The 144,179-nt window shown below is 37.7% G+C and overlaps 1 protein-coding gene across 3 annotated transcripts; it reads right to left on the bottom strand.

Moving 5' to 3' along the window:
• Nucleotides 1–34,171: 34,171 nt before the first annotated feature.
• Nucleotides 34,172–141,088, bottom strand: LOC131050084 (dihydrofolate synthetase). Of its 3 annotated transcripts, none has more exons than XM_057984220.2 (11): nt 140,741–141,084; nt 140,277–140,574; nt 119,817–119,914; nt 118,217–118,367; nt 74,189–74,251; nt 71,681–71,842; nt 70,081–70,275; nt 69,740–69,839; nt 35,598–35,729; nt 35,380–35,511; nt 34,172–34,634 (listed from the first exon to the last, which is right to left on the bottom strand). In XM_057984220.2, the coding sequence occupies exons 2-11, from the start codon at nt 140,526–140,528 to the stop codon at nt 34,273–34,275; spliced, it is 1,647 nt and encodes a 548-aa protein (XP_057840203.2). In that variant the 5' UTR covers nt 140,529–140,574; nt 140,741–141,084; the 3' UTR covers nt 34,172–34,272. The 3 variants fall into 3 exon arrangements, with proteins under 3 accessions (XP_057840203.2, XP_057840202.2, XP_057840201.2); XM_057984219.2 differs by having other exon boundaries at nt 140,794–141,083; XM_057984218.2 differs by having other exon boundaries at nt 140,277–141,088.
• Nucleotides 141,089–144,179: the final 3,091 nt, after the last annotated feature.

Raw genomic sequence — 144,179 nt, 5'->3', positions numbered from 1 at the left:
TCACAGAGAGATTTATACTTCATTTTGCATAGAGAGATTTATACTTCATTTTTCACAGAGAGATTTATACTTCATTTTGCACAGAGAGATTTATACTTCATTTTGCACAGAGAGATTTATACTTCATTTTTCACAGAGAGTAATGAATACAACGAGGTTTAAATAATTTCATATGCAGAATATCATCTTGTATTCGCACAGAGGCGAGATTTTTCACAGGAAAGTAAGATTGAATGTAAGAAACAAATTTATATTTAAATTCGCAATCTAGTAATGAATTTAAGGAAGAATAACAAGGATAGAGAAGATTTTAATCTCAGAAAAAGAATTTTAAATAAGGGGAAATATGATTTTTGCACAGATCTAAGAATTTTTGGAAAAGCAAAAGCAAGATCTGATATATAATTTCTAAAGGAAAATTAAATAAATGATAAAGCTATCTTTTACATTCATTATATGAAAAATACTTTTATCAATATTTATCCCTAAATAAGAAGAAAAGATTTACAATCTCTTAATTTAGAAGCTATATATTTTTTTTGATAACACAAATTTCTCATATGTAAATGAGACATGACAAAAGAAGAGAACCTGGCTTATCGAAGCTCGATGTTGAATCCTCTCCAATCTTCTAGCTATCCCTTTTAGATCCTTCCTTGCAACTTGAGAGAAATCTTCAAGAACAACTTAACATTCCTACAACGAAAATGAGACTACCAAAGGAGATCCTACTACCAACAACAAGGAAACTTGGAAAATTTCTTCAAAACATAATCAACTCCCCCTTATGAAAACTTGCATACAATATATAAGAAAAATCCCTTAATTCCACTATCTAGATAAATTAATTAAGAGTGAGATTCTTTTCCAATATTGGACTCATGCAAATTGATTAAAAACCTAGTGGGGGAGTTACATGCAAGGCATTGAATATTCCTCTAGAAGCTTCTAATTCCTCCTACAACATGTGCCACAATTGGGAGTGGGAAAATAAAAATAAAAAATAAAATAAATAATACCTTTTGAATTATATTCTCCAAGTGTGTGTGTGTGTGTCCATTTTTATTCTTTTATAATATTTATTCAATCATTCTCACTAGCTCCACCAAAAATATAATAGAATTGTATCAAATCAAAAAGTGATAAAGGAGGGTTGTGACAACTCCAAGTAAGGTGTCCATCCGGGGAGTTATTAGACTTCTCAGTTCTCCCACTCTACTCAAAATTTTCTCCTTGTCTTTATTCAAACCCTTTATTTTATCAGGATAATCTAAAATTTGTGCTTCAAGGGAACTCGAAAAAACTGATTGGGGTGCAAAAGAATGATTGATATTGGCTAACTTACCCTCAAGGTCTCTTATTTGCTGATCACTGTCTGCAGTAAATTTGGGCAAAAACATACATGATTTGAAAATTTTACCACCTTCATCCAATGCCTCTTCTATACTCTTCATAATATTCTTTAGGCTAACTCTATCTCTCTCAACTTCTTTCAAATTTTTTTGTAGTCTCATCTCATTCAATATTTTATGTACAGATTCATCTGCAACCTTCTCTAATGATACAAAATGAGTGTTAACAACATTTAACATGTTCTTATGCTTTTCGGAGGGAGAAGCACCAGAGTCCTGGCTGAAACTAGGCAAAAGCTTTTCCAAAAGCTCAGTTGCAAGAGAGATGACCTCTTTATCTTCAGACTAAGATTTCAACAAGTCTTCACTTGCCTTGATCTGAGCTTCAGTGGAAAGTTTTAACACTTGAAGAGGGGATAAGGTGCTCAAATCCACTAGCCCATAAGAAAAATCATCCTCTACATTAATCTCCTTACCTTTGTCAGTGACATTGGTTGCAGTCATGGTTAGCAGAGGTTTCTCTATTGGCTCATCACCCTTCTCCTTTTCAATCTCTACACTCACACCCTTTTCACCTTTTTCTATCTTCTCAACTATCATCTATGCAATTACTTCTATCTCAAGAGGGTCTTGAGTAGCTTCATCGGAGCTATTTGCTGCTAGATTCTCAGTAAGTGCATCTTGTGCAACATCTTGCTCAACCGGATCAACAAATGGTTGATCCTTCAGACCACGAGAGACTTCTAGAGTTACTTCCAGAATGGAAGTGTCTTTAAGAATGTGCTCTATCGGGTGGGTGGCAACCTCTGCCTAATTCACCTCATATTTGAGCTCTAACAAAAAGTCTTTTATTATTTGCTATGTCTCTTTTTCAACTTCATCAATTTTACCAAGCATAATTCTATTAATTCTCCTCTTGCTTCTAAATTTCTCTTTTGCCAACTTCAATATTCTTTCAACTTCATCCCTTGATATGACTGAACAAGTGTTTACTAAAACATACTCTTGCATTTCTTCATCTTTCCTGCAAGCAAGATTTCTCCGACTATCCAAAATGTCATATAACTCTTTAGGAATCTCAGATGATAGTTCAATTAGAGCTCTACTGAAGTTATTCATGTACTGAACAACCGCTTCTTCAATTTCCCTTTGCTCCTTGTCATCAATATTCTCATAGGATATAGAAAGATTATTCAAATTTTCATCCATTATAATTTCATTCTTTATTTATTCTAAGGATTTAGGAGGGATGATCTTAACCTTACCGAACTCCAAAGCTTCATCTATATCATATTTATGCTTCTTGCTTCCTCTAGGCTTTCTAGATGACTCTCCTTGAGTCTTTGTCTTATTGGAGGGTGGAGCATCACCAGATGGATTTCTGACTACTCTTGCATAAGTAGCAGTCTTCTTAACTTTTCGGACTTCCTCATCCAACTTTGTCTCCTCCTCAGCTGCCACATACTCCCTTGAAGGCTTCTCCTTTTTCCTTTTCTCAACTCTACCGGTTGATACTGTTGGCTTGGGCTTGGGTAGAGGTACCATTTTCTTCACTCCAAAGAGAGGTGTAGATCTACTAGGTTTTGCCTTTCTCATCTGATTTGTTCTTGTTTACAAAACCATTATTCATGCTTCTGCAATATTTTGCAATGTGAACTAGTTTGTTGCATGCATGGCAAACAATATTTCTCTGCATAGGCCTAAAATTCTTCTGATTTGTTCTCATCATGCATTGGTTAGAGATATGTCCAAACATACCACATGCAAAACATCTCTTATTTTGAAAATTGTTCATCATTTTGCACATGTTTGACTTGTGACCAAAATTGTTGCATTTGAAACATTGACCAGTAAAGGTAGCAACATTATTCATCATCCCATTATTCATCCTACTTCTGCATGGATTTTCCCTATGATTGAATTTATTGCAAGTAAAAAATCTACCATTGAATTTACAAGCATTAGGTTGTCTTACCGAAGGATTCTTGCTCTTCTGATGATTAGGTTTTGCATTGCTCTATCCAGAACTGGAGGATTATCCTTTCTCATATCCAAGTCCTCTTGTGTCCTTTCCATGTCTCTAACTTTCCAGCATCTCATATGAGCTAGCCTTGAATTTCTCCTTGTAATCATTAGTAGTATCAAGCTCATCTCTCAGAATTGTGATTTGTCTTTCAAGTTCTTGACCATCATTTTTGGATTGTGCCAGTTCAAGCCTCAGCTGATCAATCTCATAATTCAGTCAACAACATTCACCCGCTCTATCTTTTAGTGATTGAGTTAAACTTTCTTCATTCTTCTTCTGGTCTTCAATCTCCTTTGTCAGTTTCATAACAATGGATTGGATCTCATTCTTCATAACAACATTCTCTCTAGCAAGTTTTTCACATTCATCAGTCTTGGATTGATTTTCCATGCTTTGTTCTTCTTTCTCTTTCAATTTGTCCATCGGCTCTTTCCTCTCGTCTCTTGAAGTGATCACTTATTCTTTCAATGTATCAATGAAATCTTCAGATACATTCAGGTTTCTCTTTAAGGAACTTACTTCTTTCCTTGTTGAATCAAGGTCTTCAAGTGCCACACTAAGTTGTCTTTGCAAACTTGAATCCATTGATTCAATCTTTCGGATCTTCCTCAAGCTGTTAGGATTTCTCAGAGGAACTAAGATTTGATACCAATTGTTGGAATCGATGAACACTAAGTGGGGGGTGAATCAGTGTCCTACAAATTTTAAACTTATTATTCTGATTCTTTAACCACCAGATGTATAAGAAGGAAAGTAAAGTGCAACAAAACAAAATAAATAGCTATGCAACCATAACACCAATATTTTTATGTGGAAAACCAAAAGGGGAAAACCACAGTGGAATTTGAACCCACAATATTATTTCACTATGGCCAGTAGCAAAAAAATTAAAAAAAGGAGAATGCACTTGCATTCAAGCACATTGCCTAGAGCTCACTACTCAATCACAAAAACAGGGCTACAACCTCGAAGGAAGGCTCAATGCCTTACAAATGATTACAAAAGGATTACACTAAGTGATGAATTGGAAAATATCATCTAACTATGCCACAATTTAGTTCCGGTTAGGCTCAAGGTGATCCATTGTGAATGATGTAATAATCTACTATGTTTTTCTTTGCAATTGCTCATTGAATCATCAAAAATTAGGACGCACACGTGAAACTGCACTCAATTGCTCCTAAAACCATTGCATACATCATTACCACACACAAAGATACTAACCAAGTTGATCTTATATATCTGCACCAACAAAAATGATCTTCCACAAGTTGACTTCACCAAATATAAAAAATCAAATGTGTAGTTGCAAGACAACTTAGATCTTTTACCGAACCCTATTTCGGACCCAAAATACATGATCACACGATTCCTATAGGTCTCATCAACCATCTCAAACACATTACCAATCATCAAAATCAACTCTAAGAATCTGGTCACATGTTATACCACCAAACATGATGAATACTCTGCTTTGCTGCTTTACTAGATATCGAACCTTCAATCAAGCATAGGAATCAACACCAGGGGGTGGATTATCATAATAATCTACTTCATATACCCAACCAACTAATCACTGATCACCGAAACTAAAACCAAAACCCACTTCACCAGAAATGAGAATGATCACACAACTGTATACTGAACTGCATTGACAGTCTTAATCCATAAATACTTTATCCAAGACACCCAGTTAGCCAAAACTTCATACCAGATCAAATTAGTAGGCTGAGTTTCCATCAATGAAAACTCCTAAGAATCTATAAGCATCAGGAAACACCATTCTTCACTGGAGCATCATCGAAACATCAAATGCCAATAGAAACTAGAGGAAATAAACTCTTATATGGGGTGTTATATACTTGAAACCAGACATCACTTGCACACATGCACGAGGATGAGTGGAGCTAGCTAAAAATAGCTAGACTATTCCTATTCTCCTCCCCAACATGGATCACCTATATAAACACATCTAGGGGAAAGGTATCTATGTCCTTTCTCATCATTCTTCTCATGGATCACCTGGAAAAACACATCTAACTTATATCCATGCTCTCTCTTTCCTTCTTCTGATGAGCTCATAACTTTTCTATTGATGGTTCATGGATGATGTGCTCTTTTCTCTTTTATGTGATTGCTCATTTTAGTGAGATGATATTTTTCAAGAATGATATTAGTGGTTGAAACATTTTGATATCGAGGTCTCTTCAGCTAGTTGACTTGAGGTCTTGTTTTTGGTCTTTAGCTTGTGTTGTGTGTCTTTTTTCCTTTGTTTGCTTGTTTGTCTTTGTTTGTCTTTTTGTTTTTGACTTGTTGTTGTGTGCCCCTGCATACATTTGAGTGCTCATTAAGATCCTAATATCGAGGGCTTGGTTCCTTGAAATTAGTGACATCTTATACTCTTCGTGATTTTGCTCCTCATTGCTCCTCTTCTTCATCTCTCTTTCGTTTACTTTACCACGAGTATTTGCATAAGCTCATACTCCCGCTAAAGTGGGGGATAAATGTAGAATCCTAAATTGTACTCCCTTACAATTTAGTCTACATTTTGGGTCCTCACCTTAGTGTTCATCCCTTAGTGCTTAATTAAGACCCGATTATGCTTGTATCATGCAAATATGGCCTTATTTTCACTTTATACACAACATGGCCCCTTAGTTTGGTCCTAAAATAGGATAGGACCAGGGTGTGGCACTTTGGTCCTCATTAGGATTAGGGTGCCACACTATGGTCCTCCTTATTTGAGCCCCATTTTGAACCCCTTTGGCATTATCAATTTTGGGCAGGAAATCTAGCCGCTTGTTAGCCTATGTCAAAAAATTAATATGTTTTTCAACAGGAAAGTATATAAGGTGGCTTTCCCCTCTCATTTGGGTATACAACAAGAATAAGGAAAGGATAGAAGGGCAAAATTATAATCATCAATCATTCAAGCATTGAAGTATTCATCATCAAGCATTTTTAGAAGTCAAGGTTGCATTCTTCATTCATCAATTGTGGATCAATATTACATCAATCATATGCAAGCATGTGTGTGTGATTAGGGTTATGTCATGTGCATGCAATTTCATACAACATATGTGATTACATTCAAGAAACAAAGCAGCATTATTAGTCATTGCAGATATGAGGTATATCTTTCGATTATTTATTTCAATATTTGCAATATTTCAATCAAGGTTAATTCCTAAATCGGGGTTTGACTTAGGCAAGCCCCTATTCCAAACCTATTTCCCTTTATTCCTGTGTGTAGGAAATAGGTACAAAGCTGTGATCTTCAGAATTGGAATTATTTGCAGAGACAAATAACCCCCTTTGGTGTACAAAAAGTTTGGAGGAACAAGGTGAATTTCACTACGATTCTGACATTTTTGGATCTTTTTCGGGGATCAAGTCAAATCTTCTTATATTCCTCATATCCAAGTGTGTGCCTCAATCCGACAATTGTATCTCACTGTTTATGTGTTTTTACCTTCATTTTCAACATTTTACCCGAATTTTAGCAATTCAACTCACAAAAGAGGGTAAACAAATTCACCCTTTGAATCCAATCAGTATTTTCAATCCTTATCTTTTCTGGTTTGTGACTAAATCTATTGGATTCAACCCTCTTTTGAATGTAATAGGTCTCTTAGAAAAAAAATAGCGTTTTTCATCTTTCTATGGTGGAAACCCTAATTTTTCACCCATTACAAGTAGTTTTGGCCTATCCTTGCATCAATTTTGCATTCTTGTATTTTTTTATTCTTCCCAAGTTGCGCTTAAGGGGGTGTTGGTATGAACAAGGCATTTTATCTAACTAGTGTATCTATTAGGTACTATTCACATGTGTTCATAGGTTAAATTTACTTAGGGTTTTACAAATCTTTCTAGAATTCTCTAGTACACATGTGATATTAATTTTAGTTGTCTCATGATATAGGATTAAGAAAATTATCACAATCTTATCTTTCATATCCCTCAATCTTTCCTATATAAGAAAGGCCTCATATGTATATTATGTAGTAGTAGTGGATTGATCAATTATTGATGATTATATCATTATTTCATCTGTAATCAAGAAATTATCATCTTACTCCACTCTTTTGTGAAAGGCTATCTTTGATTCCATAGGTGATATGTGGAGGTTTCAAGTTCTTGTGTGACTCTTACGTGTTATCAAATCTCTCTTTCAACTCTTGTAAATACCTATAAATGTAGGAAAATAGAGTTTATTAGCTTAAACATGTAAGACATTAAATCAAACCCATTTATCACACATCACATTTAGGTAATAAAAATTAAATAGGCTCAACCTCAAAACCTATTGGGAAAGGGGTTGAGAACAAATTGGATTCACTTATCTAATTAAACTTATAAAGAATTGAAATGAAAAGGAAAGCACGTCTTGATAGAACAAAGTTTATATATTAAATTGAAAGTATTGGAAATATGTGTTGTCATTGATGTCAACCTAATGTCTAACAATGTATGTTGTCCTTGATTGTTGTGGTCTTTGATAATATGATGATTGGTTGAGTAGAGTATTTTTGCAATTGTTAAGGATGTGATAATGAGACTGCATTGGCTATTGTGTGTCATGGCTACTATTTTTCTGTTGTTGTCAAGATTCGCCTTATTGGTATGAAGAGGTTGATTCGAAGAATAGATGGATATTGGTTGTAGATGGTTTGTGGATATCCACTTCCTTGGTGTTTGTTGTCTGCATTGAGTTAGTTGTATTGATACTATTGACAATGCTAATGGCAGTGATGGTATGTTGATGTTTATATGGGTTGAGATATTAAGATGAGGATCAGATGCATGACAATATAATGAGGATGATGTATTGAATAAGAAGGTGATGGAAACATAATGGAGCAAGTTGGTGTAGAAGTATGTATTGATGTATGTCCGAAGAATGCTCCACATTCCTCCAAATTTGCATATATTGTCTTGCAACCTTGGATATAATGTTTACGCTTTGTGGACATTTCACTCCTACATTTTTAGGTCTTTGGTGTTTCTTGATATAGTTTGTAATTGTTGTTGGTTGACAGTTTGGTTCTCTATCAGAAGTGGTCTAGGAAATGCCCCACATTTCTTCACATTGATGTTTCTAGTGATATGTCTTGGAGGACATGTTTACAACATCTGTGATGTGTCTCAATTCAATTATCAGATGGTGATGTGGTCTATAAGTAATGATATTATGTTCTATGTTTGACTCTTCGAAATGAAGTATTTAGTATCAGTTATGTTGTGTGACTATGATCTTGATATGGAGAAGTAAAGGAAGGATTTGATAATATTTTTGGAAGTTCAAGGAACATCATGATGTGCTCCACATGATGTTAGATGGTATGTTTGATGTTGCATGGTGATTGGAATCTTTGTTTCAAGGTATCCATTCTATTTGGACTAATAGGTGTTCTTCTTTGGCTTGCAGTGAATCATTGGATCTCTCTGCTTGCTTAGAAGTTTGTGGTGCATTGATTTTGGGTCCTACCTTGGTGTGTGGGGATCCACATTAGGCTTTTTTATCTAGAAGATATGTTTTGGGTTGACTTGTGGTGTGTTGTTTAGTGTATCTACACGTTACCTTGTTGTTGACCTTTGGAGAATGAATGATAGCATGTGAATTGTCCCTACTTGCTTAGAAATAAGTGATATCATGTTTTAGGTCCTCTCTATCTCTTTATCACCACAATTATGTTTTTCCTCTATTCTAGCTAACCTAATTGATGTTTGCAATTAAGAAAATAGTATATAGAGAAGATCAAATTGATGTTGAAGATGTGTGAGTGAGTAGATGAGTGTGTGGATCAATGCATGTGCTACACCTACATAATTATATGATTTTTTAGATTTTAGTTGTGAAAAAATAAGTGTGTAGTGAATATTTTGGAGTTGGTCGCTTGAGACGAGCATTGAGAGACAACTACATATTTGAAGATTGTCGGACGTAGTATTGCTAAAGGACTATTTTTTCCTAATTTATATATTCATTGTATCTTTCTCTAGAAAAGTGATCTTCAGATTGTAAGAATTATATCTTGCCCTAAGGTAGTGTACTTTAGCCTACAAGTCCTCCAGGGAGCAGTGTTTTCTTGAAAGTGAGCCTAAAACTATATTGTAATCATTTCATATATTGTGAGTTGACTCTCACAGATGTTTTTCCTTGTTTAGGTTTTCCATGTAAAACCGATGTTCTCTTGTGAATGGTGTTTCATTGTTGTATCTCTCATCGCTACTGATAAGAATACGGTTAAAGAGACTATGGATTAAGTAATAAATTTTAGGCAGTAGGTCCAAACTAATTCACCCCCCTCTCAGTCCTAAGGTGTGTTCATCAATCGGTATTAGAGCTAAGTTCCTAAAGAAGAAGATTAACTACTTGAGGTAGATCCAAGATGACACAATATGGATCCTACAAGATTCTCAAGTTTGATGGCACAAACTATTATTTATAGAAAATGAGGATGGAATCATATTGGAACTCTATGGGATATGAAATTTGGAACGTTTTTGTAGATGGTTATACTCCTCCCTCTACATTGCCTGCTGCTCTAACACAATTCATAAGAAAAATGGAAAGGAAAGGAATGGAATCATAAGTGGATTGTTTGATACAAAACTATTAAAGGTGATGGACCACAAAATTTGCAAAGAAATTTGGGAGACGCTAAATAACATATATGAAGGATAGAAGAAGACAAGACAAATAATTTTATAGAATCTCAAAAGTAAGTTTGAGAGTCTAAAGATGTCTGAAGATGAGAATATTGATAGCTAAACACACCAGGTAATTGAAGTGGTTAATAAAATCAAAGGAGTTGGTGGAAAATTGGATTAGGATGAGGTAGTAAAGAAGGTACTCAGAACCCTACCTAAATTTTTTGTTCTTAAGGGTGCCTCCTATTGAAGAAAGTAAGGATTTGGAGACCTATACAATAGATCAACTCAATGGAGCACTGACTACCTTTGAGATGAGAGATATTGAGTTGGACAATTCCAAGATAGAAGTTGCATTGAAAACTAGTGATGCAGGAGCATCCAGTGGTGTAAGGGCAATCCTGCATTACCAATTTTTCTTCTTCTTTTTATTTAGTTTTATTTTAATGTTTTTGCAATTCTGGATACCCATTTGGGAGAATAAGAGATTCCAACTTTCAGAATTGACAAGCTGATTTTTCTAACCAAATGCCAAAAAAAGTAGGTTTTTATTTAAAGGTGGATGGAGCCCAAATTTTGCGGGAAGCTTGAGAACGGAAAAATAAGCATATTGGTGAAAGAATCAGATTAAAAGCATTAACAATTGGAAAGTTATTAAAGTTTTAGTTTCCCGAAAAAATAAAAAAATTCTTCCAAGTCAGATTTGAGGCATTAAATGGTGTCAAACAGGCCTGAAAATGGAGGGAATCAATGGAGCATATCATTTGCATATTCTACGCTCAGAGACCTTTCCAATGCTTCAAACGGTTCATCAATCTGATTCCAAGATCAAAAGTTATGGCTGCCGAAAGTTGGACAATGTTTTGGAAAGTTTCAATTTTTCAAATCTGGCTGTATTTTCATAATTCCAATTTCATGTTTGGCATTTGTCCGCCAAATGGAAATTTCTAAATTTTAATTTTGGCTCCAAATTGGAAAAGTCTATTTATGACTCATTGAGGAAACTTGTGAGTTTAGTTTTGGGATGTGAGTTGTATGTGAGTTTTTGGGGAGTTAAGTTTTGGGTTGGATAATTTGCATTGTAAAGGGTTTCTAGAAAACTATGTAAGTTGTTGTGTTGCAGCCTATGAGGATTATTCCTCTTATTTTCATGTATGCTTGTATTGCAGATAGTTTTCAGATAATAATAATATCTCTTGTGTCTCTTTTATTGCAATTTGTTGTGTTTTTCTGTTTCTCGGGTTGCTCCCTCATCAACTAGTAAGAAAGTGAAAGTCAATGCTGATCCAAAGACATAATGCATAAGAAAACTTTGTAAGGAGATTGAAGAAAGGCATTGCAAGTATAAAGGTAAGTTACCTTTTAAGTGTTTTAGTTGTGGAAAAATTGGTCACTATGCATCTCGATGTACTTTTGGATAAGACAACATTATGAAAGGAGATGATAAAAGAAAATGGGATAGACTTAAAAGAAGTTTATATTCCAAAGAAAGTAGCTACTCATATTAAGAAGACCATGATGATTCAAATGATGAAACAATATTTATGGTTGTTAAGAATGATAAGACCAACAAATATGAAAAATATGGTAGTATGTCTAACAATAACATCAGTGAGAGATCTTTGATTGTGTGGATTGCTCTTCATGCAAAAGAAGAACCTAATGTTTGGGTAATTGATAGTGGTTTCTCTAATCACATGATTGATGACAAAAGAAATTTTATTAATCTTGAGAAATGGAATGGTGGATCTATCAAGTTTGGTGGTGAAGAGGCTACTCAAAGCTATTGTAAGGAAACCATAACTATTGATAGAAAGAGAAAAATAGAGGATGTTCTTTATGTGAAAGGTTTAAGACATAATATTTTTAGTGTTAGTCATATGTGCAACAAGGATTATAAGCTTACATTTCATGAGAATGGATATGAAATAAAAAAAGGGAGCTCTGGAAGACTGCTTGCAGAAGGAACAAGGATTAATGGAAATATCTACCACCTAAAATAAACTCAAGGAGGAAATTGTTTAATGGCTCAAAGCAATGAATGATGTATTTAGCATAAAAGGATGGGATGCACCAACTTTGATAACATTGTGAATATTAGCACTGCAAATGCAGTAAGAGATATGCCCAAGATTGTCAAGCCTACTAATGATGTATGCAGAGAGTGTCAAATGGGGAAATAGACAAAGACAAAGTTCTAGAGAAAAGAATATTATTCTTCAAAACCCTTCGATATGATGCATATTGATCTATATGGACCTACTAAAACAAGAGGACTACATGGTGAAAGGTAATTTATGATACTTGTTGATGATTACTCTAGAATGACATGGGTTACTTTCGTAAGAGAAAAATCTAAAGCATTAGATAAGTTTAATATGTTTAGATCATTGGTGGAGAATGAAATGGACATGAAGATCAAATGTTTGAGGTCTAATAGAGGAGGTGAATTTACATCAAATGAGTTTAATAAGTTTTGTGAGGATTGTGGTATTAGAATACATTTTTCTGCCCCTAGGACCCATTAGGAAAATGGGGTAGCAAAAAGAAAGAGTTCAAGAAATGGCTAGGACAATGCTAAAGGATACTAAATTACCTAATGTTTACTGGAGACATGTTTTGAGTATTGTTGTTTATATTCTTAAAAGAGTGCATATTAGAAATGACTAATCAAAGACCCCCTATAAGATGTGGTATGGAAGAACTGCTACTATTAAGCACTTCAAAAATGTTGGGAGCAAGTGATATATTAGAAAAGATGAAGAGGATCTTGGAAATGTGGACTCAAGTTCTGATGAAGGCATTTTCATTGGATATTCAACAAGAAACAAGGCCTATAGATGATACAACTAGAGGCTTAGGAAAATAGCCAAAAGATCAAATTTCAAATTAGATTAAGAATTGACCAAACCATTGAAGAACCTATGGATTGTGAAATAGAAAGTGTCCCTTGCATTGCAAAAGGAGAAGAGAAATAAAATGAAGGAAAAGAAAATAAGGGAAATGAATCTAACCAGACCTCTAAAACTTTGACAAAGTATGTTTAAAGGGACCACTTTGAAGAATAGATCATTGCTGATAATAATGAAGGTGTGCAGACTAGAAGAAGACTTGCTAAGAGAACTGGACAAGTGAATATTTTATTTGTAAAAAGTTGAGCCCAAGAAAGTTTCTAATGCAAGCAAGGATGAAGGATGTATAAAGGCTATGAAAGAAGAACTTGACCAAACTGAGAACAATCATACATGGGAAGTTATTCCCAAACCTACAAAAAGGAATGTTATTGGAACCAAGAGGGTATTTTGAAACAAATTAAATGAAGAAGGATAAGTAACAAGAAACAAGGCAAGATTGGTATGTAAGAGATACTCTCAAGTTGAAATAATTGATTTTGAGGAAATCTTTGCTCTGGTTGCTAGAATGAAGGCAGTCAATTTTTTTTAGCTTTTGTTGCTCACAAAGATTTCAAGTTGTATCAGATGGATGTCAAGTCAACCTTCCTAAATAGAGAACTAGAAGAAGAATATTATATATAATATCTTGATGGTTTTCAGTGGACAGAAGATCTAGACATGGTATGTAGATTAAAAAGGATCTCAAGTAGGACCCTAGGACTTGGTATACAAGATTAGATAAGTATCTACTACAACAAGGCTTCAAAAAAGGTATTGTAGATAGTAATCTCTATATCAAAATTGATAATTATTATATATGTTGATGATATCATCTTTGGAGGAGATGATAAGGTATGTAAGAGGTTTGCAGAGGTAATGTAAAAGGAGTTTGAGATGTCAATGATTGGTGAGTTGTCTTTCTTTCTTGGTTTTCAAGTTGCTTAGTTAGATAATGGTATTTTTATTTCCCAAGCAAAATATGTTAAGGATATGTGCCTTTTGTCAAAAGGATCTAAATCAAGTAAAGATATGTGCCCTTTGTCCTCGATGTCAAAGGGAGAGAGAATACAAATTTGGAAGGAGGCACATTTGGAAAGGAAGAACATTGCATTATGTAGTGATTCCATCAATGAAAAAGAGGAAGATTGTTGGCAATATGTGTTGTCAGTGATGTCAACTTGATATCTGATAATGTATGCTATCCTTGATTGTTGCAGTCATTAATGATATGATGATTGGTTGAGTAAATTATTTTTGCAATTGTTAAGGATGTGATGATGAGACTACATTGGCTATTATTTTTCATGGCCACTATTTTTCTATTGGTGTCATGATTTTCTTTGTTGGTATGAAGAAGTTGGTGTGAAGAAAAATTGGATATTGGTTCAAGATGGTTTGTGGATGTCCACCTCATTGGTTTCTAATGTCTGCACTAAGTTGGTTGTATATGTTGGCAATTGGCACTCATTCGGTGATTTCAGCTGGCTTCTGATAGTTGCATATTGGTCTAGGGTTGTCATTGATGGTAACTCTTCTTGATGATTTGATATGGCAGTCGTGATTCATCTTATTCGGAAGATGGTGGTAACCGATAGGCAGTTAACTGATAAAACATGGTATTTCAGTAATGTTTTGATCTGGAATGATTTCCGATGATTGCGGTGTTTTTGGTGATTGTTTTTGTGATCTCGGTGATTGAGAAGACCTTTAGGAAGTGTGTGATTATAATATTTTAATCTGGTGCTATGTTGTGTTTGAGATTGAAGCCGACTTGGAGCTACACGTTACACTTCTTGAAGCCGACTTGCAGGAGATTGCTTTTTTGTTAAGACCAGATATATAAGATCATTTTGGCGATTGATTTTCGATGTGTTAATAGTGTGATGATCCATTTTGGTACGATTGAGTGCAGTTTCACGTGCACATTTTTCTTTCAGACCAACCGATATATGACTGAGACAAAAACTGATATTCAACAAAGCAAAGACAATCAGAGATTCAGTGCTTAACCATAACTCATTCTTGCATAGTCAGATGATAATTGAGAGTTCATTTCATTGTATTTTCTCATTGTAATCAAATTGTAAGTCAGTGAGACTTCCCTGAAGGTTGTAGCTTTCAGGGAAATTGTAATTGAGTAGTAAGCTCTAGGAAGTGAGCCTGAATGCAAGTGCATTCCCCATTTATGTAATATTTATGTACTCCTAGCCATAGTATATGAATATTGTGGGTTCCAGCCCCACCATGATTTTTCTCTTTACGGGTTTCCACATAAAAATTCTAGTGTTGTGGATTTGTGCATTATTTGTTGTATGTTTATGTTCTTTTCTGCTACACATTGCTAACCAGTGAATAAAGAATAAGTTTGTGGTTTTAACTTCCGATAGATCACTGATTCACCCCCCCTTTCAGTGATCTCTGATTCTAATAGTATAGATAATATTGGTAATTTTGATGGAAGTGATGGTATGTTGATATTAAAATGGGTTGAGATATTATGATGGGGATTAGATGCATGCCAATATAATTAGGATTTTGTACTGAATGAGAAGGTGATGAACACTTGATGGAGCAAGTTTGTATAGAAGTATGTATTGATGTATGTTTGAAAGAATGGTCCACATTCCTTCACATTTGGAGACATGGTCTTGAGGACTTGAATATAATGTTTATTCTCTATGCACACTGCACTCCTATCTTTTTAGGTCATTGGTGTTGTTGCTAATATTATTTATAATAATTGTTAGTTGACAGTCTGGTTCTCTATTAGAAGTGGTTTGAGAAATGGTCCACATTTCTTTGCATTAATATGCTATGGATTGGAGGACATGTTTACAATGTCTATAATATGTCTCAGTTCAATTATTAGACAATGATGTGGTCTACAAGTAATGATATTGTATTTTATGTTTGATTGGCTCTCTAAAATGAAGTATTTGGTATCAATTACGTTGTGCCATTATGATATTTATATGGAAAAGTAAAGGAAGGATTTGGGAATTTTTTGGATGTTTATGATGTTGTTTGTTTGAGACAGGTGTTGTTCTTTTGCTTGTGATGAATCCTTGGGTGTCTCCACCTGATTAGAAGTTTGTGTTGCATTGATATTGGGTCCTACCTTTGTATGTGGGGATACAGATTGATATTTTTAATCTAGAAGATATGTTTTGGGTTGACTTGTGGCATGCTTTTCAATTTATCTACACGTCACCTTGTTGCAGACCTTTGGAGAATGAATGCTAGTGAATTGTTCCTACCTACTTAGAAAGAAGTGATACGATGTTATAGGTCCTCTCTATATCCTATATTGGACCACTCTAACTATAGTTATGTTTTGGTTGCCGAAATGATAGGACCTATGCTTTTCCTTTGTTTTGGCCGATCTACTTGATGTTTGCTATGAAAAATGGTATACATAGAAAATCAAATTGACATTGTTGAAGAAATGTGAGTGAGTAGATGAGTGTGTGGATCAATATATGTGTTGCACCTACATGATTATATAATTTTAATAAGTCAGTTTTGACAAAGTTAGTATGTGATTATTATTGTGGAGTTGTTTGTTTGAGACAAAGGTTCAAAGACAAATTCATACCTAGAGAGTTTTAGAGGCATTATTTTTGAAGGCCTATTTATTCATGATTCATATATTCATTGCATATTTCTTTGAAGAAGTGATGTTTAGATTGTAAGAATTATATCTTACCCTAGGGTAGTGCACTTTGGCCTACAAGTCCTTCAAGGAGCAATGCACTTGCTTCACAATGATCCAAAGACTATATTGTAATCATTCATATTGTTTGTTGACTCTCATTGTGGTTTTTCCCTATTAGATTTTTCCATGTAAATATGGTTTTCTCTTGTGCATGGCGTTTCATTGTTAAACATTTTGTTGCTCCTGATAAGAATATGGTTAAAGAGATTATGAATTAAGTAATAAAGTTTATGTGGTAGGTCTAGATTGATTCACCCCCCTCTTAGTTCTGAGGCGTGTTCAACAAAAATGTTATACCTTTATGAATCTTGTTTGTATTGAAGTCTTCATGGAAAGATTGATGTTGTCATGTCTGAAGTCATGGATCTCTTCACAAGAACTTAATCGTGGATGCCATCTTGAATACTTGAAGTCTAAATACTTGACTTCATTTTTACTTCTCTAATGATGCTTGTTTGCTTACTCATTTAAATTTGAATTGCTCTTGAGGGAATGAAATTGAGAGATGTTTAAAATAAGAGGATACAAATTTCTTTTAAACCTATCCTTATGACATGTATTGAAAATAAGGAATAAGGCTAACACGGGAAATAGGTTCCCACCCAAAAAAAATCAACTATTAAAGGGTTAAAAAGTAGGCCCTTTTGGTCTGGACAAGGGCACTAGGTGTCTGTGACCAGGAGGTCAAGGGTGCTAGGCATCCTTTACCAGCCCATCTAAGCTTAACAAAGTTCTAAAAAGCAAGGCAGGAGATGAGAATCACAAATTTGGCACTAGTACATTAGAAGAATCAAGCAAAATCAGGGCATAGAAGGCAAAAACACCAAAGTGAGGCCCAAGTGAGTATGAAATTTTATGCAAATACAATTTATGACACTACATTTAGTCTCCACTTTAGTGAGAGTATTGACTTATTCTCATACTCTTGGTAAAGTATAGAATATCATTGCAAGATTTTCATCAAGATATTAAAGGGACAAGAAACACCAAGCCCCCAAGGAATTAGGATATTATCAATCTAATATCAAGATAAAAGGAGAAACACATGAAGAGAAGAGAGAGAAGAAGAGACATGACTTCTTGGTATAGTAAGACTATGCTTACTACGAGTCATGTTGGCACAAAGAAAGTGTAGCACCCCACCAGGGAACCTTAAAAGAAAAACAACTAATTACCAAAACACATAGAATTTTAATTTAATTTTTTTAAAGGAAACATAATACACCACCCATCTTTTAACTCAATACAACACTAAGTAAATTCATTACATAACATAGATGAATCAAAACAATGTTTAGCGAAAGACTTAATCACATCTCACAACAATCCTCTATGGGTTCCCTATTGTTGCTACTAAGCAACACTTATTAACATGTATTAAGCATCACTAAGTTAACCACATGCCGATAATCTCATTCCATTACATTATTCAAAATCACTAAACATTTTAAGGATTCATTGACTCAACTTTAAAATAAATGATGAATACTAAGAGGGGGGGGGGGGGGGGGGGTGAATTAGTATACCAATAATTGCTGAACTCAAACACTTAAACAGTTTAGCAGTCAACCGGTATAACAGATTTACTAACAAACCAGTTAAAACAAATGCAAACCAAACAACAAATAAGACATTCACCCACAAGAGCACAATCACCATAACACAAGAAGTTTTACGTGGAAACCCAAATGGGAAAAACCACGGTGAGCAGAAACTCACAAGTAACTATCTGCATAATAGAAACCAGTCCGATTAAGGTTAGACCGGTTAAGGTCTTACAGTGGTCTTCACCATAACAGATCCTGTTAGGAATCTAGATCTTTGTTAGGAGATCAGTCCTGTTAAAGACTACCTTGTGAGAGGATTTCAAATCCACAGTTGTGAACCACCTTGTTAGAGGATTTACAAAGGCTTTTCTGGGCCTACTCGGTTAAGGGTTTCAGACTTGTCGAAGATGTGAGTAATCAACAAGTGAGTGATCTAGATACGAGCATAGTATGCTTGGTTAGATCCATGATAGCTCATTGTTAATGCACATTTTGCATTACTTCGATCTTCAATATCTCCACACTCTACAGACCTAATCTTCTTCTTCTATGAACGCACATACAAAAATCCTCATCGATCACTAAAAACCTAATCAACAACCTAAAACCCTAGACATGATGTCCTTATAAAGGAATTTGATTTCATGTCGGTCCAATAGGATTACATTGCAAGTTCCTAGGTTCAGTGCATCTAGACACATTTGGTAACACGACACAAAATCACCGCCAAAGTGTCGGTGGATGATTACTCATCACAAAAATACCGGTTGGTAACTCATCACAGAGTAATACCGGTTCATACATTTTATCGATTACCGGTTGTCAAAATGAAGACTGGAAAAGATGATAATTGTCGCTTTATTCCTTCGCTCCGCTTGAGATCCTCAAACCGCTTGAGGTTTTCATACCGCTTTGGGTCTTCAGTCAGTTAGTGATCGGTAAACACCTTCTGCAAAACACTGATAGTCTAAAGACTATAATACATAATACTGGTTGGGACAAATACCGGTTGAGCATAACTTATACATAGAGAAGTGATCATTAAACAAGTGTGTGTCCATCAATGACAATCATAACATCATCAAAATGCCAATAATCTCCCCCTTTGGCATTGATGGCAACACTTAGGAAAATTTTGACATCTAAGTGTTTTACAACAAAAACATGTCATAATCAAAATTATCATAATCAAAATTACTCCCTCTAAGCATATACACCATCCCTTTTGTAGAAAATACAATGTATACTACTCCCTTAAAGAGGTAAACATGGAAGTATACATAACATTCATCAAAATTTTAAGTACTACTCCCCCTTTGCCAACAATGACAAAATACTGCAGAATAACCCTTGTTTCTTATTATCATTAAAATTATAAATGTGTATGCCAATAATGAGTGAAACTTATCAAAAACCAATTTAAAATCCTGCATAAAAGTCTTCATGGATAAAGACCATGACTCAAGTAATGAGGTAGCCACCTCACTTTCCATCTGCATCTGTGATACCTGCTCTTCCATGGCATCAATTGTACTCATTTCTTGAGTTACCGTCAATGCTTCCAGATTGAGAAAGCACTTCTGAAGTATTTGCAGTCTGGGAAATAGAACCAATTGAAGTTCCTGCAAATCTCTAGTCTGGTTGCTAATCTCCAGTTCTATCCTGGCAGACTGAAGTTGATACCGGTGGACAGTTTGCCCATATGAAGTGAAAGAGTCATATGGCATCTTAAAGTTTCTTATGTATGTCTGCAAATCGGATTGCAGTTTATCCTTCTAGGCAAGCACATCATCACAAAATAGACAGGTTTGGCTAATTTTGCTCAGCAGTAGTTTTCCCTCATCCATAGCATCTCTTATATCCTTTTGCTCTTTCAGAAGTTGAGATTGGAGCTCATTCAGTTTCTTTACTAAGGCAGTGTTAAGTGCCTTTTGATGCTTCTTCTGTGCATTACCTTCAACAACTTCTTCCAGGCATTGTACTTGGTCCCCTACAACTATACATAAAAGCTTTAGTTGGGCCAGAGAGGAATCGGTATTGGGGAGGTTAGTACCGGGAATCAAACTGGTGAGAGTGTCAACCACAGTTTGAATAACATATTGTTCCTTTTTCCTCCTTAATGCTTCCAGTCATTCTTGTGCAAGCTTTATGCTTTGGAGCAGCTCCGATTCATTTGCAAATTGGAGGTCAATAGGACTGGTGATGTTAGTTGGTTTGGCTTGACCATCGGCAGCCTTTGGAGTCTCCGCTTGCTTGTTCTTTTCCGCTTCCTTCTTCTCTTCCGCTTTTTTCTTTTCCTCTTCTTTCTCCCTTTGCTTAGCTTCATGCTTTTTCTTCTCTTCCTCCTTCTTTCTTTCTTCTTCTTTCCGCTTCTCCTCTTGTTTCTTTTCCTCCTCTGCTTTCCTCTTCTCCTCTTATTTCCTCTTCTCCTCTTCTTTCCTTTTCTCCTCTTCCTTCTTCTCCTACTCTTTCTTCTTCTCTTCTTCTTGTTTCCTCTTCTCTTCATCTTGTTTTCTCTTTTCTTCCTCTTTCCTTTTCTCATCTTCTTTTCTCTTTTCCTCTTCTTCTTGTTTCCTCTTCTCTTCATCTTGTTTCTTCTTCTCTTCATCTTTCTTTTTCTTTTCTTCTTTTTCCGCTTTCTCTTTGTCATCCTTTTCCTTGTCTAGCTTCTGCTTCTCTGCTTTTTCTTTATCCTGTTTTTCTTTGTCTTTTTTTTCTTTATCAGCCTTTTCCTTTGCTGCATCTGAAGTGACATCTTCACCATCCAAAGCATCAACATCAATCGTGTCTACCTGTTCAGTAATAGGTTCTCCTTCACTGTCATATACCTCATCTAGTTTTCCGATTTCTGGTTCCTGTTCAGCCTTCTTGTTGGCTTCAGACACTTGGTAAGTATGGACAACAATTTTTATATGTAGATGTGTGTCCTTTTTCGCTTAATCAATTATGCCTTCTAGTATCCAGAGTCTTCTTCTTCTTATGAAGAAGAGCCCTTTGTTCTTATCCATGATTTCATAGAGCTCAGAATTTGACACATCAGGAAAATATTGTGCAAAGACTTCCTCTCTTATTTCCTGTTCTTTTTCAATGGCAATGCGCCATTTGTTATCTAAAGAATTGCATAAAGAATCCGGTGATCATTAATACATAGATATTGGATGACTTCCTATTCAACTTCCTCTTTTTCATTATCATTAAAATCATCAAAGTGATCTATTAAATCACTTAGCACTTTTCTCCTAACATTCTTGATATTCCTTTGACAATGTGTCAATGGTTTGTAAGAGGAAATGTCTATATTTACCAATGCTGACGATGCAGGTTCATTGTCGGTTGTTTTTGCCTTCTTCCTTGTTTGCCTAGTCTTCTTAGGCTACACTTCAGGTTTTGTATCCTCAGACTCCGGTGAGTTGCTTTTAGTCTTTCGCTTCCTTTCAAATACTTTAGCAGGTGCAACTTCCGATTTCTTTTTGGCAGGTGACCGCTTGGTCACTTTAGGACTTGCTGAGGTAACCGGTGTCGATACCAATGGCACTGCCTTTCCCTTCTTCACTAAAGGTTCTTCAACCGGTATTACCCTTTCCAAGTAGGTGTCAGTTCTCTTCTTCTTTGGATCAAGAGGCAAGGCAAGTAGGGTAGAGGCATACCCATCTAACATGTCATACATCACCTCATATCCCATGGGTTCAACTTTTTCCTTTCTGGGCTCAACCGCCTCCATTATGCACTCATCTACTCTAATGGTAAAGCAGATGTCCTCTTCATACTTCTTAACAATATCTCTAGATATCCTCATCCTCTGGCTCATCTTCCTCTTGAATTCATCAAAATATTTATTCAAGACATCGGGATATCCAGTTCCCACCGCTTGACGACTTTCCCTAATTTGTTTGGTGACTGGTTGGTCAACAGACCATTGAATATCACCAACTCCTGGGAAATAGCCTTGAAAGTAGAAAAACAGACCTACCAAAAGTTGTCCAAATTTGAATCTTAGGGCACTATCCTGTTTGATGGACTTCAAGTTTATCAGAAGTTACTTCTGCATACAGGTGCATAGATAAAATTAATGAGGCTTCCTCCTTGATCATTCTGTAGGCGGCATTTACCGCAACAACAAAGACAGAGTTAATTCTGCTAGCATAAAACGTTTGGTATCCAATCACCATGCAAGTGTACTTGACCAAATCATCCTTGATGGTGTTGACGGTCATTCCCCGTTGGTCGCTCATAGCATCGGTGAGCTTAGTCATTTCAGTCTTGATGACTTTCCTTAGGGCAGGGACCTCACTAGTGTTGCAGAAACCGGTGACGACATGAATTGCTTCAAGTGTAATGTCATGTATCCTCTCGAGATACATCTTGTCACCATGCACTATGCTCAGGATGATGCAGATGTGATCTTCTGTGAATTCTTCAAGAAAGTAAACTGCATTGTGAAGTTTCTTCCTCTCCAGGATGTTGTATTCTAGTTTGATCTTCTTGTCATCCTCACAGAACAAACCTAGCTGGGAATGGATCACTAGAGATCCTAGGTCTTCCAATTTACAGTCAATGTACCCTAAAATATCATCTTCCACTATGACTCCAGCGGGTATCTGGGATAGGGCATTATATTTGATCTTCCATTGGATAAAATCCGCTGAATCGACAGGTGCACTAGAACTGGAGTGCGATGCAGAAGCCATGATTTAACAGATAAACAAAATTTCAAGAAATACCTTCAGAATTTTGAAATTTAGGGCTTGACAAATGCAGCTCACACTACACCACTTCGGTTGCTTGAATACCGCTTAGTGTTCTTCCCTGATAGGTTGCAAATACCTCAAAATTCTTCTGGTAGATTTGAATTCACTTTGAATCGCAAGTCAAATTGCCTTTAGTCGCTCTGCACTTGAAAATTTCTTCACTCGCAAATTGATAAGTGAAAATGACTTCGAAAATTCCTTTTAAACGAATTCTTCACCTACCATAATAAATGCTCCATCGCTAGGGTTCAAACCCTAATTTTGCCTTTTACCATTTCTGGTCTTCTGTCGTTTGACAGGTAACACATACTGGTTAAGGTCTTTTACCGATATAAACCAGGGGTTCGAAACATTTCACCGATTCGCTCCCCCTAAGCTTTTCTGAAGCTCAGTTTGCTGGTTCAGAGACTTTCACACTAGGTGCAGAAATCGGTTCACCTTGTGACACTTCTTCAAGTTTCTTTTTCCATGTTTTATTCATTCCTGCTTGAACGGTTTCAACATCAATCTTCCCTTTCGGAGTGACCGGTATATCATCCAATATGTTCTTTCTCATCTTGCAGATTCTAGCTGTGTGACCCGGTTTGTTGCAATGATAGCATACCATTCCGGGTGCTCTCCATGGTCCATTATTCATGTTTCCATTCTTCCCTTTGCATGTTGCAACAGTGTGACCACTACCATGGCAGATCAAACAGGTTGCTCTCCAACAGGTTGCCGCTTGATAGCCACCACCACCTGATTGATGGTCATAGGCATTATATCGGTTTGGATTCCAGTTCACAGATGATTCAGGAAAAATTCCTTGACTCCTTTGAGGATATCTCCTAGTGTTGCGCATAACAGACCTGCATTCAAATGCTCTATGCCCAAACTTGTTGCATGCATAACAGTTTCCATTGAATCTATTGGATCTACGCTTATCGTTTAGAAAATAAGGAAAATTATTGTAGGCCTTATTTCTACACACATTAGCAGTATGTCCTCCCTTGAGACAATTAAAGAAAATAGGTTTAAACTTTTGCTTACCTTTATCCTTTGATGTTGGTTGCTTCTTTGATGCTCCATCTTTTGTTCCAGAGGTCTCACCTTCCTCATACCTAGAGAAACCAAGTCCATTAGTATTCTTTACCGGTTTTGTTGATTCAAGCTTTTGCTCTAACTTAGCAGCACTCTTATTGAATTTGGCAAGTATCTCCTTTGTCTCAGTGAGTTCCTTGGTAATAGAAGCATTGGATTCCTTCAAGGTTGCATTCTCAGAAATAGCCATGTTTAGTTCACCTTGCATTTCTTCTTTTTCCACTTTACTCTCTTGGAGATGAGTGGTAAGGGCATTGATTTCTTGCTTCAGCTTGGAGATCTCATGATCTTTGTCTTTGAATAGGTCTTCAGCTTTCCTCTGGTTCTCAAGTTCTTCACACATTCTGATAGTCAGTAATTCCAGTTCCCTTCTCACGTTGGCATTAGACTCATTCAGTTTTTCAACTTCTTCAACTAGTGCTTCCATGTCTGCTTCATCAGAAGAACTGTTTTCAATAAGCTCCATCAGTTTCTTAGCATGCTCTCTTCTTTTTGCCAGAGAAGCTTTATATTTGACTTTGAGTTCATCAAAGGCTTTCTCAGTCTGAGTGAGACGATGAGTAAGTTCCCTCACAGTGTATTCCCCCATATCTCCTTCCAAGTCGTTAAACTTATAGAAAGGTTGGCTTTGATACCAATTGAGGAATACTAAGAGGGGGGTGAATTAGTATACCAATAATTGTTGAACTCAAACACTTAAACAGTTTAGCAGTCAACCGGTATAACAGATTTACTAACAAACCGGTTAAAACAAATGCAAACCAAGCAGCAAATAAGGCATTCGCCCACAAGAGCACAATCACCATAACACAAGAAGTTTTGACGTGGAAACCCAAATGGGAAAAACCACAGTGAGCAAAAACTCACAAGTAACTATCTGCATAATAGAAACCAGACTGGTTAAGGTCTTACAATGTTCTTCACCAGAATAGATCCTGTTAGGAATCTAGATCTCTGTTAGGAGATAAGTTCTGTTAAAGACTACCTTGTGAGAGGATTTCAAATCTACAGTTGTGAACCACCTTGTTAGAGGATTTACAAAGGCTTTTCTGGGCCTACCCGGTTAAGGGTTTCAAACTTGTCGAAGATGTGAGTAATCAACAAGTGAGTGATCTAGATACTAGCACAATATGCTTGGTTAGATCCATGATAGCTCATTGTTAATGCACATTTTGCATTACTTCAGTCTTCAATATCTCCACACTCGATTTCTTCACACAAACCTAATCTTCTTCTTCTATGAACGCACATACAAAAATCCTCATCGATCACTAAAAATCTAATCAACAACCTAAAACCCTAGACATGATGTCCTTATAAAGGAATCTGATTTCATGTCGGTCCAATAGGATTACATTGCAAGTTCCTAGGTTCAGTGCATCTAGACACATTTGGTAACACGACACAAAATCACTGCCAAAGTGTCGGTGGATGATAACTCGTCACAAAAATACCGGTTGGTAACTCATCACAGAGTAATACCGGTTCATACATTTTACCGATTACCGGTTGTCAAAATGAAGACTGGAAAAGATGATAACTGCCACTTTATTCCTTCGCTCCGCTTGAGATCCTCGAACCGCTTGAGGTCTTCATACCGCTTTGGGTCTTCAGTCAGTTAGTGACCGGTAAACACCTTCTGCAAAACACTGATAGTCTAAAAACTATAATACATAATACCGATTGGGACAAAAACCGGTTGAGCATAGCTTATACATAGAGAAGTGATCATTAAACAAGTGTGTGTCCATCAATGACAATCACAACATCATCAAAATGCCAACAATAAAATCCTATTCATTAATCATTTAACTCTGTTGAAATCAATGAACACTAAGAGGGGGGGGGGGGGGGGGGGGGTGAATCAGTGTTTCAGTATTTATAAATTTGTTAATCTGATTCTTTATCCACCAGATGCACAAGCAAGAAATTGAAATGCAAAAACACAAAGCAAACAAACACAACCATAACACCAATATTTTTACGTGGAAACTCAGAAAGGGAAAAACCACGGTGGGATTTAAACCCACAATATTATTATACTATGGCCAGTACTAAAATAATATTACATGAGGGGAATGCACATACATTTAGGCACACTGCCTAGAGCTCACTGCTCAATTGAAAAAGGGCTAGAACCCAGAGGAAGGCTCACTGCCTTACAGGCTGCTATAAAATTATTACAATGAGTGATGAACTGATTAGAAGCATCTGACTATGCCAAATAACAGTTCTGATTATACACAAGGTCATCCACTGCTACTGTTCTGATAAACTGCTTTGTTCTGCTCTGCTACTATTTTGATAAACTGCTATGTTCTGCCTTGCTACTGATTACCAAATCAACAAAGCTAAAGGTGTGCACGTGAAACTGTGATCAATCGCTCCCAAAATCATCGCACATATCATATCATCACCAAAAATTGTTATCAAAGTCGATCTTATATATCCGCACTAGCAAAAATGATCTCCCACAAGTCCTCTTCACAAAACATCAAAATATGAAACGTGTAGCTTTAAGTTGGCTCAAATCTCCACAAAACCATATTCCAGATCCAAGACATATGATCACACGCTTTCCATAAGTCGGTCCAATTACGTCAAACTTGCCAAAAACCACCGAAATCACCTCAAGGAATCTTGTCCACATATTACACCACTGATAGTGAAGATAACTTTGTTTTGCTGCTCTACCAGATACCAAACCTTCTAACATGCTCAAGAAACAACATCAGAGGATAGGATTACATGATAATCTTCTTCTCATACTCAAAAAACTCGACTCAGATCACTAAAACCAAAAACACATCACCAAAAATGAGAACTTCTCAACAAGACTGTACACAGAGTATCACCGACAGACTTATACCAAAACATACTCAAGACTTCCTCAAGACATCCAAATATCCAAAACTCCATATCGGATAAGATCAATAGATTGAGTTGCCATCAATGACAACTCCTAAGAAATATCATACCTCAGACATCATCAATCTTCATTGGAGCATTACCGGAATAGTGCTACATGCCAACTGTTGGTGTAATTATTTTTTCATCTTGGATATAATTACACTTTATTTAAGTTTACTTAGGTACATGCATAACATTGTAGTTTTCATATGAGGCACTTAGGGAGATGTGCATACATTGGGAGTGTATGTAAGAGAATCTCCACCTTTTATGGTGTGATCTTGTTATTACTTTATCATATCCACTTATTGTGAAGTGATAAATCCACCTTCGGTGGGTGATCCACCTCATTTAGAATATTTTACTATTTCTCCTACCTACCCTTGCATCTCATTGAGCCACATGTCATCATTGTGTGCTCTCTTGTCTCTTAGCCTTGCCTTTATAAGCAGGCTCATCTACATTGTATGTGACAATTAATGATGATCCAGTTGATCTATTTTGCATCTTGATAGGAATACAGTTTATTCTTGTCATTGTGCTATCTACTAGTCTCTTTGATCTTGGTTGCTTCAAGAATAATCTCACATGGTATCAGAGTGGTTGGAGCACCTTTGCATGACCTTTGGAGAGATTTTATTGTGTCCTTGAAGGAGGTCAAGATGTAGATTTGAGGAGCATAGTCTTATAGAGGTGTCGTAGAACAAATTTGACCTCACCATTGCTTTCCGGTAGCTATTTCCATGAATTTTGACTATAATTTCGCCTATATTGGGTAAAAATCAAATTTTGGGCTTTGGAGGGAAAAATCAGCTTATTAGATTGTATGGTACAATTTTTGCAAAAAAAAAAAAAATCATATTTTCTGTGAAATTTAAAAAAAAAAAAATTCTATATTTTATATTTTTCGTAGTTTTTTAATTTATATGTAAAAGTTTTTTTCAAAAATCAATTATCAAAAACAAAAAAAAAAATTGTTGGTTTTCGTGGGGGGTTTGTCCCCCCCCACCGTACCCTACCCAACCACATTTTCTGCAAGCTTTATTTTCGCAGCGGCTCGTACAATGGACCACAACCCAACCCTGCACGTTCTCCGGCCGCCACCGCTCGTTCGTCCTGCCCTCGGCCGCTGCCACCCCTTCCTTCCAACGATTTTTCTCCGAGCTCCAACTATTTCTCGGCCCTACTCGATCTCTTGTTGTGCCAACACCTGCTACCGACACCTTTTTTGTGTTTTCGGTGACTTGCACCACGTTTCTGATGATCTTGCATCATCGTCGCCTCCTTCTGCGCGACCTAAGCATTGCAACCCGATCTCTGCCCGCAGTCTTCTCTGTTGGGCTCCACCCCATCCTGGCCACCGTCAACCATTGTTGTGAACCTTCCGTCGACCGCAGTGACCCCCCGACGGTTTCCTCCACGCCCAGGTGCCACTTCAACGCATCTTCTCCATGTGGCACTATCTACTCAATGAGCACCTATTGCAGATCCCAGTCACAACACCACATTGGTCTATACAGACAATCGAGTCAGCAGCACACACGACATCCATGTCATCATCCATACATAGTCATCATACGACATCCCACTCAATCTTTTCCACGTCATATCCGTATTGCCACTTGTCATACACTGGTTCGACCACATCATCAGTCCGTACAATATGGACATCCACACAGACAAAGAGGCGATGGTTTTATGACGGTCATACGACCATCAAATTTAACATTGTTTTTTTCTGACATCATCATTTTTTTGAAAATTTATCAGCCCCCTCCCATTGAGCTTTTCAGTTTTGTAGTTCAACTTTGGATGGCCATATCTTTGCTCATTTTTGCTCCTTTTTGGATGCAATTTTGTTTGAAATGGGATAATTTTTTGTGTAATTTAACATGGTGGTGTTATTCTATGATTTCGGTGGACAGAGTTTTCAGAAAATTCAGTTTTTGATTACTGTACCTGTCCAATCCCTGTTTCTGCAACTTCCAGGACTCCATTCGAGCTCATACGAACTCCTTTTCAGGTGCCATTTTTTTTTAAAGTGCATGATTTTTTGTCTAATTTCATAATATTCTATCAGTTTGTAGATATTTTGAGTGAAAATTTTACTTTTAGCATATGGTCTTTTTTGGCCAATTTGGCACTTGTATTGCATAGATCTATTTTTTTGGTATTTTTCATTGTAGTTCTAAGCCTATTGGGACAGTCATAAAAGAAAATCAGAAGTCCATTTTTCCATTGTTTGCAAGTGGCCTATTGTACACGCACTACATATAAAGTGTCAAAATCATCAATTTTTAAAAAAAAATTTGGGGAGGCGGAGGGTACTTTGTGAGTGAATTTGGGGGGTGTCTCTTGTTCTCTTTCTCTCTTGTGTTATTTCATTTTTCTACTATGGGTTCTCCTAAGTTTCCTCTCTTAACTCCACATAATTATGCTACTTGGAAAATTGATGCACGGAGTAAACTAATGGAAAAATGGTTAACTCATTACATTGATGGAACTATTGTTACTCCCGTTGATCCTAAGACTGATCTAAATGGTCACTTGGATTGGATCACTAAAAATATCATGGCAATTGGTACCTTATGAAAGTATGTATTAAAGGATCTCATCTTTCATATTGAGAAATGTACTTTAATTAAGAATGCTCGGCAAAAGTTTAAAGACTTGTATGGTCAAGTTGATGAGATTAGGGGATATAAAATTGATAGTGATCTCACCATGTTAGATTCCAAGAACTTTGATACAACACAAGATTATGTCACTAAGGAAAATGAGTTGAAGGCGCAACTCAAAGATTATGGCATTGATAAGAAGGATACTCAATTGATCTTCAATTTGATGGGCAAGCTTCCACAAGAATATGCAACAATTGTTTCTAGTTTCCAAACCCATAGGATGACAATGGGTTCAAGCTACACAATGCATGCATTTGATGCTTTCATCGACATGTTGATGATGGAACAAACTAAGTTGATAAGCATGGGCATTCTTAAGACTTCTAAGTCTCAAGCATTAGTGGCAACTCAAGGGAACAAAGGAAATCAAGGAAAGGAAAACTCAAACAAGAAGAAAGGCCAATCAAAGCCTAAGGACAAAGCACCACCTTCTCCACAACAATGGGATTCATCCTCTTCCAAGAAGGACAATTCACCAAAGAAGGAGAGACCTACTTGTGCCTATTGTAAAAAGGTTGGTCATGAGGAGTGTTGTTGCCATTCTAAGAAGATTGATGAGCTCACTCACATCCTCAAAAAGCACAACATTGATTTACCTAATGCCTACAAGATGGAGGATTCCTCACCTTCCACTTCCTCACAATCAAAGGGGAAAGGGCAAGCATTCATATTAAAGAGAATGGCTATGTTACTTATTATCTCTCCGATTTTCTAGTCAAGTTTTTTATTTATTCATATTTTATGAATAGTGATTCACATTCTCTCATAAAATAAACAACACTCTAAATACTACCATAAAATAAATAGAGAAATAGCATACTAACATCCAAGAACTAGCTTGAAGATAGAGTCAAGTTTTCTAAGAGTATTTTTAAAGCACCAAATTATATTTCTAAGCTTACACTTCTTTGCTAGCAATAAATAGTTCCATAATATTGGAATTATTTTATATTGTTACATATGTATTTGTTGCTTATCCTAGGTAAAATTTCTTTTATAACAGGAGGTATAATAAATGTTAAGATCTATTTCAAATGTTTGTTTTAGAGCCTAGTATTTCAAAGAATATTTTGTATAAATCTAAATTATAACATCAAAACTAGTAGACCATATTTGTAAGAAGATTAATTTGATTCCTATCTAGGTACGTCTCCCAAAGCTCCCTTTTGTAATGTCCCCTACTAGTTTTAGGCTTGTTTTAACCATAATTAATCTATTCCCGTATGCTTATAACTTAAACTAGATTCATTAGGAAGCAATTTCATCTTAACATGAACTGAGTCTAATATTTTTATTTGTCTTATTTAGACATTATGTATACATATATATCTATATATGTACATGTATTTATATATTTGTATGTGTGTGTGTGTGTGAATATGAATATATATGTACGTACGTATGTAGGTATGTATGTATGTATATGAATAGGAATAAGAAAAAGAAAAAGAAAAAGAAAGAGAAAAAGAAAAATAACAATTAATTTACGGAGCAAACGGTTATTAGTTAAGGCAAGGGATTACTTATGGGGAGCAGTTAATTAAGGCTCAAATAATTGCAGCGATTAATAAACATATGGTTGAATGGAAATAACAAGACATCTTAAGTGAAAGGGTGCAATTAACAAAGGAGTGTGTCCATTGTTGAGGAGATCCTTTAAGGCTGTGACTTTATGAAAGGACACGACCCCTCATCCCAATGGAGAGATATTTATACAATAAACTGACCACTCCCAGGAAGATGGGGGGATTGAGACGGATAGTATATGAGATATTAGTACTCGGCAAGATCATTCAGATCATCATCAGACCAAAATTGTTCATTAAGTTACAGGCAGTAACATCCTTGTTCTTGGTGTTAAGCACAGAGATGTGCTTAATACATGATATCTAGTAAAAATTTTTATGCAGAATTTAATAGTAATATTAAGATAGACTGCAACACATCAGCCATTAATATAATTGATGTTTTTAAGGCAGTGGTGGTATTATTAATTATTCTGATTTGAACCATAGATATATGGGAATAGATTAATTATGGTTAAAACATGTCTAAAATTAGTAGGGGAATTAGGATGAAGTATTATTCATGAAATTGTTGATACTATAGGTTAGTTATTTTCATTAACGATGTCACAAAAATTAGATCAAGTTTTCTTTTTGCTATATTTTGTGTTTCTATAGAAGTTAGTTCAAATTTACCTACCAATGTTAAATTGAGCTCAAAGTATAGAGTCTAGGAGAAAAGAGTTTAGACATTAGTAAGAATTTCACATTGTTTAGACATTAGTAAGAACCCTCTAGGCTAAACCACTTCCACATTAGTAAGAATTCCACATTGTTGTGTCAAGATATTCATGAGTTAGTGCACAAGTCTGAGAAATTGTTGGAATGAAATGTGGACATCTTAAGGATTTAGGTTACTCATGCAAGGAAAGAACCATTTTTGAAAGCCCCTCTTCTGAGAATAATTATTTTAAATGTCCTCAACCTTATTCTAAGGAGAACCTAGTAGAATCTACTAGCAGAGACCTTGTTACTAAGGCTAGTGATTCTAGCAAGGTTAAGAGAAAACTTAGGGTGATGTTTAAGTTAGTTGTGTTCTCTCCAATGAACAATGGAGAGACATTCCACTCTCATCCTACCCCTCTACTAAAGCCTTAAATTAGGTTTTGTTTCAAACCACCTTGACTCTTTAGGACTACTCTTTTGTAGTTGCTTTTAGTCATGTTCTTTTGTTGGTTTTGTTGGTGTTTGTCGATGTTTGTCTTGCTCCTTATGAAACTTGTTATATTTGCCTCTTTGGTTGTTTCACTTGAGTGGTTTCATTGTTCGCATTTGATTGTTCTCTTGGTTTTTTCTATAGTGGGTTTCGGCCCTTTCCTCATTTTTATCTTAATCAAAACAATATACATATTGATATTATGTTTTCTTATTGGAAGTTTAGTTTTATTGTTTTCATTTTTGTTGTTGGATTGTGGGCTTAGCTACATGGTGGAGGAATACACTTTTTGATTATTTGACAATGTTCTCATGAGAAAAAATCCCTTAGGGTTGGTGCAATTTAGGAGAACCCATTGCTCCCTTGTAGGTTTGTGACTTCCTCAACATCTTTTCCCATTAATCAGCTAGCACTAGGGGGTTTCTTGCTTCTACTTGATCTATAAATTCTATACAATGTTGGAGTAATTAGAATGATTATCTAATTAATTATTAATTAGGTTCTTTATTACTTTTTCAGTTAAGCTAAACTTAGGTGTTTTTTATTATCTAGATTTTGCTTTCCTAGCATTAGTTCTAGCATGTAGTTGAGCTTAATTTAGCTCCTACTTTGCATTACTTTAGTTCTCCTAATTTCGGTTAAGGACATCTTTGTGCTTTCTTTATAAAAACTCATTGTAACTTTATTATTCATTCAATTATTGTAACTTTGCAAATCCTATGTATATTTTGTATCTCCAACACTCTTGGAAGGTGTACTTGGACACCTAATATATAATTAAAGGAATAATTTGTAATTAAAATTCTCTTAGAATCTTGATGTTAGTTGCCATATTTGACTTTGAACTCATTAAAGTCCTAATAGACATCTCTATAATTAATATAATGCTCAATATGGATTTCTTGTATACCAAAGCCCTGAATGTAGACCAACTCAATGACTTTGGAAAAATAGTTTGTAATGTGAAGGCATTTCGAAGAGAAAGGACAGTTATTTATGCTTCTAGGTGTTACACAAGCACGCCTTGCAATTTTCTTCCTTGAAAGCTTTTGAATGCTCCAGGGTTTCATGCATCCTACAAATCAGTGTGTTCTCTTATGTGGCATGTTGAAATTTGATTTCTACCTTGCTGGCAGGCAGTGAAGGCGAAATTTTTTTTTTTATATTGAACAAATCAAACCACTGCAGTGTGGGGTCATCCCCAGTGAAGGCGATATTGTTATCTTTTTGTGTGGCCAGGAATGGACAATGTCATCACATGTCTTTGACAGTGAATTTGTTTGGGTTGTACATGATGTCCTCAATTTTGTTGATCTATTTGATGTGGATGAAATTGAGGTTTATGTTTGCTTTGTCAATATTGTTGCTGTCCTTTGGGTACAAAGCCATTCTGAGTTTTGTGCTTTAACATGTCACGTTGCTGGTGTCAGTGTAAACTGTTAAGGAAGCAATCACAAGCACAAAATAATCGATACAATAAATATAACAAAAAACAGCAGAATCTGCAAAGGTTTGGACCTCCATCTCTCTGAACAGGCTCCCCCAGATTGTTAAAAACGCCGTGAATTACTAATTTTCATTGTCTAAACTTAAATTGGAAAAATAACTAAGAAAATCTGAAAAATAACTCAAAAAGCATTTTGTCTTTATAACTGCCTTTTTTATGTTTAATGGCTTGACAGAAAAATGAAGAATCCATGGTGATTGATTTCATAAAATGTCAGCTTTGTTACTTCTTAAAATGTATAATTACCTTTTGCAGTGAAATTAGATGACGGTAAAGCTAATTTTAATTGCTTTGTTAGGATGGCATTTGTTTTAAGGACAAGTCAGACTCTTATCATGTACTTTTCCAATCATTATATCAATACATACCACATCTTTTAACAGAAGAATTGCACAGCATAGATATTACTTTTAAAACGGTTACTGGTTACACGGGTGTTAATCATGTAAATGAGATATTACTGTCGATACTAAATGCAATGACCCGGTAACACATATAATGCCACTGCATTCATTATTCAAAAGTTTCAGCAAATTTCCAGCCCTCTTTACAGCTTCCACAAAGTCGGGTTCTTTGGCAACCAGTAAACACGGTTTATCAGGAAAAGTTCTTTGTGAATTCGGATCACTAAAATCATCAGGCAGATTGTAAATTTGCTTTTCAGCCATCTCAGTGACCAAAAAATTATGTCCTTGTGCAATGTGCATCCAAGTGCTCAACAACGAAGAAGCTGGTGTTGTTCGAATATTTCCTCCAGCCACACTAACCTCTGTGAAAATAGCTACGTTTGGTCGTGCACCTATATAATCTCAAACCACAACATCAAAAAGTGTAAGAAATTCATGAATGTTCAGCAGCTTAACCATTAGGAAATAAGTTATTGGTTACAAACATCCAACTAGAATGTTTTGGCAAACTAAAGCAATTTTGGAGGGCCTTCTATAGGTCATACTACTCCTTGGCTGGCTGTATTTCTTCCTGGGGGGGTAAATACTAAAAATAGTTTTCGAGTTTGTACAAGTGTTGCAATAAATCATCATCTTCTCTGGCCATACAGCCATGTTTCTTGCCACCCATGCTGCTATGAAGTGAATTGTAAAGTTAGGAGGTCATACTGTTGCACTGTGTTGGCCGTACAAGCTGGTTAAGGGGACGTGTGAAGCAAGGAATTGCTCCATTTTGGGAGCCCTTAACAAGCAGTTTGGGGGCACAGACTTGTTTGCAGACTCTATGATTTTCATGGTGGACTAACGTTAAATGAATTTGATGACCTTCGTGCTTGCTGTATGCATCAAAATCAAAATAAAGAAAGATGAGAAAAGCAAAAAGGTTGTCCAGCTGAAAGTGAATATGCTCTTATCAACCTGTTGCATAGTGCCTAATGCAACAACCCTCTATGCCCACTCATCAAAATAAGAGATTCGCTATTGGTTGTAAACAAAGGACTTTTAATCCAAGTTGGTTGGCTCGTTAAAACTGCTAAGAGATATAGCACACAGGACATAATAAATAAAGATATGATATAAACAAGAGAATTACTCTACCTGAAATGAGATGATCAGCAAAAGATGAATGATCTTTATCATTTGCCATAGCTATGACAAAGGCCAACAGTTTGTCTGGATACAGCATCCTAATTGTAGTTGCTAAAGCTTTGGCAGACGCTTCTGTATGTGCTGATACAGAAAGTACAAGAAGTATTAAAAAAGAATAATATCAGTGTGACTAGAAAGCTAAAATCAAACATTTCTTACTAATATACCTCCATCAAGAACAACAGTTGCACCACTGATACCAAGCATCTCAACTTGCTTAGGTGTTAAAAACTGGCATCTTCCATATAAATTTGTATTCTCTAGACCAGCACGAATTGAGTCACTGGAAATTCTCCAGCCTGGCAGCACAAAATAGCAGGAATCATTCACTTGTAAGAATAAACTTAGAAACAAAATAGCAAGTATATGTTAAAGTAAACCGATAATATTGTTATCTAGTCACAACAAAACATTGTAATATTTTTACCATGTATAGGTGGTGAATTTCTATGGATGGTCATTGAGATATTCAGAATTGTATGCCACCCATATGTTTTTCACTCTGTTCAGGATCAACTCCTAATATTTTCCATATTTCTGACGCAAATTCATTTTTAGTCATTAACATAATTTTTTGTTAATCAAAATGCAGGAATAAATTCTGTTAATGTACATAAATGACCAAACAAGATCACTAGGACATCAGAGTACAACCAATAAGAATAGAATGAGGGATCCCAAAAGAAGCTTTTACCCTAAAAAAAAGAAGAGGCTACAAGCTAACTGCACACCGATAGAAGATTCTAACTAACTAGTAGGAAATTTATAGTCTTTCTTTGGCATGGTTGGAGAGCTAGATCTGGAACAAAAACAAATGCAAAACTCATTTCACTAACTTTATTCCCTTTCTACTTACATAGTTCTCATTGTGGATCCATCTCTACTCTATGTTATCAAGCTTCGTAGAAGCCATGCACTCACTCTTACAATGTTCAACATCACAGAAGTACAGCATCTCACCATACTAAAATGCACCAATATGCACAAATGTTACATCAACAATAGAAAAGCTTCAGTCTCACAACTCCACAAGATGGTCATTAGCCCCATTGTTTGGTTACCAGATTGTGTTGAACCTTCAATGACATGTCACATCATATCAAATGACGCTTCCATGGCCTGTGTCATGTCAGCACACTTGGCAGGTACTATGAGGAAGACTAACCATCACGCCTATATTAAGGCAACCCATCAACCATTACTTAAACATCCACCATCCTGATATAAACTTCATTCTTGTAATATAATATATTTAAACCTCAGCCATCCTGAAAAAACCCTCATTCTTTTAATGAAAAATATTTAAAACTCAAACACTTTTGTTATTGTTCCTGATATAAGCATCTTGTAATGTTACATATTTAAACCTCAAGCATTTGTAATTGTTCTTGATATAACAATCATTATTGTAATGTATGTATTAGTAACATGTGTAAACAACAAAATTCAATAGAACATAGATCTAGAGTTTTGTGAGGGGTATCTAGGCATAAGACTAATAGCAGAGACATAGCTAGAACACAAGCAGACATACATCACTCTTGAGAGTATACCGTGCACAAAACACACTAACCAATATAGTTTGTTGTTTTATATATCCAAGGGTATAGGACATGACTTTTAACATAAATAATGTGTTTATATTTTAGTCAAGGTCAAGGTCCTTCTTTCAACCCACCTTACATTGTGACAAGAAATGTACCAAGGGCACTACCCCCAAACCCCACCAGTGGCACTACCCCGTGACTTTGTTGAGGCCTACCACCCTCACTCTAATTATTAAAAACAATTGTGTTGCACCCAAAACAAAGGCAACATTTTTTCCCAAGTAATTGAATTTCATTTAAACTTTTGGTTTGCCAAGTCAATCCCAATTCTAAGTAATGTTAATATGATATTTGAAGTTATTTTGATATGTGATGCAATACAAGAAAATTTTACCTTTAAATTTGCCATTTTTTAAAGATGTTTTAAATTTATTAAAATTTTGGCACTAAGACAAAGTTTAAGTCAAGATTAAGCTTGTTGAGTTTTAAGTATGGTTTTAGTTCTATATCTTTCTTGCAAGTCTCCTTAATCATTCTCGACTCATTTATCAATATTGCTTTTACATACAGCACATCTATATTTTCAAAGTTTTAGCCTTTAGATTGTTATCCCTTGGATACTCCTAGAGATATAGATCATTGGTATCAAAGCAAAGCTTTTCAATTTGCAATTCTGAATTGATTTTGTAGTGAGATCATTCATGCCTGTCAATACCTATGCACAATACTACAAGAACAAAGTACAACCAGTTTCAATCAAACTACTCAATCAAAGGTTGACAAAATGGTAAGATGGTTGATCATCAAAAAAAAGCTTTTGATGCCTACAAACATCCAAAATCTCATCAAAACAACATAATGCAGTCTTCAAATAGTTATGAGAGCTCAGATGCGATTGGGTCCTCCCATTTCAACACAACCTTTCATATGCCAACACACCTTTTTAGCAACAATGCCCTTCGAGATCCAAGTGAAGATAGTTATTGCTTTGTTACAAGGCAAGATCAACATTGTTGTACTAGGCAAATGAATATGCCAACTCAAAAACTCTCAATAAAGGATTATTTTTGTGTTAGCCGTGGGGATCCTCGACAAACTCTATCTCTTTATCAATTTAAAGATAAAAACAGCCATGAAATATTAATTAGAAATCATTAGGTTATCCATTGTACATATCAAGTTTTGCTTTTCTTGAATCCAAAGGTTGAGAGTTTGGGGTCTTATCAAGGCTCCCATTAATCTACTAATGAAAACTTTCTCTTTTAAGAGCCAATCTCTAAATTCCATTTTCTCCTTAGATAAAGAGAAGCTCGATGGAGTTTCCATTCGGAGGTAGCGTATGTTTTCTTTGTTGGCTAGGAAATGGATTTTTTCCTATTCTCGACAAGAAAACACAATCTAATGCATTTCTTCTTTTTGGACAATTTTGGGATCTGATTTGTGGTGAAAGGAAATTTGAGTGAGAATCTAGATCAAAGGGCATTTGGGAGAAAGCTTTGTTAACCACACCCTTGACCTATGATGTCAACTCAAGTTTAGGTTTAAGTTCAATGTATTGGCATTATTTCTTGTATGACCTAAAATGAAAAACTTTCCCAAGTTTGGTACTGTTGATGGTGTTTTTACACACTATGCAAAACAAAATAAAATACTAAGTATTCTATCCTCTCTTGAACAAAGACTCCCAAATGCTAAGTTGCGTGATCAAGTGGGATGACTCCAAGGTTCTCGAATGTCAAATCTTGACGTGCTCTTGAATAGACTCAGGTGTATATGATGTGATATTGTTGGTTTTACAAGATGGACTTACATTGAATGCTTGAATGCTCGAATGATGCTAGAACGCGGGATTTCACTTGGTTTAAAAAAAGAAAAAAGGATAGGGTTTAGGAAGCTAATCTAACTCTAGGAGTGTAAGAGCAATGGACAATCTTTGATGAAACTCAAACTAAGTCTTACTTTGACATGCAACGAACATCTCCACAAGGCTAGTGCAATCTCCTAAGGATAGCTTTATGATTTTCAAATCACCACCACAAGCATAGACACCATCAAGTTGATGCATATCAATGAAGAAGTGATAATTGAAGTTAAGCTTGGCTAAGATGGATCATTTCACCTTTTGTTAAAATTAGTCTCAATCATAACTCTAAACAAAATCGTAATCTGATTATTAGCACCCAAAAATTCGATTTTATGTTACTTGCGATTTACTGGGATTTAATTAAGTTAGTATTAAACTAACATATTAGTTTGCTAAATGTGATGTTTGGTTTAAAGTGATACCGCCGGTGTAGAAGGATCGTGGCTCCACACAGGGGTCACGACCCTATGTGGAACCACGTGGTTCCACATAGGATCACGACCCCCTATGGAGGCACGATCCAATGAAGACAAAAGATATATATCCGCCTCCCATTATTGAATAAGACAATAAGTACGATACATGCAGTGAAAGGGAGAATACATATAATTGCTTGGTCTTCGTATCTACAGAGGCAAACTGATAAGACATAAAAATCAGTTTTATATTTCTTCATATCAAACAATAACAGTATAAATTCATTGTCTCAGAATTCTGATTGTTCTGAAAGTCATCACAGTCTATTTACATTTACATGGTATCAGAGCCTAACTACTTAAAGATCCGAATAGACTGAAAGCGAAGTTTACAAAATTGAAGAGATCTAAAATGGTGAACACAATCAGATTCAAGGATAGACTCGAAGGAGCAGCAAATTTTTTGTCTTGGAAAGTCAGAATTATGATAGTGTTAAAAGAGAACAAAGTAATCAAATTCATAAAAGAAGACAAGCCCGAACCTATAGACGAACCTGAGAAAACTGTATGGAATGAAGGAAATGATAAAGCTGTAAAAATTGTGATAGATGCAGTAAGGGATCACATAATACCACTTATATTAAAATATGACAATGCATATGAAATGTTCAAAACCCTTGAAAGGACGTATGAAATAAACAATCTGAGCAAAACCCTAGCTCTAAAAAGACAGTTGAACCACATAAGTAAATAAAGGTGAAACAATAAACTCATACTTCATGAGGATAGGTTCACTCAGAGATCAACTGCAAAAACTTGATTATCATGTCGAGAAGCAAGAACTATCAATGATTACCCTAGATGGATTACCTGAATCTTGGGAATCATTCAAACAAGGCATAAATGCAAGGGATAAATTCACAGAATTTGATCGACTAAGGGATGACTGTCTCCTTGAAGAATCAAGGCAAATGAAAGGGGGAAATCACAAAACTAAAGATGAAGACCTCCACATTCTGAATACCGACTCCCGTAAGAAAGGCAAGAAGAGAAAATCCCATCATGGGAAAAGCTTTCATAAGAAAGACATATCAAAAATCCAATGTCATAGATGTGATCAGTATGGACATATGTCATTTAACTGTCTTGATAAAGTAAAACAACAGGCATCATTCGCCAAAGTGGAGAGGAACACAAAACTTGAATCTGAGAAGTTTGTATTATACTCAGCACTATCAAGTCGAGCTTCAAACAAGTCTAACACTTGGGTGATAGACAGTGGATCGTCAAGGCATGTCACCGGATTCAGAGAATTACTAGACTTGATGGAAAAGGGATCAAATGAAGAGGTAACAATAGGGGATAACTCTGCACATCCTGTAAAGGGTGTTGGGACATGTACAATCAGACTGAAGTCTGGAATCTCAATCCAACTCACCGGGGTACTATTTGTACCGGGCATCAAAAGGAACTTAGTCTCTATCTCTGCACTTGAGGACGATGGATATAGAGTCTCATTCATAGAAGGAAAGGTAATGGCATGGCCAAAAACAGCCACCTTCAAAAGAGCACAAGTGATTGGTTACAGACAAGGGCACCTATATGAATTGTGTAATGAGCCAAATCAAACCTTACTTCATGAAGTCATAGATCAAGCAGAAATTTGGCATAGAAGACTAGGGCACTTACATTTTCGTGCTCTACCCTCTATGGAGAAATTAGTCACAGGACTACCTAAACTAAAGTCAATTCATTCAGATGTTTGTAAAGGATGTGCACTAGGGAAAAACACTAAAAGCTCTTTTCCTTGCAGTTCTAGAAAAACTAAAGGGATACTAGAACTAGTTCACTCTGACTTATGTGGGCCTATGTCTGAACCATCACTAGGAAACGCATTATACTATGTAATCTTTGTAGACGATTTTTCTAGGAAAACTTGGATTTATTTCCTTAAAAGTAAAGAATCTGAAGATATTCTTAGGAAATTTAAAGAGTTCAAATCTATTACACCAAATCACTCTGGTAGGAAAATCAAAACTCTTAGGACTGACAATGGTATGGAATACACATCAGAAGTGTTTAAAGAGTTTTGTAAAGATGCTGGGATTAAGAGGGAGTTCACTGTACCTTACAATCCTCAACAAAACGGAGTTGCTGAAAGAAAAAATAGAACAATAGTAGAAGCGGCAAGAGCTATGTGGTTAGATCAAAACCTAGAAACTGCACTTTGGGGAGAAGCCACTAATACCGCTGTATACATTCAAAACAGATGTCCTCACTCTCATATTGGTGACCAAACTCCTGAAGAAGTCTTTACTGGAATTAAACCTGATATTAGCCATCTCAAAATATTTGGATGTCTTGTTTATATTCATGTACCTAAGGAGAAAAGAACTAAATTAGAACCTACTGGACAGAAAGGGATTTTTGTAGGATATAGTGAAACATCTAAAGCCTACCGAATATTCATCCCTGGTCAAAGACAAATAGAATTAAGCAGAGATGTCATATTTGAGGAAGATATAGCTATTAACAAAACAAGGAGTTCCATCACACCTGAAATCCCAACTAATTCCATTAATTTAGAAGAAGATTCTCTTTCTGAAACTCAAAGGGAGCATCTTGAGGATAACACCTTGGAACTTGAGAAACACTACAACAGAGAATCCCAGGAAGAGACCACTATGGGCCACTAAAACAGTACAGGAAGCAGAATCCTTTGTAGCACCTAGAGGAACAGTTAGAGAAAGCAAAAGACCTTCAAAGTTTTCTAGCTATGTTACTCTAATGACAGACCTCATAAATGCTGAACCTTCAAGTGCCGGAGAGGCTCTTAAACAACAAGTATGGAAGGATGCCATGATAGAGGAATGTCAATCTATCTTAAAGAATGATGTGTGGAAAATTGTGCCTAGACCTAAAGGAAAATCAGTTGTATCTTCTAAATGGCTCTTTAAAATTAAGCATGTTGCTGATGGCAGTATAGAAAAACATAAGGCAAGATTTGTTGCTCGAGGCTTCTCATAGAAGGAAGGAATTGACTATGAAGAAACATTTGCACTTGTTGCACGATACACTTCTGTCAGAACAATCCTAGCTATAGCAGCATCTAAAGGATGGAAAGTTCATCAAATGGATGTAAAAACTGCATTTTTGAATGGAACAATTGAAGAAGAAGTATATCTAGAGCAACCTGAGGGATTTGAGGTAAATAATGCTAAAACACATGTATGCAAGTTAGAGAAAGCACTGTATGGATTAAACCAAGCTCCCAGAGCATGGTACGAAAGAATTGACAGTTACTTATTAGAGATAGGTTTCTCTAAGAACATTGCTGATCCAAATCTGTATTTCAAAATAATCAAAGGTGAAATGTTGATACTCATATTATATGTAGATGACTTATTAATTACAGGCGAAGATCATCTCATTGCAAAATGCAAACAAGAACTAGCTTCAGAGATTGAGATGAAGGATTTAGGTCTACTCCATTATTTCCTTGGATTAGAAGTATGGCAAAAACCAGATGGTATTTATCTAAATCAAGGTAAATATACCATTGACATTCTGAAGAGATTTGGAATGATGAATTGTAAGCTACGTTACCCCAAGTTTCCGGGACGGGGGAACGGGGGGACGGGGGGACGAGTTTCCGGGACGGCAAATTTTTTTGCCAAATTTGGGGACGGGGGGGGACGGCAAAGGGGACGGCTGTATAAAATATAGGGAAAATTTAAAATATATAGGAAAATTCTAAATGTTCATATGAAAACATGGATAAAGCATGCATCTATACATTATATTCATATGAAAACATGGATATAGCATGTGTATGATACTATGAAAGCATTTTAGAATGCAAACATCGAACATACAACATTATCAATAGACTCAATACTCAATATGCACTCATAATTCAGAATTTCAATTCATTCACATTGTCAATATGCATATCATAATAGATATTAAAGAAATAAAATACATAATGGAGCCTAATCAGACTCAGAGGTTAAATTTTCACTACTTCCATCAGCGCAGTTCCCCCCTATATTTTTTGACGGGGGTTTGGGGGCAGCGCCCCCAACTTGGGGTCAAGGGGCATCGCCCCTTGCGGGGTCAAGGGGCAGCGCCCCGCGAGGCCAAAAATACTTTTATTATTTTATATAGGCATCGGGTGTTATTTTTCTATTGGCAAAAAACCCTTCATGAGATATTTCACTCCCTCAATTATGCAAAAAACATCATTAAAAAAAATTTGAAAATACGACTTTTTTTATTTTAATATTTTTCCCTAGCCCTAGATGTGGGGGACGTTTGGCCGTCCCCGGGACGGCTGGGACGTCCCCAATCCGTCCCCAGCCGTCCCCGGGACGTACGGACGTCCCCCACAGCTAGGGAAGCCGTCCCCCCGTTTCGGGGACGTCCCCTCAAAATTTTGACAATTTGGGGACGGGGGGGGGACGTCCCCTGGCCGTCCCCAAGTCCCCGAAACGTCCCCGGGACTGGGACGGGGGTTTTCAGGTAGGGGACGCGTCCCCGGGTTTCGTAGATTGTAAGCCAATGTCATCTCCTATGGAAACAAACCTACATAAGCTAAAAGAAGCTATAGCAGATTCCAAATTTGCAGATTCAACATTATACAGACAGATTATTGGATCATTAATGTACCTAGTCAATACCAGACCTGATATATGTTATGCAGTAAATGCACTCAGCCAACACATGGTTGAACCCAAAGAAATACATTTGGTTGCAGTAAAGCATATATTGAGATATCTACAAGGTACCTTGGACTATGGACTGCATTATGAACACACTGCATTGAACCTACATGGATACTCTGATTCAGACTGGGCTGGAAGCGTGATAGACAGGAAGAGCACTTCAGGATGTTGTTTCGGCTTAGGATCGGCTATGGTATCTTGGATCTGTAGAAAACAATCATCCGTAGCTCAAAGCTCCACAGAAGCTGAATATATAGCTGCATCCATGGCAGCTAAGGAAGCCATATGGTTGAGAAAATTGATAGTAGGACTGTTTGGTGAAAGTCTGAAGCCTACTATCATTCATTGTGACAATCGGAGCTGCATTAAACTTTCAGTGAATCCAGTTTTCCATGATAGATCCAAGCACATTGAGATCCCATATCACTATGTAAGAGACATGACAGAGAGAAAGGTAATAAGACTGGAATATGTCAATACAGGAGATCAGACAACTGACATTCTCACCAAACCCCTAGCAAGAGTGAAAATTGATCACTTCAGGGGGTATCTTGGTATGGTTAAAATGTAATTGATGTCTAAAATTATGTAAACTTCTTGGTTATATATTTGAGTATATGAAGTATGTAACCTTTCCCTGTGTTCATTCCTAAAGGATGACGATTCTTTAGTTAATGAACACTTGTATTTTAACATTGTAAGGTGACGATCTTATAAATGTTTGGAAGATCATATAAACTGAAAATCAGACAATTTGAATATCAGTAATATGATAAGTTATAGTAGACATTATGTAAGTGGATTAATGTCAGTGCACATACTATAACAAGGATATCAAAGTGAGTATATCCTTAGTATCACAGGCTGATACTTAAAACAAGGATATCAAAGTGAGTATATCCTTAGTATCACAGGCTGATACTTAAAATTGGATATCAAAGTGAGTATATCCTTAGAATCACAGGATGATTCTTCACACCTAGGTGATGTAATTATCATGAGATTAGTGTTGAGCTAAATTAAGTTTTAGATCTATACTCCTAAGACTAAGAGGGAGTGTTAAAATTAGTCTCAGTCGTAACTCTAAATAAAATCGTAATCTGATTATTAGCACCCAGAAATTCGATTTTATGTTACTTGCGATTTATTGGGATTTAATTAAGTTAGTATTAAACTAACATATTAGTTTGCTAAATGTGATGTTTGGTTTAAAGTAATTCCGCCGGTGTAGAAGGATCGTGGCTCCACACAGGGGTCACAACCCTATGTGGAACCACGTGGTTCCACATAGGATCGCGACCCCCTATGGAGGCACGATCCAATGAAGACAAAAGATATATATCCGCCTCCCATTATTGAATAAGACAATAAGTACGATACATGCGGTGAAAGGGAGAATACATATAATTGCTTGGTCTTCGTATCTACAGAGGCAAACTGATAAGACATAAAAATCAGTTTTATATTTCTTCATATCAAACAATAACAGTATAAATTCATTGTCTCAGAATTCTGATTGTTCTGAAAGTCATCACAGTCTATTTACATTTACACCTTTCATCTCTTGTTTGGGAATTCTGCCTTAGTGTTGCATTTGATGTAGACCTTGTCTTGCCTATGCTTGATCCTCATCGTGCCTTGAAATGCATTGATCCTACCCCCCTTGTGTGTTCTTTGTGAATTCCTTTCCTTAGAGCAGCCTCCTTGTATCCTTCTGAGACTTGAAGTGTCGCAATGTATCATCATCCTGATCATGTTCTTGGCCCTTGCCTTTGCCTAGGTGATGAAATCTCGATATTGTATGTGAGGTGATGTTCCTTCATCTTGGAGCTGATCTTCATAACATGTTGCAATTGATGTGTGTTAATGTATCATCATGCTGATCATGTTCTTTGCATTCACTGCGGCCACCATTGAGGTTAAATCTTCCACGCCTTGAATCCTTGACCTTCCTCACATTCCTTTGCATGCTCATTTTACTTGCATCAAACCTGAAAACAACAAAACTTGAATCAAGCCATTCTAAAAAGTACTTAATCATGCTTCTTTCTACCTTCTATAAGTCTGAAAATGAATTTTCTGATCATGCAAACATCTGATTTTGAGTCTGATTTCCCTTCTTTAGCGTGATTCTTCACCGATTTGAGTCTTGATTTTGTGTAAAGATCATGAAACGAGCCCATTTCAAACCTGATTTATGTCTGATTTCTCATCTTTTCTGCCTGATTTAATGATTTTCAGGTCTGGAACAAGTTTGATCTGCATTGATTTTCATGTAGCAAAGGAGGTGCTAATCCTTAGATCGCTGATTGTCTTTGCTTAGGATGAACCCTGTCATTGCCTTGGACGAATAGTGTCATTGCCTTAGACAGATCTTGTTCTAGCCTAGAACGGTAGCTTTGGTCAAAGGACGAAATGGTTCTAGCCTAGAACGGGTTGTCTTGGTCAAAGGACGAGATGGTTCTAGCCTATAACTGATAGTGTTCTAGCTTGGAATGATTGATGTTCTAGTCTAGAACGGGTGGTGTTCTAACCTAGAACGAGTTGTACTAATTGATGTATTTGATCGAACCTCGATTGTATTGCAGCTCCTAGGTAGATCGGCCTTAAGGGCTTCATTTGTACTAGTTGATTGGATTGATCAAGTTTTGATCTCCATGCAGCAACAAATCAAATCGGTCTTAAGGGCTTCATTTGCCCAATCGACAATTTCACCTTCATTTGTATGAGCAGATTCGTTTGACCAACTTTTGATTGCCTCATTGACCTTAGGCAAATCATTGCTTTGTGCTCCATTTGCACAAGCAATTGCACTTGATCAGATTTTGATCACTTGCCTTGTGAAGACCTCCAAGCGGTTGAACTATTTTTCATTGCATGGTTGAGAAACACTTATGAATCATGATTGTGAATGCAAGAACAGAATTGTGACAATGAAAACGTTAGTTCATAATCTTGCATTTAAAATTACTTTTTATGAAATCATTCTTCAAAAGGAAGTTGTAAATAAATTTCATCATATAAACAATTCATAACAATTGTTTCTCTAACAATTCCCATGATGTTTGAAAATCTGGAACTGATGATGTTGATACTGAAACCCACTCAGATTTGTATGTAATCCAGTTGTTTCTCATTCACAGTTGCCATCTATGCCTTCGATATCGAGTCATTAGCATCTTGATTGTTCAATCATACCTTGGAAGTTATAGAAATGTTGCTTCCAAAAAATTACTTTTTATGAAATCATTCTTCAAAAGGAAGTTGTAAATAAATTTCATCATATAAACAATTCATAACAATTGTTTCTCTAAAAATTCCCATGATGTTTGAAAATCTGGAACTGATGATGTTGATACTGAAACCCACTCAGATTTGTATGTAATCCAGTTGTTTCTCATTCACAGTTGCCCTCTATGCCTTCGATATCGAGTCATTAGCATCTTGATTGTTCAATCATACCTTGGAAGTTATAGAAATGTTGCTTCAGATCTGGAAAACAGTCAAAAATGATGAAACAAAGCACTCAAATCTAGGCATGAATGTCCTATGTTTCCTCCAAGAACCTCCTCCTTCTCAGGTCTGATTTGATTTTAACAAAATTGGCCTCTCCCTTATTCAATACCTGTCTTTAAATTCTGATTTGTATGCTCAGATTCGTACTTATATACTACTTTTTTTTGGATTGATTTGAATTGCCTTGTACCAGGTAGGCCTCCCTCTTTAGTCATGAACAACTCAGTTTTTTGTCTTGGTGGAGATTAGACAGACTTGCATTATGGTGGAAATCTCACCTCCACTTGTATTCAGGAACCCAAGACTTGCACTCCGACGAATAAATTCACCCTTGAATTAACCTAATTCTGCTATCAATTTGCGGGAAACTTGATATCCTTCAATATCTTGTTCTAAATCTGATTCTGCTTTGTAATAAATATACACCCTCCGATTTTGAATTTAAATCCCAAATATTTTGTTTAAGGGACACGTCTTTTATTTCAAAGGCCAGCTTCCTTATCTTTAGCTCCACACCTTGCAAGGAAATGGTGAGGTGGATGTTTTCTTTTTTAAAAAAGCCTTAAAACTTTTACCTTCTTTCCAAAGTTTCGGTGGGCCCAAGCAATACCACGGTGGCTCAAGGGAAGTCAAAGGAAATTACAATGCTTTTAAAAAACAACTTCTAAAATCTCTATGATTAAAGTTTGTGGTGGGCCCAAGCATGTGTTGCATGGTAGTGAGAGGAGGAACCAAAGTTTATGAGGTGAAATGGGTATGATAAGTGCTACGGTGGGAGTCATAAGGGGTTAGGAAAGGGAATAAAGAGGAGGAACCAAAGCTTATGAGGTGAAATGGGTAGGATAAGTGCTACGGTGGGAGTCATAAGGGGTTAGGAAAGGGAATAAAGAAGGGTAAGGAAGTAAAGGGAAAGCCATGGGAGGTAGGGTAGGTGGTAAGAGGGGTAGGTTAGGAGCTGCGGAGAGTTTTAAGGAGTAGCAAGGGGTTGGGTGTAGGGTGTTAATGGGTATGAAGGGGGTAGGAGGTGGGTAGGAAGTGAGGATTAGGATAAGGGAGTATAGATAGTGAGGGTGGTTGATAGGTAGGTTAAGGGAGTAAGGGGTAAGGAAAATGGGATGAGGGTGTGAGATGTGGAATGTAGGTTAGAAGATGTAGGAAGTGGTAGGTGGGAGATATAATATAGGAGATAAACATGAAGTGGGGGTAATGAAAGGTAGTAAAGATAGAAGGTCAGAAGGTGTGGGGAGTGGAAAGAGATGGAAGTGATAGCGGGGTGAAGGTAATGAAGATGATGAATGGTAGGAAATGGTAAGTGGGAGATAGTAAAGGAGTTGAAGGTGGGGAATGAAGGTTAGAGGAAGGTAGGTTAGGGGATGGAGAGGTTTAGGGAAGGGAAGAAATGAAGGGAAGAAAATGGAAATGAGGAGATGGAAGGCTAACAGCTTAAAAGACTCAACAACTATCCTAGAAAACAGAAAAAAAGTGGGGGTCCCCATTTGCAATGGAGCGATGTGTGAAAATGTCACAACAGGTACCCCCTTTGGTGTCTTAGCTTTACTTTACCCATCATCGATAACTAAACAAAGAATTCCTTAAATGGGACCGGCCCCCTTGGTCAAATTTGTGCTTAATGTTTACCTTTCCTCCCTTAATGTTCTTGTCACTCACCTAAAATATCAAAATGTCAAAAAATTTGTGTCAAGGTCTTGGAGTTGGTTTTTGGCTTTGTCCAAAATTTTGGGGTTTCTATTACCTTGGTACCTTTCCCTTGGGTTCATTTGCTCCTCAAACCTCCCCATTGTCATGTTTGTCAAAGTTAAAAGGTTCTGCCTATCAGCATCCTTTTCCTCCACCTCCACACTTCATCTTTCTAACACCAACAATATTTCAAACATCTACTTTTCTTATTAGAATTTTATTCCACAACTCTTCACAACATACAATGATCATAATCCACCTTTCACTAAGCTACTTGATATTATCTCAGGACATATATCTTTGTCCTTAATTCAAAATGTAGGTTATCTCAACCAATGATTGGAGATTGCAAGGTTTGTAATTTAAGACAAGTTTTCTCTCATCTTTATTTCCTCAACACTTGTGAATGTAAAAGACTAATTTGGATTGACCCAACATTTGAACAATATCCTACATATCTCCTTGTGTTATTAAGATGAGGATTAGAAGCATGACATGCATCTATGACCTTTAAAAAAACTCTGTTTACTCCCAAAAGGAACTACTTAATATTACGCAGAGTAAACAAGTAACAAAATTGTATCAAATAGCAATATAGCATAATAGTAAATAACATCAGATCATGGCCAAAAATATGTCTTTATTTACAGAATATGTAATGTGTACAGCAATAATAATAGCAACCATGAAGTATATATAGCACTTGATAGTTGGTTAAGAGTACCAACCATCGCCAACTACCAACTACTTGGAAACAAATTGTTCATTACATGACCAATTATTCCTTGACAAAACATTATTTATTAATTATGGCAAAACTTATGAATACATCAGTACCCCAAAAAAGAAGTCTTTCAGAAGACAAAAAAAAAATGAGGTTCGACAACACAAAATTACTAAGAAATGGGAGGGTGAGAGGACATCCATGAACCAATGGGAGACATGGAAATGGATGTACCCCCAAAATAGAAAACCTCTTGTGAAGCCGTTGCACTTACTCTGTACGGTGTTGTAGATCGCATTCCCATGACTTCTTCACCATGTGCATGGCTTCCTTCAAATTCTTCTTGTACTTCTCCACATCTCGAGCCATGGCTTCTAACACACCTCTAGTTCTGCCAACCTGGTATCCTTCCCTATCAAGACAATCTAATGGTGCTCCATCTGGTCCTCCAAAGTCATACAACAATGTCGCTTCGAGGTGGTGAGTTGTATCTGTTGAGCAAGTTGCTCTTGCACAAGTGCCATCTAAGCCACTCCCTCCTCATAGTCTCCCAAGCAGCCTCCGCCTATGCAAATGCTATAGCCTTCACCGTCTCAGTTGCCTCGAGGGAAGTGTGTGCTCACTACATCTAGTAAAAGACATCCTAGAAGCAATTCTCCATGCCATGGAGTGCAGAAGTACTTGACCATGCTTACCCACTGTAGTGGGTCGTAGCAAGCCATCCATGAGATGTAAAACAACAGAAGAAATCCATCCTCGCTGCATAAAACTTAGAATCTTCTCAACTATTGTGACATCTTTGCCACCTCATGTCACCAAGGTAATATCCTCCAGTTGGGACAAGTATCTCTGCACTATTCCCAAAACATCATCACAATCAAGTTTAGAAACCCGGATGTTGAAGTCTTGTGTCCCATCCTTGCTAGAGAACTCTACATCCTCATCATCTGGTATCTTGGCCTTCGGCTTGATTAGCTAAGAACCAATGGCAATCTCTAGTGTGGTATGGCCACTCAACTCCTCTACCTATACTATCGCTACCAACTCAATAGCATGGACTGTATGCTCCCTTACTTCATGCTCCATCTCACCGTGGACTCTCTATTACATTGCCCCACTTCATGCTCCACTCCTGCAACTACCAAATGCACGGTTTCCTCTTCTGCAACTGGCAAAACTTCCAAGTCCTTCAGAAATCTAGGTGATGGTGGGGGAGGGGCGATCGGTGCCTCCTCATACTAGCTCAACCAATTATCCACCCTTGCCTCTGGTCCTTCCTGCCTGTCTAGTGTGACTGTAGCATCGATGGCTACTAGCACCTCCAAGGTGGCGACACTAGCAGGTGCGGCAACATTGGCACTAGCAAGTGTGGCAACAATGGCATTGGCAGGTGCAACAACACTAGCACTAGCAAGGGCAACAGTGGTACTGGCAGGTGCGGCACTACTTGTAGGTGTGGTGGTCAACACTATTTTCCATTTTGCTACCTGTTGATGTGTTTTTCATACACATGCGAACACAGAATAAAATACCTAAAGGTACCTTATCCTCTCTTGAGTAAAGTTTCCCGACTGCTGAAGATCTCGCCGAAGGATCAGTCGGGGTAACTCCAAGGTTCTTGTATGTAGGTTCTCTACTCGTGGATAAGCTCTTTGTGGTATGATGTGATTTTGCTAGAATCACAAGTGGACTTACACTTGATGACTGAACGTCTGATTTGCTTTGAATATTGCTGGAACACAGGATTTCATTAGTCTAGATTTTTTTTTAAAAAAGAAAAGGAAGAGGGTGAGGAAAGGATCTAATTCTGACACTAAGAATGTAGGAGCAATGAATAACCTTTGATGAAATTCTAACTAAGTCTTGTTTTGACATCCCAGGACCATCTCCACAAGGTTAGTGCGATCTTCGGAGGAAAGCTTTATAATGTTTAGATCATTGCTACAGGCATAGACACCATCAGGCTGATGCATATCAATGAAGAAGCGACAATTGAAGTTAAGCTTAAGCTGAATAATTCCAGTTCACTACACAATGCAAGTCTGCAATCAACAAATTGCTAGTAGTATGGATATACAAATATCACCATCAGTCAAACACATTTCTTCCACTCATCTAATAACATGAAATCAAATCTGAGAAGTATAGAGACCATGCAAATTGTTGAATCGACCCATAGATTTCACCATTTCTTCAATGAAGTTTTACAAGTCTTTTACAACAACATCTTGGCAACAATCTTTGCCTTCTCTTTCTATTCTACTCTAACTATTTCTTATTCTCTAACTATTCACTACTAGCTATTCTAATCTCTATGAACTAACTATTAGCCTTTACAAATGAGGAGCGAGGGCTTATATAGTGCCCACAAAACAATTCAATGGCTAAGATCAATTTGAGATCAATGGCCGAGATTTTACAATAAAAACCCTAATTAGGGTTTGTTACAACAAACTCAATTCTGACCAATGAAATAATTGCATTATTTGGACACATGTCTTCTCTAGAATATTCGACCAATGGATAACCGGGGTAGGTACATCGAAGTTTGTGCCATCTTTGAGGAGTTAGGTACATTGAATCTGGACATGCTGAGGTGGACCAATCCGACTGGAGGAGTGATGACTGGGATGCCACCTTGTTTGACACTTGCAACTTGGTAGATATTCAATTTGATGATGCTGAGAAGCTAACTTTAGTTAACCCTTCTGAAACTGTCTGCTTCTCCAACGGACCCTTACTCTGACCTCCTTTGTCTTTGATGTGCAGGATGGATAGTGTACCTTTCCTGCAAATGCTGGACTGGAAGAGGTCGTCCCTGATGATGCTCGACCGGAGAAGGTCGTCCTTGTTGATGCTGGACTGGAGAAGGTGGTCCTTGTCTTGGCTTGATCTTCTTTCATCTGCAAAAACAAATCAAAAGATGATTAAGGACATAATAAATTCATTTCAAGATAGTATTTCACACCTTAAATCATCAACAAAAGATATTAAAATGAAGTTAGTTCAAGAACTCTTTCCAGGGACAGGCCCTATAAGAATTTTGCCTTGGACCCTCTAGAAGGGTCAGGAGCAAATTTCTCATTTGAGCTCAAAATTCACATTTTTGAAAGTAAAACATCTTTCCAAGGCACTCTAAATAGCTTCTTTCACTGTAGTCCAGGCCTGGTTTCACTCAAGTCTTGAAGGAAAAAGTGTTTTTAGGGTTTTTTGCTCTGGACCCTTTGGAAGGGTCAGGAGCGAAAATCTTGTTTTAGGGTTATTTCCTCATCCTTTCAACTTCAAATCACCTCCAAGACTTAGAACACCTTGCCTCACTCCTCTCTAGGCCATAAAAATCAAAATTTTACCTTGCCTTGCAAAGAAAATAGGTGGAATTGGAATTTTCGCTCTGGACCCTTTGGAAGGGTCAGGAGCGAAAATCTTGACTTGAGCTTACTCCTTCATCATTTGTCCTCAATCAACTTCAACAGGGCAAGAACACCTCTCCTCGCACCCATCCAAGCCATGAAAACCTAACGTTTGACTAGACTTGCAAGGAAAATAGGTGGTTTTAAGATTTTCGCTCTGGACCCTTTGGAAGGGTCAGGCGCGAAAATCACTTTTTGGCTCAATTCCTTCAAGTTTGATAATCATTGCTAAGTCAAAGTCATTCCTGAGGACCTCTCCCATCAAAACTCGCCCTAGTCAGCACTAGGTTGGCACAAAATTGGGAAAAAAGGTGATTTAGAGAAAATTCGCTCTGGACCCTTTGGAAGGGTCAGGAACGAATTTCTTAATTTAGGCTTATTCCTCCATCATTTCAAGTTGCATTCACCTCAATAGGCTAGAAAACACTTCTCCTCTCACATCCAACCCAAGTTTGACTTGATTTTGCAAGGGAAAATAGGTGTTTGAAGAATTTTCACCCTAGACCCTTTGGAAGGGTCAGGAGCGATTTTCATCATTTGGCTTCAAAATTTGCATTCTTGGCGACCAAAATCCACTCTAAGGCAATCCAAATGCCTTCTCGCACCCTTGTCCAAGCTTGGCTTTGCTCAAATTTTGGAAGAAAAGATGATTTTAAGGATTTTCGCTATGGACCCTTTGGAAGGGTCAGGAGCGAAAATCTCTCTTAGGCTCAATTCCTTCATCTTTCATGGATTCTAGCAACTCAAAGTCACTCTTAGGGGCAACTTCCTCTTGATTTTACCTTATCCCACACTTGATCTAGCAAAAACTTGATAGCAAAAAGAGGTTTTGAGAAAATTCGCTCTGGACCCTTTGGAAGGGTCAAGAGCGAAATTCTCATTCTTGACCAAAAATCATCATTTTTTCAACTTGAAACTTCTTTGCAAGGTAGGATTTCATCTTTCATTGCCCTAGAAACAAGATTTTATGTCCAAGAAAGGTCAAAAAGTAGGTTTATAAGGAATTTCGCTCTGGACCCTTTGGAAGGGTCAGGAGCGAAAATTCCTTTCCTGGCTAAAATCCTTCATTTTCACAACTTCCAAACATCCCCAAGGATTTCAACATGTCAATTCTCTCCTTCAACATGCCTTGGACATCAAGATTTGGCCAAACAAGGAAAGAAATGTCTCTTAGAGAGATTTTCGCTCTAGACCCTTTGGAAGGGTCAAGAGCGAAAATCTTGACTTGGGCTAGATTCTTCATTTTTCCAATTCAAAACATCTTCAAGAGGCAAAGACAAGCTATCTCCCTTCCATCCACGCCATAAAAGACCAAGAACTTGACTTTCTTCAATGCAAAAATAAGAGTTTTTAGGAATTTCGCTCTGGACCCTTTGGAAGGGTCAGGAGCAAAATTTCCATTTTGGTCCAAAATCCTTCATATTTCAATGCTTTCAAACATTCCAAAGGTTACAAGATGTCCATCTTTCTTTTCAAGATACCCTGCAAATCAAAAATTAGCCAAACTTAGGAGGAAATGAGCTTTAAGAAGATTTTCGCTCTGAACCCTTTGGAAGGGTCAGGAGCGAAAATCTCATTCTAGGCTAGATTGCTCACTTTTCAAACCTCAAGCCACCTCAAGAGGCAAAATTGAATCATTTTCCAACTTAGGAACAAGGTTTCTAGTCCATTCAAGGCAACAAATAGGATTTATGATGAATTTCGCTCTGGACCCTTTGGAAGGGTCAGGAGCGAAATTCTCCTTTAGGCCAAAATCTTGCATCTTTCAATCTTGACAAGGCTAGAACATTCAAAAAAACCTTCAAACATGCCTTATGAACTAGAAATTTGGCCTTGATAAGTGAGAATTTGAGTTCTTCAAGGATTTTCGCTCTGGACCCTTTGGAAGGGTCAGGAGCGAAATCCCTATTCTTGGTCAAGATCTTGACTTCATTTTCACATTTCTTCATTCAAACAAGCGCTTTACCTTCATTCAAGCTTGGGAATGTGTTAGTTCTAGGCTTTGGGCAATGTAGAATGTCACATGGAGAATTTCGCTCTGGACCCTTTGGAAGGGTCAGGAGCGAAATTCGCTTTGGACCCTTTGGAAGGGTCAGGGGAGAAATTTGACATTTTGGTCTCTCCGTCAGGATTCAGGTATGGAATATATATTCCATATATACTTCCAGGATGTTTGAGAGTGGTTTCGGACCTCCAGGAGTCATATTGCAAAATCTAGTTTTTGGAGGATTCTTCAGTTTTCCAGACTTAGTCAAATTTCAGGATCAGGACATTCCAGACAGCCAAATTTTAGGGTATTTGAAGATCAAGATGACATTCCAAACTTCATCACTCACCAACTTGACCTAGCTTGGACCTTCAAGAATGATACTCACTCACCAAGCAAGACACAATTAGCGACAAGAGCAAAACCAGGCCCTAAGGAAGACTCTCAAAGAAACCCTAATTCTGGGGCCCCGTGGACTAACCCTGGCTCAAGCAAAGCCTGCTATCTAGTGATCCCCCTGGCGACACTCAAAATGCAAAGACTAACAGACAAACCCTAAACACCTAGAAAGCAAACCCCAGAAAGCAAAAAAAAAACAGGGGTCCCCATTTGCAATGGGGCGATGTGTGAATATGTCACAACACTACCACAATGCCCAATAGTGTGGCTTCTCAAACCTTGTGGCATGGTAATCTCAATGTGCTCGGTGCTATTATGTGTGTTGTGGCAAGAGCATGGTAGGTGCAAAGGTGATAGCACTGCTTCCTGCAATTGTCTTAGGCAACAATGGTGGTAAGGGACACGATGCTGGTAGTGGTCACACAAGTATAGTTCCTTCTTCTACCAGCTCCTCTTCTTTTCTAGAACTTGTATTGGCACCACCAGGGGAAGTCTCTTCACTTGACGAGACTATAATGATCACAACCTCGCCATTGCTCACCAAGGAACTGCTGGTTGTTGAGCTGCCAAGTTGGCGCTTCCTCCTCTTTGGTTGCAGCATACCTAAGGGAGTCTCTTCCTCTGCTACCTGTGTATCCAGGTTTGCCCAATGGAACGTTGAAGGCCACCCTGGCTCTATCTATCGGTCCGGTTGCAACTTGCCCCACTTGTTAGTTGGCACTTGTGTATAGATTGTGTCCAGGAATAAGGCAATAGCATGCCGCATTGTATAAAAAGCCTTGTGTCGAAGGCTCAAGAACTCATGAATCCAGTTTGACAAGCCTCTCACCTAGTTGTACATTCTCCCCACATTAATGTTCAGCATGTACTTTGCTATACAAAAGGCTACATTAGATGGACGCCTGGCACCCATTAGGCGGCAATTTAATAAATCTAATATGCACCTCCACTTGGCATTGCCAAGGAAGTGTTTCTTCAAACCCCTGTGTTCGCTTGAACTCCGTATGCTCTGCAATTCCTCTAGCATTAAATATTGTCGACATACCCTCTGAATATACATTTCCTCCTCTCCATCTATCTTCTTTAGTTTGCCCATAGGGTATCTCGTGGACAAAATACCCATCACTCTAGTAATCCAATAGCCTCTATTGGATGGTGACCTTGCAGCCATCAAAGGTGATGACAAACTCCCTTCTCATCTGGTTGTAATGAACTACCATAGCCTTCAAGTAAGGCTCGAACTCCCTGGAGTTGAAAAAACAGTAACTACAGGGCCTTGTCAACTGACATGTTCCGAAGTGCCTTCTTCAAAATGTGATCGTCATCCTCGGTGTTCACCCACCAGCTTCTACATTCACTTTCAATCAGGTTATCCCATGTGATGGAGTAAACTGTAACTAGTTCATCATTCCTCTATTTCCCACCTGCAATGTGGGGTCTATGCTTTTTCCCTAAGTTATCTGGTTCGCCTATTTTGGTCCATGCACCCGAACTGGGTTCACTTGGGTTCGGGTTCGTTTGGGTTCACCCAGGGTATGTACCCAGGGGTTTGGGTTCGCCAGGTATGAACCCGAGCGTATCCAAAGGCACTGAGCACCAAAACATAACAAAAACAAACATTTTTTACCTTTTTTGCATCCAAAAACTCTAAAATGACACTAAAAGCACCCCTTCTATCGTTGGGTTTTCCTCACGCATTGATCAATGATGAAGTAGCATACTATTAAATGTTTTTCTTCTGCCATTTTGCATTGTTCCATCTTCCAATTCAATTCTGAACTATCCATTGGCATTTGGCATTGATCAATAATGAAGTATCATACTATCAAATGTATTTAGTTTTATAATTTTGTGTATTTCTTTAAATTTTTGCATATAATGTGTATATATATTCATGTATTGACGAACCCAACCCACAAATCCAAAGGGCAAAACAAAGTTTGCCTGAACCCACAAACTGGGTTCCCGTGCTCGAACCCGAACTAGAAACTTAGCTTTTTCTGCTTTGTGCTACTTGCCATGGTTGTAGCAACTAGTGACTTGTCTTTGTCTTTCTCGTTATTATTACATGCCTAGTCATTACAATAACTGTTACTCCTTTTGGCTCGAATAGGGTTGCCTAAACTTGTCTTTACTATTTAGTATTTTTAGTAAATTTCATTGTGGCCCGAATTGACCTAATTTTGCATTTAAACAAACTTACTATTATTAGCAGTGTCTATTTTTAGCAAGTCTCATTGTGTCTCGATTTGGCCTAATTTTGTGTTTGGAAGAACTTACTACTTTTAGTAAGTCTATTTTTTAAGGTCTACCCTTGGCAACTAGTGAAGCACTGATTGCAAAATGATCTTGAGCATCTAGTTCTAAATCCAAATTAGTAAAAGAACAAGCAAGTGATCAAATTTTGGTTGTCTGTAAATCCTTCCCGAAGTAAACAAGGCATGGAAAATCCACTTTGGGCGCATTTCCCAAGAGAGGGAAGATTCTTCAAAATCTCATAAATTCCTCCTTCAGGCACAAATTGTGCCCAGACTCATACCCAAAGTGCATTTCTCTAGGGGAGGAAGATTTTCCAAAATTCTCCTTCACCTTTCCAGAGCACCCAAACCCCTACCTTGGGTGCAAATCCCAACGTAGGGAGGATTCTGCCCTAAGGAGGAAATTCCTCCCTAACCCCTAGAATGCACCTAGGGGGGCTCCTATGGCACAAATTCCAAGAGCAGGAGAGGATTTTCCCCCCCAAGCAAAATTCCTCCATAAGGCCTCAAATGTGCCCCATGTAAGCAAGATTCCTGGAAATCAGTAAAAATTGGTTGCGCTGGAAATTCTTCTCCTCTAGACTCCAGACAGGACATAATTCTTGGAAAATGAAAAAAATGGTTGAGTCAAAAAAATTCCTTCCTTTAGGATAGAACACGCCCAATCATTCGCAAAACATGAAATGCCAGAATTTCACAAGGAATTTTCCTCCTCCAGGATTGATATGGGCTCAAAAATTCCTTAGGAATGGAAAAAATCATAAAATTTCCTCCAAGGCAAGAAAATCCTCCGAGATATCCCTTGTACGCCCATGATAGAAAGAATCTTGTGAAAGACAAGTTGGCAACATGCAAAATGGAATATTTCGCATTAATGGAGCATAACTTAAGAGGTTATGGAAGTTCCTATTTTTGTAGTCAAGAATGACAAGTTGTCTCTTTCTCATTAAGGAAACATGAAGTGTGATTGGAATGAATTAATGCAACTGCTAAAATTATCTCATTGACAATTTAGCAACTTGATGGACAATTCCTATTTAAACAAGGTTCTAAACTTAATTTTTCACATCATGTTTTTGGAGAAATTGAAGGAAGAGCAAAGTGAAGAGCAGCTAGGGCGTGATTTTCATCCAGAAGTTCCTATTTTTGGAGGTTTTTCATATTTATTCCAAGTCTGGAAGTAACAACATGGAATTCTTCCATTGGTGGATTTCTAAAAATCTCTTGTCAAGAATCTAATGTTAATTATTTTATTTTGTAGGAATGGCAAAATCCAGCAAGGTGGTGAATACTTCCAGGCAAGCACAAATGAAGAACGAACAAAGAGGATTCCTCTTGGAGACAAAGATTATTTCAAAATGAAGATTGAAAGATCCCGGATAGATCTTTGCTGTTAACCTGCTGTAATTTTTTATTTTTTATTTTGTTTTCCTGTTTATTTAAGTTTTTCTTATAGAACTAGACAGAAGTGCAGAAAGGGTTGTTTGTTTTTGTGTTTTTGATTGTTTTATAGCATAGGAAGGAATAGATAACAGCAAATATGAAGCAATACTGAAATAAATGAGGTATACAGCAAAAGTCAGAATTATTGCAAATCGTACCAGGCAGATTTGTCTGAATTACAAAGCCAAACAATGAATCCAATGTATTTCCCAAGCTCTCATACAAATTCGAAGTCAAACTGGAAGATGAAGAATGTTCTCCAACCCCACATACACTGGCAGTGAATACAAGCAATACCCTATACACCACGTGGTGTATTTGCTGCAAATGGCATTCCTCCAGCTGCAATGAACCACGTCTCCACTGGAAAGATGGTAGGCTACGCTGAAACCCTACTGAGAATTGATGCCTCTGTCCTTAATCACCACGCACAATGCCTTATAAGTCCGGTGCCAAAGATTGCTGAGGGCTACGTCCCAGCCAATCCTAATCCTGGGGTTTGCGTCCCAGTCTAGAAATCGCTCTCCAGAGCAAATTCATACAAGTTGTCAAATATGCAAAAGATAATCATAGAATGAAGCTCCTATCCCCTTATAACCCATCTCAATTGCAAATCGAACCCTAATTGTCTCCAAGTGGCGTGGTCTAGTGGAAATGTTATAATTTCTTATTTTAAAGTGGTCATGTTACTAGAAAATGACCTTTTTCCCCATAGACAGAAATCCGCTCACTGAATTGCCCTGAGACCAAAGAGAAAGATTTAAAGAATTTCAAGATCTTTCCAACGAGCTATCACACAATAGGATGCGCATCCAGATGAGGCCAAAAATCCCCTTATTACTCCAAAATGGCTAACAACTTAGCCTTATTTAATTATTAAACGCTAACTTAGGAAATATTAAAAATATAACCCAAATAGCCACAAAATGCCCAACTGACATTACAAACCCTAAAATCATCCTGTCACCTGTCTGTGACTGAAGTCGGAAATCAAGGATTCACTGGTAGTCTCATCCCTAAAATCTAGGGATGCTCCTAAAATTTAGGAAACAAGCCCAATCTCTCTGAAACTGAACCCAAAGAGGCATCTCATGGAGACCCAACCTTGGGCATGATCAAACCTCCTAAAAAGTAGGAACTGCCTCTTAAAAACAAGGAATGTCTCCCAACTGATCAATAACTGCTAGAACACCAAGTCTCCAACACTGAATAACCAAACCGGGTCTCTGTCCAACCCTGTCAGCCTACAAGACCCCATAATAAGCTGACTCACATGTCTCTGCTAGACTGAGCTAGAGTGGGGACATGACAGTCCTCCCCTCTCGGAGATGCTTGCCCACAAGCAACTGTAATGCTGGATGCTGTAAAATGCTCTCACCTTCCTAGGTGGCATCCTCTATGGGAAGATCTCTCCATCGAACCAAATACTCTCGAATCACCCGGCTTCTCAGCCGTCGTTCCCTCACCTCAAGAATCTCATCAAGAACCAAAATCAATTTACCCTCCTCATCCATAGGAGGTAACTCGGGTGAAACTGTAATATGCTGTCCAAGTGCCTTTTTCAGGCCAGATACATGAAATACATTATGAATCCTGCTGCCAGGTGGTAACTCAACCTCATATGCAACCTCTCCCACTCGCCTGAGTACCCTGTATGGACCATAAAAACGTGGTTTGAGCTTCTCAGCTCCCCCCCTTTTTAGGGTGCTCTGCCGATATGGTTGTAAGCGCAGAAAGACCATATCATCCACCTCAAATGCTCTCTCAATCCTGTGCCTGTCTGCGTACATCTTTTGCTGATTCTGGGCCTGCTGTAAATTCTCCCTGAGAGATCTCATGACATCCTGGTTCTCCTGTAACCAATCCTGAGCCAAAGGAACTCTACTATCACTAACTGCCAAATCAGTGAAAGATAATGCCTCATATCCATAGAGAGCTCTGAAAGGCGTCATGCCAATGGACATATGGTGAGTGGTATTATAACAATACTCACCCAAATACAACCAACGTACCCATGCTTTTTGTTGCCCTGACACATAGTTACGCAAATATCCCTCAACCCACTTGTTGACTATCTCGGTTTGTCCATCAGTTTGAGGGTGGTAACTAGTACTAGGTGTCAACTCAGTGCCTGTAAGCCTAAAAAGTTCCTGCCAAAAGGAACTCATGAACCTGCTGTCCCTGTCACTCACAATGGTCTTGGGAAGACCATGGAGTCTAAATACCTCCCTGAAAAATAACTCAGCCACCTGTGATGCTGTGAAATCCAGTGCAATGGGAAAGAAGTGGGCATACTTTGTTAGCCTATCCACAACAACATAAATACAATCTTTCCCCTGAACCCGAGGAAGACCTGTAATGAAATCCATTGAGATCCCTGTCCACTTCTGTTCCGGTATAGGTAAGGGTTGCAACAACCCCGCTGGGTAGGTATGCTCCGACTTGTTCTGCTGACAAGTCATACACTCACGGACATGGCGTAAAACATCATCTTTGAGACCCTTCCAAGAGAATCTCTCACGAACCGCCCTGTAAGTCTTACCATATCCTGGATGTCCTGCTGTAGGAGTATCATGGAGAGCATGCAAAATTTGTTCCTTCAACTGAGAACTCGGAACAAGATAAACCCTACCCTTGTAGTAGATAATATCATCTACCACACTATATCTGTCATCCACTATCAAACCATCCATGATCTCACAAGCATGTTGATCCTTGGAATACTCAACTAAGAGTTGAGCCTTCCAATCTGCTGAAATCTCGCTCAATGAGCAAAGGGCAGCCAATGAAGGTTTCCTAGAGAGTGCATCAGCCACAGTATTATTCTTCCCCTTTATGAATTCGATATCGAAGTCATAAGCCTGAATTTTGCTAATCCATTTTTGTTGTCTATCATTAAGCTCTGTTTGATTTATGAAGTATTTCAGACTGTTGTGATCAGTTCTTACCACAAATTTGCTGCCAACAAGATATTGTCTGAATTTGGCTAACGCATGCATGATAGCCAACATTTCCTTGTCGTAGGTAGAGTACAACCTCTCATTAGTTTGCAACTTTCTGCTCTCATAGGCAATGGGATGTTTGTTCTGCATCAACACGGCTCCTATACCAAATCCTGAGGCATCACACTCTAGAACAAAGGGCTGCGAGAAATCAGGTAGTGCCAAGACAGGACAAGTGCTCATCACCTCCTTGAGTCTATCAAAGACCCCCTGCGCTTGTTCTGTCCATTTGAAGGCCCCCTTTTTTGTAAGATCTGTCAAAGGTGCTGCCAACTGAGAGAACCCCTTCACAAATCTCCTATAATAAGCACACAATCCAAGGAATCCACGTAACTCCGTAATGTTCTGAGGGACGGGCCAATTCTGAACTGCCTGAATCTTCTCCTCATGCACCTTCACTCCATCAGCACTGATCACATGTCCCAAATATAACACCTCCCTCAATCCAAACTCACATTTGGAAAGCTTAGCAAATAGAGACTGATCCTCCATTATGCCAAGTACCTCCTCAAGATGTCTGAGATGATCCTCCCAAGTACAACTGTAAATCAATATATCATCAAAGAACACTAGAACCGACTTCCTCAGCTGCTTGTTGAAGATATGGTTCATACAGGACTGGAAAGTAGCTGGTGCATTGGTAAGGCCAAAAGGCATTACTAGGAACTCATAATGCCCATAGTGACAACGGAAAGCAGTCTTGTGTACATCCTCAGCGCGTACACGAATCTGATGGTAGCCTGAACGAAGATCAATCTTAGAGAATAGAAGATCAATCTTAGAGAAATAGACAGCCCCATGTAACTCATCCAACAACTCATCTATGCGCGGAATAGGATATCTGTTTTTTATTGTCTTCTTGTTCAAGGCTCTGTAATCAATACACATCCGTAGAGTCCCATCCTTCTTCTTAACCAACACTACGGAAGAAGCAAACGGGCTAGAACTCGGCCGAATGAAACCCATATCTAATAGTTCATGAATTGTTTTCTCAATTTCATCCTTATAAGCTCTAGGATGACGATATGGGGTAGTAATCACTGGCTTTGCTCCCTCCTCCAACTCTATACCATGCTCAAAACCTCTATCTGGTGGCACTCCAAGAGGTATATCACCAAATACTCTACCATGACGATCCATCACTGACTGAATGTCCACATGAAACACACGGCCATCCTGGGGTGTGGGTGTTTTGGACTTAACCAAACAATGCGTAGCCTAGAGTACATCATTATGCCTGAGGATAGTCTCCATCCTGCGAGAAGTCACTTCCCTAGGTCCACCATCTGAAGCTGCCCTCAAAATCACTTTCTTCCCTCCAGACAGAAACTCCAACTGCATACGGTGGTGATCAATAATGTAACGCCCAATACCCTGTAACCACTGCATGCCCAAAACCACATCATAATCCTCTATAGGAAGCACATAAAAATCATCAGTCAAAGTATAATTCCCCATCTGAATACTAAGCTGTGGAATCCGTTTGGTGCAACCCAAAACTGCACCATCTGCCACCTTCACTTCAAAACCACCAAACTCCTCATACTGCAAGCCACGCCTCTCAACTAATTTTTGATCAATAAAGTTATGCGTAGCACCTGTGTCTACCAAGCTGGTGACCCGCTTACCCTTAAGTGTACCTTTCAACCGGAAGGCATGAAACTTAGGATAACTGGAGAGAGTAGCCATAGCTACTTTGGCTGACGCCAACGGCTCAGGGATGTCTAGCTCCAACTGTGTCTGAACCTGCTCAACATCCTCTGTATCATCCTCAATATCAGTATCAAGAACCTCCTCATCTCCTAACTCAGAAGTCACCTCAATCAAATGAACCTTTCCTTTACCCATGCAACGGTGTCCTGGTTCCCAAGGTTCCTTGCAGGAAAAACATAACTTTTTCCTCCTCAATTCATTCCTCGTTTCCTGATTCATCCAAGGGGTTTTCGCTGAAGTCCCTTCTTTGTTCTGGGACGTATTGGCCTTCTGTGCAGGCCGTGAATCTCTAAATGGTTTCTTATCTGCTTGATAAGAAGTGGGAACAGTATCTAGTCTCAATGTCACCTCAATAGCCTCCTTAAGAGTTGCTGGTTGGAAAGCATGCACTAGTCCCTTTAGCCTATCCTGCAAGCCCTCAATGAACAACATCACACTACGTCTCTGGGGCATATCCGGTACCATCACTGCAATACGTTGGAACTCATTAATATAGGCTTCTGCATGACCGGTTTGTCTAAGGTGAGCCAACTCCCTGTAATAAAGTTCTGTATCCTTACGGTCAAACCGTGCAATGAGACGCTCAGTGAACTCAGTATAGGAGTGAACTAAGGTGTGATCCTGGGTGATCAATCCATGGTGCCACCAATCATAGGCAATCCCCTCTAAATGCAATACAGCAAACTGAATAGCCTCACGCTCAGGCATGGGCCTCAATGAAAGATATATGTCCAGCTTGTGGACCCACGCCCGTGCGCTAGTGTCTCATGTGCCATTATATGGGGCCAATGTAATCTTCCCAGTAGCTCTATTCAAATCATAATTCTGCTGCTCCTGGTGTGGTCTATTACCACGATCTCCCCTGAACCTGGTTGTATCTCTACGCTATGCACAATACTGGGGAAGAGGGAAAACGTCCCTAACCTCAGGGGGTAGAGCTCTCCACTCAGCTGTGGCTGCTAAAACTGACTCTTGGAACCCAACCTTCGGTGGTTCCACTTGTGCTGGTTGTTCACCTGGTATGAACTGAGGAAGCAATGGCCTATTCGTAGTAGGTGTACGATGGCGGTGCCTCCTGCTGGAATGATGGGAACTCCCAACTGAAGATTGGGACTGATGGCTGCTGTGACTACCAGCCACTGAAGGTGACCTACCACGCCTACCTCTGTGTCCATCCATATCCAAACGATCCAAGGTATCTTGTAACCTATCTAATGCCTGGGCGATCCTGGGCTGAGTAGTGATAAGAGTCCTCATCATCTCTCCCTCTTCCTCATCCTGATTTCTTCTGCCGCCCACCTGTTCCTCAGCCATGACTGGAGCCTGTTCTATCCCAAACTCACGCTCGTACTGAGCTCTTCTGCGTGTGTAATACCTATTTATATCCGCTCTACCCGAATGCATAGAAATAAAATCTGATTAACCCCACAGGCTGGCAGAATACATGGCTCTGATACCACTGAAAGATCCTGGATAGATCTTTGCTGTTAACCTGCTGTAATTTTTTATTTTTTATTTTGTTTTCCTGTTTATTTAAGTTTTTCTTATAGAACTAGACAGAAGTGCAGAAAGGGTTGTTTGTTTTTGTGTTTTTGATTGTTTTATAGCATAGGAAGGAATAGATAACAGCAAATATGAAGCAATACTGAAATAAATGAGGTATACAGCAAAAGTCAGAATTATTGCAAATCGTACCAGGCAGATTTGTCTGAATTACAAAGCCAAACAATGAATCCAATGTATTTCCCAAGCTCTCATACAAATTCGAAGTCAAACTGGAAGATGAAGAATGTTCTCCAACCCCACATACACTGGCAGTGAATACAAGCAATACCCTATACACCACGTGGTGTATTTGCTGCAAATGGCATTCCTCCAGCTGCAATGAACCACGTCTCCACTGGAAAGATGGTAGGCTACGCTGAAACCCTACTGAGAATTGATGCCTCTGTCCTTAATCACCACGCACAATGCCTTATAAGTCCGGTGCCAAAGATTGCTGAGGGCTACGTCCCAGCCAATCCTAATCCTGGGGTTTGCGTCCCAGTCTAGAAATCGCTCTCCAGAGCAAATTCATACAAGTTGTCAAATATGCAAAAGATAATCATAGAATGAAGCTCCTATCCCCTTATAACCCCTCTCAATTGCAAATCGAACCCTAATTGTCTCCAAGTGGCGTGGTCTAGTGGAAATGTTATAATTTCTTATTTTAAAGTGGTCATGTTACTAGAAAATGACCTTTTTCCCCATAGACAGAAATCCGCTCACTGAATTGCCCTGAGACCAAAGAGAAAGATTTAAAGAATTTCAAGATCTTTCCAACGAGCTATCACACAATAGGATGCGCATCCAGATGAGGCCAAAAATCCCCTTATTACTCCAAAATGGCTAACAACTTAGCCTTATTTAATTATTAAACGCTAACTTAGGAAATATTAAAAATATAACCCAAATAGCCACAAAATGCCCAACTGACATTACAAACCCTAAAATCATCTTGTCACCTGTCTGTGACTGAAGTCGGAAATCAAGGATTCACTGGTAGTCTCATCCCTAAAATCTAGGGATGCTCCTAAAATTTAGGAAACAAGCCCAATCTCTCTGAAACTGAACCCAAAGAGGCATCTCATGGAGACCCAACCTTGGGCATGATCAAACCTCCTAAAAAGTAGGAACTGCCTCCTAAAAACAAGGAATGTCTCCCAACTGATCAATAACTGCTAGAACACCAAGTCTCCAACACTGAATAACCAAACCGGGTCTTTGTCCAACCCTGTCAGCCTACAAGACCCCATAATAAGCTGACTCACATGTCTCTGCTAGACTGAGCTAGAGTGGGGACATGACAAAGATCAGTCAGTGATACAAACTTAGGAACTTTCAAGTTGGGAGAATTAAGAAAGAGAATATTTGGTCAAGACAGACATCCTCCAACAACTACTACCAAGAAGATAGTCAAAAGCAGAATTGTAGTAGTTGTCGGCTTCCCTACTACCATCCAGTGCCCGGATCTGATCATGGAATGTGCAAAACATTATGACGTTGAAAAAAGAGCGATTTTGGCACCTAATAGCATAATCTTGACAAATCTTAATGCTAAAGCAATAGGTGAAGCTTTTGGAATCCTCGCATTCCAATCCATGATGTACAAGACCAAGGAAAGAGCAACTTTGATTTATGATTCTAGAATTGAGAGATGCGCTAAATCATCAACTAAAAATAGATGCAGAAGCCAATGCTTCATGTTTCAAAGATGCCCAAGCAAATCACCAGCATGGACTTCAAGCAAGAATATGGTGATCTTGTGTTGATGATGAGCCGGGTTATGGGATGTCCATAGGCTTACATCTTCGAGTCTTGGATGTTTTACTTCATGAGGAACTAATGGATGTCATAAAGGTGGTAGATTGGGCGAGAATAATTAGCAATCTAGACGAGCAGCTGATGAATTTGAAGTCATCCCAGTCCTTCTACATGAGCTCGTATATTGTCTACATGTTGGCTAGAATGGGCAAGTTCAGTGAATTATCAAGCAAAGGACGCGTGGGATGCGATCCAGGACAGTTAAAGGTCTACAAGTGTTATCCACAATTGCACTTATACGACCCTACTTCTTTCAAGAAAGCAAGCGACACCTTCACTATGCATATTGCCAAATCTTTGCAAGGAGGAGTTCACATAAGGTTGTCACAAGAGGCAAGGAAGTTCGTAAAGAAGTATGGGGCCTGGCACATTCAATTTCCAAAATTTACCTACATTTGAGTCCAAGGATTCTTTGCCCAGCCGTATAGACTCCCAAGATATCCAACAAACAAGATGGTGCTATTGGAAGTAATCAGACAATTGATTGCCTATGACAAGATTCAAAGAAGAAGACGAAGATTGGGCTCGAATTTCCAATTGTCACAGGAGATTATGATTAAATGTGTCCATCATTGGCAAAAGTGGAGAAGTAAATTGCTATTCTACCACCTAGCACCCCATACTGCAAGGAAAATTTTCAATTCGTATGATAAGATAAGGATGGTAGCTAGCGTAAAGCATAGGTACAAAATGCAATTGGAGGATTATTGGGCTAACACCAAGGATGACAATGAAATAAAAAAAAAGATGTTTTCCAGATTGCCTCTTAAGTTGATAAGAATTTGTGAAAACATCCAAGTGCTGGACCAGAAAGAATAAGATGTGAATACGCTTCAGCCGGATTATGAAAAGGAAAAAGATAAGCCAATTTAAGCACCCAATGGGTCAAAACCAGAAATTGATGATTTAGATGTCTCAAGCAGGCCAGTTATGAACTTCACTAGGCATTGGGTTGAACGTCACATCGCAAAGTTGAAGACAAAGAATGCCCACCTGACTTACAATTTGATGCAAGACTTGGAGTCCTAGGATGAGGCGATTGAAGGATCATCAAGAACTCAGGCCCACGAAAAAACAATTCCACAAGAAAGGATAAAACGTAGAAAAGAGAAAAGAGTTTCTGGGAATTCACAGGTAAGGAAAAGGAAGGAGGGTCCACAGAGATAGAATTTAGGTTCTATTAAAGAAATAACTAGAAAACTAATAACCATAGTTGAACTACTCGACAAAAACAAAAACTTGCCAAGGCCCAAAAAAAAACTCAACAAAAACTCGGCAACTTAAAAATTTGCTTAATTTTAATTAGAAGTGCATTTTTTTGCAAAATTTAGTGAGGAGATGCATCCAATGAGTCAATAAATGAGTACACAAAATAAACAAGCTAAGTCTAGATATATTTGATTGATTTAAATGCAAATTGGGTTTAAAATGGCATACTATTGTGGAATGTTGATGGCTGATAGACTGAAACAAAATGAAATAGCAAATTGTTTATGTAAAACCAAAAGTAAATACTACATCAAAACATTTTACATCTTGCTCTTCCTAGCTCTAGTGAAAACTAGGGGAGAGGTAGAACTAGAGGGTCTAGTCCTAGGAGTCCGATTTGGCTCCTCCACCTCACCAAAATGAGGTTGAGGGAAGCACCCCTTGCGGGGGTCTAAGGGTGTGTGTGTGTGTGTGTGAGAGAGAGAGAGAGAGAGAGAAAGGAGATAAAGGAAGAGTGATAGGGAGATAGATAGGTCTAGAATTCAGGGCAGATAAAGTGAGTGAGATGGAGAGAGCGAGAGAATGCTGATAGGAGCCTACTGACTACTGAAACTTGACAGCCTGAAAATTTAAAAGATCTTCTAAAACTTAAAATTCACTTTATAACTCCTATAGATCTGAAACCACTCTCCAACATACTGCCAATATATACATGAAATATAACTTAAAAGTATAAGTCACATGTAAATACTCGCAGAGCAAAAAAAACTCTCGAATAGCTAATTCAGATCCAAATAAAACTGAAGCGGCCCACTAGATGCCATTTAAAAGATAATATGACAAAGGAAACATATTTGGCACTCACAAGTTATAGACAATAATACCCATAAATTGAAACAGATTTCAATAGATTGACAGAAAATAAATTGGTGAAACTTTAACTACTAGATGGTAAAACTCAAAGCTAGATATTTGAATTTATCAATTACCAGAAATAAGCGAAGTCAAGAATTTGATGAAACATCATAAGAATTACCTTGGCTACGAAGACAAAGAGCAATACATACGGCTGTAACTGCATTCTGCAGTTGGTGGTATCCAATCATGCGAAGCCTCACGCCAAATAATTCAATTGTCTACAGAAAGTATGTTCATTGGTGAAACAGGAAAAAATTATCACTTAATGCTGGGCCTATCATAATTCTCTAGTTCTATAGGGTAGCAACCAATATCTATAGAAAGGAAATATTAAGCAATCTAATGACTAGCATTTATAAGATATAGAAAGATGTTTTTAAAATGAACAGTAAGACACATGCAAAGCTCACAATGCCATGATTCTCTTTCCAATTGTTGAATATAATTGACAATGATTACCGTTTGTGGATCATTTTCATCAAGCTTGACCAAAATATCAGCATATTGACATGGTTGATCACTTGTGGAATCTAATTTGGTAATTGTACTATTAATCCCAGGACCAAATGCTGATGTTACTGGTGCATTCATTGAGGCCGCTGTCTTGCGAAGAATATACTCAATTCGTGGTTCAAATGGACCACCAAGTATCACCTAGAAGAATCAAACAGCCTCTTCAAAATTGAAACATCATATTATGTAAATTGAACTTCTATCATCCAACTAATCCAACAAGTAAATAAGGAAATTATAGCCAATTCTTCTCATAAATGTTTCAAGTTATTTAAAGCAGTCATTAAATACAATTAAAAAGTTACGACTGTATTATCAGTTTCTTCTGCTCGTTAATTTTCAACATTGGTCCTAATTGAAATCCGACATATCATATGTAAGAGCCATGAACTATCTCTACAGCGCCGCAAAAGAAAGTTGTTACTCCCATTGACTGTAAATTACATCAATTCTTATCAATTTGTTTGCTATTTTAGCTCCCTTCAAAAAAGAACTGGAGCTGAAGAGAGGACAAAGGAGATTCTTATAGAGAAGCCTTTCCAAAAAGCATAAAATGGCAGTTTGCACTTTGCACCTTAGGACAAGGTATATAAATTCAATGACTCTCGACACAAGGACAAAGCTTCCAAGCTGAATAACAAACTCCTTGCTGTGAAATCATTTGAAGATAGTGTAAGAGTTGCAACAGTTTGTGGGAAAAAATCCTCAGAGACAGACATGATTATGGAATTCCCATCATGCGTACATACAAAGTTCAGAGGTTCCCTCATGGATCAGGCATTGAATAATTTATGTAATGATCAAGCCATAATTTAGTCACATTCCTTTTGAAGGTAGAAAATTGCAGATTAATGTCTTCTAGGAGGGCACTCACTCTGCAGCCAGACTCCCCAGGGTCATGCGCATTCAACATCTCAAGCTTCATTTCTTAGAGGAGAGATAGATCAAGGTTAAGATTACTGGAGTAAAGGAATTAGAGAAGGAATTTTCATCTAAAGATAGAAAATAGATTTCCCCCTGTAAATGGCCCCCAGGATACAATAACTTCTGGTAAATTATTCAGTGAAAGGTGAGTACCTGATATATTGAACATCTACATTATGAAACCAACAACCTGAGGAAGCTGAAGCTTTAACATTTAGGAATTAGATTAGTTATGGAACATCATTTTTTCTAGATATGGTAGAGGTTGATTCCAAGCACTTAATTAACTTGATCAATAATGATTCCAGACAACAGACTATCAATAAGATATCGGCATTGCTCATAAGGAATTAGGAGATTTAACACATATTTCAAGGTAATTACACTAAATGATATTAGTTGATCCATAAATGTCAAGATGGCCCATGTACAAAACAGAAGCATCCGGATAAATCAAGGGAAAGTCATTGGTTTGGAGGTAGCAAAGTGATAAATAAGCACATGAGGACCAATGTGAAAATTATTGGTCTTAAAGAAAAATCATCAGAAGCATGAAAATATTGGAGATATAAATGCTGCATATTTGTTCCCAATAATGACATAAAGGTAGTAAATACAGAACTGGGCATCCTTCTTTGATGATGCCTGACTTTGAAATTGCAATGCTCTCTAGAGAACCTCCCAGGGCATCCATATGTTCCATCCCAATTGTTGTGATAACAGACATAGAAAGCCCCTTGCTGTGTATAACATTGGTGGCATCGCGTGCTCCACCTAGACCAGCCTGCAAGATATAAGAGCATGTTTGGTAAATTCAATTTGACTTTACAGAAAGGAATGCTACTTTTGCAGTATCTATTCCCTACATGTTTCTTTACCAAGAATATAGGCACAGTCAACAAAGTTACAAACAATGTAGCTGAAGTGAAAATATAACATCCATAGCTTTTTATTCATTTAATATTTATAACAAATAAAAAATGAGTACTTCCCCTTATTCTAGATATTTATGTCAGAAAAAAAAAATTTGTCCGAATATGGGTTCAGGAATTCTATCATGCATCTACAAGAGATATCAAATTCAATAGAACATAATCTCACTTCATAAAAAGGGCATACAGTTATACTTAAATGATACAATAACTGCTAGAACCTGGAACATATTTTCCACAGAAGAAACTTTATTTACTCATAGAACGAGGAAAACAGAACAAAAGCCACCAAATACATAATACAATCAGTTGCATAAAGCTTTACAATACAGCCTCAACTCTGATGTCAAAATATCTAGTCAAAATTCTGCCAAGAGAAGAAGAAGCATTGGGTAGCATTTCACATCATCATTCACAACACCCAATAAACAAAGTAACTCTTTATAGGTAATGAGAATAGCATGAAATGTTAAGAACCGAGGTGAAACTTACAATAAAATCTTCTTCAAAGTGTACGCAAATCTGAAATAAGTTTCTTTCAACAAGATTACCATAAAAGATTATTATGTAGATGCATAAATCAACAATAACAATGAAATCAGCAAACCATATAGACACAGGATTTACATGGAGAAACCATTTTGAAAAAACACTCCACTAGAGAAAGAGAACAAGTATGTATTAATCTCCAACGTACATGATACAATATCAACACATTGACACTCGACACTCTTAACAACATTTCGACAATACTTGTGTAGTTACAAACAATGATATGAAGCCACTATTTCATGCCTCCAATATATAGGCAAGAAGAGAGGCCAAAACCATGGTATCATACAAAAACCTGAAGCCCACCATGGAGAGAATCATCCAAGAATAGTAAATAGTAAATACATGATGACTTCACATGGGTGTCACATGGGCTCAATCAATGAGCCCCCAAATAGAAAACATAACTGCAAAGGCATCTTTGACTAACAAATCCTTGACAGCTCACATCCTCAAGTCTAGAGCTCCATTTTGGGGTCCACAAAACTTGTGTGGGCCCCATCCATCATTACAAGATTCTCCACTTTCCTATAGTGCCTAGGAATGGTAAAGTGCCTTCAATGAATTCAAAGTTAACCATAACTGCTATTACAGTGCCCCACCTCTTCCACGAATCCATATGACTAATGTCACAATTCTAAGGAATCTAAATTACAAATTATTTCTCCGATAACAGCCTAGGTGTCTAACTACACCTTCCAGAGTGTTGGAGACACATAAAATATACACAGGACTGCAAGGTAAAGGGCACCTTAATCCTAACATGAATGCCTTTCATAAAAAACAAAATTTCCAATTGAAAAAATGGAAAAGTAATTTTACCTCCATGACAAATGCACTATCTCATTCTTGAAACTCCAACTATGTTCTCCATAATAAACACGATAAGCAAAAGAAGCAATACATCAGAGACTGAAACAATTTGGTACAGAGGTATAATCACATTTAAAAATATCATAATATGAAATAGGCCCCTGGGATTTTGTGAGCTTTATGATAATGAGGTCTTACAATTTATAATATTGTGAAAGCTATATTAAGGACCTTACGTTCCAAGATCCAGTTCCATGCACCATAAAATCTTCAAACTCAACCAAAGGAATTGACATATTGAAAATGCCTGTCGCTACTATAGCTATAGAACTGTGTACGATAATATGTAATAGCCATCACTAGTATGTATTACATTATTTCTTACATAAATCCACGGGACAAGCAAAACCAGGAGATGAAAATTAAAAACACAAGTTAGAAATTTTACTCCTGAATTGCATAATACAATTTGTTAACTTGATACATAGAACATCCTTCTAAAAGAAAAGATTACAGAATAAAAATTCAACAGTATCTGATATAGATTTACGATAATAGAACAAACACAATCCTGCTATAAGAAGCTAAGAAATTATGCTTGTCTCTATGATGCAACATATCAATTTTGAACCCCACTAGAATTAGGAGGAAAGATGAGTCCATATTTAGTAACAAATGGGAAGGATAAAGTATTAAAGCTTTAGAAGACAAAGTAGTTAATCAGAGGAACACATAATGATAAAACATATACTCACGGAGCATATACAGAAGATCCAATATTCATTCCCTCACTTCACAAAAACAAATGTTATGTACTAAGAATAGATATTTACCTCTACCACTGCAATATCAACTCCCTGCTGAGCAAAGTACTTAAAAGCCAATGCTGTCATAACCTGTGGATTATAGACAACATTAAATTCAAGACATACTTTTGCTAAATTATGCAAGTCAACAAAAATAGCTGCTTTAGTTTGAGCAATATCTCAAATGCAATTGAGAATAAGAAACCATTATATCATTCGACACATGAAAAATTCCAGTCCAGCGCACAAGTTATTTTGCAGAGTAAGAGAATTCAATCTATAAGATGTTTCGGAAAAAAAAAAGGATTGTTATACTAACTTTATCAATATGGCAAAATATCTGAAGAAACTACAGAAATAGACTTTGTTAGGAATTGTAAAATCATTCTGATGTAATTTATGTATATGATGACACCTTTTGGTGTAAATACTGGCAAGATTGACCATTTAGGATGTTATTTTTTCCAAGACATAAGAATAGGTGTAGTTGGCATAAAACACATATTGTTATGTTTGATAATTTTGCTTACCCGACAATGTATTAAATAATTGTATTAAGTGGGTTGTCACTCTCAGGTAGTTATGCGTCGGTTGGTTGACGGTTGTGTACCTCTCGGCAAATGGTACACAACCATTGAGTTCTTTAAATATGTTGTGCACCGGCAAGGAAAGTAGTACGACATAGTAAGGTCAATTGTAATCCTTGGCTGACCATCTCTGGTCTTCTTCTTTGTAATAATTGCATGTGCGAATAAAGATATATTTTACTGTCGTGTCTAGAATGCATTGTCATGTACATTATTATTCTCTGTATTTAATTTACCAATTGTAGCGGTAAACATTTTGGCGTCGTTGCCTTAAAAGAAATCGGGTCAGCCTTGAGTGATTCATGTCCGTAGACTCCATTAAAGGTGAGAAGAGGCCACAGGGTGGTCAAGACCAAGCGATTAGGTGATTTGCTAACCCTCGGCCGGAGGGAGCACAGAGACGAGTCGGAGCCTGGAAGTACTCGGAGTGTTGGGACGCTGGGGGTGGACATGTAGAGGACGCACTCGTGTCTGAGAGTGCAAGGAAAGCACTGGAACGTAGCGGTCAGAATAGTCCACTGGAGTGTTGGGGATGCTAAAGGTGTACGTGTAGAGGACGCTTGCATAGCTGAGAGTGCAGGGAAAGCATTGGAACGTAGTGGCCGAAACAATCCACCAAGGTTCGACACACAAGGTGAATACACACAGTACCTTCTAATGAAAACAATGGTGACCACCCAGGAGAAGCAAAAATTGTTGAAGTTCACGAGGGATGGATCAGAGGATCCCATACGACACTGCAAAACATATATAACCATTTGGGAGGCAAATAGCCAAGATGACAAGGACTACTGGCTGAAGGCATTTCCTGCCACCCTTCAGAGGATCGCCATTGACTGGTACACAGACCTTGATGCCCAGCACAAGACGAGATGGAGTGATTTGAAGAAGGCGTTCCAAGAGGAATTCAAACTCCTGAGGGATGACAACGAGATCGTGGCCGAAATCTATAATACCAAGCAAGGGAAAATTGAGAGTGTACGCGCTTACAATCGTAGGCTCAAAGAACTATTGAACAAGATGGAGAACCAGCTAGCCAACGAGTTGAAGAAAAGGTGGTTCACGGAGGGATTGATACCCTCACTGCACAAGAAGATGAAAGTAGTGCCTCCATCCTCGTACGCCGATGCTTACAATCGGGCGATGGACATCGAGAGTGAAAACAAAACCTCCTCCCAAGAGAAGAGGAAGACTGAAGATGATGAGAGCATCGAAGGTAGCAGTGACGAAGAATCCAAAACCATACGAGCCCTTCGATGGGACATGTTGAGAATGATGAAAGAATTGAAGGCTAAGAAAGGAACCAACAAAGAAGGTAATGAACTATGGTGTACTAAGTACAAAAGTGAGGAGCACACAAAAGGTAATTGTCCTAGAAATATGTTTTCTGAGATTTGCCAAGTGTTGGGGCATTCAATCAAGGAGTGCCTGTACAATTTGAAGATGAGATGTACACAAGTACTCTTCACACAAGGAGAGTCTAGCCCATCAAAATCACAAAATGTATCACCAAGTGGTTATGGAAATCAACGAGGGCAAAACCAAATAGAGTACGACTCCAGAGGACGTCCTATCATACAATGTCGACAATGTAGTGAATGGGGACACTTTGCGAGAGATTGCCAGAACAAGAAAGACAATGTACAATTATTGTGCAAATGGTGTGGACCAGGTGACCATGAAGACACCAACTGTCCAAAGCAGAAAGGGGCAAATACATTGGACGTCAAAGAGCCAGACGAAGAGGTACTCGCAATCACGAGGTTAAAAAGCAAAAAAGCAATGTACCCCGATCCCCGTACAGAGAAGGAAAGACTCTGAGAGGCCAAGGCGGATGTTGAACGGGCGATGGCAGAGGAGCGAAGGGCCTCACATGATGCCGCCAATACTCCACCACGGTCGAAGTCCGAGAAAACTGTCATAAAACAAATGTTGCAAGCTATCGTACCAATATGAGTATCTGACCTTTTGTAGACTATTCCACAATTGAAAATGGCCCTCACAAATGTAGTTGGCGACAATATTGTTGGCCAGGAACGTCGCGAACCGATGACAAAATCACCTAGCACATCTGTCATGGACCAGCCAGTGGCAAAACCATCTGGTACATCGACTGCGGACCCCATGTTGCTCACTGTGAGTATTGGTCAGGAGCCAACTGTAAGAAATGGGGATCATAGGACGGAAGCTGACCAATGCCATCGTAGACAGTGGCTCTGGAGTAAATATATTGCCGGAAGAAACATGGAGGGGTCTAGGCAAACCAACTCTCTGGCCACCAACATTCCAACTTGTAAGTGCCGACCAACATGGTATCAAACCCTTGGGAACACTTATGGCACAAAAGGTTGTTATCGACACCCAACATTTCTCCCTCAACTTCATCATCATTCCACTAGAGCAAAAGACCTATGATGCCCTCCTCGAAAGAGGTTGGTTGATCATGGCGAAGGCAAATCATAACTGGAAGAAGAACACACTCTCCATCGAGAGTAAAGGGCATAAAGTATGTGATTGACGTGAGGAACCAAGCAGTGAGTGAAGAACTGGCATCCTCCCACTCAGAGTCTGAAGGTGGAGAGTTTGGTATGGATGAAGAGAGTAAAGGCATGGAACCCAATGATGAAGGGGTGCTTGAACTAGAAGATTGCTCTGAAGATGAGACGAATTCCCTAAATGGACTATTCCACTGGCAAATGGAAGACTATGAGGTATTTTCACTAACATGTAATTTTCTTGAAGCTACAACTCCTGGTGAAGAGCAACTGATGAAAGCATGTAAAGTTATGAATGATACATCTGGTAGTACGGAGATGGAGTGGACGAGAAAAGCCCACTAGCGAAGGGCATAGACCGTACAAACAAAGGATCCTGCACGAAAGGAAATCATACCTATACGGAGTCAAATTGTATGCCAACATATTGTAAAAAAATATGGACTTGAGAGGAAAAATCAAACTGAAGGAACCATACAAGCCACAACAAATTCCAAGCAAATCAAGTAGACAAGAAGATCTTGAGAAAGCATCAGGCGAAGTTGTGCACAAACAATAGAGTGGAATATTGGAGTCAATTTCGTATGAACAGAGGAGGCAAAAGAGTACGAACCCATATGACATCAAGGAGAGGACGGTGAGGAGATGCCCTACACAACCGTATGGAATTATTTTGATTGCACAAAAAAAGGACGTTCATACAATTCCGTACGAGGAAGGAAGGCCATCGACGACAGCATTAGAATTTCGTACAAGTTCGTACAAGGAGAAGACGTTGCACAAAGAGGGAAAGTACCGTACAAATCCATACGGGATATTCAGCTTGGCGAGGGGGAAAAATTTTGTATGCAAACAGAAGACTTTCGTATGACGATGACGGAAATTCGTACAAGACGTCGAGGAATCCAAGGAAAATTTGTTGGCATATGTACAAGACTGGAGAGAATCCGTACGGAATTACCTGAAGGAAGAAATTTGTACAACATCCGTACGAAGAAATAATCAAAGCATGCAGAAAGTTTGTATGGTGACCATTTTGGAATGGAATTTGGTGCGAAAGTAATTCCGTATGGTCAGACCTGGACAAAAGAGAAACAATTACTGTACGAAGAGAAGAGGTGGTCTGTACGTGGTCCAGACCGCACGTCGTATGGCTTTGAGCCAGAAATTGCAAAAAATAATCACCAGAGAGGAAGTTGGGAGCCGTACATGGAGGTGCCACCTGGGTCGTGCGGGATAGACTCTCACTGGAGACTATTGTTTGGCTTCATGTTTTTGGCGTCTCAAAAATCATAAAAATCATGTGCACCATGGAGTTCCATGTGGAGCTACCCACAGACCCCCGCAAGGAGCACTGCCCCTTGACCCCGTTGGGGGCATTGCCCCCAAACCCCCTTTTGATTTGGCAAGTACACTACATGTTGGGGTTGTCCAGTACAAGTCTTGTCCTACACTCTTGTCATTAGTCTTTCCAGATATTACTTGATGATTACTTGTCGTCTAGAAGATGACTTTTTCTTTTGGGGGGGGGGATAATGTAGTTGGCATAAAACGCATATTGTTATGTTTGATAATTTTAGTTACCCGACAGTGTATTAAATAATTGTATTAAGTGGGTTGTCACTCTCAGGTACTTATGCGTCGGTTGGTTGATGGTTGTGTACCTCTCAGCCGGCAAGGTAAATAGTACGATATAGTCGGGTCAATTGTAATCCTTGGCCGAACATCTCTAGTCTTTTTCTCTGATATAGTTGCATATGCGAATAAAGATATATTTTACTGTCGTGTCTGGTATGCATTGTCATGTACATTATTATTCTCTGTATTTAATTTACCAGTTGTAGTGGTAAACAATAGGCATCTTGAGGAAAGTATCTGCTATTGGGAAACTATATTTCCTACAGTGAATCACCCCAACTTTTTCTATAAGGTGTACCAAGAAATGGGGAATTCATTAGTAAACAACATTAAAGCTTGCAAAATGTGGTCAGCAGAATGTGCCAAGTTTGTTTATAAATAAATATTAGCTAGCCGAAGGTATAAAATGTGTAGAAGTTATTTCATAAATAAATTTATGTTATGTAATTGTGTTTATTGTCCTTGACGAGTAGTTGTTACTTGACCGTTACAGTGGTAATCTTAACCAACCGCAAAATACAATATATGTACTCATTTTGTGAGTGTCGCGGACCTATTATCATTGTCATGTGCAAAAAGCATATTAGAATAAATGATCCATCTTTCATAAGTTATATTGTACTTTGTATTTTGTCATGAGCCATACCTGAACCTGGTATTTGATTTTATTATAATATGATATATGTATATCTTGCTCTAATAATATGACAAATTAATAATTCATTAATTGACTTGTTAGAATTAATAAATTATTGTCTCAATAAAATTGTCTAATAAGATCATCGATTTGTTTCCAATATGTATTACATGACATTATTATTATCGATCCACATAAATAAGATGGGCAGATTTGTTGGTTGAAATTTTGTACACCTCAACAGATGTACAAAATTGTGGATTTCAGCCACAACGTGTGAGTAAATACTCTCCTAATTCTAAGGGAAGGCTCCCCCTATCTAAACTAATTTAATATGGATGGGACAACAGTTTTCCTTCTTCTCTCAAGAAAAACTATATTCTTTCCCCTTCACAGAAAAGAATAGCAATTAAAAGCAAATATTAGTAATAACTTGTACCATAAAATGAAAAAGAGGAAATGAAGTTTCCTGAAAAGCCAAAGATTTTTGTCACTTCCTCAGGGACGGGAAAACAATATCAAGCTCAAAGTCTTGAATATCTGTGATCCTATCAACCTTTTCTAATAATAACTTTCAGAACCAAATGCAATATACAACAGCACAAAGTCTGCAAATAAAATGCACTCTAAAACTAATCTATATGAGAATTTATCACAAACACAAAGTCTTGAGATACTTCTCAACTCTAATTGTAATTCTTCAACTAATTCCACTCCCAATAGCTGCAACACAAAGTCTGCAATTAGATGAAGTGAAGCTCTCTCTTTAGCAGCCTTCTACAATCTTCAAAGTAAGCACAAATTTATACCCAAAATGACACAAGAACACAAAGGGACAAAGCAAGACTTCAACACAAGTCTGAAATTCCTCACTTCTTTTGTATTACTCAAAGATGGCAAATTTACAACTATAAAGCTCAAAGTCTTTATGAGTAGAAAATCCTACAGAGTTTGCTTGGATTCCAAAAAGATAAAAAGGTACAATAGACCCCCTCAAGTATTTATAGGAGAGAGGTCTTGAGAAAAAGGTGGGAGGATCCCAACTAACTTGAGAAATTCTCTCAACCACCATAACTTATTACAACTACTAACTAAGACTTATTCAAGATTACAAGTCCTATTCTAAATTGACTTGTAATCAGCTTACTTGTAATTACAAAAGTGCAAGTGATCAACTTGTAATTACAAAAGTGTTTCTACAAGTAAACTTGTCAAAAGAAAAACTACAATTGTGAAATTACAATTCTGAAATATAAACTGTGTTGAAAACACTTATATGATAGCATGTTTGACCATGTATTCTTCAAACTTCTAGATAATTCCTTGTAGCTCATCACGATTTGGCTCATGGGTGTTCTTAGCAACAATCATTGTTTTGACAATGGTATCACTGAAACTAAGAATTGTAGGATTATGCCTCTCAAGAGTAGCCTGGATTTCTTGTGGAAAGATTTGGTACTTCACCAAGGCTTGGATTGATGCAACTGAAAATTATTCATCCTGCCATTCCTGCTGAATCTTCCTTCTCAAATCTGAAAGAACATCTTTTGGCAACAACTCCACATTTTGATTTACAATTTTACAAAGACTTTCTCACAGTGAGAAACAACATCTTGCAACACTTCCATGCGCAATCCCATAGTATCATCAATTTCTTCAATAAGTGATTTCAGGACAAGGGACTTATTTTCTAGAAGTTTTCCAAATTCTAGATACATGGTTCTAGTAGGAAGGATGCCATTCTCCTGTAGAACATTCAGCTTTTCCTGTGGCATCTTGTGCCAAATTCTCAAGCTACTTTCAACCTTTTCCAGATTATGTTTGAACATTGCAAATGTTTGATTCCATCTCTCTTTGATCATTTCCAGCTTGACCATCACCAGGAAAACCTCCTCCAAGACTCGAACACATAGATCAGTAACCCAAGAATCTAGTGCTTGCACTTTCTGAGCAGCTCTTTCAATTTACCAAACTGGTTCTTTGGTATTGAAAGAAGTCAAAGGATTGGTCCCTTCTTCAAAAGACTTGGAGATCTTCTGAATAACTGAGATGAGCTGCAAATTCTCTTCCTCTAACTTGTCTTTCTTCATTAGGAGTTCATCATATCGTTGCACCAATGAAGTCACTGAATGTTGAGCATCATGCATGACAACTGCATGTGTTTGTTTACCAAGCTCCACCCTGGTGATTTTGTAGTCAAAAGCTTGCATCTCTTCATGTGGCTTATCTACCATTGGTTCAACGATCTCTGCAACTTTCATCTTGTTGCTGTCAACTGTCACTCTCGAAACTATTTTGTCTTTTTTAGCAACCTTGGGTTTAGTTTGTTTTAGCTGCTGAAAATCTAAGATGTCGGGAGAAATCTCCTACTTCTTTCTCTTAGGAGTGAAAGAGCTTAGCCATGGAGGTAAGACCATTGAATTTGCCTCAAGCAGCTAGAGGTGGGGATGAAGCAGTTTTTGTTTGAACTATAGTGGTCACCCTAGGAGAGGTTTATGTCTAAACAGCAACCATGGCCCGTTTAGTCACTGGGGGATGTGATGCCTGCAACATGAATTTGTCAAAACTAGAAATAGAAGTATCAATCTCCGATAATGACAATCCAAGCAAAGAGACATGGGTAGGGTTATCCTCAAAGATATTCAGCAAATCTTCCTGTGTGTGATCAAGAGATGGTTTTGCTGCTGAAATTGGAATGACACTCTCTGCATTCATACTTAATGGAACAAGATCAATGTGGACAGTGGAGAAAGAATCCACATTTGTGTCAAAAGGAGACATAGGCAAATCCAAAGAGATTTGAGGAGGAACTTCGTGAGGTGACTCCGAAGTTGTGGATCTAGGAGCATCATCTTCTTCTGGATCTTCAGGATCAATGACATGAATATGAAGTTGTGGTCTCTCTTTCCCTTTCACTGTCACTTCTTCAAGAGAAATCACCATTGCTATGCTAACTCTCAACTTGATCCTTGTAGTAGAAGAGGAAGCACCTTCCTTGTTATCAACTCTAATTTCAGACTTGTGTCCAATAGGCCTTGTAGAATCATCTTCTTTTCCAATCTTGATTTTGATGAGTATGAAGCTGTGGTTTCTCTTTCCATTTCACTGTCACTTCTTCGGTAGGAATTACCATTGCTCTGCTGACTCTCAACTTGATCCTTGTAGTAGAAGAGGAAGCACCTTCCTTGTTATCAACTTGAATTTCAGACATGCCTCTAATAGGCCCTATAGAATCATCTTCTTTTCCAATCTTGATTTTGATGAGCCTAACGCCATTGCTTTTGAGCCAAGCATTGGTGTTAGCTAAGACAGGCTTGTAAATAATGTTCAATTCTCAATTCAATATGCAAGTTATATTCTAGTTTATCTTTACTTTTATCTATGTATCATCTATTTTATATGATAAGTCTGATTATCTTCTTTTATATTGCAAGTGAGAGGAGCATTTATTGATTTCGATGTCCTTCTCACAAATGCCGATTGGTATGTATATGCAAGTGGGGAGGATCAAGCAATGCCTTGACCGGTCATGTCTTTTAGACATGACCGATCAAGACATTACTTGATCGCACCCTTTGACTCATCGTTATAATTACCAATCAGTGTATACTTTAATTAAAAGCCCGATATTAATCAGTGTATACTTAACTTGCTACCCGATACTAATCGGGGTATACTTAACATGCTACCCGATACCAATTGGTGTTTGCTTAATTAATCATCTGATACCAATCGGTGTATGCTAAAGTTGACACCCGATAAAAATCAGTTAATCCCGATAACCATTGTTGTTCATTGTTTAATATATCAACCGATATAAATTGGAATACATAGGTTAGCCCGATAATAATTGGTGATCTCAGTTATAATGTAAACCGATTTAATTGGTATTCTGTGCTATGATATGATCATCGATAGTTCAAGCATTGATCGAACTAAGTAGATTGAAAATATACAAAGAAGAATGATCATCAAATGAAGGAACAATAGCTTGAAGTTTTTCCTCATAGTTTAACGATAGGATAAATGATTGAATGAGAGACTTCATTTATCTCTCATTCAATCATTTATCTTACACTCCCTCTTAGCTAGGTAAGATAAATGAAAAACAATATATCAAGCATCACAATTCAAATGATGGTTAGTATTCTTTACACAATCTGTCTCTTTTAGAAAAATCATATCACCTAATCACATAACATGAAGTATCACCTAAACACGTGATACAAAGGTGATACAAATGTTCATCATATCAATCTTGTGATGGCAGGATATCACCTAAGCATGTGATATTAGTATTGCCTAAACATGCAATACTTAAGGATAAACATATAAGAATGACTGAATTCTCATCTTATCCAAGTTGTGGTATGTGCACTAACATCTTATACAAATGTTTTACCACAACACAATCATGGCACATCCATGACATACCAGAGATCCAACATGATAACTGCTTTGGACATCATAAGATCGTCACCTTATAATGTCTACATACAAGTGTTCATTATCTTGAGAGATCGTCACCTCTTAGATATGAACCCAGGGGATAAAATCCAAAATGTCCTATCATGACAAAGAAGTTTACACATTAAACATCTTATTGATATGTAAATACAGATTACAGAGCAAATTACCTTTCTATCATACCTAAACCTTTTCTGAAGTGATCAACCTTCACTCTGGAAAGAGGTTTGGTTAGAATATCTACAGTCTGATCTCCTGCACAAACATATTCCAATTGAATCACATTCCTGTCAACCATATCTTGCACATAGTGATATGGAATCTCAATATGCTTGGACCTGTCATGGAACACTGGATTTGCTGAAAGTTTTAAGCAGCTCTGATTGTCACAATGAATAACAGTGGCTTTCATAGGTTCTCCAAACAACCCCACAAGCAACTTCCTAAGCCATACTGCCTCTCGGGCAGCCATAGAACCTGCAATGTATTCGGCCTCGGTGGAGCTTTGAGCTACAGAAGACTGCTTTCTGCTGATCCAAGATATCATGGCTGAACCTAGACTGAAGCAACACCCTGAAGTGCTTTTCCTGTCAATCACACTTCCAGCCCAATCTGAATCTGTAAATCTATGTTCCATGTAGGCCTATATCAACTTTCACATATTTGAGACCAAGGTTTAGGGTACCTTGTAAGTATCTCATAATGTGTTTTACTGCAACCAGGTGTATCTCCTTAGGTTCACACATAAACTGAATTAGAGCATTAACTGCATAACAGATATCTGGCCTTGTATTTACTAGGTACATCAAGGACACAATCATCTGTCTGTATTGAGTAGGGTCAGTGGATTGTGACTCTGTTGCTGCTTCTTTAAGTTTATGTAAATTGGTTTCCATAGGAGAGGTCATGGGCCTACAGTTTAGCATTTTGAATCTATTCAAAATGTCTGAGGTATACTTTCCTTGGTTTAGTATAATGTTATCAGAATTCTGCCATACTTCCGATCCTAGGAAGTAATGAAGGAGTCCCAAGTCCTTCATATCAAATTCTTTGGATAGATCTTTCTTGCGTTGATCTATAAGGTGATCATCTCCTGTGATTAATAAGTCATCAACATATAAAATCAATATTAGCATATCACCTTTATTTCTTTTGTAGTAGAGATTAGGATCTGCATCATTCTTAGAGAAGCCTAGTTCTGAGAGATAGGTGTCAATTCTTTCATACCAGGCCCTGGGAGCCTGTTTAAGCCCATAGAGAGCTTTCTTGAGTCTACACACATGAGACTCTGCATCATGAATTTCAAACCCTTCAGGTTGCTCTAGGTAGACTTCTTCTGAGATCTCACCATTTAGAAATGTTGTCTTAACATCCATCTGGTGTACCTTCCACCCCTTTGCTGCTGCAATGGCTAGTACAACTCTTACTGATGTATACCTGGCAACAGGTGCAAATGTTTCTTCATAATCTATTCCTTTCCTTTGTGAGAACCCTCTAGCTACAAATCTGGCCTTGTGTTTTTCAATACTGCCATCTGCAGCATGTTTGATCTTGAAAAGCCATTTAGATGAAACAACAAATTTCTTAGTTGGCCTAGGAACAATCTCCCAAACATCATTCTTCATAATGGACTGATACTCTTCAGACATGGCATCCTTCCATACTTGATGTTCAAGTGCATCTGATACATTGTTTGGTTCGGCTTTAGAGAGATCATTCATAAGGGCAACATAGCTAGTGAATTTATTAGGCCTTTTGCTTTCCCTAAAGGTTCCTAAAGGAGCAACAAACTTCTAAGCTTCTGCTACAGTCTTGGTGGCCCATAGTGGTCTTTTCTTGAGGTTTTCTCTAGGTGGGTTTTGAGTTTCACCTATAGTTTCCTCAGGATTCTCCCTCTGAAGCTCAGGAGTAGGATCTTCATCTATGCTAGGGGTAGGGATATAGACTTCAGGTTCTAGTGAGCTTTGACCTCTTTTGAAGGCTAAGTCTTCTTCAAAGATCACATCCCTACTTAGTTCAATATTCTTTTGACCAGGTATATAGATCCTGTAGGCCTTGGAGGTTTCACTATATCCTACAACGATTCCCCTTTTTCCAGAAGGCTCTAATTTTAATCTTTTCTCCCTAGGTACATGAATATAGACCGGGCATCCAAATATCCTAAGGTGGCTGATATCTAGTTTTGATTTAGTAAAGACTTCCTCAAGGGTCTTATCTTCAAGATGGGAGTGAGGACATCTGTTTTGAATATATACAGCAATGCTAGTTGAATCTGCCCAAAGATTGACATTTAGATTCTGATCAAGAATCACAGCTTTGGCAGCTTCAACGATTGTCCTATTTTTCCTCTCAACTACCCCATTTTGTTGAGGATTATAAGGTATTGTTAACTCCCTCTTAATCCCTGAATTTTTACAAAAATCTTTAAATAATTCTGATGTGTATTCCCCCCATTATCAGTTCTTAGGGTTTTAATTTTATTTCCTGAGTAGTTCTCTGTTAGTGATTTGAATTCTTTAAACCTATTGAGGATCTCTTCTGATTCTTTACATTTCAGAAAGTAGATCCAAGTTTTCCTAGAGTAGTTATCAGCAAATATTACATAATACAAAAATCCCCCTAAAGAAGGTACGAACATGGGTCCACATACATCAGAATGAACTAACTCTAAAATTTTACTTGTTTTCCTAGTACTAGTTTGAAAAGCACCCTTAGTATTTTTACCTAGGGCACATCCTTTGCATGCCCCTGAATGATATTGCTTTAACTTAGGTAGGCCTCTGACAAGGTTTCCCATTGATGATAAAGCTCTAAAATTCAGGTGGCCTAGTCTTCTATGCCAGACTTCATTAGCATCTATAGTTTCATGGATTAGGACTAAGTTGGGCTTTGTGCATAGTTAATACAAATAGCCTTGTCTTTGACCAATAGTTTTAGCTTTCTTGGTGGACGAATTCTTTGGCCAAGCCAACACTCCTGTTGTCCATGAAGATCACTCTGTATCCATTATCCTCCAGTGCTGATATTGAGACTAGGTTTCTCTTGATGCCTGGGACATATAGTACTCCTTTAAGTTGTAATGATACACCTGACTTTAGTTTGATGGTGCAGGTTCCAACTCCTCTAACTGGATGTGTGGAGTCATCTCTGATAGTTACTTCCTCATCATTCTCCTCTATCATGGAGTCTAGCACTTCTCTGAATCCTGTGATGTGTCTGGATGAGCCACTGTCGATCACCTAGGAGTTAACTTTGTTTGATGCTTGGTTTGTGAGTGCTGAATAGAGTACATACTTCTCGAGGTCTTCTTCCCTTTTAGATTTTCCTGTTTTGGCAAATGTGGCTTGTTGTTTGGCTCTTTCTGGACATTTGGCAACATAGTGCCCAAATTTGTCACATCTGTAACATTGAATCTGTGAAAGGTCCTTCTTGAAGGTGTTCTTGCCATGACGACCTTTTCTCTTTCTAAATTGTTTCTGCTTGCTTTTCTTGTTTGAGTTTGTATTTAGAACTTGGAGATCTTCATCTATATTCTTTTGCTTGATCCCTTTCTTATTTTGCCTTGATTCTTCTTGGAGACAGTCAGCCTTTAGCCTATCAAATTTTGGAAATTCATCCCTTGCACTGATGCCTTGGACGAATGTTTCCCATATACTAGGCAACCCATCTAGAGCAATGAGTGTTAATTCTTTGCTTTGGATCTCATATCCAAGAGTTGCTAGTTCATCCCTTAGGGCTGATATTCGCATGAAGTAGGCATTAACTGATTCTCCTTTGATCATGGCTATGTGATTTATTTCTCTTTTTAAAGCCAAGGTTCTACTAGCATTGGATATCTCAAATGCATCTTCAAGTGCTTTGAACATGTTGTAGGTTGTTTCATGTTTCCTTATGATGGGCATAATATTATTTCTCACCCCATCAACTATGATTTTGATGGCCTTTTCATTTCCCTCTCTCCAAGTTGTTTTGTCAGGTTTAGTCTCTGGTTCTGCAGTTTCAATTTTTACAAATGATTCGACTTTATTTTCTTTTAGAATCATCTGAATTATGAACTTCCATGCTGAGAAGTCATCACCTCCTCCAAGTCTATCTTCAAATCTGATAGCGCTAGCCATTAGAAGAATTGTGATGTTGAACATATGCTTGTTTTGAATTTTCCACAAAATTGAACAGCCTCAGGTTTGATTTAACTATAGCTCTAATACCATGTAAATGATGTTCAATTCTCAATTCAATATGCAAGTTATATTCTAGTTTATCTTTACTTTTATCTATGTATTATCTATTTTATATGATAAGTCTGATTATCTTCTTTTATATTGCAGGTGAGAGGAGCATTTATTGATTTCGATGTCCTCACAAATGCCGATTGGTATGTATATGCAAGTGGGGAGGATCAAGCAATGCCTTGATCGGTCATGTCTACCAATCGGGGTATACTTTAATTAACAGCCCGATATTAATCAGTGTATACTTAACTTGCTACCCGATACCAATCGGGGTATACTTAACATGCTACCCGATACCAATCGGTGTTTGCTTAATTAATCATCTGATACCAATCGGTGTTTGCTTAATTAATCATCCGATACCGATCGGTGTATGCTTAAGTTGACACCCAATAACAATCGGTTAATCCTGATAACCATTGTTCTTCATTGTTAAATAGATCAACCGATATAAATCGGAATACATAGGTTAGCCCGATAATAATCGGTGATCTCAGTTATAATGTAAACCGATTTAATTGGTATTTTGTGCTATGATATGATTATCGATAGTTTAAGCATTGATCGAACTAAGTAGATTGAACATATACAAAGAAGAATGATCATCAAATGAAGGAACAATAGCTTGAAGTTTTTCCTCATAGTTTAACAATAGGATAAATGATTGAATGAGAGACTTCATTTATCTCTCATTCAATCATTTATCTTACCGAAGCTATAATGTATTAACAAGGCTGAAATCTATCAAGAATGGAAGTGCATTCCTTCTGTGACCATCGATGGAAGTGGTGCTTCATTGACTCTTTTTTCAACATACTCGGAATCAAGTACATTCCCATCATCAACCATTCCTTCAAGAATGCTAGCAAGATTCAAATCAACAATTTGCTCAAGAGTGAGCTTGCAATAGTCCATCCTACGGATCTCCTCTTCTGTGCGAAGATCAATCCAGATGTCCTCTATGTGATGCACATGGATAAAGGATCTTTTAATCCTTTCTTTCATGCCTCTGTAATCAAAATCTGCTCTTGGTTTGAACCTTTTGAGTTTGATCTCCTGCATCTTAGTCTCCATTGCTTTGGCCTTCGTGGATGTCATGAGAGAGCATAGACCAATCTACAATGGGTTATTAGAAGATATCCCCATCCCAGCCTTATGTCAAACTGATTGTTGTGCATGAACTGCCATGAGTTGTCTTCCCAATTCCATAAGAATGATTTTGTCAGTTGGATATCTTGGAAGCATGAATGGCTACCCACTATAGCATCCAACTATCAAATAAGTAAATGTTGGGAATTGAAGAAAAAGACACCCATACTCATTTACTTTCTCCCATGCAGCATTTGACACTCTTATGTTCTTCAAAATTTTGTCAAGTAGACACATGTAGTGGCCATAGAAAGCATCTTGGACTCTCCTGTAATGCAATCTGCTAGATCTCAATAGCAATTGATCATAGTAATCGCACACAGGCACGAGCGAGAGATCAGCCTTGGTAGAAAGACCAAGAAAGTGTTTGAGTGATGCTGCTATATACACCAAGTATGAGTTCATGTAGAACGTCAAAGTGGTGAGAACTCTGGCAAGCTGCTCACACAAAGCATCACTAATGATTTCACCCCAAAAGATGTGCTGAGACTGCCTGATGAATACGATGAACTAGTACATCCATGGTTCAAAGACATTTGAATGCTCTAAACCCATGATTCTGCTCAAAAGGGTAATTGTATCACCAATCTCCTCTTTGAAATCACAGCGAAACAACTTAGCCCACTGGGTAAGACAAGTTCTAGGTTCCTGAATCCACTTGTTGATATGATGCTTACATTCCTTCTCCCTCTTCATGTAGTATTATGTTGCACTTTCCTTTGAAATTTCTACATAATCAGGAGCTATGGGTATTATGAAAATCTTTTCAATAGTTTCAGCATCAAGATGGATAACTACCTCACCCTCATCATCCCTAATAGTTTTGGTTTCCTGATCAAAGTGAGCGGCACAAGCAAGAACAAATTCCGGCTCTAGGGCAGCCACTAGGAAGGAAGAAGCAAATGGAGATGACTATCCAACAAGCGTTGCATGCTATGATCCACGAGATTTTTAACCCTCTTGAGAAAGTCTGACATATCCACGTGCCCAATCTCTATATCCTTAATCTCATCCAATGAAGAAGAGACTTGAGAAGGAGAAATCTCATTCTGATACTTGTCGTATTTGTACTTCATCTTCTTTTGGGAAGACGATGCTGGCAAATCAGTCATTCAGCAAGAACTTGTAACGCTGTGATGAAAATCCAGAAGTGTTAATACAACATCACGATCCATTGAAAGAGCCATATGATCTTCTTGAAAGGGGACAAACTCAACTCTAACCCTAAAGCTTTTGAAGATGGAAGGATGGATAGACGAGAGGTTTTAAAGATTGAGCTTTTGACCAATTTCGGATCTTGGGAGACGTATTGCAAGAATGAAAAAGGGAAAAACTTGTGGAAAGACATAACTGTAATCGGATTTTTAAATCCCGACTACAAGTAGACTTGAAATGGGAAAAATGAGTGAATGTGCGATAAATGGTAAAAATGGGGTTTTGACATGAGGGAAAATGAATTTTATGACCAAGAATAGTAACCATGAATGACTATGAATGAAATTAGGAAGAATAATCTCATTTTGACCACATGTGAAATGGGAAAAACCTTACTTGTAATCAGGTTTATAAAACCCAATTTTGAATGGGTAGGCTTTTAAAACAACTTTTTTATTTTGCACGTTTGGCAAAAGAGTGTTAAGTCTTTTCAACCAAAGGGGAAAAACCAACTTCTCAACTTACTTGCAATCGGATTTTAAAAACCTGAATGCAAGTAGATGGACATAATACAAAGGAGAAAAAACATTACAATCTCAAAATTGCATTCAAGATTTGGGCAAAATGGGAAGAACTCTCACAAACCCGAATTCAAGCAAGAACAAGATATATACAAAGCATAAGCAAAATAGAAAAACACAAACAAAACTGAAAATCACATACCTTGCTTGAAGAATGCCCTAGATCAAAGCAAATAGACTTAGAAGAAACCGAAATGCTCTTTAAATAGATAAGGAAGCCACCACGTTATGATTGCAACCAGCAAACCAAATCGGTTTTATCCTTAAACCCTTCCACCAAAAACGGTTTAGAAGGAGAGGTATGCTTGACTTCAAACACTCATTAATGGAGAACATGCAAGACGTGTTTTGCAATGTGGAAAGAAGGCGATTCTCATTCTTCAAAACGTGGCAATATGGTGCAGGAGCACCTAGAGTCTAGTTTCCATGTCCATTAGGTGTTTGAGTCTTAGGAGTTAGTGGTCATGTCATTTTGATTCAATAAGGTCTAGTGAGACCATTTGTAATGTCATTTCATGTTATTAGGTGGGAATGTCAAATCTGGAGTCATCATTTGCAAGTTTGTAAAAAGTTGTCGATGTTGTCATCGGGATAGTTAACCCGATAAAGTGTCATTGTTGAAAAAAGTTGTCAAAGTTGTCATTGGGATAGTTAACACGATAAAGTGTCATCGGGATAGTTTACTCTATCGGGATTGGAAAATACTGTTTAGCCGACTATTGATGGCTATGCCGAAGACATCCAAATGCCTTGTTCGGTATAGCTATGTCGAAATAGGGACATCAAGGTAAGTTTACTCTATCGGAATTGCATAAAATGGTTACTCTGCCTGTATTACCGATGGGTGATCAAGACCTCAGTTCGGGATTGTTATTCTGATGTCGGTTTCCAGCATTGATTTGTCAGTTCGGGATTGTTATTCCGATGTTAGTGTTTGAATTTGATTTTTCAAAATTTGGGAGTCGAACAGTCATGCAGCCCAACAGTTTGTTGTGACCGCAGGAAAGTGCAAAATTTGGTATAAATTGTATACACAATGGTTGGAAAGGGGGGATGCTATGTGAATTTTGAAAATTTGAATTTCTGAAATCTGATTTGAAATCATTGGCAACTAATTGGAAGCTCATTTTTCTGCAATTACTCTGTTTTCTGCACATGAATGGTGTTGTATGGATTCAAATTGATTGGACAGTCATATGTACGGATAGAGGATTGAATTACCTTCCATTTTTCGGTGATTTGAGTTTCTAATTCGTTGTGAAGATTCTATTTATAACAGTTTTCACACGGTGACCTGATTAGCTAGGGTAACTAGAGTTTTAACAACAATACGACCAATACTCCGACCTTGTCTTGCATCAAGTGGTATCAGAGCTTAGATTCTGATTGGGAGTTTTGTGTGTGTGAAGTTTGAGTGGAAATAGTGATTGCATAGAAGGAGAAGGGCAAGATGCCTCCAAAAGGAAGTGCAGTCCTCACAAAAGAGGTGAGGTCAGTCAAGGAGAACCAAGATGGTATGTTGGTCAGGATAGTAGCACTGGAAGCAGCTTTGAGGAGAACTGGGGTTGCTAATGTGGATAGTGACTCGGAGCAAGAAGTAGGTGAGGGGGGCGATGAAGCTCCCCAAAATGTACCCCAAGAGGAACAGTTGGGGCCGGAAGAAAAAAAAGTTTCTGACGGTGCTCAAGGCTGTCAAAGGAGACCATTCTGACATGAAATTAGACTTGCCAACGTACGGTGGCAAGATGGATGATGAGGAGGTACTAGATTGGATAGATGCCCTTGATAACTACTTTGATTTCAAGGAGGTCTCGGAGGACCAAAAGGTGAAGCTAGCCAAGACTAAGTTGAAGGGGTCAACATTGACTTGGTGTAATTACACTCGGTCAGAAAGGATGAGAAGAGTGTTGATGTGTTTTTTATGCACATGCGAACACAAAATAAAATACCAAAAAGTATCTTATCCTCTCTTGAACAAAATCTCTCAGATGTTGAAGATTAGCTTAAGGATCACTCAAGAAGACTCCAAGGTTCATGAATGTAGGGTCACTGCGTGTGGATAAGCTCATTGGTTTGACGTGATTATGCTGGAATCACGAGAAGACTTACATTCAAATGCCTGAATGCTTGATTTGCTAGAACTCGATCATCTGATGTTGCTATATGGTGATGCTCTTTGTCCTAAACTACCTAGAGTTTAAACAAAAATGGCAAAAGGATGAAGGGTTAAGAGAGTCTATTCTAATCCTAAGAATGCAGGAGGATGAGTGAATGATTAGATGGAATCCTACTAAACGAGGTCTCACCATCAAACTGAACAATTTGACACAAGCTCAGTGCAATCTTCTAAGGACGTTTCAAGGATGTTTGAATCAATACCATCAAACATTGATCACCATTCAAGTTAATGCATAAGCAATTAGTGTAGAATGATTCGAAGTTAAGCTCATATCATTCCAGATGACCACACAACGCACACTTACCAATAGAAAGAGGCTAGTGGTATGGATTAGGCGGATTCCACATGAATACATTCAACAAATTCCTCCACTCAATTACATGAAAGCAAATTGAGAAGCAAAGACCATGCGAATTGTTGAAGTAACGAATCAAATTCACCATAACTTCAATGAAATCAAATGTTTTCTACAACAAGATTTGGCAACAATCCTTGCCTTCTCCTAATCTAACTTTTATTCTAATTGCCATTCTTCTATTATTCTATTCTACTCACTATTAGCTAACTATTTGCTATTAACATTTACAAATGAAGAGTTTGAGCTTTTATAGAGAGCTCATTTACAATGAATGATCAGGATTGAATCTCCATCAATGGCCAAGATTTTACAAATAAAACCCTAATTAGGGTTTGTTACAACAAACTCTCCTTAGCCAATGAGAAAATTACATTCCATGAGTGTGGACCAATAGATATCAAGGGTAGGTACATAGGAGTTTGCGCATCCATGGGTGAGCTTGGTTCACTGAATCAAGACATGCTAAGGTAGACGTTCCCTGATTAGTAGAGATAGTGACTGGGATGATGACTGGAACGTGACCTCCAACTTGCACTTTGTAGACTTGATTTGATTCATCATCATGAAGAGATGTTCGAGAGACATCTCTTGATACTCAACATTATCCAGTTGCTCAATATGATGATGATGATGATGATGATGATGATGAGAAGCAAACTTTGATTAACTCTTCTGAAACTATCTGCTTCTCGAATGCCTTGATCATGGAAGTGCAAGGTATAAATCTTAGTTTTGAAGTATTGACGAGCTTCCGATGTCACCATTGTCTCTCTCCTTATTTCTTTCTTTATTTCCTACAAAACAAACAAGCAAGTATTAAATACACTTGATATATAGGTTTAATTTAGGGAAAAAAGAGAATTCGCCCTCATAAAGGGACACTTGAAGTTGCTTTTTGCTCGTGAAGAGGAGCTCTTGAAGTCTACTCCTAAGCCCCTGCTCATGAAGTTCGCCTTGTTTCTCATGAAGTGATCTTTGAGTTTTCATCCTTTCAACTCAAAATAATTCTTTCCAATCATCAAATCTCTTTCAATGTAGTGATCTTGTAGTCAATCTTGCAAATTCACCCTCAATTAGGAACACGTGAAGTAGAATTCACTTCGTAACTTTTACACCTGAAATTTACCCTTGAAGCTCAAAACATGAAGTTCACTTTTATATGTTAGAAGGTAAAGTTCACTCTCCTCCTTGAATTCATGAAGTTTTCTCATGTTGTTGAGTTTGTGAAATTCGCTCATTCATGCTAATTCATGAAGTTGACATTTGTTCATGTAGGTTTGAACATGAAGTGAAGATTCGCTTACGTATGTTTGAAGATGAAGATTGTTCTAGGTGGCTTCTAAGTTGTGAAGTTCAACTTTGTAGAAATCCACTCCAAATCCTAAACTCCTGAAGTTCGCTCCAAACCTTGGATTCATGAAGTTTACCTTCATAGGGAATTCGCTCCATTTTCTCAAATCATGAAATTCGCCCTCAACCTCTAATTCATGAAGTGCATTTTGTATAAAGTTTGCTCCATTTTATTAATTCATGAAGTGCATTTTGTATAAAGTTTGCTCCATTTTATTGATTCATGAAGTTCATTTGAATGGAATTCGCTCCCAATCATCAACTCATGAAGTAGATTTGTATGAACTTCGCTCCAAATGTCCCAAACATGAAATTCGCTCCAAGATGGCAACTCATGAAGTTGCAAAATCGCTCCAAAGTGGCAACTCATGAAGTTGCAAAATTTCACTCTAAGGAGTGTGCACATGAAGTCTTATCTCAATCACTTTGCTTTGTTGAGCTTGCTTGTCATGAAATCTGTTCCAAAACTCTCCAACCCGAAGTTCGCTCCAATACTTCAACTCATGAAGTTGTCTCAAATGTGAAATTCACTCCAGACCCTTCAAACCTGAAGTTCGCTCCAATACTTCAACTCATGAAGTTCATGTTGTGTAAAATTCACTCCAACTTGTGAGATCATGAAGTTCACTTGCAAAACCCAACTCATGAAATATGAATTTCGCTCCAAAGTGCAAAGTCATGAAGTTGCAAAATTTCACTCTTGGAAGGCAACTCATGAAGTTGTGAATTTCGCTCCAATATGCAAAGTCATGAAGTAGGAAATTCGCTCCAAAGGTTGAATTCATGAAGTTGATGTTCTCTAATTTGCTTCATTCCTTTATTCCCAGCTTTACTCATGAAGACTTGAAGATGTAAATCAGCCCAATCTCTTTATTCATGAATTTTGCTCCTAAAGTCCAACTCATGAAGTTCAAGTTCGCTCCAAGGGGTGAAATCATGAAGTTCGCTCCAAAACATGAAGTTATGAAGTTCACTTGGCATTGAGTCCATTCAAGGCGATCATCCTTCATTCCTCATTCAACTTCGCTCATGTAGGCTTGCTTATGTATGCTCATTGATGAAATTCGCTCCAAGAAGGCAAGTCATGAAGTTCGCTCCAAGAAGGCAACTCATAAAGTTCGCTTGTGAATGCTTGAACATGAAGTGAGTGATTCTAAATTTCCTTCATCTCCTTATCTTCCATCTAGTTTATGAAGCCTTGAAGGTAAAACTTCGCATCATTGATTTAGGGCATTTACTTTGTCAATTACAAGCAATTAGGGTTTACTCTTTAGGGTTTGCTCTAGATTGTTTACTCTCATCCTAGGATCTTGCACACACACAAGGTTCTTACACACTATTTTACTGTACAAATCGGCTATTTGTTGAGGTGGAAATCACGTAAACAGGGGTTTGACTAAGGCAAAACCCTATATAGCCACCCAAAACCCTATTTTCAGCTACAAGTGCAGATTCGGGATCCGAGCGTCGCTGCAAGTTCCAAGGCTCAGATCTCAGCAAAAACCCCTAGGACAGGGGCATGGCGCCCTGGTCCTCCTAGTTTTCAGCATAATTTCACAAGACAACAGTTCAGAACCCTCAGATTCCAGTCTGTCAGGTACAGCTTCCAGTTTGTAGAATCAGGACAAGGGTGCAGCACTCCGGTCCCAGACATTTTGGCTCAGATTTTTGGCACAAGTACACCTTTGAATTTGCCTCCTAATCTGTACTTTCCAGCAACATATCAATTGTTCTTAGTTCTGTATTCTCAGATTAGGGTTGTTTATGCATACTTGGTTAAATCATTCAAATCTGCACTTTGCATCACTTCTTCCTCTCATCTGCAACAAAGGAATAGAAACCCTAAGAGATAATCCTTGGCTCTTTCTTCCTCATAAGAAGTAGCCAAAGTGTGTTACCTCCCTAGGCTCTTTCGTATTCCACAGTGTGTACATGAGAGTGGGATTAAGGCTTGTTTGCTCAGTCTCACTTTTTCCCCTACACACCTGTCATCCTGTGAAATATAGTTGATGTCAAGAGGGGGAAACAAAATGAGTGAACAGCTAAGCAAGGAATTAAGGGCTTTCATGGAGCAAACAGCCCAAACAACCCAAGCTCTCATAGAACAAAATCAGAAAACAAACCAACTACTCATGCAAACTCTTCAAACCATAAGTAATAATCACTCTAGGCCCAACCCAAACAATGGAAGGGAAGTTCATTCCAACCATTCAGAAAATAACAACCAAACAAATAATTCCAGACCAACAAGGCCTTCATTCCTACCTAGTGAAATCCATGAGAGAGAAGGAGAAGAAGAAAATGCTCCACCTCCAAATAATGTGGATGAACTCCTAAAAATTTACTCAAGAATGGATCCCAAATTAAGAAGACATGTATCTTTCAAAGATTATTGTGATGCCACAATGAAAGCCAACGCTCATATAAAATGGAAGAAACAATCTGATAAAAACCTTAAAGAAAGAATTAGCAAAATAACACTACCTAGCTTCAATGGGTCGGGAAAATTTTCAGCACGCTCATGGGTACAAAAGTTAGGCACTTGTCTTTAAGCCTTGTGACAGAGGAGAATGCAATCGAGTTTGGGGTTCTACATTTAATAGGGACAGGCCACAAATGGTGGCACCATGGTCTTGTTACCCAAGACCATCAACACATATCCACTTATGATGAGTTCACACAAAAACTCATTAAGGGATTTGACCAAAAGCATCCACAATGGTACTTTAAGGAGTTAACACAGAAAAAGAAAAAGGGTCAATAGAAGAATTTGCCGCCAACTTCCAAAAATTGGCTGTCATGGTACCGAAAGTTTTTCAAGAAAGATTCAGATACCTTTTTGTGAAAGGGTTGAAAGAATCCATTTGAAGCATAGTAAGTGCCATGCAGCCCCCAAATTTGGAGGAGGCTATCCAAAAGACCATGAAATTTGAAACTAACCCCTCGAGGAAAAAACCCAAAAACTTTTCATCAAAAACACATTCTAAAGATGAAAAATATAAGGGAGATAAGAAGAAAACATGTTTCTTCTGCCAAGAAAAGTGGGAAAAAGGACATACCTACCAGGCAAAGGATGCCCTTAGACAAAAAGATGAATTAAGGAAAAAGAACATATGCTTTAAATGCAAAGGACCGTGGGGACCAGGTCACCATTGCAAGGGAGGTCAAATGCATAACATAGAGGCAACTTCCAATGAAGGAACAAATGGAACTCCTAGCAAAAGTGCAAGATTCAACGATGATGAGCATGGAACCTTGGCAATCATTTCTCAAACCCCTGAACATAGACCCTTTAGAATCGAGGGCACCCTCAAGGGACAAAAACTGATTGCTCTAGTAGATAGTGGAGCTTCCCACAATTTTACTAACAAGAATCTAGTCTCCAAAAGAAAGTTAGAAGCCCAGAATTTTAAAAGTTCTATCACACAATGTACGAAATCATTCCCCAATTGGAGATCAAGATAGGAGATCACACCATCAAAGGGAATTTCTATGTATTTACATTAGAGAATGATGTAATATTGGGAATGCCTTGGATTCACTCCTTGGGATGCTTCACCATGGACAATCCAAACTTAGAAATCTGATTTCAACACAATGGGCAAGAAGTTACCTTAAAAGGATGTAAAGAATATTTAGGCATAGCCAAGCTGAATGGATTGCACAGTGCATGATCCTCAATAGGTCCTCTCCCCAAGGTCAAGCAACCAATATAGAAATTCAACCTATCTTGAGAAGACATAAGAAGGTTTTTGAAGACATTCCACCTGGAATTTCTCCCACGAGAGGGTTTGAGCACGCTATTGAGTTAGAAGCGGGAGCACAACCAATGATCACTACCCCCTACAGACATCTCCACAAGTTGCATATTCAGCCTAACACTAGTCCTTTAGCATCCTCAATTGTTTTGGTCAAAAAGAAAGATGGAACCATGAGGATGTGTATTGACTATAGATCTCTAAATAAGAAAACAATTAAAAATCGTTATCCTATACCAAGGATAGACGAATTGATTGATGAACTTCATGGTGCTAGATATTTCTCAAAAATTGATTTATGTTCAGGCTATCATCAAATTTGAATGAGGGAAGAAGATGTATTGCTCATATTCTTTGATGATATCCTCATCTACAACAAGACATGGGAGGAACATCTCCAACATATTGAGGAAGTCTTGAGTATCCTAGAGGCAAAATCCCTGTTTGAAAAGGCTTCAAAGTGTGAATTTGGCCTAGAAAAAATCCTTTACTTAGGGCACAAAATTAAAGTAGGAGTTAGTGTTGACAATTAAAAAATTAAAGCTATTACAAAATGGCCAAGACCCAAGAATCTAACCCAATTAAGAGGCTTTGTGGGATTGTGCAGTTATTATAGGAGATTTGTAAAAGGGTTTTCCAAGATAGCCACTACTCTCACAAACTTAACCAAAAAGAGTGCCTTTGTGTGGAGTGAAATATCAAAAGCAGCCTTTGAAAAGCTAAAAGAGGAAATGAGCTCTTGTCCAGTATTAGTCATTCCTGACTTTTCACAACCCTTTGAATTACAATGTGATGCCTCGAGTGAAGAAATTGGGGCAATCCTCATGCAAAAGAAACATCCTATAGCGTTCGAAAGTCACAAATTGATAGAAGCAGAAAAACATTACTCTATCTATGATAAAGAAATGTTGGCCATCATGCATGCCTTGGCCAAATTCAGACAATACTCAGTTTGTGGAAAGTTCAATGTCAAAACAGACCATAACAGTTTAAGGTTTTTCTTGAATCAAAAAGATCTCAATGACCGCCAACAAAAATGGGTAAGCAAAATTCAGGCCTATGATTTTGATATAGAATATGTCAAGGGAACAAACAATGTAGTGGCTAATGCTTTGTCCATGTAGTCCTATTTGAATAACATCTAGTCTCACTGAGGATTGGAAATATGACATCATAGCAAAATATGCAAAGGATCCCCTAGCCAATGAAATATTGGAAAGAAGGGCTCCCAGTGATGAATACAAGGTAGTGGAAGAAATAATTTTTTACAAGGACAAAATCTTCCTTGTGGCCAACTCTAGAGTAAAGGAAAAAGTCAAAGAGTATCATAACAATCCCTTGGCAGTTCATCAAGGCTATTACAAAACCTACAAACAAATACAAGAAAGGTACTCATGGAAAGGCCTCAAGAAAGATGTCTTGAAATATGCCCAAGAATGTATAACTTGTCAAAAGAACAAGACTGAACAAAATCATCCAGCGGGTCTCCTACAACCATTACCTATTCCTAACCAAAAGTGGGAAAGTATTTCAATGGACTTTATCACTAGATTACCCAAAGTCCAAGGCAAAGACTGCATCTATATTGTAGTAGACCGTTTAACCAAATATGGTCATTTCTTTGCAATATCCACCGAATATAGAGCACTACAAGTGGTAAGAGGTATTTTTCAAGGAAATATTTTGATTGCATGGTCTACCTAAGAACATCATTAGTGATCGAGATAGTTGCTTCCTTAGCCAAATCTGGCAAGAATTGTTTTGACTAGCAGGAACGGATCTCACTCCAATCACAAGTTACTACCCCTAGATTGATGGGCAAACAAAGATAGTTAATAAATGGTTGGAAGGGTACTTAAAGAACTATGTCACAAACCAGCAAAATGCATGGATTAAATGGTTGCATTTGGGGGAGTATTGTTACAACACTACCCACCATATGTCCATTGGTATGAGCCCATTCAGGGCACTATACGGATATGATGCTACTTCCTTTGGAAGTTTAATCATCCCAGACAACAGGGTACCGGGAGCCCAGGATTTCATACAACAAAGTATGGATATTATAAATTCTCTTAAAGACAATTTACACCATGCTCAAAACCAACAAAAGATTTATGCTGATCAGAATCAGATAGAAAGAACATTTGAGGTGGGAGATCTGGTTTTCTTGAGACTTCAGCCATACAAATAGTCCTCAATCAAGGTAAGTGGAGCAAAAAAGCTTAAACCCCGTTTTTATAGGCCCTACAAGTACATTGGTATGGATTAAATGGTTGCATTTGGGGGAGTATTGTTACAACACTACCCACCATATGTCCATTGGTATGAGCCCATTCAGGGCACTATATGGATATGATGCTACTTCCTTTGGAAGTTTAATCATCCCAGACAACAGGGTACCGGGAGCCCAGGATTTCATACAACAAAGTATGGATATTATAAATTCTCTTAAAGACAATTTACACCATGCTCAAAACCAACAAAAGATTTATGCTGATCAGAATCAGATAGAAAGAACATTTGAGGTGGGAGATCTGGTTTTCTTGAGACTTCAGCCATACAAATAGTCCTCAATCAAGGTAAGTGGAGCAAAAAAGCTTAAACCCCATTTTTATAGGCCCTACAAGTACACAGTCCTGAGAAGGATAGGTGAAGTGGCTTATGAAATTGAATAAACAGAAAATAGCAGAATTCACAATATCTTCCATGTATCCAAACTGAAAGCAGTTCTTGGACGGCACATCACTCCCTATTTAGCGTTACCTCCCCTCGATGATGAAGGTAATTTAATCTTAGAACCTGAATCTATCCTAAATATGCAAGAAAGAAGGTTGAGGAATGAAACTATTTCAGAATTCCTGGTTAAATGGAAAGGGTTACCAGAAGAAGATGCTACATGGGAAGGAGAGGAAATTTTTAACCATCCCAACCTTAAGTTGCTTGAGGACAAGCAAACTTAGGACGGGTGGGCTGTCATGAGCCATACCTGAACCTTGTATTTGATTTTATTATAATATAATATATGTATATCTTGCTCTAATAATATGATAAATTAATAATTCATTAATTGACTTGTTAGAATTAATACATTATTATATCTCAGTAAACTTATCTAATAAGATCATCGATTTGTTTTCAATATGTATTACATAACATTATTATTACCAATCCACATAAATAAGATGGACGGATTAGTTAACACACAATGGCTGCTCATGAATAAGGATCACCTCCATTGGGAATCACACGTCCCTTTGGGAAGTCATCACTCTTTTATTTGACTCTTCACCCACCTTAAATAGGGTTGGGGGTTCACAAGGTTGGATTACCAGACAGAAGGAAAAATAAACAGAATACATCATTTATGAAAGAGAGATTTCAGCCAATTGCATCGGCATCAATAGCACAGAGAAATAGTCAAATCAGGAATAAAGGGTCTGCATTCAGGGTATCGAAAGTCAACACTGAACAGTGAGACGCAATTAATCCAGCCCTGCAGAAATTACTACAGAAAGGATAAGGTATGTATCAGACTTTAATGGCAGAGGTTTAACAGACACATATCTGATTAATTCCACTGATCATATTTGCTAAATAACATAATATTTTGATGTAAGTTCGCAGCATCATAAACTCAGAAATAAATAATATTTGGTTTGGTATCACCATTAGATCCGCATATGTATGAATTAGTCTCATATAACTAAGTATTTAATACCAATTGCCAATAAATATCAGACTGAAGCTGTTTGCAAATACAGTAGCATTGTTTATTTATTTTCATTCCATATGAAATGTATGCAATCCGTTACTGCATCTTGTGGGGAGAAAGATAGAGGTACAATACAGTGGTGACGAGGGGCTCACCAGTGGTCATAAGGACCTTGGGAGTCAAGGAACCAGATTGCACTCTCTATGCCAAACTCACAAGGTGAAGTGTGTATAGGTAATGGACTTGAAGGGCAAGCAACATGGGCTGCCGAGTCTAGCAAGGAGGTGAGAAGCAACCATTCCTTGGGCTTGGTAGACAACGGACCCGTGCAAACCCTCTCATGTCTCATCTACCAACTTATGTCTACTTGCGTTAAAATGGATTAGGACTGATGTTGATTGAACATGTATGTAGGTGTTTGCCTATCCTTTTTGGTTGCAGGTTATCCTTACAAGAACCACCCATCTCACATAAGGTAAGTCTCAAATCTTAATTTATGTACTTTAGAAATTTTTTATTATAATCATATTGTAGCATTGAGATAATAACTGGATTCGTAGACACATTAAGTAGGAACTATTATTAAAAGTACAGTATAGTAATCGTCTCCTAGTTAAATGAAGTCATATATCATGTATGTATTAATATAAACATTAATTATTGTTAAACAGGTCTATATCTAGTAGGGGACATTACATATTTCTATGTTCTCGTAGTTACATTTTCGTTTACAATGTATGTTAAGTAGCATAATCTTACTAAACTAAAAATTTGGCACCATTGCCAATATGAATCTGGAAAATATAATTCACAGATAGGCAGTATGGCAATGTAATGAGCTGACCGATAGAAGAACTTGAAGTAATTGAAACTAAAGAGAAAGAGTACACAACAAAAGACGAATTGAAGCAAGACTTGGTGTGCTTGTGGTAAGTATCCGTCAACTCATACGTTTGAAGAGAGGCTCTCCAGCAAGGTTCCTGGGAGCACCATCCAAGATAACCCGAAAGTGAACGACGAAGTTGACCATCTTCTCCAAAAACTAATCCCATGCAATTGACGGTGAACATCAGTGAGCGGCCAGCCATCGTGGATATGGAGATCATGGGAAGGAAACTTACGAACACAATCATGGGTAGGGGATCAAGAGTGAGCATACTATGAGAGGAGACAAGGAAGTGTCTTGGAAGGCCAACTTTGTGGCCACCGACATTCCATTTAATAGGTGTCAATCAGCACAGCATCTCTAGGTACGATGATGGCACAAACAGTGACGATTGGCATGCAACAATTTCTATTGAACTATTTTGTCACAAAAGAAGGCATACAATGCGTTGATCGACAAAGGATGGTTGGTGGCTGCCAAAGCAGATCATAACTAGAAGAGGAACACATTGTCCATTGAGAGCAATGGATGGAAGTTTGTAATTGATTTAAGTAATGATGGCACAAACAGTGACAATTGGCATGCAACAATTTCTGTTGAACTATTTTGTCACAAAAGATGGCGTACAGCGCATTGCTCAACAAAGGATGGTCAGTGGCAGCCAAAGCAGATCATAACTAGAAGAGGAACACATTGTCCATTGAGAGCAATGGAAGGAAGTTTGTAATTGATCTCAAGAACCAAGCAGTCAGTGAAGAGTTGGCATCCTTCGCTTCAAAATCAAAAGGGGGAGAACAAGAGACGGACGAAGGGAGAATATAACCGAACAATAGACTGCTTGATCTTGAGAACTGTTTTGAGACAAGTTCTCTCAAAGGCCTATTCACTGGCAGATGGAGGACTACAAAGTATTCCACCTTGAGTGCAACATGTTGCAAGTCATAGAGCTGGACGAGGAAGAGAACAAAGCATCAACAAGTGAGACATTTCCACCCAAGCACACAGAATATAAAGAGGGAATTGCAAAATTCGATGACATGTCGGCTCACAATTTTCAATGAGACATGAAATAAAATACGAAGGGCCAAAGATGATGAATGTAAACTTGGGTGACAAAGATAATCCAAAAAAAAATTCTCACTAGCAATGACTGGAACCCAATACTGAAGGCAGCTGCATTTAATTTCTTCATGCAGTATGGAGACTTGAAAGGCATACCACAAAAAGTTGTGCATACACAGAATTCCCCTTATACTGGAGCACAATCAGTGAGGAAGAGGTCGTACAAGATGAACAAAAATTATCCTGCCAAGTTGCAAGAAGAGATAAAGAAAATTTTGGAGGCAGGCATAATCTTTAAGATGGAGACAAGTGAATGGACCTCATAAAGAAAATACTGGAGCACAATCAGTGAGGAAGAGGTCGTACAAGATGAACAAAAATTATCCTGCCAAGTTGCAAGAAGAGATAAAGAAAATTTTGGAGGCAGGCATAATCTTTAAGATGGAGACAAGTGAATGGACCTCACCAAATGTAATTTCCCTAAAGGAGGCAAATTTCCTTGAAGGAGGCAAATCAAATCAAAATATGTGTACTTCAGGTGTTTGAATGTCATAACTACCAAGGACTCATTCCTGAACCTGTTCATCAACACTATCCTAGAAGAATTTGTTGGCCATGAGATGTACTCGTTTATGGATGGATTTTCCAAGTACAACTAGATAAGTATTGTTGAAGAGGACGAAATAAAGACTACCTTTATAGTGGAGGATGGAGTATACGCGTAAAACTGGATGCCATTTGGCTTATGCAACGCCCCAGCAACACTCCAACAAATCATTCTACATATCTTTGAGAAGATGTTTGTGGGGAATTTCAAAGCCTTCTTGGATGATTGGTCAATATATAATGACTAGGACATTCACTTGAAAGCACTCAAAGAATGCATGGAGAGGTGTAGGAGAGCACAGTTGGCGTTGAACCCAAAGAAGTGCAGGTTCATGGTACCCCAAGGCAAGACTCAAGACCAATCCAAACAAGGTAAAGGTCATCATGCAAATAGAGGCATCCAAGAATGTCACGGGGGTGGTTGTCGAGTATTGGCAGTTTAGTGCACTTCTTTTATTGGGTGGGGGGGTTCAAGAAGGGCGGCCGTATTCTAGCTTATGGCAGCCCCCCAGCTTCCAAACCTAGAATAGTAGGGGGCCCATTCAAACATCCTTCTTCTCTTGGGCCCTACTCCTAGGAGGTGGTGCACTCCCCATGTTACGTATAGAATCTGGTGTGTTGTTAATTAAGGTGATCTTCATTCTCCAAACAACTTATAGTAGTGGGGTGTTCATAGGGAGGATATTGAAGTGCCCCTCACTATAACTAGAGCTAGGGCTATAAGTGTAGCTCAGGTGGGGGTAGGGGCCCAATAGCTTTCAAATGATATTCTTCCAAACAAGGTAAAGGTCATTGGGCAAATGGAGGCATCTGAGAATGTCACAAGGGTAAAATCCTTCCTTTGGCACATCAGCTTCTATAGAAGATTCATCAAAAGCTTCGCCTAGATTTCTTATCTGCTAGATATGCTAACAAGGAAGGGACAACCACTCACATGGGCGAATGAGCAAGAAAAGACTTTCGATGAACTCAAGACAAGATTGGTCAACGCAGCTATCTTGAAATACCCGGACTAGAACAAGGAGTTCCATGTGCACATAGATGCCTCAAATTATGCCATTGGACCTACACTTGCACAAGTGGGATTACAAGGGCTGAATCATTCGGCATTATTCACCAATCAGTTGCTCTCAAAGGCAAAGAGGAACTATAGTCTCCTAAAAGAGAGGCATTGGAAATGGTGCACTCTTTGCAGAAGTTCCATCATTATTTGTTAGTGAAACCAAGCCCTCATGTACCTAGTGAACAAGCCAATCATTCAAGGAGAGGTAAGCAAATGGTTGCTCTTGCTACAAGAGTTTACATTCACAATCATTGTACGGCCAAGAAAAAGGCACGTCATTGCTGACCAGTTGTCAAGAATCACATCGAGAGAGCCACCTGTTAGTATGAACGATGACTTTCCAGATGCTCATTTATTCCAATTTGTAGCACTATCACCATAGTATGAAAGCATCAAAAAGTACCTATCCACCTCTAATTTCTTGAGAGAGATGCCACCAATCGAGAGGAGGAAACTGGCAAGTGGGGCCTACTGTACAATGTACAAAGTGATGATGGGGCACACACTATTCCAGCTCATGTACAAGCTAGAAGCAGTGGTTCCCACCGAGTATTTGGTTCCTAGCATGAGAATTGCTATCAAGAACCATCTTGGTGACACCAAGAGCCTAAAGGAATGCCTCTTCACCCTAAACAAGTTAGACAAACGAAGGGTGATGGCACAATGGGCTACCAAAACCATGCAGCGGCAATGGAAGTTCTAGCACAACAAACATCTTCATAAAAAGAACTTCCATCCAAGGCAATTAGTTTTGAAATATAACGGTTGTAACAAGATTAATCCTAGAAAGTTTATATATAAATGCATGGCACCTTATAAAATCAAGGAGGTCGGCAAGAATGGAGCAATCAAGCTAGCAACTTTGGACGATACACCCATACGAGACACCATCAAGAAATCAAAGCTCAAAGTTTACCAAGAGAGAAGAAGATCTATCATGAAAATCAATATGTTTGGATATGCAACCAAAGGAGAATGGACAATATGAAGGGGAGGCATTAGAGGAAGACCCAATGATAATAGAACATTGGTTTGTGCCAAAAGATGACTGAGACATAGGAGACAAGAAACTAGTAGAGGAGAGGCAAGTAAGGAAGCATGTCAAGGGCATTGTTGTGCCATGAATTCACAAACATCTCACAAATGCTTTTTTTGGCATACCCACGTTATGAAGAAGAATGTATGGCTACTCGAGGCTGAACGCACCTTATGAAGGTGCGCGCTACAGGATATCTGGTATACGATGTAGATGAAGAAGCCAAGAAAAGGAGGAAGAAGGATCAAGCCACACAAGATGCAGAATCTAAGGACAACCAAAAGAAGAGATCGATCTTGATAACTATTGGGAAAAGTATAGACCTTGTTTAAAAGCAATCATAAAGGCAAACGACTGGTTCATTAGTGAGCAAGATAAATATAATGAAGACATCATCAACCACTGTCACGAAAATAACATAGAACGTTTGCCACTACCAACATCAAACTCACTTTGGCAGGTCATACCAAATACAGCAAGGCAACCAGCGATTAATGGCGAAGAGGCAACATGGTACCAATAGTACAAGGGGCGATATGTCAATGGAAGCTACAAAGGTATGGGACCCGCTCCTCTACTTGCTAAAAAACTTTGATTTGGAATATGTGAGCACTTGTTGCAAAGATAATTGTTATAAGAGGCCACTCTACACTTGTTGGTGGAGGTACACCTCTAAGGTGAAAGTTAGACCATCATATGGGTTTAGGGGAACAAAGAGTATGATCAATGATGAAGACAGTGAAAAGAACAAGAAGCAAAAAATAAAAGAAAAGGAAAAAAGAGGAATTTTGCAAAAATTAAAAATTGAGGAATGGAAGGGAAGAAAAAAATTCTAGTGTGATAAGATTGAAAAAATCGAAATTTAAGAAAATGAAAATTGGCAAATGATGGAAAAAGAAAATTTTCATTTAAAAAAATGAAAATGCCAAAAATAAAGACTATTAGTGTGGTTGGAAAAATTATTATTGAAGTGTCAAGAAAAGCAAATATTAAAAGGGCTAAGGTAAAGTGTAAAGGGAAAAAAATGGGAAAATTAAAGTGGAATATTAAAAAAAACTAAATAAGTGAAGGTACTCTCTCTGCTTTATATTCCACACTCTCGGCCGCATTGTCATTTTTATTTTTGGAAATACTATGTCTTTTATGTGTGGCAAAAGCATTATAATTCATCCTTGGCAAGAAGGGTTCAATAACATTTGGCGAAGCTTCACATTGTACGACCCATTCAACAATATTAGTACGGCATTTAAAGACTTTGGCAAGTTCATCCTCAAGAAGTATGGCACATTGCATGACATCTCCATTAAAGAAATTTTACTGTATGGCATTTCCAAGCCCTCACCATACGACAACTCCCTACCCCTCTGTTGACGTGTTTTTTATGCACATGCGAACACAGAATAAAATACCCAAGGGTAATGCTGAAGATGTCGCGAAAAGGATCAATCGGGATGACTTCAAGGTTCTTTGTTGTAGGATCTCTACGTGTGGATAAGCTCTCTGTGGTATAATGTGATTTGCTGGAATCACAAGGGGACTTACACTCAATGACCTGAACGTCTGATTTGCTGGAATCACAAGTCCTACTAACTAACTGGAAGACAAATAAATGGCAAAAGATACAAGGTTCAGGGAGTCTACTCTACTACCTAGAATGCGAGAAGATGGATGAATGACTAGGTGGATTCCTACTGGGCTGGGTCTCACCATCAGGCTGAACAATTCAACACCAACTCAGTGCGATCTTCTAAGGGATGCTTCCAATATGTTTAAATCGTACACCATCTGACAATGATCACCATTCAAGAAAATGCATGAAACAATAGACGTGTAATGACTTATGATTAAGCTCATTTCATTCCAATTGACCACGCAAGGCGCACTTACCATCAACAAGAGGCTAGTGGTATGGATTAAACGGATTCCACACAAGTGCATTCAACAATTTCCTTCATTCGATCTAATCATCTACCATCTAGAATTGAAGATTCAACAAGAAACCATGCATATTGCAAGAAACGACACACTTCACCATTACTTCAATGAAAATGGGGTTTGTTTACAATCAATGGCAACAATTTCTTGCCTTGTCCTCCTATTCTACTCAAATTGCTATTCTATCAGCTAACTATTCACCTTCTAACTACTCTCTATCTATCTTCTATCCTATCTAACTGCCTTTACAAAATGAAGAGTCGGGGCTTATATAGTGCCCTTAATACAATTCAATGGCTAAGATCAATTTGAGATCAATGGCCAAGATTCAACAATGAAAACCCTAATTAGGGTTTGTTACAACCATTACATAACATTTAATGCTTGACCAATGATAAAATTACATTTTAAGGACACGTGTCTTCTCTGGAAAATTCGACCAATAGATCGCTGGGGTAGGTACATAGAAGTTTGTGCCACCTCCCATGAGTTAGGTACATTGAATCTAGACATGCTGAGGTGGACCAATCCGACTGGAGGAGTGATGACTGGGATGCCAACTCGTCTGACACTTGGTTGATGCCAATTTGATGTGCTGAGAAGCTAACTTTAATTAACTCTTCTGAAACTATCTACTTCTTCAACGAATCCTTGTTCTGACTTCTTGTGTCTTTGATGTGCAGGATGATTGATGTACCTCGCCTTGGAATGTTGGATTGGAAGAAGTCATTCCTGATGATGCTTGACCGAAGAAGGCCGTCCTTGTCAATGCTAGACTGGAGGAGATCATCTTTGTCCTAGACCGGATCTTCTTTGATGAGAACCTGCCGACTTGTAGATCCTCCGGGCTTTGGAGTCGCCATCTTGATACCTACACAACATTTCAAAATTAGTAATATATCTTTAAGTCTAGAAATTAAACTTAAAAGGAAGATTTAAGATTTTAATTAGGAAACTTCATGATAGATCTTGAGTTATCATTTCCTAATTAACCATGTAATACTTAGATTTTTCCAAAACAAATGTCCAAAAATCAAACCTTAAACAAGGGTGTCAAGATGATTTTGCCATACCTCCTCTTGAGTATAAACTCTAAGAAATGATGAAAAAATAGATGAATTTCGCTAGGCAAAGTGTAGATTAAAGCCTTCTCTTGAACGAATTGCGCCTCCTTTAGCCTTCAAAAGAATCAACTCCACTTCCTTCTAGCCTCCAACACTTGAAAGAAAATCGCTCCAAGCAAACCAGATTTCGCACCTTCAATTAGCTTTCCAAATTCGCACTTGAAGCAATGATTGAATGATTTGAATTGTAAAAAAACACCTCCAATATATAGAGCGCTCACCCCTTTGCTCCCTCTAGGCCGACTTGGCAAAAAGAGGTTAAAAAATAAATAAAATTCCAAAAAAGGGGGGCTGACTTGGCAAAATAAATGAAAATAAGGCCTTGAGCGCTTTATATTTAATTTTAATTTAATAAAGATTAATTTTAAATGCCTCCAAGATAGAAGTTCGATTTTTTAAGGCTTAAAATTAATTTATTAAATGCCAAAATGTCTTTTATTTAATGCCAATTCAATTTTAATTTTCCAAATGCTTCTTAATTTAGCAATTTTGGCGATCAAATGCAATTTGGAAAATATTAATTTTTAAAACAAGGCTTAATGAGATTTCATGAGGATTTTGCCCTGGACCCTCTCTAAGGGTCAGGAGCGATTTTTGAATTTTAGCCTTGAATATTTCACATTTTGACGTGAAAATCTCCTGGAGGGGAAATCGATATCCAATTGATGCATTGCACTTCAAATTTGACATTTTTCATGAGGAAAATAGGTGGAATTGTCAATTTCGCCCTGGACCTTCACTGAGGGTCAGGAGCGATTTTTCATTTTTTGCTCAAATTTAGCACTTTTCCACCTCCAAAATCTCTTCAAGACATTTCAACTAGGTCCTTTCACTGAATTGCAAACTTAGCTCAATCCAATTTTGGAGAAAAGGTGTGATTTTGAAGTTTCTCGCTGTGGGCCCTCTCTGAGGGTCAGGAGCGATTTTTGCAATTTAGGCTTGATTCTTCATCATTTTTCATTAAAACTTCATTCATCATTTGGCAATGCCTTCCCTTAATCCACTCCAACCAAATTCGCTTTGTTGTTGCAAGGTAAAATGAGGATTTTCAACAATATCGCTATGGGCCCTCTCTGAGGGTCCGGAGCGATTTTTCGCTGTGGGCCTTCACTGAGGGTCAGGAGCGACTTTTCATTTTCTGACCAACATCATCAAGTTTCGAAGGCAAAATAATATTCATCCTGTTCTTGGAGGTCTTTTCTCCTTGTCCTAACCTTGCCTTAGCACCATTTTGAAGAAAACATGCCTTTTTTGAAAATCTTGTTGTGGGCCTTCAGTGAGGGTCAGGAGCGACTTTTGGGTTTTAGGCAAATTCCTTTATCTTTTAATCTTCAAATCACCTCCAAGGCATAACACATCACGTTCTCCTCTTGTTCAAGCAATATTTTATCTCAATTCTTCAAACCAAGGAGAGAAAATTGGAAAATCGCTATGGGTCCTCTCTGAGGGTCTGTAGCGATTTTTGTAATTGCCTTCAAAATTTTGATTCTCAACGATTTCTTTTCACTTCAAGGCTTTTCAAACATCGTTTCAAACCCATGCCTAACCTTAGCTTTCCTCAAACTTGGATGAAAAAATCCCATTTTAGGTTTCTCGCTATGGGCCCTCTCTGAGGGTCCGGAGCGATTTTTCGCTGTGGGCCTTCAGTGAGGGTCAGGAGCGATTTTTTCATTTTGGGTTGATTTCTTCTTGTGTTGATCGTCCAAATTATATTCAACGGATAGAACATGATTTCCTTCATCCCTTCCAATCATAAAATCACTTTGATCTTGCAAGAATAATGCATATTTGAAAATCTCGCTATGGACCCTCTCTGAGGGTCAGGAGCGACTTTTGCTACCTGGACCAAAATGTTTCACTTTTCATCTAAAAATCACTTTGCCAAGGGAGATGTCATCTTGTTCTTTGCTATGAATAAAAATTCATGTCCAAGAAAGGTCCAAAAATGTGCACACAAAGAAAATCGCTGTGGGCCCTCTCTGAGGGTCAGGAGCGATTTTACCTTTCCTGGGCAAAACTCCTTCAATTTATCATCTTTGATCAAGTCTGGATACCTCATTATGTTCATTCTATCCTTCACCATACCTTTGACATCTTAAGTCGACAAAATAAGGCTAGCAATGACCCTTATAAGATTTCTCACTGTGGGCCCTCTCTGAGGGTCAAGAGCGATTTTTCTATTTTCAACAAGGTCCTTCATCATTTCTAGCCAAAACTTCTTCAGGTGGGTGGAGAAAGTCATTCATTTCGCTTTCATGATCAAAACTTGGTCTCTTTTCATTGCAAAACGAAGGAAATCAAAATCTCGCTGTGGACCCTCTCTGAGGGTCAGGAGCGATTTTTCGCTGTGGGCCCTCTCTGAGGGTCAGGAGCAAAATTTGACTTTTTGAACTCTCTATCAGGATAATTTTATGGAATATAACATTTAAGTATAAGAAAGAAGAAAGACTCTTATACTTTAAGTTATATTCCATATATACTTTCAGGATGTTTGAGAGTGGTTTCAGACCTCCAGGAGTTATATTGCAAAATCTAGTTTTTGGAGGTTTTTCAGTTTTCAGACTTAGTCAAATTTCAGAATCAGGACATTTCCAAACTTAGCCAAATTTCAGAATCAGGACATTTCCAGACTTAGCCAAATTTCAGGATCAGGACTTTCAGACTTAGCCAAATTTCAGGATCAGGACATCACTCAAGCAGGACCTGCTATCCAGGTGATCCCCTTGGCGACACTCAAAATGCAAAGGCTAACTGACAAAACCCTAAAAGACCTAGAAAACAAACCCTAAAAAGCAAAAAGCAGGGGTCCCCATTTGCAATGGGGCGATGTGTGAAATGGTCACAACACCCTCCCATACGATTAATACTGTCATATGGCACCTAGTGGTTGCTACTCTCATACAATGGTTCTTTAGAACGTAGGGTCTACGCACTTTATCATACAACATTCACAGTCGATTCCTACTGCACCATATGTCGTACAACATTCACAAATAGTTCCAACTGCATCGTACGCCATATGGCCTCCATGCAATTCTGATTTTTCCGTACGACCTGAAGTAGTATACCTAGTACGCTTTGTAATTTCACTAGCACAAAAACCAATAATAAAGCACTCGGATAATAGGAGTGTACAGCCAACCCACTGGTGGATTGTTTGGCAAATTCACCTTTAGCAAAGCAGTTATTATAACGAATTGAGAAAGTATTATAAAGTGCATGCATTCATAAGGGGCCATTTATTGAGAGCACAAGTCTCAGCGATGGCAAGCATTCATAAGGGGCCATTTATTGAGAGCACAAGTCTCGGTGATGGCAAGCAGTAGCAAGGGGAAGAGAAACTCTCAACCCCACATTACAGGATGAAAGCCTAGAGGTGATGACACCATTACAGCCGATTCCCTCACTTGGGAAAACTTCACGGGGAGTGAGTCCAAGAGTTGGTGGCAGAATGCAAATGATAGCCATCCATTGAAGCTTGTATTCCACCATGCACAAGTGGATAAAGCTATCCAACTCTCATTCTTCAATTCAAAGGAGTTTGAGCCATACCTGCATGCCAGGTTAGTGCAATATAATAGGGTAAGGTAAGAATCCACCATCAATTACAGAGGTTGCCAAGTCACTATTTCATCCAAGCCCTCCAACTTTACTAGAGTGTTTGGCATACCCTCCATGGGGAGATACGTGGGGAAACCCACAAAGGTCAGCCCATAGCACAAAGAGGAGCGAGTGTCTGAAAAGGACCCAATGCAGGAGGAGCATGATGGCATCTGGGGCTCAAGGGGGAACAGAGGACTCAAAAAAAAAATTCTTGCTACAACAAAGTGGAAGTGTTTACTCGACCTCCTCAAGTGCAAACCGATGGGTGCTAGCCATGCCTTTGATCTTGCCTTCTGGATGATAGACTTCATGACCCAACTTACTAGTGTGGATAATGTTTATAACTGGGCGAGACAGCTATCCAAGAGAATCCATCAATTTGTTTGTTTAGGGCACAAAACCTTATATATGACCCAACACACCATTAGGTTATTTCTAGATGCTATCCATACAAAGGTACCTTCGAACAAATGGGGGAGATTACAACCAGTTGACCAATTGGATCTAGGGTGGCCAACCATATTCTATTGAGCTGATTTGGGAGTTACGAGGTGGGAGGCACTTGATACTCTTGATGGCTTCCATAAGTGTTATAGGCTATTCCAATATCATCATCTACTGACGATGCCACTGCCTAGGCTTACTCAATACCAATACGACCAACACCTGTAGCAAAGACTGCCATCGTGAGTATCATACTCTCACCGACCACACTCTCGCCGACCATACTCTCATCCACCACACTCTTGCTAATGAAAAAGTAGTTCCAATCGTGGCACAACAATCATTGTCACCAAAGTGGCACCAATTGCCACACCCTTGGCAGTTGTCGTCAAAGCGACACCACCAAATTTTGACGAGGGGAGTTGGGGCAACGGGGATTGACAATTGGCTAAACAAGTTCAAAGTGTCACCTATCGTTCCACCACCACCACCACCAAGTCTCTTGGACAAGATCTTGGAATCCCTGGCAATTGAAGTATGGGAAGCAAAGCAATTGGCAGTTGAAGCAAGGGAAGTAGAAGAGCTGGCACTTGAAGGGTGAGTAGGGCACTTGGCAATTGAAGCAAGGGAGTAGAACAATAGGCACTTGTAGGGGAAGTAAAGCATGGTATGCCAACAAGAGAGGCAATCCCCACAATAGAGCCATTGGCTGAGACCATGGCTAATCAACCAAGGGAGCCCCAAGAGTGGGTTAAAAAGGGTGCTACTACTTCTTAACCTGAAAAAGCTAACACTCCAAAAGGTGAGGATTTGGATGGCTCATCCAATGATAATGAGACTCAGGCAATGCATATAGAGATTTCTAGACCAGACCCCCATGACGTACTTGGCATGTGGTGCAGGAGCACCTGATGGACTTTATGCCTCCATGAGGCAATTTTGCAAATTTTGCTTTCCTATTGTGTTTTGATAATGTAATAAGGTCTTTTAGACCATTTTGAACTTATTTGTATTGAGTTTGAGTCTTAAGAGGTCATTTGTGGGCTATACAGCAAATATTGTAAAAAGTTGTCATGTTTATCAAATATTGTCATGCAACTTTACATTTTTGGTTGTATGTGGAAGGTGAAGGGTCAAATTTAAAAGTTAGTTGTAATTGATGATTTTTGGTTGGAAAAGGCATAAATATGGCCTCCAACTCGAATTCTATGGTTGTTGAAGGTTAGAGAAGGTTGGAGATAAAATACAAAGAAGAAACCCTTATTTTTGTGCAATATTTCTGAATTTTTCTCATGTTGCAGAATGTTCTCTTGGCTTGTATGAATTGTATATTTCATGTAATGATCTTAAACTGGTTGGAGAAGTTATTTATGTGAATCTACTTCCATTTGAAATTGGTCTCATCAATTTTCATTGGGATTTGTAAAAGTTATCATTTTTGGTACAAGTTGTTCCAAATGACCGATTTTTCTGTAATAGTCTGGAAGAAACGTATGGTATAATAACGGTCTGAAACCAAAGGGAAAAGGTGGAAAAATGAGTCTAGTTTCATTTCTTTTTTATCTGATCCAATTTTATTAAGTTTTGAATGAGTTATGACATTTTTGGTGAGAGCAGGTCTATGATAAAACTAGGGTTTCCAGCAAGCATTAAGAAAACTATATCTTTGTATTGCATCATCCCAAAGGGCTCAAACTTGGTGAGAGTCTTCTTTACATTGCTGCACAAGGCTCCTACAAAGGAATTTGGGTTATTTGATCATTTGGGAAAGATATGGATGTTTTTGTGTCTTTTCATAGTAAATATTGTCATGAGGGTTTAACAAAATAATACATTGTTGAGTTGTTTGATGTAATGATGAATTGTATGCCATCAAAATCCATAGTGAGAGGCCATGATCAGGCCAATATTGTATTTCCTTGCTGAATTTTAGATGACATGTGTGAGATAGACCAAAGAAGCAATGTATCCAAGTGGTGTAATTGGAATGCACCTTGAATTTATTTAAGTGTATCTTGTATGCTGATTGATGTTACTCCCACCTCTGCATCAGCATGGTATGGAGATACTTGGCAAAGTTGGAGGACATAGCCTTGATCACGCATTAAGTTGTAGATCTATCTCACTAGTTGGATATTGGTCTTGCTCCCTTAGTGGTCATTGAGGCTGAAAAGATTATTACATTCATGCAAGTGGATTACACGAGGGGGTTTTTTCAATGTTTCGTATCTCAAGGATGGCCCACTATGGAGACACCTTCCATGATGGCAACATGGCACCCACCAAGGTGTGCAGGCATGGGAGGTGCTCATTGCACTTCACAACATGGAGGCATGCTTCAGGGACGTCTTCTACAAAATGCCAAGGGTGACGACTTCTCTCGAGGAAGCTAGTGTGGCTAGGGAGACTACACTCCAATAGGAAGAGGGTACTAGGAGTGAGTTGTCAACCCGTATTAGCAAATTCCAAGAATAGCTCGCCCGGTGGACCTAGCTCAACATTACAGAACGTGAGCATCGCATAGCTCCAAAAGCCACCTTGGTCGAACAAGAGGCTCAATTGATTGAGCAGAAGAGTAGACTGGAGCAGCAGAAGGTAGAATTGGCAGAGAGAAATAGCTAGTTGGTAACACAGGGAAGGCAATTGGCTGAGGAGTAATAGCATCAGGTCGCAACCCAGGAGTTGGAGCAAACAAAGAGTGACCTGATGGAGGTAGTCCACACGGTTAAGGAGTCAAGGGAATGCAAACTCATGGCTGAGCGCGACTTAAGGATTTGCACAGAGCAGGTGTAGCGCCTTCGCCAGTAGCTCTCCACTTTAGAAGCCACCTTGATCCCAGAGTCCTCCACTTGTCCAAGGATGTCCTCTCATCCTCCTTCTCAATAGCTTTGTTGTAAGTAGCCCCATTTTTGCTTCAATCATCTGGAAGACAACTTTCTTTTTGGGAGGCTAATGTAGTTGACAGAATGTGCCAAGTTTTGTTTACAAATAAATATTAGCTAGCTGAAGGTATAAAATGTGTAGAAGTTAGTTGGCTGTTTACTAAAGAAATCTATGTCATGTAATTGTGTTTATTGTTCCCAACGAGTAGTTGTCACTTGACCGTTCCTAATGGTTGGCAATATTAACCAACCACAGACTATGATATATGTACTCATTGTGTGTGTGTCAGGGACCTGTTATCATTGACATGTACACATTGCATATTGGAATAAATGCTCTATCCTTCTGAAGTTATATCGTACTTGGTATTTCTATGTTCTGATATTCTATGTTCTATAGTTACATTTCTGTTTACTCTGTATGTTTAAGTAGCATAATCTTACCCAAGTAGACAACTAGTCCCTGCTACTCATGAAGCTTAGATATTTTATCTCTCAAACATCACTTAATTGATATATAAGCATTTAAGCTTGAACACTATTCAGTCCTCATCAGATACACCTCATCACCCCACAGACTCTCCACTAATAAAAATTAAAACGTGTAATCGATCAAAAGAAAAACAATGCACAATTCCTATTTATTGAATTGCTGGTACAACTTAGAAAAAACATGGATAAGAAAAGAAAGGAGAGGAGAAACTGTTTGATTTGCTTCAGATTCATGTTAAATGATTGAGACTCCAACTATCCCCCACATCACCTATTGCTGTAAGTGCAAACCAATAAAAAAATGTCAGACAAAAAAGATACAAGCAAACAGACAAAACAGGCAAGAATAAAATAAACAGAAACAGCAGCAGATATGCCTATACTCAATCTGATAGATGAATAAAAAAGAGAAACACCAAAATTTTGTAGCACACCAAACTTCGTTATGCACCTGGAAATGTGTAATTAACAATGGATTAAGCACTAGAATAGAGCTACAGGATAATGAGAACTGCATGATAGTAGAATATAATGCAATACACTGAACCAGGAAAAGTACCTGCCTCTAAACATTTGATACAATCTGGTAAAAGAAGGAATATTGTAATTAACTGACCATACCTCAAAATGAGTCAGAGATAAGTGTTCCGTTTGTAATGCCTTGTTCAGAATGTCCTGAACATCTTGAAAGAGATTTTGAAGGTTCTCCACTGATATGATTTCAGCCTTTCTTCCACTGACTATGCGTTCTCGAATTGTTTTAAGATGCGGACTGCAGTTACATCCATCATAAATATTTATTTCACAGCACTTTTGAAGCAATGACAGAATTAATACTATTTTTATTTATTTCTTTGGACATCTTGTTCATACAGTTCCTTGTTCACATGATAATCAATCCAAACAAGATAGCAATACTTCATCAAAATATGTGTTTCAGAGCAAGGACTAACAGGCTTACTGCCCACGACCTCCACCAATTTAAGCATTTTAGATTTTAAACAATGGTAGAGTGTTGCTTTCTGCAGGGACATCTAAAATTCATGTCAAGGTCAGAAGATTAGAAAACTAATTTCAAGGCCCAACACAAAAATATTTATCAAGGGTGATCACAATAGTTATAGGATGACACAGGCAAAATGAAATAATATTACCATTCATAGATGACCAACAACTATGAAATGAAGACGGAAATTATACATCGGTTAAAAAAAGTTAACCATATTTAGAATCTTCATTTAAAGGGAAAATGTACAAAAAAATTAAAATCGAAGAGAAAGATGAAAAAGCATTTAAAAATAGTGCCTAGGAAACCAATAAAATGATGATATATTGCTCAGACATTCCCAAAAATGCATAATTGTAGTAGCAATATCAATAGATATCCACAAATATGAATTCAGCCAAGGTTTGGAATACTTAAACGTATTGCATGATTATTAACAGAAGCAGTTCTTAAGTTCTTAAAGCCACGAATGTCAAGCATCAACTTATAAAGCCATTGTTTCTTGGTCAGGACGTTCCTAATTTTTTTGAGTGCATTGGAATAGCCCCTAGCATGCCCAGAGTCTTGCTAGCTGGCAATGCATGGTGTTATAAATAATAACTATAGTCAAGGGCAACTCCAAACTTACTGTGCAATTAACAAAAAGATCACTGACGATGTGAATTAAGTACATCCTTCCAGTCATTTCTCCCAGCATTTGCTTTTAGGAAAGGGAAACCTATCTCAGGCAAATAATTCCCAGCGTTGGCCTAAATATGACAATAATAGGTCAAATAGTACCCAATCACCTTACCGACAGAGAAGTAGCATTAGTGGACCAGGCTTATTACCAAAAGCTAAAGGGTTTGAGGTGAAGTAATACACCCCACTTCCCCCTACCATACACTAAAAGGGAATTCACTCAAGACTCAGAATTTTAGGAAAATGCATCAATTATGAATAAATTTAACCATATCAATTGTGTTATAAGCATGGATGAATATAAAAATTTCTAGCCTTTTACAGATGGACTTTAATTTCATACCAAGAAAGTAATCACTTGTGGTGTCTTTCAAACATTCAAATCCTCATGTGGGTTTCCACAAGGTAGGTCTATTACACCAAATTGGTGTTCCAATTGGTGGTAACTTAAAAAACTCACCCTTAATTAAAATTGTATATTTCAAGCGAAAAGGGAGAAAACCAACAAAGAGAGTTATAAACAAGCATATGCACCTTGTATAAAGACCAACAGAATAGCCACCTTCACGTAAAATGCTACCAATAAATGCACTTGTTGATCCTTTTCCCTTGGTACCTGCAATATGCACAACCTAACAAATGATCTCACATTAACAAATGATATTGCAATAAATCACTAATTTTAGAAAAATATAATGAAAGTATCATTAGATGACAAAGAAATTGGAGTGTAATAATTTCAGAATCTAAGGGTTTCTAGTATTAACATCTCACTGAAAACAAGGTGTCATAAGTAAACTAAAGATAGAAAAGAGCATAGATCAAGGACGTAACTCAACAAGAGATGAAAATAAAGCAGAAAATCCTACAGGTTCCACATGGATTTCCAAATACTTGAACCAATAAGGTTCATGGCACATGCATTACAACATGACTATTTTTCTGCTACAGCATTACATTCAGCAAAATGAGGCCGCCATGGAAATTTAATTGTATGATTTCTAATTCTAATATGTGTTTAAGGTTCTAATATTATCTCTTAGGGAAACACCTATTAGATGTCAGTGAAGGACCACTGTTGGACGGAGAACAAAAACTTCTTTAGCAGAACAAAGTTCTAGAGGCATTCATCAGATCAGAGGTAGATATGGAGGATTCATTGCCAGACCTTGACAGTTTCCTACAACACCTAGAGAGTTGGTCTGCATTGGAGGACACAGTGGACCTTTTCTGGAAGTTTGGCTCATCCTCATCTTGAATAGCTCCTATGTATATCAAAGAAGAGGCAAGTATTGAACATTCAGCAGTGTCAGATAGGGTTACCACAGAAAAATAAGGATTGCTAGTGGAGAAAAAAGAAGAGCTATCAGATACAATTAATCTTACGCCAATATATTAAGCATTCTTGGAGGATGAAGAGAAAACACAAATATTAGAGGATCATGTTTCCACTCCCACTCTTGTGCCAAAATACAGCAGCTGCACAGTGAAAGATAATCAATTTAATTGAATTCTTCCTTTGATGAATTCTTAAGCAGATTGTAATGATGAAACCGAAAAAGTGTCACATACACAAGGTTCGCAGCCAACACGAACTATGAACTTGAACAGTCAAATACAAGAGATTGAGATCTTTCTTCAACCCAAGACTCAGTTGTTTCAACACATAGGTGAGCAAAAGATGAAACATCCAGTTATGATCAATGGAAGGCATCAATATTGGAAGTCAGAAACCATCAATGATCTTAGCTTATGGTAGAGTGTGCTGAAGTAAAATGCGAAGAGGATAAGACATATGAAAGAGAGCTAGAATATGAGGTTGTTATCATTCCTAAATATGTGCTACAGCGGCAGGATTTTGCAAGGTATATTCAAAAGAAACAGAGTATCTCCAACAGATGTGGATCAAATTTAGAAATAGAAAACTATCCTAAAACACAAAGCATTGATGAATTCTTACCAGGATTTTCTCTTCATGAACCCGAATTTTTTTTTCCCAAGTCTTTGTTCACAACATAGTTTCCATGCCATTCGCAAAGCCACATTCTACCATGTTTGGATTAGCAGCTTACAAGGAAAGGTTCTTACTTTTCTCAACCTAGAAACAAAAAGTTCTTTTATGTTTCCCAATTTATGATATTTTTGTTATTAGTATTGTTCTTCCCCTTTTTGGCATGAGATGTTGTGTTTTACCATTTAGATGCCTTAGAATGATCTTCTTTTAGCTGTTTTAAGAATAGGCTAACACTATCCAACCAATATATACTGGTCTACTAAAAACTAAAAAGCAAAGATCCTTAAGCTCTCCCATGCCACAAGTATATGCTATGGTGCCCAAATAGAGCCAATTGTTGTATCAATATGTAATTTTTCTTTCAAGTTTCAAACAAAATATTCATCTTTTTGTCAAAGCATGAGTATGCTTCATAGCTTGCTTTTGTTTGTCTTGTGTTTTTTTGTCTTCTCTTGTCCGTGTCTTTGCAGAGTAAAAGGATAAAGCCTTTAGGTGCATTCTTCATGACAATGAATGGAGGTCAAATTGCAGCTTTGTTGCAGGCATGCACATCTTTAGGCAACAAACAAATTTAAGGTTGAGGAAATTGCAGGCACACCACAGGATAACAAGGAACCAGACAAGTTTTCATGCATCAATGTTTACAGCCCTACATACAAGAGTGCACCATAAATAGAAGAGAGCTGTAAATTTTGTAGGTTTAAGTAGAAAAACTTGCAACTCTATAGAATAGCATGTGAATGACAATGAAGAAACAGGTGTGGCATTAAAAAATATGTAGATCAGTAGCTGGGTGCACACATTTGACCATGAAAATGAACTTTGAAACCAGAGAAAGTGATACAGTGATCTAGCACACACCCTACTGTATAAAAAAGCACAGTTTAAAATCGAAAATTTGCAGTCTCACTGCTAGGTGCATACCATAAGTTATAATATGGAAAGATGATTATTTTCAAGAAAGAATGTTGCATTCAAATGACCAGTTGCAAGCCCTACCACAATTTCAGTTGATCTTTTAAGCCTAGAATCTGTCACACACTATAGAAGATTGGAGGTGAACACTTAGGGTTTATCAAAATTTGAAGGACACAATCTAACATGCACCATTGTATAGATTCCTCAATTTGAAACCTAAAACAAATGCAGCTATATGAACAATTACATTCCTAGAATCAAAAAAATAAGATTCTTGAAGAAAAAATGATAAAAAAATGTCCCTGTTATAGTTGCACAGTCAACGAAATAGCCAACTTGTTGAAGAGCTGACTAAGTTATGTATAAAAAGAGCTCAACCAGTGTTTAGAGGCAAACATTTTCAAGGGCAGATCACCTATTTATGGATTTTGAAAAATCCACTTCAAAGCAAATCAGCTTTTCAAATAGCGAAAGCAAGTTATGTGTTTGGGTGACCAAGGGCAAAAATATCAGTGATTTTGATGCATAAATAGACCCTCACCTACCATTCTTTCATCGGCATCAGACTACATTGTTTAAACTTTAAACAGCACATTTAGCTTTCACTAAGTCCTCAATCAATTTCATCAAAAGTCACTAAATTTCAATCTATTGTCATTAACGGTGCCTAGGGTTTTTGGATTGGCAATTAAACCCTTGGTTGATTTATCTTTCCAAGATTGTCTATAACTCAATCATTGTTTCAGCGAGCTTGCAAATGGATGTCAGTGTGCAACAATGATAATATTGAAGTCTCGAGTGTTGTAACAGTCCTCATGATGTTTGTTCATAACAAAAACAGCAATAAGAAATTCTTGTTTAATCTACTCTTCATATAAAGTGTTTCAAGGTCAATAGCTTGTTTTCATCGAAGGGGGTTGTTACAGTAATTTGGTGTCACCAAGTTTGCAAAGACAAGGATAGTTATAATATTTTCAGGATACTCAGACAAGCACAATTTCAGTTAGACGTTTTGTGTAAAGATCAACATAATTAAGGGAGATTTGATTCAATGCATCAGGATTGGTGGAACGTCAGGGTCTTAGAGTTTCTTCAAAGGGGTTATCATGTTTAAGAGAAGTTTCATTTGAATCATCATGATCCCTAACCTCTCAACCACACAAATTGTATAAATCAGTAAACAAGAATTATACATACTATGCTGCTTAATCATAAATTAAATGACAGCTAATAAGAGATGAACACGAGAATAAAACACCATATTTATCCTGGAAACCCTCCGAAGAAAGAAACACCCAACTAATCAATACTGGCAAATACCTACTGGCATGTTCAGTGAAAATGCAATTGAAATGGATGCAATCTGCCCCTTGCTCCATTCATCCAAGACCTCAGCTACAGATACAATCCGCCTCTTGCTCTACTAGTTGCATATTTCCCCTCTCTACCTTTCACTCCTATAGTCATGATTGTTCTCCTACATTATGGAAGAACAAGATGCAATAAATGATTGCATTCTATCCTCTCAATTTGGGTAGGTACAACATACAATTGTCCTCCCGACGCCCTTTAAGCAGCCAATACAATAACACATTTGTAGATTCCTATACACATTAGCATTCTCTCAAAGCACAAGAAGAATACCGACCATCACAAGAAGCAAAAACAGTGTCTGTTTGGTTTGAATCCCAAGTTTGAATGTCTATACAGTTAGGGACATAGTTCCCAGACTCGGGCTAGAATCTAACTCTATTCCACTCTATTGAAGTAGTTTCTACTATAGTTTCCTCTTGGATGAAACCATCCCAAAGCTCCTCAACAATTCGAAGTTTTTTGTGAGCATAGACCCTAAACAAACAAATCCCAAGATGGAGAGAACTAATTTAAAGCTGTGGACTCAACATAGCTCAACGCTTTTTATAAGATAATTGGTCACTATGTTTGTATCACTAAATACTAATAGATGTGGCACTAAGCTTGTTCTTTAGCAGCATCTCAAGCTTAGTGCCTGTAATGTCCCCTTCTCAGTTCTCGATTGATGGATGGAGTCTAAGCCTATTTTGGAAACCCATTGGCTAACCAAAGACTAAATTAGGGTTTCTATCTTCAGGAAAGTTTTCAGAGAGGTGTTTGCAGGAGTTCTACAGTTTGCTCTCTAGATTCTTTCTGGGTTTTTCGTGAGCTTCAGGATGGTATGACATGCATTCCAATCAGAGAAGATTCCTGAATTACTATTTTTAGTAAATTGCGACAGGCTAACCACTGTTTGCGTTATAGGGTTTTTCTGGGTTTTTTGAGAGCTCCAATGTGGTTTGACATGCAAATTCTTCAGAGATGATTTTCGGACTTACTATTTTTAGGAAGTCATGACTACTGCTCAAAATGTGATGAAAATGACTTTTGACACACTTACTATTTTTAGCAGTATGCTATTTATAGTAAGTACTATTTTTAGCAATGCTATTTTTGGCAGGGGTTCTACAGCTTAGCTCAGTGACTATGTCCGACAGTGTTATTTTTGGCAGGATCCTGTGTTCGAACTCAGATGACTATTTTTTGCAATGCAATTCAGTGCCTTGGCCTTACTCATTTTGGCAGTATTCAGTTTTTGGAAGCAAAAGTATCTTTTTAATACTTTATTATTCCCCATGGCCTAGGCATAATTTGTGTTGTGAAAGGGGTTGCCATGGTGTTTTTAATTAAATTATAACTTAAGGCAAGTTGGACAATTTCCTAAGTAAGATTGCCTAAGTTATATTATTATTTATAAGTCATTGTTGAGCGCTCACTTTACATTATTGGCAATTTAAATAAGGTGACTCTGCTATGATCTTGTATGACTTAGAGAACGGAAATATTATTTATCTCCTAAGTCTATTTGGCGAAATATTCCACCTTCATATTGAGACACCAAAGTACAATTTCACCAATATTATTTTATGAGTCTTATATTTATCAAAAATGGCGATTTATGGTGAATGTGAGTTGGGCTAACTTTTGTAAAGGAAATAAAATGAAATGCAACGCTTGATGAAGGTGAAATGTGTTGGTTGAAAAATTTGTACACCTGGGGGATGTGCAAAATTGTGATTTCAACCACAATGTGTGAGTATGATACTCTCCTAATTTAGGGAAGGCTCCCCCTATCTACAAACTAAACTAATCTAATATGGGTGAAACAGCAGTCTTTTTTCTTCTTTCAAGAAAAACTATACCCTTTTCTCTTCACAAAAAAGTAATAGCAATTGGAAATAAATAACAGCAAATACAGAAATGAGACTTTTTTTTCTAGGTTTTTTGGGACATAAAGGGAAGCAAAGTTTTCATTAAAGCACAAAGACCTTCGTCACTTCCTCAGGACAGGAAAACAGAAATGAAAGCACAAAGTCTTCAACACTTCTACTGTCCTATGACTATCAACCTTTGAGATGATTTTCTGCTAACTAAGCACAATATGTAGCAGCTCAAAGTCTAACTACATGATGCACTTCACCTTACATGCACAAGTCTTAAAAATAGAAGCAACACAAAGTCTACAAGCTATCTTCCCACTTGAACTTTCCACATTAGCTTCAAATATGATAAGCAGCTCAAAGTCTGCAAGACCAAGTCTAAAAACCAATCTAAAATTGCAAAAGCAATAAGCAGCTCAAAGTCTACAAGACCAAGTCTGAAAACCAATCTAAAATTCCAAAAGCAATAAGCAGCTCAAAGTCTACAAGATTGAGCTTGAATCCCTCATGTATAACACCTCAAAACTCACAATCAATCTCCAGAAAATGTCATCACATAACACCTTGAATCAACACAAAGTTTGAAAGCAATTTGCCTTTTTTAAATGACTGCAATCTGATTTACAACTAAGCTCAACATCTTAGAGTGTACATACAAACTGGCAGAGTCTTGTTGCATTGCCAAAAGATAAAAATTACAATAGATCCCCTCAAGTATTTATAGGAGAGGAGCCTCGAGAAAAAGGTGGGAGGATCCCAACTAACTTGAGAAATTCTCTCAACTACCATGACTTATTCCAACTACTAACTAAGACTTATTCAAAATTACAAATCCTATTCTAAATTGACTTGTAATAAGCTTACTTGTAATTACAAAAGTGCAAGTGATAAACTTGCAATTACAAAATTGTCTTTTTTTACAAGTAAACTTGTCAAAACAAAATTATAAATACACAATTGAAACTATTCTATGTGTCTAAAGACATGACTCTAACTACATCATCCTCTGTTTTCGAAATCTTCATGCAGCTACAAGATACTCTGTGATTGAGATAAATGACATCTTGAACTAGAACAAGAACTTGCACCCTTGATAGTCTTTATGTCTTTAACCAGCAAACCTCAACCTTTCACATGCTTAGGGTAGTACTGACTTCTCAGGAGGGAAGTTCTTTGCAAGGCTGAAGTAAGAAGCCTATCTCTGTCTTGAAAGCATTCTATGCTCTCAACCATTCATATCACTTATTCATCTCCTTGTGTGGCTCCATCATGTTGTTGTTCTTTCTTTGTATCATCCTCCAATCTTGAAATCTGCTTGCAAAATAAGGCCCATGCCTTAATCCATTGATTTGGTAGGTCGTGTGTGCAAACATGACTGACAAGGGAAGGGATAAATTGATGCAAAAATGGGCTCACAAGTGAATTTTGGGTTCTGGAAACTGCATTACATGTGTGGAAAAACAAGAGCATTAACTTGCAATTGTGGAGAACAAGCATACAACTTCATATGTGTAATGGGTAACTACAAGTTTGCACTTGTAACTGGACCTTTAAGACTCATTTTCAAGTGTTTTTGAGTGCATTTTGGACCAATTTCGGGTTCTGGAAGGCTAACTGTAAGTGAAGACACAACTGCAATCGAATTTTAAAATTTTGACTACAAGTAGACTTTAAAAGGGAAAAATGAATGAAGGTGTGAAATGAGTGGATGAAATGGTGGGAATAGGGATTTTGATATGAAGGAAATGATGGGAATGAAGCTTATGACCATGTACATGTATGGGAAGGAATATTTTCAGCTTGACAACTTGGAAAAAGGGAAAAACTTCAACTTATAATCAGATTTGTAAATCCCGAAATCAAATGAATGAGTCCCATGGCAATTCTTCAACATTTGTAAATTTTGTAAAAAGGAGATTAACTCTTTTTACCAAAGGGGGAAGGTCAACATTACCACAGTTACTTGTAATCGGGTTTTAAAAACCTGAATACAAGTAAATAGGAAAAATGAAAGAGGGGAAAATCTTGCACATTTACAAATTGCATTCAAAGAACTTATCCCTTTGGGAAGATCACTTAAAAACTCGAATTCTTGCTTGGTCAAATGCCCTAGACCAAACCAAATGAGCTTGGGAAGAACCGAAATGCTCCATAAATAGACATGTTGAAAACCCTTGGCAGCCAAAACCGAATTTTGATTCAACCTCCTCCTTCAAAAAGGGCATGGAAAGAAGACTCGCGTTTGATGCCAAACACTTTGCATTTATGCTGGATGCAAAACGTGGCAACAATGGTGGAAAACGTCTTCCAAAATGCAGAAAGAACCAGCAAAAACCTCTTCAAAACGTCTTCCAAAATGCCTTACGTGTTTGCCCAAATCGTTTTTGGTAGAAAACGTGGCAACTAGCATTGATTCCTAACAATTTAGCATGAATGTGGAACGGATTTAAGGGAAGAATGCCACCAAAATTGGATTCATGGGAAGAAAAGTGCAAGTCGGGTTCTTCATCTCCAACTACAAGCAAAATGTGCCCTCCAAAGATGCAATCGGGTTTTAAAAACCCCTTTGCAAGTTTTAAATTGCATCATTTTTTCCTTCACTTGAGCAAATTCAGGTTTTAGGGAAGAAATGACAAAAAGAAAGAGCAAAACAACTTGTAATAGGGAAATAAAATCCCCATTACAACTAAAAGAAATAAAAACTTAAAAACTTGCAATAGAGAAATAAAATTCCCATTACAAGTAAACAGAAGACATAAAAACACTTTAAAAACTTTAAAAGACTTGTAATAGGGAAATAAAACCCCTATTACAACTTAAAAGCACAAAGTAGGAACTTTTATGAGAACTTACAAGTTCTCAAACTTGTAATTTTAAATTCACTTGCAATTTGTCCAAAAAGTTCCTACAAACAACTTAAAAGACATAAAAAGCAAGGGGGAAATAAAAAGTAAGTTACAAGTTACAAGTTTTAAATAAAGTGCACTTGTAATTGTTTTCAAATTTCCCTACAACACAAAAACATAAAGGAAACTCCTAACTTGCAATAGAAAGAAAATTTCCCACCTACAGTCAAGAAGAAAAAACTCGAAATTGAAGGAAAGACATAGCAAACGAACTCAAAACGCAATGAAATTTGAAGCATGAATTGAGGATGGGCCGAAGATCAGTCCAATTCACCAAGGAGCAAAATTTTTGCCTCGGGTATCGTGCCTTAAGAGTAAAATCTCCAACTTGCGATAACTACTCTAAAACCCGAAATTACACAAAAAGCTAGGAAAATGAAGGCCAAAACTTACCAAAACTTGGACAATTATGGCAAAGACACCCCTTGATGATTTGACACTAACAAATGTGAGTTTTGTACCTCGTAAAACGTGCCTTGGAGACAAAATGACACATTTTAAGCAAAAATTTGTAAGGGTTGTCACATTTTTGAAAATTCAAAAATGAGGACAACAAAATGTAATGGCATTTGGTTTGGGCGCATTTGGGGAGCATTTGAATTTGAATTTGGCCTGGCAAAATCTATAAATAAGAGTGTTGGGCTCTTGTTTTGGTATCCATTCTTGTTTGATAAAGAAGTGTTATCGAAATGCTGTCAGGCTTTCTACTTCGAGGGATGCTTACCTCCTAGTGCTTCAGTTTCGTGCTTGAGAGATAGCACCTAGCTGAATCTGAGACTGTTTCTCATCCAAAGGAGCAAATTGGAGCTCATTGAAGATGAATATTTTTGTGGTGTTCTGATTTTGGAGTGCTGAAGTGAGTTTTCGGGTTGCAGGTTTGGTGTGGCTAAAGCGTGTTTCCGTTCATAGCTCCTTGTGTGTAAGTCAGATCATTCTGAGTATTTGCTCATTCATTTCCTATGCCATGGGCGATTCATCTTGTAAGTTTTCGTTGGTTTTCTTAGAGTAATGAATTTTATTATGCAAGTCGAAGTTTTCTGTTGTAAACGCCTTATGCTAGGAGTGTGTTGGGTTGTGTGCCATGGGTTTGGGCATTGTTAGTTGATGTTTTTCATTTCCATCCTTATCGCCATCAGTGAATCTCTCATTTGCATCTGTTCGGAGGTGATTCTGTCAAGTGTGGAAGGAGTTATGAGTAAATTAGTGAGTTCTTAGCCTGCTGGTCTGTGTGTTTTCAGCGTGTTGGGAGTATATCAGACTTAGAGATTTTCCGTTTTTGGAGTGTCTTCTTGTGTAGAGTTGGTTATAGGGTGTGTGGGTTCTTTGGTGTGGAAAGAAAGTGATCTTGGTAATTGTTTGCAGCTGTTGGTTCTTCATTCTTATCTTCTATGATTCATATTGTAATGTTGGTAGTAGTACTAACAAGTCCCACTGGATAAGTGGAAGAGACTGGCCTTGCTGCCTAGTTTGGACAGTGATTCTAGAAATTTTGTAATCCATGTTTGCATTGTAAAGCTGATTAGTAGTACTAACAACTATATGCTTGGATTGTTGTTTTTTGGCCCACTGCATAAGTGGAAGAGACTGGCTTGCCACCTTTTTATCTATTGTAACACTATCCTCCTGATAAATAAGTGATTGAGTTGATTGTAATGTTGTCCTCCTGCTGAATAAGTGGTGGAGTTGATAGTAATTTTCATTCCTAGTCCTCCCGCCGCACAAGTGGTAGAGTGATTGTTGTTTCAATTGTTTGGTTTGTTCCCGGCTGGTTTATCGCCAGGAAGTTTCAGAATTTCCATCTCCCGCTGTATAAGCGGAAGGGGCTGGCTTGCCGCCCAAGTTTGTAATCAATTTCAGTTTCTAGCATCTAACGATCCCCTCAACACTGTATGCTCTCACCCTCCCAAATTGGGCTCTCGGTGACCAAAAGGTGGAAAGGGTTACTTTCAGCAGTATTTGCATTTCATTTTCCAACCCTAACAAGTATTTGTGTTGTTTGTGAACTGAAATAATTGAAAAAAATTAAGGGGGATATTACAGTGCCACATCTTGCAGAAAATGTTCACACTCTGATACAGAGGGGTCAAGGCATTATACATCTCCTATGTTGTCTTCTTTTATATGATGTGAGGGATCAAATGATCCCTTACCAAAACTAGTATAATTTGCTTCGCCTTGGTCAGATTTTGTTATGTTCAACCAAATGAACAAGATCAATAGAAAGTGCAACCTTTTTCTCCTCAAAATTCGAAAGATCAACCTCCTCCAATGGCATCTACAATCTACAATTCCAAGGTGTAAAGTGGAAGCATCCTAGACAATCACACTCTCTAAAACCAATACTCGTCATACATGCAACTTTTGAAACACATTAGAATCAAACAAATTAGTTGAAAATGACTTAGATTTGTAGCATATCACAGGTGCAGATCAACACTTCAATCCTTAGAGCACTTAAGGCATACCACCCTACAACCTCTCGCAGGTCCTAATCACTTCAATCACTTAAGCAAGGACATAACATCCACTGAAATCCTCCAAAGCTCACTCTCACAGAAAGCAACACACTCCATACACAAATCTGGAAGATTCTAGATAACATGCTCTGATACCATGTTAAATTTTCAGACCACGAGACAAGGAGATTCTGCACTTACAAAATTAATTTTAATTGCAAAGCAGCTTAAAATGAAAATTGCTCGTATCTTTGTATTAAAACCAAAAGAATTACACTGCACTAGTTCAATGCCCAAATATGCAGTCTATTAGCTCTCTATGTCTCTCTCATTTCACTGCTGTGCCCTATATCTCTTTTGTAGAAAAAAATAACTCTACAGTTTACAATGAAAAGCTCCCAGTGGAGCACTGTTGACGTGTATTTTGTACACAATCATACACAGAATAAAATACCCAAGGGTACCTTATCCTCTCTTGAATAAAGCCTCTGATTGCTGAAGATATCGCAAAAAAGGATCAATCAGGGTGACTCCAATGTTCTTTTATGTAGGGTCTCTACGTGTGGATAAGCTCTTTGTGGTATGATGTGATTTGCTGGAATCACAAGGGGACTTACATTTGATGCCTGGACTTCTGATTTGCTTTTAATATTGCTGGAACACAGGCTCTTCACTAGCTTAGATTTGAAAAAAGGAAAAAAGATGAGGGCGAGGAAAGGATCTAATCCTAACATTAAGAATGTAGGAGCAATGAATGATCTTTGATGAAACTCTAACTAGGTCTTGTTTTGACATCGCAGGACCATCTCCACAAGGCTAGTGCGATCTTCGAAGGGAAGCTTTATGATGTTCAAATCATCACTGCAGGCATAGACACCATCAGGTTGATGCATATCAATGAAGAAGCGACAATTGAAGTTAAGCTTAAGCTGAATGATTCCAGTTGACTACACAAGGCAAGTCTGCAATCAACAAACTGCTAGTAGTATGGATATGCGAATTTCACCATTAATCAAGCATATTTCTTCCACTCATCTAATCATAAAATCAAACATGAGAAGTATAAAGACCATGCAAATTGTCGAATCGACCCATAAATTTCACCATTTCTTCAATGAAGTTACAAGTCTTTTACAACAACATCTTGGCAACAATCTTTGCCTTCTCTCTCTGCTCTACTCTAATTACTATTCTATCAACTAGCTAACTACTCTCTATTTGTCTTCTAACCGCTTTCCAACTCCTTCTAACTGCCTTTACAAATGAAATGCCAAGGCTTATATAGTGCCCTCAATACAATTTGATGGCTTTGATCAATTCAAGATCAATGGCCAAGATTTTACAATGAAAACCCTAATTAGGGTTTGTTACAACCATTACATAACATTTAATGCTTGACCAATGAAATAATTGTATTGCTTGGACACATGTCCTCTCTGGAAAATTCCACCAATGGATAGCTAGGGTAGGTACATCGGAGTTTGTGCCACCTTCCATGAGTTAGGTACATTGAATCTCGACATGTTGAGGTGGACCACACTGACTGGAGAAGTGATGACTAGGATGCCACCTCGTCTGACACTTGTAACTTGGTAAATATTCAACTTGATGTTGTTGAGAAGCTATCTTTAATTAACTCTTCTGAAATTATTTGCTTCTTCAACGAACCCTTGTTCTAACTTCTTGTGTCCTTGATGTGTAGGATGATGATGTACCTCGCCTTGAAACGCTGGATTGGAGGAGGCCGCCCTTGTCCTTGCTTGATCGTCCTTGAGGAGACCGTCCTTGATCTGGCTTGATTTTCCCTGAGGAGAACCTTCCGACTTGCAGATCCTTCGAGCTCGGGAGTCGCCATCTTGATACCTACACAACATTTCAAAATTAGTAATATATTTCGCAACGTGGAAATATAAACTAGAAAGAGGATTTAAGTTTTAAATTAGGAAACCTCATGATAAATCTTTGAATTATCATTTCCTAAATTTAACTAAGCCACTTGAGATTGAAAATTCAAAATTCAAAATTGAGACTAGGAGAATCTCGCCATACCTCCACTTGAGAATTAACTCTAAGAAAAGATGCAAAATTAAGCAAGTTTGCTAGGCAAAATGTGGATCGAAGTCTTCAAAATGTGCTTCTTCTATCAACTTCACCACTTCTAGCCTTCAACGTCTTGAGGAAAATTCGCTCCACCTCTAGCCTTTAACTGGCACTCCTTCCTGGATGAGATTTTGCACTTCCATTGCTCCTTCAAAATCGCACTTGGACAAATGATTGAATGATGGGTTAACATGCTCAACACACCCCTCCTATATAGGCGCTCATCTTGATAATTGCCCCTAGGCCGACTTGGAAAATAGGCCCAATAAACAAATAAAATTTAATAAAAGAGGGGGCCGACCTTGCAAAATAATACCCCAAGCGCTCCCTTTTTTTAAAACTTAATTTAATAATAATTAATTAAACGCCTTTATAATTAAAAACTTCGATTTTTTAAAGGCTTTAAATTAATTATTGAAAGTCCACGCGCTATTTTTTAAATACCAATTTAATTAAATCTTTCACATTTTTATCGAATTTGGCATTTTAATGTAATTCGAAAATATTGGCGCCTAAGCATGGGAGGAATAAGGGACACTAACCACATCGCTCTGGTCCCTGGGAGAGGGACAGGAGCGCTCCTTCATTTTGGTCTTGTTTTTCTTTTTTTTCACGTTCAGAGTCATGTCTTAGACGTCCAAAATAGCATTTTAATTGGGAATCTTGAGCTTAATTCGTCCCTTTTGTGGAAGGAGTGCGCTTTAAAGTACTTTCGCCCTGGTCCCTTGGTGAGGGACAGGAGCGAACTTGCCTTTTTCCTTGGGTCTTCATTGTTTATATCAACTTGCAACTGTCTTCACGGTGCAAAATGATGTTCTTTACTCCCTTTTGAACACTTGAAATGTGAGTGGCAACTTAAATTTGGACACACTTGAACATTTCGCTCTGGTCCTGGGAGAGGGACAGGAGCGAACTTGGGCATTTCCATCACCTTTGCGGTCTTTGATACTTTACTTCCTCTCCGAGGCGTTCCAAACATCATTGCCCCTTTGTGTCTTAGCTTGGAGTGATTTAAGCTTGGAGGGAATATTAAATAACCTTGAGTTCGCCCTGGTCCCTGGCTGAGGGACAGGAGCGAACTTTCACTTGTAGGCTCAATCATGCTTTGCTAACTTTTAAAACCATCTTCAATGGATCCGCTATGCTCCCCTTCACTCATCCTTGACATGTAATTTGCTTCATCTTGGCGAGAGATTTGTCTAAGGAAGAAATCGCTCTGGTCCCTGGGAGAGGGACAGGAGCACCTAGGATAATATGGGCTTCACTTGGCGTTTTTACAATCTTCAAATTATCTCCAACGGACTCGTTACGCCTCCTTTGCTTGCCTCAAACTTAACACTTACTTGATTTTCGCCCAAAACCTGTCTTATAAGGAAAATCGCTCTGGTCCTTGAGAGAGGGACGGGAGCTATCACTTAAATTCGCCCTGGTCCCTGGCAGAGGGACAGGAGCGATTTTGCTTCTAGGGTCAATTTTCCTCATGATTGCGCTTTCAAGTTATATTCAACTGATAAAATGTATCTCCTTTGATCTTCTCAATTCGCGAAATCGTTCAAATCTTTCAAGGACAAGGCAATTTTGGATTTCAAGCTCCGGTCCTTCAGTGAGGGACAGGAGCGATTTTTGTCCTCCAGGCCCAAATGCTTCACTTTTCACCATGAAATGTCTTTGCTAGGGAAGATATCATCCTGCTTCATGCTATGAATAAAAGTTAATGTCCAAAAAAAGGTCTAAAATTGTGCGTATAAAGAAAATCGCTCTGGTCCTTCAGTGAGGGACAGGAGCGGATTTGACCTTCTAGGCAAAAACTTCATCATTTCATTGCTTTTGATCAAGTCTGGATGCTCCATCATGCTCATTTTGCCCTTCACCATGCCTTTGATGTCTCAATTCGTCCAAACAAGGTCAGGAATGGCTCAAATAAGTATTATCGCCCTGGTCCCTTGGTGAGGGACAGGAGCGAAATTCGCTCTGGATCCTCAGTGAAGGACAGGAGCGAAATTTGACTTTTCGAACTCTCTATCAGGACAATTTTAATGGAATATAACATTTAAGTATAAGTGATACTTTAAGTTATATTCCATATATACTTTCAGGATGTTTGAGAGTGGTTTCAGACCTCCAAGAGTTATATTGCAAAATCTAGTTTTTTGAGGTTTTTCAGTTTCCAGACTTAGTCAAATTCAGGATCAGGACATTCCAGACTTAGCCAAATTTCAAGATCAGGACTTTCCAGACTTAGCCAAATTTCAGGATCAGGACTTCACTCAAGCCGGACTTGCTATCCTATGTGATCACCTGGGCGACACTCAAAATGTAAAGGCTAACTAACAAAACCCTAAAAGACCAAAAATCAAACCCTAAAAAGCAAAAAACAAAAAAAAAGCAAGGGTCCCCATTTGCAATGGGGCGATGTGTGAAAACGTCACAACAAGCACCTAGGCTAGGACAAAAAAGATAAAGCTATAGCAGTAGAACAATCAAAACAGAAGAGTGCCTTGTTATAAAATAAAAACAGTGACTTCTATTAGAAAATAGAATCCAATGTGAATATAAGAAAAGCAAACAGCATGCTTTTACAAAATACAAAAGGGATCTGCACTCAACTAAAGATAGGCAAAACTAAATAAAAACAAACTAAAAATTGAATGTTGTGCTGCATTTGGAAAGTGTCCCAACTAAAGAAAACAGCTGCCAAACAATAGTTGCAGAAAAATTAGCAATTTGAAGCTGGCTATTACTAGGGGTGGGAATAAGTTCTAGACTATAGTTGTACGATATTTGAAATTTAATATTTTGAACTTTGATACATATGACGTGTAATCATTGATAATAATGATATTTGATTCATGACAATTTGACAATCAAAATAGAGTCTAGACTCATATTTTCTCTTAATTCATTACTTGTGCTTCTTGTGCATTATTTAAATTATGTTACATATTTATATAATATATTTCAGTTTTCAAGATCTTCAGCAAGTCCAAGTTTGAGTCCAACTCAAATTTTTGGGCTCCAATTTATGCTGAGTCCTTGTTTTCGAACTATGAATGGATAATTGGAATCATAATATATGAGGTCATAATTTTCAAATTAACCAAAATATTTGAAATGGGAGATGCAGTGATGTGAAATGAAACTAAAGCTTAGCTTTTGAACGGGTCAGTGAAAAAGGTACATGTGTTTCAAAACTTAACATTCGATCAGTGCTGTTGCTGAGACAACAAAAATCCTAAGAACATATCTTGTTGATGTAATCAGTTAAAGTTAAGAACTTAAAAGTATTTAATTCATATGCATAATGAAAGAGAGGGTGGGTATTGTAGCACAGACCTTTAATTAATCATTTGTACAAGTCCACTTCTAGATAAACTTTAGAGGTCAATGGTTATTTTCTGATTCCTCTGGTGATTATGTTTTTGAGTGTTGAAGATTTATAGCTGCGATAGAGATCTAAGATAATATCTAACTCCTCTCCACCGTGGAGTCTCTTCACTTTCCTGTCGGTGACTCTTCCTCTCCACCATGGAGTCTCTTCACTTCTCGGCCGGTGACTCTTCATGTCTACGTGGCTGACGGTGTAGTTGTGGCTGTCGGTGACTCTTCATGTCCATATGGCTGTCGGTGAAGATGTAACTGTTGGTGTCTTTTCTTCTTCCTTCGTGGTGTCTCTTCACTTGCAATTCCGATTCTTTATATTCATTGCTCTTCTTCTTCGGCAGATGGATAGATATATATTGCTGGCTTCTCTCGTTTGTCAGTATGAAGTTGAGAATATTGTGTATGTAGTCTGTCAGATCAGATATATTATATGTTTTTTGTGTTCTGAATTTTCAGACTTATGAAGGTTTATAGAATGTATAAGAGATGTATCATTTGACTTCATTGTCAAGATTGATTTGTGGAGAATTAAACTTATCTTATTGAGATTGATAGTAATCTGAAACTATCAACAGTTGTATTCATTTTCAGAGATATAATAAAGTTCATTTTTTAGTGGGCTGGGTTTTTCACCCTCAAGTGGAGGGTTTTCCCAGGGTAAATTCTGTGTATTTTTTTTAAGATTTCTGTGTTGCTAAAATATTAACATTGAGAACTAGGGCTAACTTCTTTTTTTTGTTTACAAACATTACTGGTTGAGCTTGCATCATGGGTTCTGCTTTGTTTAAAGATGAAATTTTATCATTACGCATTGAAATTGACAACTTAAAAAAAGCAAATCAAACAGCAAAATGTTGGAGGTTGTTTCAGCCTACTTTTATGCAATTTTGTGCTCAATATATTTTACTATAACAGAAAATAGATAGGTTGCAAGACCAGACACCTGATGTCTTAGCACAGAAGAAAGATGTTCCTTCTTCTAGTACACACAACAAGAAGTTGTGAGAGTCTAGGAGACTCAACAAACAAACAAGGGAAAATATGGTCTTAGTTATACAGGTTTTGCTGGGTCTTATGTTCCAAAGTATTTGAAACCCGTCAAATTTGTATCTGGAGGCCTTATGAATACATGTATAGTTGAATCTTCCTTTACCAATGTCAAATTGGTTCAATCAAAATTGTGTTCTTATTGTGGTCATCATGGTTATGCCTTAAGGCAACATCCGAACCCATTTAGGACTGGGTCCTATCTTAAAGGGGTAGCGTGCCCCCAAGACAAGTTCGGCCCCATCCTCCACGCCTCACTAAAAGCAACACGCCACAATTTGGAGCCAAAAGGGACTAAAGCCGACCTAGGATATATGGGTTAAAGACCCATATAAATAAAGGTTAAATTGCAAATACAAAGACAATTCAGTTATCCATGAAATCACCGAATTAGCTCTGCAAACAAGAGGTGCGAAATCACTAAAGAATGTTGTGCGAATTTATCCAAGGATTGTGCGAACTTGTCCAAGGATTGGGCGAACTTATTCCAAAGGATATAGGGCATTTTGGTGCAGTCTTGAAGCATGCAAAAAGGGCAGATCTGATATATAAAGATCAGATTCAGAAAAGCAAGCTAAGTATTGTATTTGTGCAATAAGAGTGAATACATAATCTGACCTGTGGGTCTTTAATGCTGGGTTTTTCCTCCTTGGAGGTTTTCCCAGGGTATTTGTGTTTTGTCTCTTGGTTCCTTGTTTCATTCTTGAATTTACTTGATTACAGTTTACTAAATTACAAATCTGATTAATAAACTAGGGCATAATCAAATGTTACAAATATGATTAATAAACTAGGGCATGATTAAATGTTACAAATCTGATTACTGATCTAGGGCACGAATTTAACAAGTTAGACCAGTTTTGCTGGGTCTTATGTTCCAAAGTATTTGAAACCCGTCAAATTTGTATCTAGAGGCCTTATGAATACATGTATAGTTGAATCTTCCTTTACCAGTGTCAAATTGGTTCAATCAAAATTGTGTTCTTATTGTGGTCATCATGGTTATGCATCAGTTTCTTGTTTTGATCTAAATCCCTGCTTTTAAAGTGATCAACATACTCCTGGTTTTTCTCATTGTTTTTAGAAGAAAGTGAAAAAACCTATGTTACATGCTGCAAATCCTTTTGTTTGAACTAGTCCCAGGAGAGACATCAGATGGTTCTTTAGATACTGCAGTTGTGACACTTTTGATAAAGATTGAGCTGGGTGCTCCAAATAGGGCTATGTTGAGCGATGTTGGTCATGTTGTTGGCAATGACAATTATGTTGGTGATGACAATGTTGTTAGTGATGACATGATTGGTTATGCTTGTCTTCAGCATGTGATGGATTCCCTTTACGTTTAAGATGCCTTAGATATGAATTTTTATAATTTATTCTGATGATGTTGACGCAATTGTTCTTGTAGTGTGCTTCCCTATAGAAGGGGAATTTGTTGGAAAGTGTATGACAAATTTGAGTCAAGACTTCAAAGATATGAGTGATGTATGCTTCAGATGTTTTACAGATTTTGTTGATTTTGTGAAATTTTTGGTTTATTTCAGATGTTGCCTAAGTTGTTGATGATAGCTTTGGACATTGTTTGGTCTTAAATATTGCAGATTTGTGGATAGACAAATAGTGACTCAAGATGGTCAAATATAGTTTAATTATCTTTAATTGAAGAGAGTGTCAGTAGAGTAACTCATGATGATCAACTGTAGATTGATCATCTTTGACTGTAGAGTGACTGCATCAATGATTTGAGAATGCAGATTCACTGTTTTTGGGAGATGCCCCAAGTCAAGAAAGTGTTGTAGCACATATATTTTGGAAATTTTCTTCAAAATATTCATTATGGAGGATAAATGATAGAATAATTCTTTTTTTCAATGTTCATTATGAAGAAGAATGAAAGATAATGGACATCAATTCATGCAATTAGTTATTTGTTTGCAAGTTGTAGCTTTCAGTTATATATACCATTGTATTCTCAGAATGTAATGGAGAAATGAATGTAGAGGAGATTATTAAATCATCATTCTATATTCCATATAACTTCACTCCCTACGAATATCATAAGGTAACCCATTTGTCTGCATTTTGAGGTTTGTTGACTAATTTAAAGGGTTCAGAATCTGCAATCTTCACAATATTCTGTCTAGTTTATCTGGATGATAAATCATAGAATGTGTTCCAAATAATTATTATTAAAATTTCTATATAAATTTCATCCAAAAATCTTTAAAATTTTATAACATCATTTTTTTAAGCTTAATATTATTTTAAAATAGAAAATTGAGCATTGCCCTGAATGATAGGCTGCAAGAATGAGTCAGATTTGACGGTCAATCCTGCCGGTCAGGTATTAAACATTGCCCTTCAAAAGTTAGTATGGTCTAAATGATGAGGATATGAATTATAGCTGCCGATCAGGTGTTAAACATAGCCCTTCAAAAGCTAGTATGGTCTAAATAATGAAGATATGGATTATAGCTACTAATTTAACTGTTGTTAGTTATGATGTTCATATAGATAGAATTAAATCAAAAGAAGATAGTACGATAACAAATACAAAGAAAGATAGAAATGAATCAAAAATAATTGACAGCTTGGAAAAGCGGTAAAGAACATAGAAATCAACTTAAACCAGGCAGGCAGCTCGAACAACTAGAAAGGTTTAATAGATAACTAGAAATAGCAAGAGAGTTTAGGTGTAGAATATTTATCTATAGAGGTTAGGTGTAGAATATTTATCTATAGAGGCTCCTCCTCCATAAATATTCATTCAGAAATTAAAAAAACACACGCACACGCTGTTCAGCTGAAAATTTCACTTGTATCTCAAAAAATCTTATAAGCATAAATATCGTCGTATAGTCCATCACAAACTTAATCTCCGCTTGCCGCGACATATTCAAATTATTTTATCATATGAAAATAACAGTGAAGTGAAGTACCGGATAACGAGAAAGGGGATTCCCCAGAAGTTGAACGAGCCTCTCCATTCTCCGCAAATCAAAGCCCTCATCCGTATCAGTACCAGCCCCTTTGGGTACCCCTTCTTTTTCATAATTCTTCAATGAATCCAGAAACCCGAAAAAATCCTTCAATCTGGGATCCTCCATTGCAAATACAGAAAACACCCTTACACCCACTTTTCTATTGGCTTTAATGTGGTCGCTGTGTTTCTTCTCGGCAATATCAATCATGCCCACCAGATTTCTTGAGGCTGAGGCATACGGAGTAGTCGAATTCCTGACATTGCGCAAAAGATTCAAGCTCAAAATGGATTGAATAGTCTTTCGAAAAGTTGTAGGACCTGTGATTGATGGGATTACAAGAAGAGAGAACCTTGACATTGAAATGAAATTCACACCATATAATCAAGCAATAGATAATATTATTTAAGCAATGGTTTTACACTATCTGGGGTTCAATTGACGATGTCCAATGACTTTTACTACTCCTGTCTACCTTGCAAGCTCGCCATAATGGTAGGATTTAATTTGAATTAGCAAATGGTTCAGTTTCTGTCCATGCTCGGCCCCCAAATATGGCTCATGCTACTTTTTCAGGAGTTGTTTTTGCATCGATTGCTTTGAATAATAGTTTATGATATGGGTCCCCACACTCCTAGCAACATTGATCTTCGTAACTTCTAATGAAACAAAGGACAACAATATTTCTTTTCTACAGCATTGGGTATTTAATTAACTGGTCGGGCCCTATACAAGGATTAGAAGGATTTTTCCGACTCAACGGAAACTTTTGTACAACGGGTAGTCTCTTCCTCTGCAAACGGATATTGACTATGGGAGGCTATATCTTATGTGAAACGGTTAATTGCATCTTTTAAGTGGTTTTTGACTAGATTTACAGAATGTATAACTCGAAGAAGTTCCTATGAAAATGTGCCCTCGTTAGCAATTCAACAAATTATGGTCTGCTCTCGCTAGTTTGGAGGTGTTGGTAGAGGAGGTTTGGGGGACCTTTGTTCAAGGGAAGGTGTTTGTATGGTGATATGCTTCTTTCCTAACGATCATGATCTGAGACGATTTTTTTCTTTGCTTTAAGTCATGGTAGGGGAAGAGCATCAGTAGTCGTCATAGCTAATTTCATGCACCCACAAATCTTAAACCGTACATCGGATTTTGATTATTATTTTTTAGTTGTCTTCGTATGTGACTTAACTACTTATAGCTATTGATCTGGCTTCTGGGTAGTAACGATGCACGTTGTGGAATCAGTTATGCACACAAAGGTCAAAAAGTACGCATTTCAAAGTGTCTCCTGATACCTGACTAAAGATGTTCTAGTAACCGTAACTCAAAATCGCTAGTACTTGTTGAAAAATGTCCCAATAGTGGTGCACAAATGTTTCAATAGTGGTGCACAAATGGGCCAATTAATTACAAAAAACGATCGGCTATTGGTACAAAACAAATTTATTAATGGTGTTTTCACTATGACGGCTATTGGGGGGTCAACATGACAATAAGGTGACGGTTATTGGAACTATGTTATCTATTGGCGCTCTTCCCCTATCATTTTTTTCATCTTCGTCACAATCGTGTTTTGTAGGGTTCACTTTTACACTTTCATGTGAATTCAAGTTAAAAGGTAATTTTTAGTTTTTCAAACACATTCTTGAAATTATATTATAAATTGTTTTTAAAATTATTGTGGAATAATTATGTTAAAATAGATTTTTTTTAAGTTCATTAAAAGTAATTTTTTTGAAAAAAGATGGTTGTTCATAATCTATCGATCTTTAGATTATGTAAAAATCTTGTTTAAAAGTTATTGATGATTTAATTATGGATATTTTCTAATTCTTGCACAAAGCTTGATTAATTAGTTTCTACGGAGTTTCCCAAAAAAACATTCTACAACTATAACTTGATAGAAGGAGATTATTATCCTACTCCATACTCCACCCTCAAGCTATTGAGATAAAATATTAGTCTACCACCTCTTAAAATATTTTTTCCTTGTCAATTAATAGATTTTGGAATTTTTTCTTTAATATAATTTGGATTGATCTCATTCCCTCTATATCTCAATTAACTATCATACGAAAGGAAAGTTCTCCCTCATTATAAGGGAAGACATTAGGTGAATCTTTCTATACATCATCACATTCAAACCTCTCACCTAAGGAAAAAGTAGAACAAATCCACTTTGGCCAATGACCAGCAAAATGGGAATTTTAAGGACAAAAATTAAGTTGGATAGTGTTACAAAAGAAGAATTTTTTCTAGAAAATGACACCTTGCAAAGCAAAATGCCTTTGAGATCTCACACCGAGAAGAGTTTAGTACTCAAATGTTTTAGCCAAATCTTGTTGAGTTGGGTCCCATAGCTCAATAATTTAATGCATTTGAATGATCACATTTTTGTAATTTCTAGCAACTACTTTAGAACTGATGTTCTTTAATTATCTAGAGTTAACAAGTTGTTTATAATTATCACCTAGTTTCTTTATGTATTATTGTATAAATGGAGGGGACCCTTACCCTCACTTGAAAAAGTTAATATATAAGAGAGGGGAGAGGGCCCTACTCAAATCATTAAAATATTAAATGAAAAAAGAGAATACAATTTAAATTCCTATCAATACAAAGAAAAGAAAAAGAAAACTATTATATATCAAGATTTATCTCTTGCGATGTTCTCATTTTTAGTTGTGTGAGTGGAGTATTATGTTATGTTTAACCTTTTTCTTCAAAGTAGTACCTCTAAACTACAATCTAATAATCATTATTTGTGGACCCATGTTTAGCCACAACAAAATCTTGAACCAATGCATGGTGTGTAGAGGATGTCATTTCAAGAAGATTAACTATTTTACTATGATTATGGATTTTTTTCATTTTTTTCAAGATTGCACAAATGTTTGAAGGGGCATGTGTGGCTTTCACTTGTCAAATGCTCAATTTGGTTGCTACAAGTCAAATTTGAGATTAATTGCCCTTCATTTGGTTAGGAGGACATCACTATCTTAATCAAGTTTATATTTATGGTATAATGAGGAGGCTTGACACCTTTCAATCAAGATGTAATTTTACTCTCTTGATTTAAAATATTTGAAGCCTTCTTAGAATAATGAGTAGCAAAATGTCTATGTTCGAAGCACCATCAATGTCGAAGAGGAATATTGACATAGTGCACCAATAACACTTTTGTTTAGGGATATTTAATCCAACAAACCTTTTCTAAATCCATTTACATATTGATATTGGAAAAAGTGGTGTGTTAGTGCCCTTTCATATCATTTTAAAGCATTCAAGAATTTCCTTATCAATTTTAAAATCTATCATAGGTCAAACTCTTGCCCAAATTATAGTGGAGATAGGAGAAATGGAACCATACTAGAATTATGGTGAAGTATTTATTAGGGTCAAATTTAGGGTACCAAGGCTTTACAAATTTTAAAAATGTTTATCCTAGTTATAAATCTCAAATTCTATAGTCACTTTCATATTTTCTTCTATTCTACACTAGAAGATGAAGAATCCATCTGCAAGGGAAACAAACACTTCCTTTTTACACCACATTATTCTTGAAATGTTCACTTTGCATGTGTTCAAATGCCTTCCTAATAGTGCATTAAATTTTGTAAACTACTTTTCCTTGTTAGCCTCTAGAATGAAATTGGAATCATCCAATCAATAGCCAGTATGGGGTGTAGATTCATTCATATTTTAGTCACCCAGGTTTTATGCCTAAAATGATAAAAAAAAATTGAGTTAATAAGAATCAAAGGGAAATCACAAAAAGCCCAATAAAAATAACAAATTCCTACCTAACATCAATGCAAGTATACAATTGGAACAACAAGATTGTGAATAATAATATCA

This window comes from Cryptomeria japonica, chromosome 8 (assembly GCF_030272615.1).
Source record: "Cryptomeria japonica chromosome 8, Sugi_1.0, whole genome shotgun sequence".
NCBI lineage: Eukaryota > Viridiplantae > Streptophyta > Pinopsida > Cupressales > Cupressaceae > Cryptomeria > Cryptomeria japonica.
Note: the sequence above shows the minus strand (reverse complement) of the source record. Positions and strands in the feature narration are given on the sequence as shown.

Coding starts and splice junctions, on each gene's coding strand:
- LOC131050084 (XM_057984218.2), bottom strand. CDS start 140,678: ATGTCAAGGTTCTCTCTTCTTGTAATCCCATCAATCACAGGTCCTACA. Junction 70,276..71,680: donor TCATCAAAGAAGGATGCCCA/GTTCTGTATTTA, acceptor TGATTCTTCTAG/GTGATACTTGGTGGTCCATT. Junction 69,840..70,080: donor ATGAAAATGATCCACAAACG/GTAATCATTGTC, acceptor TACTTTCTGTAG/ACAATTGAATTATTTGGCGT.